Source organism: Adiantum capillus-veneris, chromosome 28 (genome assembly GCF_014529385.1).
Source record: "Adiantum capillus-veneris isolate H3 chromosome 28, ASM1452938v2, whole genome shotgun sequence".
Taxonomy (NCBI): Eukaryota; Viridiplantae; Streptophyta; class Polypodiopsida; order Polypodiales; family Pteridaceae; genus Adiantum; species Adiantum capillus-veneris.
In genome coordinates, this window is record NC_140958.1 from 72,485,787 (window position 1) to 72,629,965 (window position 144,179).

Here is a 144,179-nt window from a genome sequence, read left to right on the forward strand (position 1 = left end):
GTGTGTGTGTGTGTGAAAATTTATAGATTTTTCAGGGTGGCACATGGTTTAACTCTCAAAAAATAAAAAGGATCAAATTACTCTCAACTGATAAAAGGCCCCTCAATTGGGAATCTCTCTCCCCATTTGAGATGCCAATGTTAGGGTTGGTTTTTTGTTAGACATTTGACCCATTTTAAGGCATTTTTCTTGTTTTGTGTGGGAAAAAATGTTAGCTACTCTTTTAAAAGTACATGATAATATTAAGAGAATAACAATTTCTTGGAAATTTGAAAGGCAGGGTGTCTTTGGTGAGTAGGAGTCCCCATGAGCTCAATCGTAAAATATATATATATCCCCCCCCCCCCCCCCCCCCCCCCCCCCCTCTCTCTCTCTCTCATGGCCAATGACATGTAAAACAACCTATCATTTGCATGCATGTCCCCAAAGCGATACAAAATGAAGTCGACTCACAAACAGTCAAACCTTCTCCTTTTTTTATAGGGATAGATGTTTGACATTAGTTAGTGTGTGTATATGTGTGTGTGTGTGTGTGTGTGTGTGTGTGTGTGTGTGTCCATCATAATATAGAAATTTTATAGATTTTTTAGGGTGGCACATGGTTTAACTCTCAAAAATAAAAAGGATTTAATAACTCTAACTTGATAAAAGGCCCGCCAATTGGGAAATATCTCTCCCCATTTGAGATGACAATGTTAGGGTTGTTTTTTTTCAAACATTTTACCCATTTCAAGACATTTTTCTTGTTTTATATGGAAAAAATATTAGCTACTCTTTTGAAAATACATGATAATATTAAGAAAATAACAATGTCTTAAGGGCAAGGGTGTCCCTAGTGAGTAGGAGTCTCCATGAGCTCAATCTTAAAATTTATCTCTCTCTCTCTCTCTCTCTCTCTCTCTCTCAATAATGTAGATAACAACCCCTACCTTTGAATGCATGCCCTCAAAGCGAGACCGACCTAAATTGATGCGTGGACATGCGAACCTTCTCCTTTTTCTCAACCGCTTTTAAAGATAAAAATTACACAAATTTATAAAAGGTATCAATATTGGTATTGAAAAAAGCCCCTTGATAAACAAAGACAAATATATCATTAAAAATCAAATTTCTATTAAATAACAAAATCTCCACCAAAATTATGTTTACTTGCCTAGGTGGAGTGAAACTAAATTTATACATTTATTCTATGTATAGTTGAAAGGCTTTTCATTTCCCTATGCATGTCAACTCTGACCCTTCACTTTTGCATTTTACATTAGATGTTTGGTCTAAAATTTTGTGAAGTGAACCAATCTATTAAATAACAAAATCTCCACCAAAATTATGTTTACTTGCCTAGGTGGAGTGAAACTAAATTTATACATTTATTCTATGTATAGTTGAAAGTCTTTGGTCTTTACATCGTACATTTTGAAAGGCTTTTCATTTTCCTATGCATGTCAAATCTGACCCTTCACTTTTGCATTTTACATTAGATGTTTGGTCTAAACTTTTGTGAAGTGAACCAATGCATGACCCGTGGATGTCTTCTTCTTGCTTGAAATTTTTAAGCTGCATAAGTATAGTATAGATTCCTTGGAAATTTACCTTGCTACCCATTTCTCATGATCAAGGAATGAATGTAAAGTTTATTCTCGAACATACTTATCATTCCAACTATTTGATGTACCCACCTTCTCTGGGTCTACTCGCTCTCATTATGTGGAATCTCACCAGATATCCTCTTCATCTCCTACATTGGTGAGGCCATGCACTTAAAACTTTGTGGGAGTCGAGCTCGTGTACAAAGATGTTGGTGTTACCCATCTCGCTCGGCTCTGCTGTTGACCGTATGGCAATGCGTATAATTTTTAAAAAGTAGCAGTGTTGCCTCTGCCCAACTCGGCCTGTGCTGCCCCGTCCACCTGATGATGCTCTCTCGTGCCTCGTGCTAGTTACGGAGCTATCCTTTAGGCTCTGCGTCCTTTGATGCTAGGTGCCCTTCTTGCTCATTGTGTCGACCAGGTGACAGTGCCTCATTATGCCATCTTGCCTCGCTCCCTGACAACTTCACGACCATGCATCCACGACATCTGTTAGCCTCATTGAACTTGTGAAATAAAGAAAAGACCTACACTTTCATTTTTCATCTCATTTGCCTCGGAATCTTGGTTGATTCCCTTAATGAGACATATGTGCCACCCTACTTGTGGTATACATTCAATACCAACACATAGACATTAACTCACTCTAAATTTTTAATACATGCAAAATGAGCATCAAGAGATGAATAACCTAAACAAAAGCACCAACTCATTCTATATTTGCAAGCCATAAGAAAGGAGAAAAAAATGAAAAGGGGGCTTGGACCTTAACAAAAGGAATTTTGAAGTGATTCAAAATTGAAGTGGTTCAAGTGTTCTACTCCTTCTAGCTCGAGGCACATGTTTCTTCATCATGTATCTTAACAAATTAATGGAGATATAGCATAGCTAAAACAAACACAAAGACTTCTTCCAGAGGGCTTTCTACCTCAGAAGGGATGGCAACACACATGCAGAGACTTCAGTCATTAGTGGGATACTTTAGCCAGCTCCTACAAGGCGTTGAAGGAAAATTTGGAGTGTTGACCTACAGGATTGGAGTCTTGGCTAGATGTCTGGTGTCATAAAATCTAATATCTAATATCTAACCAACCCAAATGATTTTATCATATTAAACTGATCACTTAATGTGGGAGAATAAAGGGGAACAAGTGTTAAGATATAGACATGTGCTTATAGATATATCTCAACATGGGGCCAATGATAAAGGGGCCCAAATGAGAGATGGTCTATCAAAGAGCAAGGCTAACCAATGGAGCATAATACCTTAGGGTTAGCTTCATTGAAGACCTCCAATATGTGTGTAAAAGTCCTTTGACCTTAGGTAAGCTAGGGTTGAGCTTGAGGCGGGAAACCGACCCAGCTCGAGGTGCTAGTCCTACTTGTCGTGCTTGATGATTGAGGTGCTTCAGATGCTTGAGGTGCTTCAGATGCTTGAGATGCTTGAGGTGCTAGGGTTGCACTTGAGGTGAGAACCCAGCCCAAGCTTGTGGTGGGAACTGGGCCTATGCATGAGGGGTTTGAGGTGTCAAAAAGTCAAATATTCAATCCCTACAAGGAGGGGGCGAGTCCTACATGAGGGGGGATGAGAGAGAACACCCACACACTCACACAAGGCATGCATGGTACAAAGAAAGCAGAAGGGACACTTGTCAAGTTCCTCCTCATGTTGGCCTCATGGTGTGCCTGAAGCCTATTGCTTTGCCACCCAAGGGGTCCAATGATAATTTAGGATATTTAATTAATTGATTTTCCATTTATCAAGTCCTCTCTCTCAAAGGGAAAAGGGGGACACTTGTCTCAAGGCTACCCTTGCTGCTTGTAATGCCTACTGCTTGTGATTGGATAAGCCTAGAGGGGTCCAATGAGCTTCAAGCATGAGCTACAAGGGGGGGTCAACCCAACCAAGCTAGGGGGTTGCTTAGAACGTATACTCACCCACACTCACTCACAAACACTCCCATTGTGTGTTATGAAAAGTGCAAGAGCTTCCTCTCCTTCTCCAAGCAAGTAGAGGTTGAGAGCCTACACCAACACTCTTGGCTATGGAGTGCAAATCCAACCAAGAGCCATGCTTCAATGCTTAAGCTTGCCATCTCCTTCTTCTTCATTACTATGCTATTATGTATGCTAGCAAGAAGAGTTATGATAAGTGAGGAACTAATTCTTTCTCCTATGAAATGTTTCTTCTTCCTCTTCCCTACCCTCATTCCCTGCTAGCTCTCTCCACCTTCGAAGGTGTTTGAGGTCTTGGGACTGAGGCTTGGGATAGTTAAAGATTTCTTCAAGTTTATGTTATGCTTGTGATGCATGAAGCTTTCCATCTTCATTGCATCACCTAGGTTACTGTTGGAGAAACGCACACAGCTAGAGAAGACGAAGGAAGCTCAAGGCACACAATAGAGAGTGTGCAATGGAAAGATAGATAGCCCTAGAGTGATGGACGTATATACAATGCTCGGGGGGAAAAACCTCCTAAAGAGGGAAAAAAATGCCCCGACGGTCCTAGTGTGTTCACACACATCACTACCACATGTATATGGTAACAAATCCCCCTTGGAGTGATGCGGTGAACGAGAGCTGGCACATGAGTAAAGGGAAGTGCCATGCCCTAAGGACATGATCAGTCCACAAAGGGGAGTAAGCCCAAAGCTTTGCGGAAAGCTTCAAGCTTCTCACGAGACAATGGCTTTGTGAAAATATTTGCAAGGTTGTACTGTGTTGGCACATAAGCCAAGCCGATCTCTCCTGCTGAGAGCCTCTCCCTGACATAGTGGTAATGCACCTCAATGTGCTTTGTGCGAGCATGAAAATCTGGGTTCCTCGCAACTGCCAATGCGCTCTGACTGTCAGTGTAGATAGTGTTGGCAGTGTCCTGTCCAACACCCAAATCAGCCATAAGGGTTCTGAGCCATACACACTCAACCGTAGCTGTGAAGACTGCCCTGTACTCAGCCTCACAAGTCGAAGTGGCCACAGTAGGTTGCTTCTTGCTCAACCATGATATACATGAAACTGCCAAGCATGAAACAAAAACCACTTGTTAACACTCTCGTGTCAAAACAACCAGCCCAATCTGAGTCCAAAAAAGCATGTAAGTCTAGCGGCAATGATCCCCCCTTGGGATAAAACAAGCCAAGCTGTAAAGTGCCACTAAGGTAGCGGAAAATCCTCTTGACAGCCTGCCAATGCTTAGACCCTGGGCCATGCATAAATATGTTGACCTGTGAGACTGCAAACTGAATATCCGGTCTCGTGTTGCATACATAAATGAGGCAGCCATCAGCAGTTTGATAAAGAGTGACATCAACACGATCGCCAGCATCATGTAGACTCAACTTCAAACCTGTTTCCATGGGAGTGGCAATAGGTTTGCAATCCTCAAGTCCAAACTTACATAGCAATGTCTCTATGTACTCTTCTGACACAAGGCAATACCACCATCACATTGCTTAAACTGTATACCCAAGTAATGATGCAACAGCCCCAAATCTTTCATCTTGAAAGTAGCATTCAAATCAGCCTTAAATTCAGCAATATGTCTCTCATTTGGTCCAGTGATCAGCAAATCATCAACATAAAGAACCACAATGAGAAGTACATCACCCTCACGCTTTACATACAATGTGCTTTCTGTTGGACTATTACGAAAGCCTTGTTTGACCAAATGAGTGTCAGCTTTCTCATACCAAGCACGAGGAGATTGCTTCAACCCATACAAAGCCTTCTTACATCTACACACTTTGTCCTCTTGTCCTTTTATGACAAAACCGCGAGGCTGCGTTACATAAACTTCCTCAAATATGTCACCATTCAAGAAAGCAGTAACAATGTCTGATTGACGTACATCCCAACCAAAATGAGCTGCCAATGCACATTGAAAACGCACAGTAGTCATACGACAAGTGGGAGTAAAAGTCTCTTCATAATCAATTCCTTTTTGCTGTGCATAACCCTTTGCAACAAGTCGAGCCTTATGGCGATCGATCTCACCATCCGATTTGCGTTTCAACTTGTAAACCCACTTCGTACCAATGGCCTTTTTGCCAGGAGGCAAATCACATAAAGTCCATGTGTCATTTTCTATAAGTGCATCATATTCTGATTGCATGGCAGCCATCCAATTTTCTGAATTCTGTGCTTCATCAAGAGACAGAGGCTCCTCAACATCATGTAAGATAGACACAGCCAAAGCATAACAATCCGATGCATAAGATGCATGGCGAGAGCCTGAACGAGTACGGCTAGACAAAGGTGCATCCAATTTATTGTCACGCAAAGTGTGCACCAGCCATTTTGGCATACCTCTAGCCTGCTCATTTTCAGCCCTTTCCTCATCAAGTACATCATGTACATCTGCATCAGTAATAGGCTGATCTGTAACATTTTCAGAAACCCCCATAGGCTGTACATTTGCCTCATTGGAACTTACATTCGTATTTCCACCACTGAAAAGAGGCAACAAAGTGTCATAAATGCCCTGTGAGCTTACATTATTGTCTCTAGTACATGACACCAAGGGCTGAATAGAATCTTCCACAAAAACTACATCCCGTGAAACCAAAATACGTTTTGTTTGTGGATGATACAACCTGTAACCTTTGCTTTCAGCACTATAACCAACAAAAATACATTTGACAGCCTTATCATCCAATTTTCTGCGCTGCACTTGTGGCACCAAAGCATATGCCAAACATCCAAAAACACGCATGTGCTCAATAGAAGGCTTTCTATCATGCCATGCTTCATATGGAGTTAATAGACTGCAAAGCTTTCGTAGGACGCCTGTTAAGTACATAAGTGGCACACATGATGGCCTCAATCCAAAAAGAATGCGGCAAAGCTTGACTTTTGACCATACATCGTGCAATTTCCGTTAGTGACATGTTTTTCATCTCAGCAACACCATTTTGTTGAGGTGTATAAGGCACTGTACATTGGTGTTTTATCCCACGACTAGCCAGAAATGCATTAAATTCATGAGACATATACTCACCCCCTCAATCGGAACGAAGGGTGCCCATAGTACATTTCGAGACATTTTCAGCCATAGCCAGAAATTGTTAGAAGCACATAAAAACTTCGGACTTTGCTTTAAGCGGAAATACCCATGCATGCCTAGAGTAATCATCAATGAAAGTCACGAAGTACAGGTAATTGCCCAAGGACGGAGTTTGCATGGGCCCACAAACATCACTATGCACAAGCTGCAACCTGCATGTGGCCCGAACTGAACCATGCTTTGGAAACTTAGAACGCTGCATCTTACCCAAAATACAGCCTTCACAAACATGTTTGACAGGTGCTTCAAGAGGCGGCAAAGAAGCAACCATATCAGATTTCTGCAAACGTAGCAAACTGGCAAAATTCAGATGACCAAAACGTCCATGCCAAAGTTTGGCATCTGAAATAGCCCTTGAATCTGCAGTAGCATTTGCAAAATTTTGTCCACACTTGTCATACAAAGTGAGCTTATACAGCTCACGACACAAAAGGCCAGATGCAACAATTTCATCACCAAAACTGAGATCATGAACTGTACATCTGTCATCCACAAATTTGACTACAAGTCCAAGTCTAGCAAGTGCGGATACAGACAAGAGATTCTTCTTGATCCCAGGTACATAAAGTGCATCAACAAGTGTGAAAGAACTGCCATTAGCAGTAGTAAGCACAATCTTTCCAACTCCCTGAACTGGATAAGAGGCATTGTTGGCACAAGTGACAAAATTCCCATGAGGGACATACTCAAGAGAGGTAAACAATTCACGATGTGAGGTAATGTGCTTTGTAGCACCACTGTCAAAATACCACACATGTGAGTCTCCAACAACTGACAAGCATGCATCATGGACAGCAGGGTTGTAAGTGCACTCTGCGCTAAAAGCCCATTCTGCATCAACATCAGCATTACAGTCTTCTTTCACAGAAGACTCAACAATGGCTGCATTTGTAGTGGAACCACCCTCTTTCTTCTTAGCCTCTTTGGCCTTCAAATTAGGACACGACTTGATCAAGTGATCATTAGCTTTACAATAATGGCAACGCATCTTCTTTTTGCCCTTATCACCAGAATTGCCAGACAATGTGCTGCCAACAGAAGCATTGGGAACAGAAGTTTTGCCACTCGTAGCAGAACCATAAGAAGTGGCTACATTGCTGTTACCACCCTTTCTTTGAGAAGCAATGAAAGCCTGTTCAATTGCATGCTATCTAGTCCTGTTTTTTCTGGAAAGTGACTCTTGCAACAGCAATGTGCATAATGCATCAAACTTGACAACTTCTGGATTTCCTTGGGTCATAAGTCTCCAAGTACTAGCAAAAGTTTGGTAAGAATCTGGTAAGGCATCAAGAACAGTCTGCACAAGTGAACTGTCTGAAATGACTTCACCTGCAGAAATAAGCTGCTCATTGATATCCTTGACACTAGCAAGGAAAGTGTCCATATCATCTTTCTCATGCATAATCTTCGACTCCAGCTCTTTACACAACAAAGCAATTTTAGCCTCATTGCGACTTGCATAAAGACCAGCCAAGATATCCCAAGCCTGTTTTGCAGATTTCGCTGAACGGATGTGAGGAACAATGGTGCGCTTCACAGACAACGCAATCAATGCATGAGCCTGCGCATCCTTAACATCCCAACGAGCTTGTTCTGTCGTAGGCAAAACAACTCTAACAGCAGCAAGACCTGCAACATCCTCAACATCGCCTACATCCTCAGAACCAGGACGTACATCAATGCCCTGCACAATGTTCCAGACGCCCTTTGACACAAGTACATGTTGCATCATATAAGCCCACATAGGGTAGTTGTCCCCATCCAACCTGTCCTCAGCAGCAAACATCTTGAACACATCTGTGTTGTTGTTGTTAGCCATGGTAAATGCTGCACTTGATGTGAAAATTGCTCGAAAATAGGAGCAATGGAGCAAGAACAACACGTGCTATATAGCACAAACCATAGAAGACTATAAGGCACCTGTTATGCAGAAAGCGGCACTGACAGAAATTCTCCAAAAAATGACGAAATAGCATGTGCAGTACTGCCTGTAGTAGAAACGGAGGCCGAAATGATTTCGAATCGAAAATTTGAGCATACCAAGCTCTATGATTTTTCTGGAAGTATTTGTTGACCTGCGAATGCTTGCCAAAGCTCACTGAAATTGGAGGAAGTGAGCAGGCGTGTACTGGAGTAGCTGTCGACTAAGCCCGGGAGGATGCAACCTGCTCTGATACCAATTGTTAGAATTAGGGTTGCAGAGAAACACACACAGCTTGGAGAAGACGAAGGAAGCTCAAGGCACACAATAGAGAGTGTGCAATGGAAAGATAGATAGCCCTAGAGTGATGGGTGTATATACAATGCTCAAGGGAAAAAACCTCCTAAGGAGGGAAAAAATGCCCCGACGGTCCTAGTGTGTTCACACACATCACTACCACATGTATATGGTAACAGTTACAAGGAGCACAAAGATTGTATTGTAACAAGTCTCTCTTAATGGGAGAAATCATAATACAAATGCCTATTGGAGGGGGGACCAGCTCCACATAAATCTGGTCCTCAATTGATGTCATGTTCTCTAAAGTCTCTCTCTTGCAAAAGTATTGTTCATGCCAAGTTAACTAATTGCTATAATTATGTTGCTATCTTCAATTATGTTCACCCGCTATTCTCACAAAGACATTTCTGAAAAGTACTCTCATTAATTTCCGCTACTCTCAAGTTAAATAGGCCAATTCCATTACATTGGTATCAGAGCATTTGTTTTCTCTTTTTGCTTAAGAAGAGAGGTCCTTAAGTAGCCTATAAATGGTTGATGTTGTTAATTATATTAGGGAAAGTGGAATTGGGATCTATTATCGGTTTTGTTGAGCCCACTATGTGGGGGATGGTGCACATCTCGGGAGCTTTGGACTTAACAATGGAGTCTTTTTAGACTTGCCTATGGATTTACCATTAGTGAGTCATAAGAAGTCCGAAAGGAGCTAGCCCTCGGCAACTCTGCTATGTTAGACCTACTCCTCTACTCTCTATAATTAACCACTTTGAGCCGTGGGTGTAGATACTTAAGAGCCGATTTTCAAAGGCTAAGAGGAGTGGCAAATAAGGTTTTGAATTGCCAAAGCATACACTAAGTACATACATAAATTTTGTTAACATGGTTGACAATAATGAAGAGAGTAGAATGAACATTGATAGCTTTGATTTTGCACATGAAGGTGCTAATGATGATGCGCCCATGTTTGTGAATTATCTCGTCACTAGGTTGCAGCAAGCTATGGGAAACCCTGCTTTGCAAGCCGAAGTTACTCAACAACTTCGTGCTTATGGAATTTCCCTTCCTCTCCAAGAGGAGAGAGCGCTTAGGAGGCCTCTTGAAGAGACCCCCAAAAGAAGACTCTCTCCCATTCGAGAGGAGGAATCCAAAGAGCAAACGACCTGGTACTATTAGCGAAGTAATCCATCACACCATGGTTGCTTCACGTATCAATTTCTATCAAGGGGCTAGATGTAATGTCAAGCCCATGGAGAACAAAGACAAAAATGATGCAAAGGGGAAACCAATGTTGAAAATACTTCCCAAGGCACTTCCAACAACAATCGATCCAAGGAGAAGGGAGTTTACAAAGGTAAAAACAAACTCTCTCTTGAAGAGCTTGAAGCTTTTTGCAAGGACCATAAATGTTTCAAGTGTGGGGAGCAAGGACATGGCTATCGTTCTTGCCCCAAGAAGAATACTCGCAATGAGACTCCTAGGGCTTCCACCATCGAAGCTCCAAAAGAGGATACTCATTGCAAAGGATCATCACTCTCCTATGCTTGGGGAAAGGTAAGAGAGCATGATGCCTTCATCTTGTTTGACCCTGACTCTACTCTCAACTTCATATCAATAGAGTTGGCCACCAAGTTGGGCATTCAAGCTTTTGAGATGGGGGATATAGTAACAGCTGATGCAGCTTTCAAGGGACAACAAGCCTCCGTTACTCCCTTGATTGGGAAGTTGAGGCTTCATGTCCAAAGCTATGTCGACAAAGAAGACTTCTTCATCTCTCCTCTCCAACATCAGGATGTTATCCTAGGGGCACCATGGTTTGATCGCATGGCTGCCAACATGAAGTTCCCTGAAAGGAGAATTTACTTCGCTTACAGGGGAAAGAACATGTATATAGATGCTAGTGAGCGTGGTCGCACTATTCCACTTGTAAATCCTCTTTCTTTTGATAAGTCAATGAAGAGCTCAGTTTCTGCGTACATGATTTTTGTCAAAGAGTCTCCAAAAGATACTAATGTTTCATCAGATGTAAATGATAGGAATCAAGAAGAGTTAGACTTGTCTAATTTTCTAAAAGGATTCCAAGATGTGTTCATCGATGATATCCCTATGGACTTACCTCCAAAACGAGGGGATGATGACCATCGTATTGAGCTCCTTCCCTGAAGCTCACCACCTAACAAGCCTCCTTATTGAGTCTCACAAGCTCAACAAGAGGAGATCATGAGGCAAGTACAAGAGCTGGTAGACAAAGGGATGGTGAGGCCTAGTTCCTCTCCCTTTTGTTATCCAGTCCTTTTAGTGCAAAAGAAAGATGGTACATACCGTATGTGTGTGGACTATCGAGCACTAAACCATATCACTATCAAAAACAGATTTCCCGTACCTCGGGTAGAAGATCTGTTTGATAAGCTACAAGGCTCTACCTACTTCAGTAGGATTGACCTTAAGAGTGGCTATCATCAAATAAGGATAGTGGATGAAGATATCTTAAAGACCGCGTTTCGCACAATGTTTGGTCTTTATGAATATCTAGTCATGCCTTTTGGCTTGACTAATGCACCAGCTACGTTCAATCGTTTGATGGAGAAAATTTTTAGACCATATCGAAAATTCACTGGAGTGTTCTTTGATGATATCATCATCTACTCCAAGTCTTTGGAGGAACATAAGCAGCATCTCCAAGTGATTTTTCAAGCATTGAGGGAGAACAAGCTTTATCTCAACCAAAAGAAAAGCGAATTCTTCCTTCAAGAGATTCAATATCTAGGTCATATTATCTCTCACGATGGTATTCGTATGGATCCATCAAAGTTAGAGATAATAAAATCATGGCCTAACCCAAGGAATCTACATGAGCTAAGAAGCTTTATTGGTATGTGTGCATACTATAGACGCTTCATAGCAAAATTCTCTCAAGTAGTAGGACAACTACACGACTTAACCAAGAAGAACGTTAAGTATGTATGGACTGCTAAGGAGCAAAATTGTTTTGATAAGCTCAAAGAGAAGCTTACTTCCCAACCAGTCCTCATACTTCTGGATCTCGCAAAACCATTTGAGGTCCAATGTGATGCTTGTGGTGATTGCCTTGGAGCAGTTTTGCTTCAAGAAGGGCATGCCATAGCATATGAGAGCCGAAGGCTCAATACTGATGAACGAGTCTTGGACATTTATGAGAAAGAGCTTTTAGCTGTTCTACATGTCCTAGACACATGGAAGCACTACTTATTGGGGACTCCATTCAATCTACGAACCGATCACCAAAGTCTCAAGTATTTCATGACGCAAACCAAGCTTTCCGACAAACAAATGAGGTGGGCAAATTTTCTTTCGTAATTTAATTTTCATATTGCTCACATTGTTGGTAAGCACAATCAAGTGGCCGATGCACTTTCACGACGACCAAAAGTTAATGCGGTATCCATAGCTCTCACCATGATCTATCTTCTATGATAGATGAGTATGCTACTAACCCTGACTATAGATACATAATGTCATCCCTTGCTTTGGAGAAGAAAGAGGATCCATTCACCTTGCAGGGGTTATCTTCTCCACGGCAATAGGCTATGTGTTACACATTCCCTTTGTGATAAAGTTATGTATGAATCCCATGCTCCTCCATATGCGGGGCATAGAGGTATTCAAACTACTCTTCGAGGAGTAGAGACATACTTCTATTGGCCTACCATGAAAGTGGACATACAAGAGTATGTTTCAAAATGTGTAGTATGCCAAAAGACCAAGTATGATAGAGGGAAGCAACCTGGATTACTCCAGCCATTGCCTATCCAAATTCACCATGGGAGTGGTATATCCATGGATTTCATCTTTGGATTACCCAAGTCTATCCATGGGAATATAGGAATATGGACAATAGTAGACAGGTTTAGCAAACGAGCACATTTTATTCCTGTCAAAAAGACTATTAAGGCACATCAAATGTCAACTCTCTTCATAGCTCATATTTTTAAGCACCATGGATTACCCACATCCATCGTGTCGAAAAGAGAGAAATAACCAATAATTTTTGGAAAGGTCTCTTTGAAAATCTAGGAACAAGATTGAATTTCTCTTCGGCCTTTCACCCACAAACGGATGGCCAAAGTGAGATTGCCAATCTTACGATACTCGATCTACTCAAGACTTATGTCACCGAAGTAGATCAACGATCACAATGGGAAAAATACTTACCTCTTGTAGAGTATGCCTACAATAATACTGTACATACTTCTACGAGAAAAGCACCTTTTGAGATCATTGAGGGAAGACCTAAAAGTTCCTTGCTACTCAAAGTACATGGGAAGATCTTCGCCGCCGATGAGTATAGCCGTGACCTACAAGAATCTTTTCAAAAGATTAAGGAGGCTATATCCATCTCTCAACAAAGGCAAAAAGCTGATGCTAATAAGCACAGAAGGGCTTAATGTTCAAAGAAAATGATTATGTCTTACTCAAGTTTCCTAAGGCTCGATTAAGGAAAACGATGGGCAAAAATCCTACGAGCCATCAAAAGTATTATGCTAAAGTAACAAAAAGATACTATGGTCCTTTCCAAATTTTGAAGCCCATCAATGAGACGGCTTATCAACTCAAGTTGCCCAACCATTGGCTCATACACAATGCCTTTCAAGTAAGCCTACTTAAGCCCTACGAAGACGAGCCACCAAGTGAACCAATTACTGAAGACCCTCCCGAAGTTGAAGACCAAGAAGAGGTGCTACAATCCGAACCTATCCTTCGGCTTGAAGACAAGGTACTACGACATGGTAAGATTATCCGACGGTATCTTATTAAGTTCAAAAATTATCCTTTTGAAGATGCTAGATGGATGCAAGGAATACAGCTTAAGGATAGTATGAACCTTGACAATGCTTACAATGCTACATTACAATAAGCAAATGTACAAATTTCTTTTAAGTGACTCATGTTTTTGTCTTATAAGACTAGCCCTCTTTTCAATTGTGCACAAATTTAACTATATGCATGCTTAGAATCATGTTTGTGATGACGACGTCTCTCAAACACCAAGTAGAATTTGTCACTCTACTTTGGGAGAATGAAATGGACTAAAGAGCAAACATGCTTGCGGCATATATGTCTCCCAAGCACCAAATGGATTAGTCATCCATCTTGGAAAGATGTCATAGGGAGCAAGGCTAACCAATGGAGCATAATACCTTAGGGTTAGCTTCATTGAAGACCTCCAATAATGTGTGTAAAAGTCCTTTGACCTTAGGTAAGCTAGGGCTGAGCTTGAGGCGGGAACCCGACCCAGCTCGAGGTGCTAGTCCTGCTTGTCGTGCTTGATGATTGAGGTGCTTGAGATGCTTGAGGTGCTTGACATGCTTGAGATGCTAGGGTTGCACTTGAGGTGAGAACCCAGCCCAAGCTTAAAGTGCTTAAGGGCCAAGCTTGTGGTGGGAACTGGGCCTATGCATGAGAGACTTGAGGTGTCAAAAAGTCAAATATTCAATCCCTACAAGGAGGGGGAGAGCCCTACATAAGGGGGGGATGAGAGAGAACACCCACACACTCATACAAGGCATGCATGGTACAAAGAAAGCAGAAGGGACACTTGTCAAGCTCCTCCTCATGTTGCCCTCATGGTGTGCCTGAAGCCTATTGCTTTGCCACCCAAGGGGTCCAATGATAATTTAGGATATTTAATTAATTGATTTTGCATTTATCAAGTCCTCTCTCTCAAAGGGGAAAGGGGGACACTTGTCTCAAGGCTACCCTTGCTGCTTGTAATGCCTCCTGCTTGTGATTGGCTAGGCATGGAGGGGTTCAATGAGCTTCAAGCATGAGCTACAAGGAGGAGGTCGACCCAAGCAAGCTAGGGGGTTGCTTAGAAGGTATACTCACCCACACACACTCACAAATACTCTCATTGTGTATTATGCAAAGTGCAAGAGCTCCCTCTCCTTCTCCAAGCAAGTAGAGGTTGAGATCCTACACCAACACTCTTGGCTATGGAGTGCAAATCCAACCAAGAGCCATGCTTCAATGCTTAAGCTTGCCATATCCTTCTTCTTCATTACTATGCTATTATGTATGCTAGCAAGAAGAGTTATGATAAGTGAGGAACTAATTCTTTCTCCTATAAAATGTTTCTTCTTCCTCTTCCCTACCCTTGCTAGCTCTCTGCACCTTCGAAGGTGTTTGAGGTCTTGGGACTGAAGCTTGGGATAGTTAAAGCTTTCTTCAAGTTTATGTTATGCTTGTGATGCATGAAGCTTTCCATCTTCATTACATCACCTCGGTTACAAGGAACACAAAGATTGTATTGTAACAAGTCTCTCGTAATGGGAGAAATCATAATACAAATGCCTATTGGAGGGGGGACCGGATCCACATAAATCCGGTCCTCAACTGTTGTCATGTTCTCTAAATTCTCTCTCTTGCAAAAGTATTGTTGATGCCAAGTTAACTAATTGCTATGATTATGTTGCTATCTTCAATTATGTTCACCCGCTATTCTCACAAAGTCATTTCTCAAAAGTACTCTCATTAATTTCCGCTACTCTCAAGTTAAATAGGCCAATTCCATTACATCGGGCCTATCCCGTGTTGTCATGTATAGACTTTGGTCATTCCTCTATATTTTGCATATTCTTGGTTGCCAGTGGTCACATGGCTTGGCAATGTTGGCTATGATTGGACTTGTTCATGTTGCACTTTACAAGTGGATGAGACTATCAACCACCGCCTTTTGGTTTGCACATATGTGCTCCATGGGTGGAGAAGGGGATGGCATCATTGGAAGGTGAGGCAACTGGTCGTGTTACTGTAGTGGCTATGATCATGCAAGAAAGTTTTTACATTGGGACATTGAAAACCGCAATTTACAATGAAGCAAAGCAAAAAAGACTCTCTCTCTCTCTCTCTCTCTCTCTCTCTCTCTCTCTATGGCAAAAGGAGTCTCCTCCCCTCCAAGTGGATGAGACTATCAACGACTGCCTTTTGGTTTGCACATATGCGCTCCAAGGGTGGAGAAGGGGATGGCATTATTGGAAGGTGAGGCAACTACTCGTGTTAGTATAGTGCTATGATCATGCAAGAAAGTTTTTACATTGGGACATTGAAAATCGCAATTTACAATGAAGCGCAGCAAAAAAGACTCTCTCTCTCTCTCTCTCTCTCGATATGGCAAAGGGAGTCTCCTCCCCTCTCACCACCACACCTAGCAAATGGTGACACATGGTAGCAGCTCTCTCCACCATTACATGATAGGGTTAAATATTAATGAAGTATTTTTTACATCTCTATCTCTCTCTCTCTCTCTCTCTCTCTCTCCACAATGTGACTCTTATCACCACTATTTTGGAGCATCGAGAATCACTCATCAGCCACACACATACTACATCACACATAACTTTGGTCCCATAGGTCATCTTTTACCTCCGAGAACGATTATAAAATCTATCTATCTATCTTTGGAGTATCTCATTAAAAAGGGAGAATTACTAAAATGTCCTTGAAATTCCCAAATACTCCCAAAAATAGCCCTCAATTTATAAAAATTCCCAATATACCCTAGTATCATCTTTGAATGCTACTTTATTTCCCAATAGAGATCTATCTTTAGGTGTAGGATAAAACTATTCACCAACGAGCTCACGAATGGACGCATATGTTTTAAAATTAATGAACTATTTTATAATAAGGGCCCCTTAATATTATCTAAAATCCTAGTTTTATTATCTTCTATTGAGCGAAAATCAATCTTATTATAAAGAGTTGCAAAACAGATTCTCTTTGTAAGTATTTTCAAGATTTAGGGATATATTGGGAATTTTGGAAGAATTAAAGTGCATTTTGGGAATGTTTGAGCAATTTTATCTAGTGTATGAGGAATTTTGGAAAAATTGAAGGGCATTTGGGAGTTTCCACAAATTTTAGGGGTATTTTGAATTTTCCTAAAAGAAACTCAAAGCGGCCCCTTCGATTCATGGATTGGGAGCCTCTCTTGACTACTCACATAGCCTGCACGATTACTACTCTTGTGGGATTTGGGGCCTTGTCTGAGATCTCCCTACCTCTGTTTATCCAAGGTAGATCCCTATAAACTGACAGCTTCCATTGGCTATCACCTTCCGTAGCTCTACTTAGCTAACACCCAAATAATCAAGCCAGTCTTTTCTATCTCTAACTTTTGCTCCAGCTCTCGATCTGTTGTACTTCCCCATAGAGGGAAAACCTCCCAATCCCCACTATCAACCTCTCTCTCTCTCTCTCTCTCTCTCTCTCTCTCTCTCTCACACACACACACACACACACACACACACACACACACACACACACACACACACACACACACACATTCACACACACACACACACACATAACGTAGAGGAGGCATTACTACCTAGTGCAGTCACTCTCTCTCTCTCTCTCTCTCTCTCTCTCTCTCTCTCTCACACACACACACACACACACACACACACACACACACACATAATGTAGAGGAGGCCTTACTACCTAGTGCAGTCACTAATGGTCTAGTAAATAAGTGTCTCGCTACACTACAATACTTCGTAGTTGTTGAGCTGCCATGCAACTTGTCTTGTGGTGGGATGGTCTATTGACATGTAAAATCCATCAACCTTTTGAGTTGGAATATTGAGGCAACTCTAGTAAATAAGTGTCTCGCTACACTACACTTCGGAGTTTTGAGCTCCCATGCACTTCTCTTGTGGTACATATTGACAGTGGCTAGCAGATTGACAGTTACAATCCATCGCCCTTTGAGTTGGAATATTGAGGCAACTATTGATATAATTTCACTCATGCTCAAAGCTACAACAGATCGACACATGACATCTTGAGGATCCTTGCCTACACGGATGGTGACCTTCTCACTTGCTTTGTCTTTGGCTATGTAGCAATTGTAGCCATGAAAGCCACTAGTCAGGTCTTCGAGCCAGCTGAACGGAGCGAGCTTTTTTTTTGGAGGGCCACCCTCCCTACCTCCCCTTCCTCCTCTTGCCACCCATGTGCTTCCTCCTCATCCAACATCCTTCCTCTCCTCCACCTCCTTTCTCCATCGACTCCTCTAACCGTCCTTCCTTCCTCCATCTCCTCCTCTAGCAACCACCATCCCTTCCCCAAAGTCCTCTTCTTCTCCTACTCCCTTCTTTGTCTATCTTTTCATGTCACTCTATAACCCCTATCCCTCCCCCCCCCCCCCCTTGTCTTCCCCCCTTCTCTCTCTCTCTCTCTCTCTCTCTCTCTCTCTCTCTCTCTCTCTGTCTGACGAGAGGGAAGGGCATGGTGGCGAGATATATATATATATATATATAAAGCACTAGCAGTATCACTAGTGCCTCTCTTTTTTTTGTAAAAGGGGGAGAGAAGGGGAGAGAAAGAGAGAGAGATAGTGGGAGGGGGAGAGAGAGGGGAGGGCGACTGGGAGGGAGAGAGAGATGAAGGGAAGAGGGGTGGCAGGGGGAGAAGAGAGGAGGAGGCAGGAGAGAGAGAGAGAGAGAGAGAGAGAGAGAGAGAGAGATGGGGGAGGTAGACAAAAAGAGAAGGGGGGAAGGAGAGGGACGAGAGAGAGAGAGAGAGAGAGAGAGAGAGAGAGAGAGAGAGAGAGAGAGAGAGAGAGAGAGAGAGAGAGAGAGAGAGATAGAGAGAGAGAGAGAGAGAGAGATATGAAAGGGAGGGGCCAATGGGAGAGGCAGAGAGAGAGTGAGAGAAAAAAGGAGGCAACAAAAATTGTGAGAGGGAGAGAGGGGTAGTGTCTTGTTTTCTTTATAAAAAAAACTGAGGGAAAGAGAGGGAGTGGAAGGGAAACCTCCCATCCACTTCCCCGCTTTCCCTCTCACAATTTTTGCCGCCCCCTTCTCTCTCTCTCTCTCTCCCCCCCCCCTTATCGATCTCTCTCCCACTGCCTCTTCCTTTTTCTTTCTCTGCCTCCCGTCACACTGCCACTTGAGTCCCTCCAATCCCAAAGAGAAATGAAACGAATTGGAATGAAATGTTATATTAAATGTCTTCAAAAGGCCAAAATGACCCATGAGAGCAAACTGATACAATCTTGGTGGATCTAATACAATGTGTGAGTACAAAATAAAACGAGAGAGAAGGGGATATATATATATATATATATATATAGAGAGAGAGAGAGAGAGAGAGAGAGAGAGAGAGAGAGAGAGAGAGAGAGAGAGAGAGAGAGAGAGAGAGAGAGAGAGAGAGAGAGAGAGAGAGAGAGAGAGAGAGAAGGGAAGTGTTGCCCGGGGGGGGGGGGGGGGGAAGAGACTGTTAGAGGGGGAGGGTGGAGTGTACTGTTTTTTTTTAAAGAGGGAAAGAAAGGTCGCTAGTGCTTTTGGAATACTTTTTTTTTCTTTTTTTGGGCCTAAGCCTCTCTTGTACTCCCTTTCTTTTCCTCTTTTAAAAAAAAAAGGCATTACACTCCACTCTTCCCCTCTCACAATTTTTGCCCCCCTCCGGGGCAACCCTTCCCCCCCCCGCCCCTCTCTCTCTCTCTTCCCTTAACAACAAGATATAAGAAGTGGTTTGGAAGATGGGATGCATTACACTTGCTACATGATGCCTCAGTAGACTCTCAAGTGAATGACGCTTTTATACAATGCCAATGTGTTACGCCTTCATAGAAATCTGGGGGGTCACGCTTCATACATTACACCACTCTTATTGCCCCCAACTACAAAACCATGTTCTTTGTTGAAAGAGGAAACCATACTCACCGTTACATGCTTGAGCGGATCCCCTTGTCATCGATACACACTACCACAACCATTCCGATTAGCTCCCACTCCCTTCGATGCAAGAAAGGGCGTTAGGGCAATGGAGAAGAGTCAAATCAAGTGTGCACATTATGCTCACTTCAAGCTCGAGAGTCTGAGTACCACACACTACTAGAGTGCTCAGCTTTTGGTCAGATCCGAACTTGCTTCCCTCACATTTTTAGTAATGACCTAGACCTACACCTACACACTTTCCTCTATAGTTCATTTCATTTCTCTCTAGGATTGGAGGGACTTGAGGGGCGATGTGGTGGGGGTAGAGAGAGAGAAAGGGAATAGGGGGTGGAGAGAGGGGTGACAAGGGGCTGGAGAGAGAGGGGGAGAGGGAGAGAGGGAGGGGAGATTTATTAAAAATGAGGCACTAGCGATATGCCAATTTTTTGAGAGAGAGAGAGAGAGAGAGAGAGAGAGAGAGAGAGAGAGAGAGAGAGAGAGAGAGAGAGAGAGAGAGGGGAAGGGGAAGGACGGGAGAGAGGGAAGAGGGGGTAAGAGAGGGAGTGGGTTGGAGGGATCATGAGAGGGAGAGAGGGGGAGGAAGAGAGAGAGAGAGAGAGAAGAAGAAGAAGAAGGGATAGGAATAGGGGAGGGAGAGAGAGAGAGAGAAGAAGAAGAAGAAGGGATAGGAATAGGGAAGGGATAGAGAGAGAGAGAGAGAGAGAGAGAGAGAGAGAGAGAGAGAGAGAGAGATTCAATAAGATAGAGAGATAGAGATATAGGGAGAGAGAGAGAGGGAGAGGAGATCCTTGGCTACTCCACAGGAGGGAGGGGCGGCAATGGACAGTGGTGGTAGAAGTAGGGGTGGCACATGGTGGTAGTAAGGTAGCACCACTAACCACCAGTGGTGGGCTAGGGCGGTGGTGGTGATGGGTGCTGGGGCGGCAATGGGAGGTAGTGGTGGTGGGATGGAAAAAAAAGAAAAAAAGCTCGCTTCATTGAGCTCGCTCCGTAACTATCCCCAAAAGCCACGGTCATATAACCTTGCCAACTCTGATGGCCTTGTCAACCTGATCAACCATTTCCTTGCCTCTCAGAAGCTCTGTAACTATACAACCCTTAATGGTTGCATCCCACTACTCCTTTGAGCAATCCCCTTCTAAATAGCCCTCTAAAAGCCTTTTGGTTTTGGTGGCCAAAGTGACTCCTTCTAACACGAACGCCTCCCATTGGTTATGATCAACAATAGTTGCAGGTGAAGCTACACCTCTATTGAGGACCTATCATGCTGATCTGGTGTAACGAGTGAGGTCATAGGGGGGAAACATGCATCTGAATTGGCTACTAGACTCCTGCGCCTCTGCAGTGCCTACTCACTCCTCTCTTCTCTCTTCTCATACACGTCCAGTTCCAATGCCTACTCAATGTACATGTAATGGAATTTGCCTATTCAATTTGAGAGTAGCGGAATTTAATAAGAGTACTTTCAAGAAATGATTTTGTGAGCATAGCGGATTGACATAATTGAAGATAACAACATAATCATAGCAATTAGTTAACTTGGCATAGACAATACTTTTGCAAGAGAGAGAATTTAGAGAACATGACAACAGTTGAGGACCGGATTTATGTGGAGCCGGTCCCCCCTCCAATAGGCATTTGTATTATGATTTCTCCCATAAAGAGAGACTTGTTACAATACATTCTTTGTGTTCCTTGTGACCTAGGTGAAGCAATGAAGATGGAAAGCTTCATGCATCACCATCATAGCATAACCTAAACTTGAAGAAAGCTTTAACTATACCAAGCCTCAGTCCCAAGACCTCAAACACCTTCGAAGGTGGAGAGAGCTAGCAGGGAATGAGGGTAGGAAAGAGGAAGAAGAAACATTTCATACGAGAAAGAGCTAGTTCCTCACTTATCATAACTCTTGTGCTAGCGTACATAATAGCATAGTAATGAAGAAGAAATAGATGGCAAGATCAAGCATTGAAGCATGGCTCTTGGATGGATTTGCACTCCATAGCCAAGAGTGTTGGTGTAGTCTCTCAACCTCTACTTGCTTGGAGAAAGAGAGGGAGCTCTTGCACTTTGCATAGTACACAATGAGAGTGTTTGTGAGTGTGTGTGGGTGAGTATACCCCCTAAGCACCCCCCTAGCTTGCTTGGGTCGACCCCCCCTTGTAGCTCATGCTTGAAGCTCATTGGACCCCTCCAGGCCTAGCCAATCACAAGCAGGAGCCATTACAAGCAACAGGGATAGCCTTGGGACAAGTGTCCTCCTTTCCCCTTTGAGAGAGAGGACTTGATAAATGCAAAATCAATTAATTAAATATCCTTTATTATCATTGGACCCCTTGGGTGGCCAACCAATAGGTTTCAGGCACACCATGAGGGCAACATGAGGAGGAACTTGACAAGTGTCCTTGCTGCCTCTTCAAGCTGGGGCTTCCCTTGTGTGTGTGTGTGTGTGTGTGTGTGTGTGTGTGTGTGTGTGTGTGTGTGTGTGTTCTCTCTCATCCCCCCCCCTTGTAGGCTCGCCCCCCTCCTTGTAGGGATCTTTTTGACTTTGGATGAGCAAGCCCCTTAGTCATCAAGCATGACTAAGCACTTGAAGTAGGGGGTGTTTCCACAAGCATCTCAGGCAAGCTTCTCAAGGCACCTCAAGCACCTTAATCATGCACCAAGTCAAGCACCTCAAGCATGGAGCCAGTCAAGCACCTCAAGCATCTTAATCAAGCACCTCAAGCATGACAAGCACCTCAAGCACGACAAGCACCTCAAGCATGACAAGCACCTCGAGTTTGGGCCGGGTTCCCACCTCAAGCTCAGCCCTAGCTTACCTAAGGTCAAAGGACTTTTACACACATTATTGGAGGTCTTCAATGAAGCTAACCCTAAGGTCTTATGCTCCATTGGTTAGCCTTGCTCTTGATAGACCATCTCCCATTTGGGCCCCTTTACTATTGGCCCCGTGTTGAGATAGATCTATAAGCACATATCTATATCCTAACACTTGTTCCCGTTTATTCTCCCACACTAAGTGATCAATTTAATATGAGAAAATCATTTGGGTTGGTTAGATATTAGATTTTATGACAACACATATCATAAGGTCCTAAGCATTCTGGATGCCAGCTACACCTCTCTTAAGCAGGTGGCATACTATGTGGATCACAAGCCAGGTCTCCTTTAGGCTACTCTAAGCTCTTTAGAGAATTCGACAATCCTCCAAATTGGCTCTCTTAGCAGCAACATGATGGTTGCGGTCATGCCTAGATGTACTTCAAGTCCTTAGTAGTGCCCAATAGAGGGTCATCAAAGAGGCACATGCGTCCTACTCCGGTTGGCGAAGCGCAAGGTACTGATGAGGCTTCTTGAGATTCAACACCACCGCCCCTTAGCCACGCCTTGGATGGCACCTTGCTCATTTCTCTGCTAGTGCTGGCCTCCACCATGGCCACCTTTGCTGCCCCCACAAATGCCTATGTCTCACGTCCTCTTCAATGCATGCAAGCTCATTGCCTCCAGCTGCAAGAGAGACAGTAGCTGCATGTCAACGTTTTTGGCTCCTCCACCGGTTGTAGTGTGACCTCCAACAAGAGGTCTTTGGAGGTTATAACCTGAGCGGGCCAAGCTCCTTTTGTGGCATCCACTAGTCACCTCTGAAGCAAGGTACAAACGACGACGTGGAGATCGAGGATAAGGAGTTAGGACCAGCTTTGCAGGCGCGTGGCCTTCAGAAGGTTGATGCAAGAGGATATGGTAAGAATGGGTAGCATTGAACTCGAGTAACGAATCGTGTGGCAAGAGAGAGAGAGAGTGGGGAGGTTCACATTTCTCTCTCTTTCTCTCTCCTCTCCCACTTGGAATATGTAGACATCGTGTAAAGGGCTTCACTTTGCCATTATAGAATAGTTTAGTATAGATATAAAGTATCAGTATAGAGATGTTAAAGTTTCAATCATTGCTTTTACACGCTTCTGTCTCTAATGAGTGATCATTATCTCATTCAACCAATGACTTTTTTACAAAATATCATTTTAAAAAATATTTCTAGATAAATAGGATTAATTTTTGTTGGACAAAAAAAATTGATTGGTAGATAAATTGGTGGGCACTCATTGTTGCATAACCTTGTCAAGAAAATGATGAAGCAAAAAGTTTGCACTTTTAGCGCTCGCGAGACGGAGGCACGATTTGCGCCAATATAGCGAGCCAGAGACGTTAGAGGCACCTAGCGAGAGAAGAGGAGAGTGTGCCAAGCGTCCTAAACTAGAAACGTAAAGCTAGCTGCATTGCTCATTGCAAATCTGTTGTGGTTTCACCTAAGACATGGCATACAGGGGCCGGGGGCGTGGGCGTGGCCGAGGAGGGCCATCGAGCTATATCCCTCAAGCTCGCGGTGATGATGGAGTTCCCATTATTGCGAAGAAGCTGGAAGGTCCTCCTCCCCTTTTTCCTGTAAGTACTACGTTTGCTTTATTTTTTGGAAGCTTGATAACTGCAGGTGTGTGTATTGGATAATATTTAAGCAGGATATTTGCCAGCTTCACCTTGTCATGGTAACTACCGTGATAGATGCTCATCTTGAAACTATTGTAAATTGGTGATTTGGCACCTTCTTTGGTCACGGTTAATTAATCCTGGACCTCTGCGCATTGTGAACCCTTTTTGATGCAGATTTCATTGTCACTCTTCATGACTACTCATAAACTGGACCGCAACACAGCCATTTGCCACAACAGCCATGACTTGCCTTTGGAGTGCCTGAAGAAAAATTCAAATTTGTGCCCAGATTCTCAAAAAAGCTTGCCAGCAGAGGCTAGTCATGCAAGGATCTTTGTCGCGGCCTATAGACTTAGGTAGGCATCCCATGATACTGAAAAACACAAGCCAAAATAATTATGGCCATGTGATATGCTTTTATGGTCTTCTTAATTGGAATGAAATGTGCTTGCTTAGTGACGCGATCAACGATGGTCCAGATTCTTAAGGAGGTCCATTTGGCGCCCTTTCGGTATTTCTTTATTATTAATGCTTCTCAAAGTACAATGTCCAAGGGTCCTTGTCCCAGCATTGCTCCCAAGCGTATCTGCATGAAAGTGAGGCCTTGGGCCTTCCAAAAGCAATATACATGAAAAGCTTAAAGTCTTAAAGCATATGGGTCCCAAAAGCTAGGTGTAGGGTTGTCAGTGCGTTTTACAGAAATCTGTACAGGCGCCACGTCAGTAGCGCAAATCGCGGAGGTCTGTACAGTCTGCCACGCAAGCAACGCAAATGGCGGGTTTCATACAACTGCCACAACATCAACCCTTCCATGCTTTATTAAGCCTTTTGTTTCCTGGGCCCCATCGGAGAAGATCCCATAAGTTGGTACAACTTATAAAATTTGGTGTCCTTTCATTTTTGGCCTCTCGAATTGGTTCTGCAAGTTAATACAACTTCTTCTGCATCTTTTAGTAGGGCTCCAACCTTCTCTGTTCGGAGTTTGTCATGTAGGTCATGCCACATCATCACCTTGTGACACCTCCCATGTCAAGTAAGAGGTTCCCCTCCCTAAAGTAGTCAAGTTTGAAAAGAAAGCACTATACTTGGGAGTCAAATGTGTCACAAAGATGATAGCCATATCTTCAAAAGAGATCAGCTTACTTGTCTGAAGAACCACTTGCTGCATCTTGTGCATTTGATGAATGTGGTCCTTAATAGACTTCGACTAGCTCCCTTCATTGGCATCGTCCTATTGTAAATTTTCTCCAAGTGGTTTAAGATCCTTGAGCATCTGGTGAATGTGGTCCTTGATGGACTTTGACTACCAAAGTTTGTGACGTGTCAAGCCATTGAAGAACGGAGCCGACTTGTAGATCTCGGCCGAGGGGCCTAAACCCTAGAAGCAGCACAAGAAGAAGCAGCAGTAGAAGAAGTTTACCAACTTGCAAAGTCTTGCCGAGTGGCCTACTTTTAAAGACGAGTTCCCACGAACTTACGTGACCCCGTTCGATGGGGCCCAGGGGACCTAAAGCCATTAAAATAAAGCGGGACCAGCACACACACTCAATGGTGTGGAGCATGATGACGTGGCAACGGTATGGACGCTTCGGCTTTCACGTTGACTGTGTTGATGTGGCACCTGTTGGATGTCCATAATTTGCATTGACCGATTTTAGCGCCAGCTTTTGGGCCAAATGCTTTTGAGTTTATAGCTTTTCATGTAAACTGCTTTTCAGAGGCCAAGGGCCTTTAAAAATGAGCCAAGGGCTCATTTTCTGGCACGCTTCAGTGTGGAGGTGCAGAGCTTGGAGTACCAGCGTTGTACAGAGTTCAAGCAATATACAGAAATATCGAAAGGCGCCAAGGTTTACGGTCAGTGCTCTCTCGGGATGGAACTCAGTCACTCCCCGTCTCGTGTGTCGTACATCTCTTTCAATTCAGTTGTTATTTGAAGTGCTTAAAGTTGTTTAGTCTGTTCTTTTCTGTTGGCACGTGGTGCCCATCCTTGTGACAATGGTATCAGAGCTTCAGGCGTGTGCTTTTCTGAAAGCATACCGGTCCTACCAAAGAGCAGACAGAGCAAGATGCCTCTTCCAAATTGTCAGATTTTTCTTCTTCAAAGAATCTTCGTGTCTCGACCCGGACTTATTAGCCACTTCCACCCTTACTCATCGTGCATCGGGCGCGCTTCCGTTGTCTTCATCGCTTTGTCTTACAGGGCATAAGCCATAAGGAATTCAAGATCACTTGCACGAGAAGGATGTTTTTTTTTTTTTTTCAAACCACCGTTTTTCTCAGCGGCAGTGCCATGCAATGGTGGATATCTACCAAGCCGCACACTCCAAGGACTTGGCAAGCTATCAAGAAATTTTTTGCCCGAAGTTACATGCTTTTTGGCATCTTCCTATAGAGTGCAGATTTTGGCCATGGAAAGCTTATCAGATTAAAAGTTGGAATTTCTTGACATCTCTTAGCAAGTGTCTCTTCTCGAATCTTGGAGGCCCAGTGTGATTCCTATAGCTTTGGGCTACTATCACCACCACAGGAACACTGTTTGTCCAAGCCAGTTTCGACGATTCAAGAGTTTATGTACCATTCCACGGTCGGCTACAACCTTATGGAAGAAATCTTACCCTAATTTTGGTGCATGTTTCAGGATGGAGGCCCTATCAAGTTTTGAGCTCTACTGATGTCGAGAATGCTTTTTCAACTTGATTTAGTAGTTTTCTAGAGTTTTGTTTGAGAACTTGTTTGGTGATCCTAAAATACAAAAGTTTGAAATGGATGGGATATGTTGTGAACCTGTCTTGGTGCCCATTTGAATTGTTTGACTCTTGTTTTAATACTGGCTACAATGATTGGTGATTTACTACCGGGTGGAGTACTGAGAAATAATGTTTGAGAATGCTTGCACATACTCATGGCTCGGACCCTTGTGGTTACTCTCAGCACCTCCAAACGATGCAGGTATTAAGAAGAGTATTAAGAAGTATGAGCAGTGGTTACTCTCAGCACCTCCAAACGATGCAAGTTGCGGTATGGGGGACGTTTGGTTGTAAAAGGCCTCTATATCTCTTGGCCCGGACCTTTTTAGGTTATTTGCGGGAGGAGTGATGAGGGAGTCGTTGAATAGCTCATGGCCCGGACCTGGATGGTTATTTGCGGGGGGAGTGTTAATCAACGGCTTTATGTTTCTATGTCTTGTAACATGCATATGTGAGCATTTGTGTTGCATTGTGATGTGCCAACCACTGAAAATGCTCCTAATTGTGTGAGATTGCTTGGGTATGTAATTTTAGTGCATCAAGACATAGGGTACAGATCAACGCAGTCTGGGGGTGATGGCTAAGTTTACTAAGCCTGAATATCAAGTGCTCCGATCTGGAAGGAGACTCCTTATTAGATGAGATTTTTCTGGGAAGCCAACGACCCACGATATCAAGAGCTCCAATTTGGAATAAGAAAAGAGATTGTCCCTTGGAGATTATTGAGCTAACTTGAGTTGTTTTGCAGATATGCTGTAATTGCGGACGATTACTTTCTTTCAAGAAGGGGGGATGTCATAAACTGGTGACGTGTAAAGCCACTGACGAACGGAGCCAACTTGCAGATCCTGGCCGAGGGGTTTAAACCCTAGAAGAAACGGAAGCAAAAGCAGAAGCGGAAGAAGCAGCAGAAGAAGTTTTACCAACTTGCAAAGTCTTGTCAATTGGCCTATTTTTAAAGACGAGTTCCGACCAGGACCCCGTCCGATGGGGCTCAACGCCCAAGGGACCTAAAGCCATTAAAATAAAGCGGGACCATCACTCACACTCAATGGCGTGGAGCATGATGACGTGGAAGCAGTATGGGCGCTTCGGATTTCACGCTGATTGTGCTGATGTGGCACCTGTACGGATTTCCGTAATTTGCGCTGGCTGATTTCAGCGCCAGCTTTTGGGCCATATGGTTTTGAGTTTATAGCTTTTCATGTAGCCTGCTAGCTTTTGGGCCATATGGTTTTGAGTTTATAGCTTTTCATGTAGCCTGCTTTTGAGAGGCCAAGGGCCTTAAATATGAGCCAAAGACTCATTCTTTGGCACGCTTCAGTGTGGAGGTGCAGAGCTTGGGGTTCGGCATTGTACTGAGTTCAAGCAATATAAAGAAATATCAAAAGGGGCGCTAAGGTTTGGGGCCAGTGCTCTCGTGGGGTGGAACTCCGCCACTCCCCATCTCGTGTGTCATGCATCTCTTTTAGTTCAGTTGTTATTTGAAGTGCTTAAAGTTGCTCAGTCTTTTCTTTTCCGTTGGCACGTGGTGCCTGTCCACGTGACAGCCGAGGTTCAAAGGCCACAATCGTACAAGAACTCTACAACATCCTTCTCCTCCGGTGCCATGGTCACGATACTCCAAAGTCGCAAGGGAATCCTCCGTAGACCGGGAGAAACTGGGATTCAAGCCTTCAAGGTTGTAAACCACCTCCCATCGAAAAGATCTCCAACCTCCTCAGCAGGACCGGTACTGCGCCTGAAATTGGTCCAAAATCAGCCCCCTTTGTGCACAGGCATTGCGAACTTGTTGGCTGAAAAGCTGCAAAGCTGTCAGGCGCAGCCTCAATCTCGTTCGACTCCTCGCCCTACCAACTAAAAAATGCACTCTCTTAAGGGTTCTTTGCGACAAAAATGCAGCAGACAACCGACAGTCCCCTCTTGTTGCAAAAATACTTGTCCTAGGGTGGTTTCCGTGACAAAGACGTAGCCACAAGTCACTCCCTTTGTTAGGTGCAGCGGAATGAATGTTTGCGCTTTGCTCAAGATGAGTGCTCCGAATTGTGCTCAAGGTTCCTTTTGTTCTTATGGAAGGGAGAGCCTTCCGTTCTTAATGAGAGAATGCTATGATCACAAACAAAGTGAATGGACACTGTGCGTGCAATGTGTATGAGACTGAGAGATAGAGAGAGAAGAGAGATACGACACCAGAGACGTTGTAAAACCCTCCTCTGAAGGCCCCACTCTTGTCGGCGAGAGTCCGACGAGAGTGGTCTACTTATGATTGCACAAAGTGGTACAATGCGGATGCAATGGACTGATGCAACTTGGGACTATGCCGATGACGACGACGGTGATGACGAAGTCGACCTAAGGGCTGAAATCTGCAATCTTTCTACTGCTGTCCAAAAACGCTATGGGCTGAAATCTGCAAATCTTCTATCTGCTGAATTATGACTCTATGTCGATGACGACGATGCGACGACGACACGCTGAAAACGCAGATGCTGAAATCTGTGTTTCCGGGCTGAAATTGTAAACCTTGCAGAAACCGACCGTGCGGCGAGGAAGTGTTGCGGGAAGGTGAGATCTGTGAGGTTCGGGACTTGATCTGCGAAGTCTAACTGCTGAAAACTGAAAACGCTGATGGTTCTGGAGTTTCCGTCGCGATGATGGTGCAAAACGCCGGGGCTGATCTGCAACCAAAAACGCTAGGGCTGAATTTTGGTGTTTCCAACGCCGGGATTCTGCAGATGCAAAAACGCTAGGCTGATCTGCTGTGGTCGTGTCGCCGTGGCTCTGCAAATGCAAAACGCTGGCTGGTCTGATCCAAAAACGCTAGGCTGTTGCTTTGGAGCAAAAACGCTAGGTCACTTGGGGGGTTCTGCTGAGAAGGTGCCTGTTGAGCATGTGCTCCTGCTGCCTCTTCTGCCATTTAGTGCTAACTTGGGTTTGCTTATATATTTTCTTAGCAAAATTGCCCTACCTACTTTTGTTGGGAAGTCACTTAAAGTAATAAGTGAAAAATGTCAAAAATAGGGAAAATAGGCTAAATGCAGTGGAAAAATCCCCTAACTGATTCTAATGGATTCTAATGGGAATACTGATGATCATGCTATGTGCAACCAGAGGATATGCATCTATGCTAAGTGACTGGGCATGCACGGTCTACGAATAGACTCACAAAAGTGCCACATCACTTCTAATCTAGACTGATTGGACTGACTGAACCCTGATCATGCTGTAGCTTGTCCACGGACACATAGGGTTGGATGTGTCACGTGACACCCTTATTGGCTGAAAAATGTAGCCACAATCAGCGAATCCACTAGGTGTCGACAAGCCTAGGCTTTCATAACATGTCAAAGACGGCGAAAGGTGTGGTGGCATGGAAAGACGTGGCGGAGAGAGAGAGAGAGAGAGAGAGAGAGAGAGAGAGAGAGAGAGAGAGAGAGAGAGAGAGAGAGAGAGAGAGAGAGAGAGAGAGAGAGAGAGAGAGAGAGCAGCAGCACAGGCCCTTTGGCGGCAAACCCTGGTAATGAGAGTATATAAGTGCCATATGATCTATGTGAATGGGGGCGCGTAACTAACAAGCCATTGGTGAGGTGTTGAATTGACAATAGACCTATGATTGAATTGAGAACAACAAACATTTGAACTTGAGCATTGAAAACAAGACACGGTGGAATGGAGTTCTCCACCTAGATGCACTAATTCCTAAGCTAGGAGTTTCACGCAATGCTTCTTTGTTTAATGATGATCATAGATACAATTGCTTGGGAGTCGCTCTGCAATTTTTCAACCATGCAACGATATCCAAGGGTGACCCCCTAGGCTCACTTATAAAGACACACATGCCTGAAAAGCAACAACTATCAAAACTAAGCCTAAGCTCTGGTGCCCCAAAAAGTAAGCGCCTCTAATAATTGAACCTAGAAAGAAGCCCGGTTGTCTGTATTGCCACATTATCACCGTACAACACTGTGATGTAATTAGCCTAGAAAGCGAGCCGTGCTTTGCGTCAAGATGCCTGTCAGATGTCTCGCCGTGATTCGCGGACAGTGGCCCGTGGGGCTTTGATTTTGGTCCTATGCAGCTCCAGTCTAGCTTTGACTAGGCCCATCCTCTCTTCATCTGGTCATATATGATCATGTGACGTCATCCCCCCCCCCCCCCCCCCCCCCCCCCCCCCCAACCACCACCCCAAAAAAAAAAGGAAGAGAAATAACCGCGCTCGATTACACCTGAAAAACAGATAGCAAACAGTAAACCAACTAAATAGACACTGACTTCTTGCAGACATGTAGTTGACGTTGTGCGCCAAAGAGGACTCAAACCTTGCAGTAGCACAAAGAAAATTGGTCACTGAACAATCATCAATCTACATCTTCATTCTTGTCTAGATCTCAAAAAGGAATTTCAATGTTTTTGAACCATTCCATATCTCAGCTCCATAGACCAATGCAGAGGCCACGAGAGTGTCAAAGAGCCTCAGCTTTGTCCGAGGCTCTTGAAATTGAACTTGTGAACACATCCTTTCCAATCTACCTAATGCCGCATGGGCTGTGGTCAATCTAGATGTGCTGCTCTCCTCAATGAAAATGTTGGTCCACTAAAAACCACTCCAAGTAAAGTGTAAGCATGTGTATACTCCACTACCTCCTGGCCGTATGTGAATGCGGACGCTGACCTCTGATCCACTGTGGGGTGGTATTAAATACCATGACCTTGGTTTTACCAAGGTTGATAGACAAACCACTTTTATGGGCAAACCTATGCAAAGCATCCAAGTGACGATGCATTCCCTCCGGAGAGTCGGAGATCAACACAATATCATCAGCATATAACAATAGCGGAATACATGTCCCTGGTAGCTGAAACTTCATCCACATATATACCAAATAGTGTAGGAGAGAGCGGGCAGCCTTGTTTCACCCCAATAGTGGAGTGAACCAATGAAGATAGACCCTCTGAGGTGTGTACATGCCCTACTACTGATCTGTACAATGCTATGATCCCCCAAATGAGCTCTGTGGGTACTCCCATCTCCTGTAATCTGCGCATCAATCTTGCTCTGGGTACTATGTCAAATGCTTTGCGGAAGTCCAAAAAGCTACAATAGATCAGTCTCCCATGGGATCTGCCCTCCTTAATGATGGCCCTGAGTGTCAAGATATGGTCAAGAGTAGAAAAACCTCTCCTGAACCCTACCTGCCCAGTTGCACACACTCTACTCCAATAATAGAACTAATGACGATGACAAGACTAATAGAACTACTTACAAATCAAACGTTGTCGTGATGTGGCACGTAATAGTGGGAACGAATGCTACAAGATCTATCTTGCAGCTTTTTAGATACATAAGTATATTTCCTATAATGTACATATGCATATCTAAGTATAATAATAATCTTTCTATCTCATCCTATTATTTATCTCAAGGGTAACATATTCTTACGTTACCGCTAGAAAGTACTATGGGAAAAAGCGTCAATAGCTCAGCCTCTTTAACTTGTGGAAAAAAGCATTGGCTCTTTCTTTCTATAATCTCATTATCATGTCCCACCCTAGCTAGATCCGACATCCAGGGTAACTTTCAATATATATATATATATATATATATATATATATATATATATATATATATATATATATATATATATATATATATATATAACTTTGCCCATCTACTCAGCTGCGGCTCAAGAATGGATGCGTACAATTGTACCTATGTGTGTCCAATCATGACAGTGCGATAATTCCCAGGCTCCATAGGGTCTCTTGACTTGAAGATAGGTACAATCGTAGATAGGCTCCAAGTATCAGGCAAGCCCTCACACATGGCACGGTTAAACATAACTGCTAGAAGCGCTGCTAGCAGATCTTTGGCATGCATGAAATGCTTAGCCACTAAGCCATCATGATCATATGCTCTCCTAGTCCTCATCCTGTCAATGGTCTTCTTCACCATCTCAGCGGTGAAAAAAGCACATGTGTGTGGGCATGGATCGAGGGGGTCGGGAAGGGGCGGCTGTCCAGGAACTGTATACAAACATGATGCGTACTGACCCCAGGTCTTTGTAGAGGTAATGGTGAAGGGGGGGGGGGAAAGAGCCGCCATGCCTCACGCGAGTCTTGACTCAAGAATAGCTGGTATAGATCCTGCTCTAGTCGAGCCAAAAATGCCCTCTTCTTCCGCCGCACTAGGCGTGGGAAGTCAATCTGTGACTGTCTGTGAGTGATGTCTCCCAAAAGCACCTCCCTCTGAAGTCTAGCTCTAGTCTGCCGGCATTCCTCATCATACCAGCTGTTTTGAGGCATGCTCCAAGAACGGCGTGTCTACTCAGGTTGGGTGTGTGGGTATGCCTTTGCTGCTGCATCATGTAATGTCTGTGTCAGTATAGTAGTAAGCTCCTCCAGAGGTCGCCCTGGCTCCTCAATGCATAGGCGTCTGTAGATCCCATTTATGTATACAAAATCTGTCTCCCGGTGAAGGTGTAGCGAGTAGGGGTTGCTACCCGAGGCCTGTGTGCTACATTGAACTGGAAAGAGATGGTCAACGACACAAGAGCATGAGCCACTGCCACCCCAACAGGTCTGGGCCCAACTATGAGATCCTAGATACTAGAGATGAGGCTCGCCTGTTCCATGACATAATCCATTGTGGTGGCTCCATGTTTGTGTGGAAAGCATGTGAAAACTCCCGCAGTGGGAAATCTCTGTAGGCCATTCAAGATGGCCAATCCATGTGCAGTCCCCATGTCTATCAAGTGCCTTCCATGCTCAGTATGTTCCCCATTCTGTGATAGTCTGGATAGGCCCGTCTCTGCAACATCCAACTCTCTTATCATCTCCTCTGAAGTATCATAAAATATTGTGTGATGATGGGCAGTCCTAGCATTGAAGTCCCCTAGAATAATAATGTCACCATGTCTAGAGAACTCCCATATGTGATCATCAAAAATAGAGAAGGTGGACTATCCTCTGGGTGGTGCATATACTGATGTACTCGGGGGAAAGCAGCAAATAGCAATGTAAGGATATCTGTCTGTCTCTGCTCTCAATCTCACCCACATGTACCTAGCTTGCTCATCCCTGCAGGCTATATGTATCAATGGCTGCAACTCCTCCCTGAATAACACTGCCACTCCTCCTGAGCCCCGCCCTCTGTGCTCTGATCGTGTCTCATGTCTACAGGCTGTCTCCCATCTAAATCCACTAATGTGAGGCATAGACTGCCCAGGGGCCTGATGTGTCTCAGAGTAGAAGATGATGTCTCTCCCGGTAAACCAGGTGGCAACTTTGAGTGTGGTCCCATAGGCCTCACATCATCATGTGGAGCGTCGCTCCAATATCACCACTCTTCCATCTCGGTAAAAAGCAATCTTACCTTTTTCCCTTGCTGCTCTAATCTTTGGCATTACCTCTTGCATATGGTCTATCTGTGAGAGGGTAAGGTCATCCCCGAGAAAGATACCCGTCTTCTTAGGAGTTGGTCTCTTCTTCAAAAAGTCCTCTTTTGCTTCCATGGAGGGAAAACGAAGGATGAGTGCCCTTTCTTTCGAGGTTTCCCCCTTGCTCCCATTTTTCTTGTTGCCCACTCTCCAAGCTCTTGAGTGCATCAGCTCATGAACCCCCATCAAAGCCATGAGTTCTTTTACCTCTTTGTCTACATTATCTTTGTCTATAAGGCCGCAAATTCTCCCATGTAGAGAGCGTACACGTCTTCTTTGGTGCTCTGCTAGTGTTAGGTTGATAATGGTTGTAACAGACTTGGACACTCCAAGTCAAGAATCAACTGCGACAGCACCAAATAACCACTTCAAAACAATTCACAGATCACAATAGATTTGCACTGGCCCGGCGGAGTTCCGTGCCTAGAGATATTGGCCCCAAAGACTGGCGCCCCTTTCGGTATTTCTTTTTATATTAATCAATCATCAAAGTACAAAAGAGCGGTTAGGGTTTCACTCTCAGACTCTGCGTCCAGATGCTCTGAGAAGTGAGGCCCTCACCACTAATTTAAAGGTTACAAGGGATGCCCAAAAGCAGAGCCCCAAAAGCTTCAAATCAAAAGCAATTGCTCTCTCTCTCTCACAGAGAGTCAAAACATGAAAGCAAAAGCATTCTCTCTCTCTTTCTCATTTAAGTAGAGAAAAAGCGAAATTTGCGTCGCTCATCATTTTCCAAATTTAAAAAATAAAATAAAAAAATTTCAGCCTCCGCGATTTCCGGAAATTAGGGTTTCTGGCAGAAATTAGGGTTTGCAGGAATTTTAGGGTTTCTGGCAGAAATTAGGGTTTCTGCTGTCCGCCACGTCATCACTTTGTGACATACCCCCCTCTTGAAAGCATTGTAATCGACCGCGATTACGCCTGCAAAACCGACAAAAGCCATAAACCGTCTTAGCAGACACTGACTGTTAGTACCTACGTACTAGGAACACATCTAGCACATGTACAAAATCGACAGTCACATCACACGACATCACAGGACATCACCAGACATCACAGGACATCACATGACATTCAACATTCATTCGGATCTTAGACCATGATTTATCGGCAATGTAGCTAGCAATCACATCTAGGTCCAATCGGGACCTCATTGATGTCCGATTGACTAACCCCTATTGCAACCATGTCTATTCGAGATCAATCAGACCAAAATGCTGCAGTCATTTCGGCTATCAGTTCCTGCACTCACAAGAAGTCAAGAACAAATCAGTATCATAATCAGGAATTCCATTTCATAAAGTCATCCAGCAGAATACTGTCAGCTCTCTGTATCCCTGAAGCTCAAAGAGACATCAGTGACTTTAGTATCAAAATCGAGGCATCTGTTGACAAAGGAGTGGAGTAACTCCCCTCTTGTGCATCCCACTGCACCAGATCTTCGGCCAAGCTGAATTCTTGGTTCCATTTGGAGTAGACTATGCTAAACCAAAAGCATCGAGGTAAAGTTCACAATCTGAGGAGTATCTGCTAGGTCCTCCTCCTCCATCCACTTCGCATCAAGTGTAGGATAATTCTTGAACTTAACCAAGAACCGCCTTCGGACTTTATCCTTATTCTTCGTATCCTTATGTGCCAAAATCTGTTCAGGAACAAGGATCTCCTCGTTTTCTTCCACTTCGGGTTGCTCATCAGGCTCCCCATCATCAGGCACATCACCTTTAAAAGGTTTCAAGAGATTCACATGAAATGCATTGTGAATCCTCCAAGTATCTGGCAGTTTCAGTCGGAAGGAGACTTCATTTATCTTTTCAGTAATCTGGAAAGGGCCGTAGTATCGCATACTAAGCTTTGGAAACAGGCTCTCCTTTCCCTTGTTCTTTCGTAGGCGTGCCTTCTCAAAACGTAAGAGCACCCAATCATCCTCCTTCAATTTCATGTCGCGACGATGGCGATCCGCTGCCTTTTTCTGTCGTTCTTGAGACTTCTGCAAAGTCTCGCGAACCTTGGCAAAAGCCGTATCTAGATCTCGCGTATATTCATCTGCTTCAAAGATCTTATCTTTCGTGCTCAGGAAGGGTGGAACCTTTGCAGCACCTTCAACAATCTCAAATGGCGCCTTCCCCGTCGACGAGTGTATCGTGTTATTGTAGGCAAATTCCACCAAAGGTAAATATCTTTCCCATTGAGTCTTCTGATCTGAGATATAAGACTTCAATAAATCTAGAACCACTGAATTGGCAATCTCGGATTGCCCATCAGTCTGCGGGTGGAACGATGACAAGAACTGCAACCGCGTGCCAATGTTCTCCCAAATTGCCTTCCAAAACAAACTCGTAAATCTGGGGTCTCTGTCGGAGACAATTGTCTCAGGCATGCCATGTAATCTGAAAATCTGGGCCACAAACAGTCTCGCTAAGTGATCCGGCTTGACTGTTTTCTTCACTGGAATGAAATGAGCCTGTTTGCTGAATCTGTCAATAACAGTCCAGATACCATCGTGACCACTCTGTGTTCTCGGGAGATCAAAAATGAAATCCATCGCTATACTTTCCCAGGGGCGGGTGGGTATGGGTAAAGGCTGTAACAATCCCTGTGCTTTATGCCTGTTAAACTTGACCTTCTGGCATACCAAGCAACTGCGCACAAACTCTTCCACATCTTTCTTGAGTCTCGGCCAAAAGAAATATCTCTCTACCCCTTTCATGGTGGTAGCAATGCCGCGGTGACCCGTAAAAGGTGGACAATGGCATTCAGTCATAACCTTTTCCCTCAACGGCTGTGTAACGCACAACATAGTCTTTTTCATCAAGTAGCCTTCCCGAAGGGAGTATCCAGCTACTATCTCCCCATCCCGTATCCGTGTGAAAATATCTGCAAAATCTGTATCTGTGGCATACTGATTGACCATATCCTCGAAGCTCCTATGATGTATCGCGGAAATAGCCAGAACCAACGGTTTCCGAGACAAAGCATCTGCCACCACATTCTTCTGTCCCTGCACATGGACAATCTGGAAGTGGAACTGTGACAAGATGTTCGCCCACCACATCTGTTTTTCCGAAAGCTGCTTCTGTGACAAGAAGTAGCGCAAACTCTGATGGTCTGTAAAGACAGTAAAATCCGCTCCGAGTAGGTAATGCCGCCACTGAGTAAGAGCATGGATAACGGCCAAAAGCTCTTTCTCATAGATCTGTGCTGTCATCTCCGGCCTAGAGAACAAACGGCTCTTGTAAGCTATGACATGGCCTTCTTGCATCAAGACCGCACCCAGACTACGACCACAAGCATCACAAAATACTTCAAATGACTTCTGCAAGTCCGGCAAAGTCAAAATAGGTCCCGTAGTCAATTTCTCTCTCAACGTCTGAAAGGCAGTCACCTCTTGGGGTCCCCACGAAAAAGGTACTCCTTTCTGTGTCAAGATATGCAAAGGGGAAGCAACCTCTGCAAACTTTCGTATGAACTGCCTGTAGTACGAACACAGTCCCAAGAAGCTTTTAACTTCATGGACATTCTTCAAGTCGGGCCAATTACGGATAGTCTCTATCTTGGCCGGATCCATTTGCACTCCTGCGGTTGACACAATGTGTCCCAAAAAGTGTATCTCTGGTAGGAAAAATTCACTTTTCTTTGCATTAATCACTAACTTGTGATCTCGTAATGCTTGAAAGATCTGAAGCAGATGATCTCTGTGTTCTGTCTCATTCTTGGAGAAAACAATGATGTCGTCAAAGAAAGTGCCAACAAATAGCCTGTACTCTCGAAAAATCCTATCCATCATCCGGTTAAATGTCGCAGGAGCATTGGTTAAGCCAAAAGGCATCACCAAAAACTCAAATAACCCAAAAGTCGTCCGAAAAGCTGTCTTGTAGACGTCTCCCGGTGCTTTTCTGATCTGATGATATCCACTCTTCAAGTCAATCCTGCTAAAACATGAGGATCCCTGTAACCTGTCGAGTATATCATCGATCCTAGGAATCGGAAATCTGTTCTTGACATTCTCCAAGATCTGTCTTTCTTCAAAACCAACAATACTGGAGAGCAATACGGTGAAGTACTAGGCTGGACAAGACCCTTTTCCAAGAGGTCTTTCACTTGGTTCATAATCTCTTCATTCTGTGCTCGGCTCACACGGTAGGGTGGCCAGTTCGGTGGTGTACTACCAGGTATCAGATCAATGGTATGATCTTCAGGACGAGCAGGTGGTAACTCTCCTGGCAGGCCTTCTGAGAAGCAATCGGCGTGAGAGTGTAGAAAATCTTGGCGTTCTTTATCAAGTTTAGACATATTTGTCCTATCATCATCACTCAACTCTTTCATAAAGATCGAGTAAACAAACAGACTGGATTTCATTAATTTTGAAATGGCCGAAGCCGATATAATAGGGACAGACTCGCCCTTCAGTTTAATATCAAGTACAATTGTTCTGCCCTTTTCTGTAGTCAAAGTTGCTTTTCTCGCCCGATAATCGACCACGGCGTTGTTCTTGTGGTACCAGGGAATCCCTAAGAGAACATCACAACCCTCCAAAGGCATTATGAAGAAGTCCTCATGCCCCAAATACCCCTGACAATGCAACCGAAGTTTGCCAATGACAGGTGTAATGGCTACGTCCTTGCCGGGTGCCGCTAGAACTGCCTCTGCAAGTGGTCCCATCCGATCGGGAGTAATCTCGAGCCGCGCCGCCAATTCCGGTGAAATGAAGTTGGCCTTGGCTCCTCCATCAAAGAAAATCAGGGCCTCTTGATCTTTCACTTTGCCCCAAGCTCGGCAAAGTTCTGTATTCTCATCCATGGTGTCGGGATCAGTACCCACACAATCTGGAACCAGTCCTGTTTTCATCTTGCCTTTTCGTACACGGTCCTCAGTTGCTCTCGAACTCTCAGGCCTTTCGTCGTCCTTGTCATTCTGTTCTTTCTGTGCCTTTTTAGGGCACTTCGCGGAGATATATCCAGTTTCCCCGCATCCAAAGCACTTCCTCTCCCTGATGTAGCGAGTCCGCTCCTGAGGAGTAAGTCTGGGTCGTGCATCCTTTTTCTCTGGGTTGCTCTTTCTTTTTCTACTTTCATTCCCAGAAGTCTGTCCGGTTCGTTGTGTCGTGACCTCATCTGTGGGGTAGGTCAGACTGCCAGAGTGAATTGCAAAGCCCCGCTTCGCATGACTCATCAACTCCTGAATAGAAGCTGACTTCTGTTCCAAGCAGTGGTCTCGGATCTCTGTAGGTAGACCCAATGTAAACCGCTCAATCTGTTCTCTGAACGAGATCTTCTTGAATGAAGAGGCAGATAGAAAAGAGTTCCAAAATCTTTCACAGTAAGAATTCACTGTATCGCTCTTGGTCATCCGGAGATGGTTCCAAGCGGCTCGTATATCTCGCTCAAACTCTTGAGTCAACCAAGAAGAAATAAAAAGCCTCTTGAATTTCAGCCATGTAATTGGCACAGTCTTGCTTAATAGAAGCGTGGACCATCAAGTGTGAGCATTCCCCTTAAAATAAGAGGCAGCTCTCCGAATCTTGGAGTGCTCTGAATAGCGTCCTCCCGCGAAAGCGATGTCAAACTGTTGTATAAAAGACAAAGCCTTTGAAGCATCGGAGTATCCCGAAAAAGTATCAAACTTAAGTGCTTGGCCACCTTCCTTAAACTCTTGGACTTTCTTGCTTTTATCTTCGAGAAAGTCATACTGGTTGGGTATGTAAAAATTCCTCTTGTTTGCATAAAAGTTTCCGTTGTCAGAGTCTGAACTGTCCGTAGACGAGTCCTCTGTAGAAGTGTCACTCACTGGGCGAGACCTAGATTTCCTTGCCTTTTTCTTGCCCTTTCCGAAGCGTTGTTTCTTGCTTTGCTTTTTGCTTTTCCTGTCTTCTTCGCTCGAGTCTGAAGAGCTAGAAGAACTGTCAGAAGAAGAAGAAGAAGAACTGGGTAGGCCTTCAAACTTGACGTGCTTCTTCAGTTTCTTTGCTTTGTCGAATGTCGACTGACGACCCAAATATCCCGGGAAGTCAGTACCTTTGTTCTGCTTTTTGCCGTGCTTTTTGCCTTTCTTTTGCACGTCGAAAAGCTGAGCAATCCGTGCATCAACCACGTTCTCCAGTTCCTTCTCCGTATATTTCTTGGAGGCAGAAGGTTTCTTGAGAGCGGGTTTCGGGAGTGGTGTTGTGGTTCTCTGCCACTCCCTCTGTACCTCTTCCAAAGAGGTCTGGTTCATATATTTTGCCATCTTCGGGTCCTTGGCAAAATTGAGCATCATCTTTGTTGCATCACCAATCAATTGACGACGCTCCATCTCTCTTTGCTCCGCCTGAGTAGGCCGAGGCGGGCCATACTCTTTGTCTGAATCTTCGTTGTGATCCCAGCCCGCATCTCCAGATGCAGAGGGAGTCGACTGATCATTGCCTGAAGCCATAGGTGCCGCGGAAAAAAATTTCGGGGATCGGATTTCCCGTAGAAGAGAAATCGGCCGTGCTCTGATACCACTGTAACAGACTTGGACACTCAAGTCAAGAATCAACCGCGACAACACCAAATAACCACTTCAAAACAATTCACAGATCACAATAGATTTGCACTGGCCCGGCGGAGTTCCGTGCCTAGAGATATTGGCCCCAAAGACTGGCGCCCCTTTCGGTATTTCTTTTTATATTAATCAATCATCAAAGTACAAAAGAGCGGTTAGGGTTTCACTCTCAAACTCTGTGTCCAGATGCTCTGAGAAGTGAGGCCCTCACCACTAATTTAAAGGTTACAAGGGATGCCCAAAAGCAGAGCCCCAAAAGCTTCAAATCAAAAGCAATTGCTCTCTCTCTCTCACAGAGAGTCAAAACATGAAAGAAAAGCATTCTCTCTCTCTTTCTCATTTAAGTAGAGAAAAAGCGAAATTTGCGTCGCTCATCATTTTCCAAATTTAAAAAAAAAAATAAAAAAATTTCAGCCTCCGCGATTTCCGGAAATTAGGGTTTCTGGCAGAAATTAGGGTTTGCAGGAATTTTAGGGTTTCTAGCAGAAATTAGGGTTTCTGCTGTCCGCCACGTCATCACTTTGTGACAATGGTGGGTGTGGACGTTGTTTCCTTGCTTTTCCCTTTCTTGGCAACCTCAATCCATTTCTCAGCCTCATCTGCTTTGTGTTGAGTCTTTGTAATAATGTCCACCCATGAAGTCGTCATTTCTTTATGCTGCACTTCCCCCTCTTTGATGGCTCGCACTTGCTCTTTGATTGTGTTGAGTTCTTCTATTACAGAGGTTTGCAATTCTCCCTCTTCAAGCGTGTTTCGTGATCGTGCCTCAGCGAGCTCCTTCTTGAGTGACGCAATCTCTTCGTCTTGGGCCGTCACACGATCTCCCATTGCAGTAATCTTGCTTTCTTGGGCCAAAACGCGATCTTCGAGCATTTTTGTTGTCCCTAATAGGTTGCGGTTGATCTTGTTAATGGTTTCGGTCATTTCTCCTTTGCACTTTTGAACCGCATCTTCTAAGGGGTCGGGCTTATCATTCTGCTTCCTCATTTTTGGTCACTGCCAAAAATGAGAGGATTTTTGCGGCGGAAGGAGACCACACTACACGCACAAGTGCTCCCACATTATGCATACATGTTCTCCCACATTAAGTATACATGGTGTACATTTTCTGCAATTTCTGCAAATTACAAGAATTGTCCGCTTTCTGCAAACTCTACAATTTCTGAGAAAAAATTGAAATTTGAGTTTTACTGCCTTCTGCTGTACCTGCCGAGGGGGGGGGTGGTGTTTATGGGTGGGGCCGAGGAGAGGGTGGGGCTGCAGGGAGAACGCGAGGGAGACGGGGCTGGGGGGCTGGGTAGGAGGCAGCAGAGAGAGAGAGAGAGAGAGAGAGAGAGAGAGAGAGAGAGAGAGAGAGGGCAACAACCCTTATGTGACCATGGCAGAGGTCACAAGTGCACCCCCCCCTGCCCCCCACCACACATAGATACAAACCTACTCAGAGGAGGGGGTGCCTGGCTGTCTATATGACTCCAAAAGACCAGGTCGACCTTAAATAATAAAGTGGAGGAAAGACCCCAAAATAGGGGCGGCCCAATAAAAAAGGGACGCAGGACCAAATCTGGTCTGGCTGGCCAATTTGGCCGGCCGGATAACATGCAGCCTACATGCTATGCAAGGGAGGCTAGCCGGGGTGCACACTAGCTTGTACAAGTATGCCATAACCCTAGATGAAGCATCCGAGTGGTGTAACTCTAACAAACCTGAAGTGATTGGCTTTGGGATTGTGTCATAGCAAAGCAGACGGGCCTTCAGATCCTGCGCCTCATGGCAGCTATTGTGCCAGATACAAGTGTCGCTTTGAGTGCTGTGGTCTGGTCAGTTTGTCTGGCCCTACCTTGGCTTGTGAATGGAGGCTTAAAGCATTGCAGTTCAGATCCGTGCCCGCCGCGGTTTTTTTTTGGGGGGGGGGGGGGGGGGGTTGTCTCACTGGGTGTCCCTTCCTGGACTTCATGGTACAGCCTTGGAGTTGAGAGGAAGACAAGCATTGGGAGCTTATTGATGTAAGGAATTGTTTCTAGCTTCCTCAGAGCTGCACAAAAGAATTTGTCAAACCTTTATTTCTTTCTTTGAGCGCAGAATTATGTTTATTTTACATTTTCAGCTCCCAGGATCAACACTTCGTTTTGCATGTGTATGCTAGCCAGTCCAAAATATACCTGACTTGCCAGATGTTGAAAAGACTGAGGAGGAACTTATTACTCGAAGGAGACGACTGGAAACATTTTGGAATGCATCACCGTACTTTATTGAAAGGCCTAAAGAAAAATTGAGTATGTCCTTTGAACTCAATCCTCCATGTTGGAGTTCACGAGATGAATACAAATTTAATCATTCTGTGCGGGTTTTTTGTGCAGCTGGTGTGGCTGCAGAGATAGAAAGGTACTCAGATAAGTATAAACCAAATTACAAATCCAAGCGGCCCCCTTTGTCCTCTGTCCTTAAACTCACATCAGCTTACTTTCCTGCTGAGCTACTCGGCCAACAAGGTGAGTTCTGCATACATGTGGTTTTTGGGAGATTTTCGCTCGTAATTTCAAAGTGCCTTTGTAACTATTTCTGCCTTGCGTTGTGCAGCTGAGAAAAAACGTGGGCGTGATGGTCAGTACAAAGGAACCTCTCAATGGACCTTGGATGCAAGCTCTCGTAAGAGTGGTATGTGGCTGTAGTCCCAACTGGACTGAATGAAGTATTGATCCCCCCTGTGGGAAGGTGTCTGATTCTATGTACACTTGGAGGCTAGCTGGAAGATAAACTGATGCCACTATGTGTAGTCTCACAATGTAACTTTCTAGAAACGCTACCCTGATTATAGTTGTTCAGCTGCCTAGACCCAGGATTTTGTGTGAGATTCATTTGTTTAGAAGGTAGTGTCAGACTAGTTCATGAGCCAAAGTAGCATTTTGTTTGTCCATGCATTATAAAGCAGAGAACTTCCTTCTGGTTTGTGAACTTTAGTCTCAAACTACAGAAAGAGGTGCTACAACTACAGAATGCCCTATGGTTTGATAGGGACACCACTTATCTATACAGACCATCTGGAAACTCTCTTTTGCTGGGTCAACCATAGAGAGGCAAGCATCAACAGGCATAAGTTTGGGCTATTGCGACAATAATTTTTGTAGCCTACTCGTTTTTAGAATGCTTTACCTTTAGAAAAGTGTTGAGATGTGAAATGTTTGAGTTAAGGCTGAAGACATATCATCAAATTCGAAGGGTGCAGGAAGGTCTTAGCTTGCAAAAGGTAGTCTTTACTCTTGGCTCAATGCCTACGTAGTAGGGAGGCCTTTATTTTGAACTTTGACTTGAGATGTCTATGAGTCCTCATACGAAACAAACCAAAAACTAGAGCTGAAGGCTTACATTACTAGGCTGGTGTTTTATCACATGCTATGAACAACAATAATTCTAGAGATGGGCAACTTTGTAAATATGTATTTGGTATAGATCATGGCATGTACTTTGGTTACTAGAGACTTATATATACATGGTCTACAAAAATAACCGAGAGCATAACTTTAGCAAAGCCATGTACAACAAGCAGTAAAACAATTGCTATCGAGTGAGGTGGCAAGTTAAGTGTGCTATTACTTTATGTAGGTAGACCCGTCACAAAGAGCGTATCTTTGTATTCTACATGTACTTGTGATGAATGTAGAGATAATGGTTGTAGGGTTTTGGTTTCTAAGAGCGTGCATTTCAAGGCCCACTTAGTGGCAATACTCTACTACTATAGTGCTTTACCTTAAATTATTGTAATCTTCTACTCATTCGGCTTCTGGCAATGGACAAGCATTGTGTGTTTCTTGCACTAGAGGGAGGAGTCCATGGGCATGTCCATGATGGGCTCCTGTGAAACACGAGGCATCAAGAGACCCTGTTGCTTATTATGGGGGACCTTAAACCTTTTGACAAGTAGCACACTTAGTTAGATTGAAATAAAGATCATTTTAAGGACTTGTGCACCATAGAAATCTGTACTTATGTAGTCTGTCCATGAGAATGTATGTACACAGAAACAAACGAACGGGGTCTCTTGTGATAGTTCGGACAGTGAGAGAAAAAGAAAGAAGACCAAGGTGTTCAAGGATGTGGGTCAAACAATTAAGTTTGACACGTTTCAAGCTACAAGCACACTCATCGAGCCGTTGCATTTATATAGTAGTCTGACATCGTCTTTTCGGGAGGTCGATTCTTGGAAGCCTCCAAGGTACGAAGGGCGGTGACTTATGTGAAAGGTAACGCCTAGACATGGTGGTCTACTCTATTGTTGCACAAAGAAGCATCTAAGAAGTGGATAAAATTCAAGAGAATTTTCACTTCAAGAGGGTTAACCGAAGAATATGAAGAAGATGTCATCACGGCTTGGCATCATTTGAGAATGAAAACGGAAGACACTTTAGCTGCCTATTACCAGATGTTTTGGGATACCTTTTTGCCAGTGTCCTCTTTTCGAAGGATCACCTTGAATGTTACGTGACACATCCAACCCTATGTGTCCATGGACAAGCTACAGCATGATCAGGGTTCAGTCAGTCCAGTCAGTCTAGATTAGAAGTGATCTGGCACTTTTTGTGAGTCTATTAGACCGTGCATGCCCAGTCACTAAGCATAGATGCATATCCTCTGGTTGCACACAGCATGATCATCAGTATTCCCATCAGAATTCATTAGAATCAGTTAGGGGATTTTTCCAATGCATTTAGCCTATTTTACCTAGTTTTGGTATTTTTCACTTATTAATTTAAGTGACTTTCCAACAAAAGTAGGTAGGGCAATTTTGCTAAGTTAATATATAAGTAAACCCAAGTTAGCACTTTCTGGCAGAAGAGGCAGCAGGAGCACATGCTCAACAGGCATCTTCTCAGCAAGAACTCAGCAAGATCCCCTTCATCACCTAGCGTTTTCAACAAGCAATTCATCGCCAGCATCTTGCATAGTCTAGCGTTTTCCAGATCGCCCTCCAAGCTGCAGACCCACTTGCGTTTTCAGCTTTGGTTGGACCAGAACAACTCCATACCCCTAGCGTTTTGGAGTGCCATCACAGCTGCAGGTAAACAGTGTTTTCAGCCCAAACAAAGAAGATCCACATCAGCGTTTTTGGTAGCAAAAACGCAGCCCTAGTACCTGCAGATACTCAGTATTTTCAGCATTCAAAAACGCAGCCATTCAGCGTTTTTCCAGCAGGCCCAACAGTGTTTTTTCAGCATAAAAAATGCAGCCACAACGGTCATTTTCAGCCACCGAAACAGCACCGAATTTCAGTAGTTAGAAGACCACAGATTTCAGCCCTAAAGTTGTCTCGTCATCACCGTCGTCGTCATTGGCATAGTCCCAAGTTGCATCAGTCCATTGCATCCGCATTGTACCACTTTGTGCAATCATAAGTAGAGCACTCTCGCCGACGAGAGTGGGGCCTTCGAAGGAGGGTTTTACAACGTCTGTGGTGTCGTATCTCTCTTTTCTCTCTATCTCTCAGTCTCATACACTTGCACGCACAATGTTCATTCACTTTGTTGTGACCATAGCACTTTCCATTAAGAACGGAAGGCTCTCCTTTCCATAAGAACAAAAAGGAACCTTGAGCACAGTTCGGAGCACTCATCTTGAGCAAAGCGTAACAATCATTCCGCTGCACCTACATTGGTATCAGAGCTTTGGCAGTGTTCTGTATCACTCAAGGAAAGAACCACAAGAACCACTAGAATTTTTTTTGCTTGTTGAGGTCGCACGAACCCAAGTTCGCTTGGGCGTGTCGATTCCTAATCATGTTTTGTTGAAGAGTGACAGGAATCCCAAGAAAGAAGGGCTTGTCCAGCCTCCCCTTGTGTCTCTTTTCACTCATTGAGAGCGGACCGTGCACTTAGTGGCCGGCCAATCGACGTGAGGTGGGAAAAAGCAAACCTTGGTGTGAGCGCAAGGCTGCCAAGGGGTGCGCCCGCGGAAAAGAGTAGAACTCGGGTGAAGAGAAGATCCTTCTCCAACGCGATTTGCAAGCGAAAGAACACCTCAAGAACCTCAAGATCCTCGAGAACCCAAGAACCCAAGAACCCAAGACCCCCCAGAACCCAAGTTCCTCGTGAACTTAAGAACCCACAAGAACCCACGATTGCAGAATGGTCATCACTTGAAGCGGAATGGATACTTCGCTTGGAGGTGATGAGCATGAGAGAGGCGAAGAAGAATTTTCCCCACCAGGAGGTTTTTCTGACCCTTCCCCGTCTACGTCAAGGATTGTACTAACTCCTATGGAGGCTTTGGAGCAATTGTTTCTGAAACAGAATTTATAACGCGAAAAAAGAGATGCAGAAAGAACGGCAGAAATGAAACGCAGACACGCAGAAGACAAAGCAGAAAGAGAAGCCTAAAGAAAGGCAAGACAAGAACGGCACGACCGACACATGCAAGAGTTCTTGCGACTCTTGTCTCCCGTGCCGACACAGATGCAAGAGATTCAGGAGACGGAGACTCTCTCAGTCTCTTCTTCTCCAAAGCATGACACACAAGATTTGCATGATTGTCAGAAGCATGATGATTTGATTGACAATGATTTGCATGATGATTTGATTGACAATGATTTGCATGATGAATTGATTGACAATGATCCGCATAATGATTTGGATGCCAATGACAAGCATGATGATTTGCATGATCAAGATGTGATTTCTCACAAGCATGATGAGTTGCATGAAGATGATGTGATTGTTCACAAGGATAATGTGTTAGTTGATGCTTTTTCTAGCGAAGCTAACCTCGTTGTAGATTCAATCAATCACGAAGAACCGATCTTGGCTTTCGAGTCGAGGTCCAAAGAACCCCCACAGTACGATTCGATCATTCAGGAAGAAGCGATCTTGGCTCTCAAGCCTAGGTCCAAAGAACCCTCACAGGAAGTATTATGTGTTCGCATGATTGATACGCACGCATTGTTCAAGTGTTTCATTCGTGATCATTTCCTGTATTTTAGTTAGCGTCTTTATGTGATCCCTTTTACTAGGCATGACATATTTTACGTTGAGCACGTTTCACTCATGGATGAGCACGAATGTATGCGGATTTTTCATGAAAATTTGAAAAGTATGTATGTAAGGAAGTCACATTCCATGTCTCTTCCTTGGCATGACACATTTGTAGACAGAGTACATGAAAGTATGCGCACCAAGCATGGGCATTTCCGTTGTGAATTGCCAAAGTTGATTGCTCTAGATCATAACAGAAAGATTCGATCTAAGTGTTTGCATGTATCTGGTGAACGATTTAGCACTCCGTCTCTATGTTCATCTACATTGCATACACAGTCTTTAGCGAAGACAAGATTTTTTTCACTCACTTTACATGGAATGGGTATGTTCATGTTTTTGTGTTGGAAGTTGTTTCAGGAATTTTCAGCCATGGAGATTCTTAAAGAAGGAAGAAGCAGGTCTCTAGACGAAGTTGAAGCATCAAAGGAGCCACAGAAGACTTTGTGTCGCTTTCGGCGCGGCCCAAAGAAGCAAGCGTTGCAGACCTTTATGAAGTTCAAGTACCGCACGACCCACACATCAGAGTGGGCCGGCGAAGAGTCCCTTCCAGGATTCCGGATGCTATTGGCGATCTCCCTCGACGCCGTACAGTTCGGTACCAGTACCTCACTTTGAAAAGGAGGGGATGTCACGTGACACATCCAACCCTATGTGTCCGTGGACAAGCTACAACATGATCAGGGTTCAGTCAGTCCAGTCAGTCTAGATTAGAAGTGATCTGGCACTTTTTGTGAATCTATTCGTAGACCGTGCATGCCCAGTCACTGAGCATAGATGCATATCCTCTGGTTGCACACAGCATGATCATCAGTATTGCCATCAGAATCCATTAGAATCAATCAGGGGATTTTTCCAGTGCATTTAGCCTATTTTACCTAGTTTTGGTATTTTTCACTTATTAATTTAAGTGACTTTCCAACAAAAGTAGGTAGGGAAATTTTGCTAAGTTAATATATAAGCAACCCAAGTCAGCACTTTCTGGCAGAAGAGGCAGCAAGAGCACATGCTCAACAGGCATCTTCTCAGCAAGAACTCAGCAAGATCCCCTTCATCACCTAGCGTTTTTAACAAGCAATTCATCGCCAGCATCTTCCGTAGTCTAGCGTTTTCCAGATCGCCCTCCAAGCTGCATACCCACTTGCGTTTTCAGCTTTGGTTGGACCAGAACAACTCCATACCCCTAGCGTTTTGGAGTGCTATCACAGCTGCAGGTAAACAGTGTTTTCAGCCCAAACAAAGAAGATCCACATCAGCGTTTTTGGTAGCAAAAACGCAGCCCTAGTACTTGCAGATACTCAGTATTTTCAGCATTCAAAAACGCAGCCATTCAGCGTTTTTCCAGCAGGCCCAACAATGTTTTTTCAACCTAAAAAATACAGCCAAAATGGTCATTTTCAGCCACCGAAACAGCCCCGAATTTTAGCAGTTAGAAGAACACAGATTTCAGCCCTAAAGTCGTTGTCGTCATCACCGTCGTCGTCATTGGCATAGTCACAAGTTGCATCAGTCCATTGCATCCGCATTGTACCACTTTGTGCAATCATAAGTAGACCACTCTCGCCGACGAGAGTGGGGCCTTCGGAGGAGGGTTTTACAACGTCTCTGGTGTCGTATCTCTCTTTTCTCTCTATCTCTCAGTCTCATACACTTGCACGTACAGTGTTAATTCACTTTGTTGTGACCATAGCACTTTCCATTAAGAACGGAAGGCTCTCCCTTCCATAAGAACAAAAAGGAACCTTGAGCACAGTTCGGAGCACTCATCTTGAGCAAAGCGTAACAATCATTCCGCTGCACCTAACATTGAAGGAGGAGATTGAGAGGTTTTGTTGCGGACTACCAAAAGAGAATCTACAGTATTGTGTGAAGCAAAAGTCAGATACCATTTAGAGGCTTAATGGGACGTGACAAGGATGGTTTTGGTGTGCATGCCTGCTCATTGACCTATCCTATGGACAATATTGTGTGAAGCAAAAGTCAGATACCATTTAGAGGCTTATGGGACATGACAAGGATGGTTGTGGTATGCATGCCGGCTCATTGACCTAGCATCTGCCTCAACCGGGCAAGAGTCTTACAAGGGAAAGCAGAATCAAAAGAAGACATCCACAGGGCGCAAATTGACAGAAGAGCAATGTTGAGTACTTCAAAGACGGCAAGTGTTACGGTTGTGGTGAGCAAGGTGTATTTTTAGCTACGGTTACAGATAAATGAAAATGATTACTTACGGCTATAGATAAATGAAAATGATTTTTGTGCACACAGAATGAATATATGAATTTATTGGTACCAATTAGTTATGAACGTGTAATTTTCCGGTGCAAGGTGCCATCTGAAAAATTATCCGTATCCGGATGGTATGATAAGTAGAACAATAGCTAGATGTAGTGCAGAATAGTTCAGAACAACCAGATGAATAAGATGATGTCCTCAGTTTGCTCAGAAAAGCTATAATTTAATAGTTTTGCGGTGGCTGCCCACGAACCAGCCAGACATAGTGGAAACGACCCGACGGGAGTCGACAGAGTGAGACGGAAGAGATATAAAATCGGCTGGGTCAATAATGCCCAGATTGGCTAGAAAACTTGGATTTTATGCGTATTTTTAAGTGAAAGGTTTAAAACCTTTAAAAACAAGCGGCTGGGCCAGTTTGAACGCGGCCAAATAAAATGAATTAAAAAAAACTTAACCATAGCGTGAGAAAAACTGCAAGAGCAGTGTAGAAAGTTTGCAAGCACTCTCTCTCTCTCTCTCTCTCTCTCTCTCTCTCCCCCCCCCATTTCTCTTGCCAGGCTATAAGAGTGTGTAGCGCTACTAGATTAGGGGCTTTTGGCAGTAGTTTCCACCCACGTATAGAGTTTCTCTCTCAGCTCTCAGTTCAACCGATTCTCTCTCATCACGATTCTCTTACTCTGGTGTCACGAGGACGTGGCAATTGCTAACCTTAGTTGTTGGTTTCTTTCCGATGATTTTTATTTAATTTTTGGGACCCTCTTCTTGAAGTTGCAAATGGCCAGACATTGTAGTGTGAAACGGCCGATGACTGAGGGTTTCACCCGCAGACAAGGTCTTGTCGCCACGAGTTGATCGGGCCGATTGGCACTCGAATCCGAGCAGTAAAAGTATGTCTAGGCTCAGTTCAAAGTCATTTAGGCCCCCTCGCTACACTTGTAAGTCGGTGGGTACTAGGAAATTGCTCAAAAGAGGCAAAGTGGACACATGGCGGCTCCTGAGCAGTTTTCCTAGCTTGCATGAAGAGGGGAGGCTGATTTTTTTCATTAAGTGACCTACAGAATGTGTGTGAGTAGTTGGTGCAGGTGATGAAGCTTTAATGGAAAGCTTGCCTTCTCCCTTACACTATGTAGTGCGACGATTCCGCTCTCGTGCACCACTCTCCCCTTTTGAATACAGAATCGTGATGCCCCGCTCGAGGGCTATTCATCTGTATGTACAGTTATGTGGGTTCATGTGCGTATGCAGAGGCAAGAGCCTCTTGTTCAGGTACTGGATTAGCTAATTGCTAATCCCCCGCAGGTGTAGGTGAATTTGGAGAGATTTCTCGCGAGAAATCTCGTATAATTCAGAGGGCAAGTAGCCCAATAGGTACGGGAGTACGAGGGCTCGCTACGGATGCGTTTGGCTCGCGAAACAGAGCCCAAAACAGGAAATTACAGCCTGCTGTGAAAATTTGCAGGTTTAGGGTTTTGGCCCTAATTGGTCTCTAATACCCCCAGGAGGTCTGGGGAAGCGAGGGGATCGTTAAATAGGTGATTTGGCGCAATTTCAGGGCAAAAAAACAAAGAATTCAGCATGCTGCAGATTCTCGCCAAGTTTTGTAAAGTGTACATATGCGCTAGGAAAGTCATCCATTACGTGGGGATTTTGTCCGGGAAGTTTCCTAGTACAGTTATGCTGCCGAAATCGGGCCAAAACAGGTTTTTTATCAGCCCGGATTATGCGGGACAGCTCGTAGGAAATCACAGGTTTTATTTCCTTTTTGATAAGAATAAAGAAATCCCGAAAGGGGCGCCGGTCTTCGGGGCCTACAGGTCGTCGACGTTCACTTGGAGCGCTCTAGCTTCCAAGCCGTGTATGTTCGAAGTGTTAATTCTAGTTACAGGCTTTATCTGCAAGTTTCTCTGTGTCCTAAAATCTAAAGTAAAGTTTCGGGTGAAAACCAAAGTCTACCGCCGTACGGGCCGGTTTTACTCTGGTGAAGGCCATTTAGAGGCTCTGACGCGTGCGGCGGAGGTAGGGTGCAGCCATAGGAGCTTGTGTGTGTCACCAGGAGGTGTATTTTTCATGCTGCCTTCTTTAAATATGTACTAGATATTTTTATTTATTTTATTTTTACTTGTTCTCCCCGGAACCCTTGAAAAGGTGCAAGTGGACATTACGTGAAACGGCTTCGGCCGAACAGGTTTCTCACAACGGGAGTCTAGGTCGGTCAGTCTGGGACCGGTTGGCCAATTAGCATTGAATTCTGATGAGTATGGAAGCGTGTGTGCGCAAGATGGATTTGGGCCACTTGGCAAGTCACAACTTTATAAGTTGGTGGGAACTAGGAATTTAAACTTAAGGCGCTCAAATGAGAGAGGAGGCTGATTTTTACATCATAGTGACCACAGTGTGTGTGTGAGTAATGAATGCAGGTTCACAACTTTAATGGAAAGCTTGCCTTCTCCTTTGTCTCATGTAGCGCAATGATCTGCTCTTGCGCATTTCTCTCCCTCCTTTTGCACATATGGTAATGCCTCACTAGTTGGGCTACTCAGACGATCATGTACAGTTCTGATGGTTTTATGCGCGTTTGCCAAGGCAAGAGCCTTCTGAATAGGAACCGGATTAGCTAATTGCTAATCCCCTACAAGTACGCAGAGTTCCATTACGAAAGATTGCGAATTTGGAGAGCTCTCTCGTGTGAAAACTCGTCCAATTTAGAGGGGAAGTGTCCCATTTTGTGCGGGAGCCCTTGGGACACGCGTAGACGTCTTCGCTCCGCTAAAAACGATCCAAAATAGAGAATTACAGCCTGTTGTGTTTTTCTGTAGGTTTAGGGTTTCTCTCCTAAACTGCAAGGGAATACCAGGGAAGCCTCGGGAAGGCCTTCGCATGCTTAGACAGGGCTTTGGGCATGTGGCAGTGGCAAAACAGGGAATTACAGCACGCTGAATTTCTGCTATAGCTCACCAAAAAGCTTCTAAATTGCGAGGGAATCCGTCCTAGACAGGTACTTTTGACCTACAGGGGTTTTGGCGCCCTTATGTTGCCTAAATCATGTCGGAAACCTGCGTTTTCAGCCCTCGCCAGGTTTGGACAGCTTTGTGTGAAACCGGCCTGTTCAATCCAAACAGGGCGGTAGACTTTACTTTAAACCTTGATTTAGCTTTCACCCATTATTAGTCGTCTATTTTACCTGTACTTTCAAGACACAACAAAGGGGAGAGGGATACATGCTGCTAGATTGCACGTGTATGAGTAGACCGACACCAGATTGGCCCCTAACTTAGGCGCCCCTTTCGGTATTTTTTTATTGTTCAAAAGAGGGAATAAACGCTGTGGTTCCCTACAAGCTGCCCCGCACAAACTCGGCTGAATTTTCACTGTTCTTGCCCGATTTCGGCAGCATAACTGTACTAGAACCCTTCACAGTTAGTATTCCCACGCATTGACTGACTTTCCCGACGCATACGGGCACTTTGCAAAACCTGGCGAGAATCTGCAGCACGCTGAATTCTCTGTTTTCAGCCCTGAAAATGCGCCAGATCACCTGTACAGCGGTCCCCTTGCGTCCCCGAACTTCCTGGGGGTATTAGGGTCCGTTTAGGGCCAAAACCCTAAACCTGCAAAAATACACAGCAGGCTGTATTTTACTGTTTCGGGCTCCGTTTCGCGTGCCGGTCGCATCCGTAGCAAGTCCTCGAGCTCTCGCACCTGTAGGGCTACTTGCCCTTTGAATCGGACGAGATTTCTGGCGTGAAACCTCTCCGAATTCACCTGTACCTGCGGGGGGATTAGCCGCTAGCTAATCCAGTACCTGTGCAAGAGGCTCTTGCCTCGGCAATCGCGCATGAACCCACACTACTGTACATTGGTCAAATGAAGAGCCCACTAGAGGGGCATAACATACTGCCAAAGGGGAGAGAGAGGGCAGTGCGTAGCGTGCAGGGCATCACTCCTGGCACCGCACTGTGCATAAGAGGGAAAGCAAGCACTCCATAGCTCTTAACCTGTGACAGGCTGAAAATGAGCCTCTTTTCTCTTCAAATTCAGCGCCCCCTTCTCTTGCATGAGGAAAGTGCACCAGAAGGTGCCACTTGGCACATTTATAAGCATTTTCCCGTTTCGGGGTTGCCGCCTAAAAATATCCCAACCGGTTGCCCAGTTGACTTCACGGCAGAGTAAGAAAATGTTCCCTTTGTCATTCCGGAGGTAATGACGTCAACACATTTTCAGGTCCCAAAATAGCAGTTCCCTAAATTTTAGGAGATGCTGCCATTGTATCTTTCTAGGTCATCCGACCCTCTTTGTACACTGTGGCCACATCCAGAACTGAAATGTAGCCTCTGTAGCAAAGGATTCCACTTGGGCTAGTCAATGACCCCACTTGGCTAACCATAGTCCTTGTCCAACCTTAGTGCTCTCTTGCCCTCAGGCCTGGACTCCCTCTGGACAATTCCACACTAGCTATGCAATGCAGGGCAGTTAGATTTCGCGAGGGGTGTTACCGAAAAGTGAAAATAAATAGATAATAAGAAAGAAATCAACAAAAAGGATAGATAGTAGTCACATGTTGGTGACATACCCCCCTCTTGAAATCTCAAACGTCCTCGTTTGCATCTATGTCGTACATGCTTACTGTCAACACTGATGTATTCAACACCTGTCGACACATATACGACACATACATGCTCATTGTCAACCCCGGTGTATTCAACACCTCGTCGACTCATGTATTGCCTGCGTGTGAACCTTGTCCCAATGACATAGTGGTAGCTGCGCACTCTGCCATTGCTTTGAGTCACTAACTTTCCCATGACAAAATGGTAGCTGCACATTTTGCCACTCTCTTATAGTACACGTTGGATCCCGTAACACTTTCGAGCATACCCAAACCGACAGTTTAAGAATGCAGTTACACATGTACTCTTTAATAGAAGCAACTACTGTATCCTTGACAAACTGACAAGAAATACTCACTTCTATAGCACTAACCAAACTTTTGGACATTCCATAAGAGCAATTGCCAAACTGACAATCTGTACAGCTCTAACATTCATGTAACAGGTATTTGATTTGAGCTCACTTTAAATACCATGTACATCATTTGTTTCAGAAGCCATTGTCACACTGACAATCCATTTAGCTTTGAAACTCAAGGGGTCAAGGTAGGTTGCAAATCGAAGGCTTCAAGGTAAAGTGATAACACAGTTGGTGACTCTGCAAGTTCACCTTCTTCCATCCACTTAGCATCCATTGGTGGATAGTTTCTGAACTTTACCAAGTAACGCCTAGCAACCTTGTCTTTCACTTTCCTTTCTTTGTGTGCCAAAATCTGTTCCGGGACCAAGATCTCGTCAAGTTCCTCGACTTCCGGCTGATCTTCAGCTGGCATATCTTCTGGCACATCACCCACATAAGGTCTGAGAAGACTCACATGAAACGCATTGTGAATCTTCCAACTGTCAGGCAATTTCAGCCTATATGCAACATCACTGATTATGTCGCATACTTGAAAAGGCCCATAGTAACGCATGCTGAGCTTTGGAAATAGTCTTTCCTTGCCCTTCATCTTCTTTAACCTTGCCTTTTCAAAGCGTAAAAGCACCCAATCACCAAGTGAAAATACCACTTCACGACGGTGACGATCAGCTGCTTTCTTTTGTTTTGCCTGAGTCCTTTCTAAGGCCACTTTGACCTTCTTGTACATTTCATCCATGTCCTGAACATACTTATCTGCTTCAAATATCTTGTCCTTTGTATGCAGTATGGGAGGAACTTTCTTGCCACCTTCAACTATCTCAAAAGGTGCCTTGCCAGTTGATGAATGCACTGTATTATTGTATGCATACTCCACCAATGGCAAATACTGCTCCCACTTTCCTTTATGCTCTGACACATAACACTTCAGCAGATCTAGGACAATAGAATTTGCCTCTTCTGACTGCCCATCTGTTTGAGGATGAAATGACGAAGAGAATTTGAGCGTTGTGCCCATATTCTCAAACAAGCCTCTCCAGAACAAACTTGTCATGCGTGGATCACGGTCGCTAACAATCGACTTTGGCATGCCATGATACTTGAAAATATTGCTCATAAACAAGCGTGCCATCTGATCTGGCTTTATCTTCTTCCTGACAGGAATAAAATGAGCCTGTTTGCTGAATGTGCAAATAATGGTCCAAATACCATCGTTTCCTGTCGGCGTTCTCGGAAGATCAAAGATAAAATCCATAGCAATACTTTCCCATGGTTTATCTGGAATAGGTAGTGGTTGCAATAACCCTGGTGCCTTTTGCCTGTCAAACTTGACCTTTTGGCATATTAGGCATTCTCTCACAAAGGCATCTACATCTCTTCTCAATGTAGGCCAGTAGAAGAATGTCTCAACCGCTTTAACTGTAGCATCGATACCACGATGCCCTGCATACGGTGGGACATGACTCTCTTCCATAACTTTGCGTCGCAATGGCTTTGTGACACACAATCTGCCATGCATCATCATGAACCCGTCTTTAAGAAGATAGTGTTCATGACGTTGTCCATCCATTAGCTGCTCGAAGACCCTTGCAAAATCTTCATCATTTGCATACTGTTCTCTCATATCATCAAGTTCATGATGATAAGGAATTGACACAGCTGAAATTTGTGGCTTCCTTGACAAGGCATCAGCCACAACGTTCTTCTTGCCTTCCACATGCACAATCTGAAAATGGAACATGGACAAGATATTTGCCCATCGCATATGCTTCTCAGATAACTTTTTCTGTGTCAAGAAGTATCGCAAGGTCTGATGGTCCGTTTGGACAACAAAGTCTGCACCTAGCAGGTAGTGTTTCCAACTTAAGAGCGCATGAATCACAGCCAGTAACTCTTTCTCATAGACCTGCACGGTCATCTCTGGCCCTTGCAAAATTCTGCTCTCATAGGCTACTACCCTGCCATCTTGCATTAGCACTGCACCAATGCTACTACCGCAGGCATCACACTGGACCACAAATGACTTCCTAAGATCTGGCAACACAATGACTGGATCTGAAGTCATCTTTTCCTTTAAGAGATTAAAAGCTGAAATCTCTTTTTGTGTCCATCTAAAGGTGACTGCCTTCTTTTGAAGAGCATGTAAAGGTGAAGCAATCTCAGCGAAATTTCGGATAAACCTTCTGTAATAGGAGCATAGTCCCAAAAAGCTTCGGACATCATGCACCGTCTTCAAATTTGGCCATGACTTGATCGCTTCAACTTTTGCAGGATCCATTCTAACACCATCCTTTGAGACAAGGTGTCCCAGAAAGTGAATCTCTTCCAGAAAAAACTCTCTTTTCTTTGCATTGATGAGCAACCTATGACTGCGTAGCTCTTTGAACACAATGGCCAAGTGATGCCTATGCTCCTCTTCATTCTTTGAATAGACTATCATGTCATCAAAGAATGTATCAACAAACTGTTGGTGTGGACGGAAAATTCTGTCCATCATCCTATTGAACGTAGCAGGAGCATTTGTGAGACCAAAGGGCATCACTAAAAATTCGTAAAGGCCAAACGTCGTTCTAAAAGCAGTCTTGTGCACATCCTCTGATCTAATGCGGATCTGATGGTACCCACTCTTTAGATCTATCCTGCTAAACATAGCTGCTCCTTCTAATTTGTCCATAATATCATCAATTCTAGGTATAGGGAACCTATTCTTGATGGTATTCTTGTTCAATGCACGGTAGTCTATGCACATACGCCATGAGCCATCCTTTTTCTGCACCAACAACACTGGAGAACAGAATGGAGATGAATTGGGCTGAATCAGCCCCTTTTCTAACAGCTCCTGTACTTTGCCCATTATCTCTTTCTACTGAGCCGCACTAACCCTGTACGGAGGCTTATTTGGTGGGCTACTGCCTGGCACCAAATCTATCGGATGGTCCTCGGGTCTCTCTGGCGGTAATTGAGACGGTAATGAATCGGAAAAACAGTCACTATACTGTTGTAAAAACATTGACCTTTCTTTATCTAGCACAGATAAATTTGATTCATCACAATCTGACACTTCTCGTGCAAAAACCAAGTACGCAGAAAGATGCTTTTTCATTACAGAAGTAATAGCAGAAGCTGATACAGTAGGAATAGACTCCCCTTTAAGCTTTACATCCAGAATGTGAGTCTTTCCCCTGCTCTGTACAGCGATCTTTTTGTTGTAGGCATCCATGATTCCCTGTACACGAAACAACCAAGGAATACCTGACAACACATCACATCCGTCCAGTGGCATGATGTAAAATTCTTCAGCATCTACATAGGACTGGATATGTAGACGTAACTTTCCAATGATGGGTGTCACAGCCTCTGTATGGCCAGGACATGCCAAACCTGCCTCTGCTGTATACCCCATCTCTTCAGGTCTGATTCCCAACTTTGAAGCCAATTCTGGGGAAATGAAGTTGGCTTTGGCATCTGGATCAAAGAAGATAAGCACTGTTTGATCCCTGACCTTTCCCCATGCTCTGCAAAGCTCACTTGCATCTGAATTTGGCTTGTCGCCCACCATATCTAGCACTAGACCAGCCATGGGCTTCTTTCCTTTCCTGTCCTCCTTGTCTTCAGAATCAGCTGGCCTTTTCTTTGTAGGACAATTGTAAGCAATGTGGCCAGGCTGCTCACATATAAAGCATTTGTTCTCTGTCCTCAGGACCTTCTTTTGCTCTTCTGACTTGCGAGGAAAACGTCTTTTCCTTTTTTCGCTGGTCCCTTTTCTGATTCAGCCGTAGCTTTATCTTTCCCTGCGTTGGCTGACTCCTGAGTCCCTTTAGGAGCCTCATTGGGAACGTGCTTCTTGGCTGAATTTTTCTTGCCTGATCCTGCCTTGACGCCAGTGTTAAATTCACAATCTTCTCCCTTGAGCAAACCATTGCCAGTGTTTGCTACCTCGATGAGTTGCGTCAAAGTAGTGACTTTTGTCTTTGTGCAGTATTTTCTCAATCCTTTGGGTAGGCCACAACAGTATTTTTCAATCTGTTCTGTCAATGGCACAAACCTATAGGAAGTTACTGGAAGTAGAGCTTTCCAAAACTTTCGATTGTAATCATCCAGATTTTTGCAAGTGGCAGCATTTAGCTGGTGCCATTCTGTCATGACATCTGCTTCAAAGTCATCAGATAACCATGCTGCTGCAAAAATCTGCTTGAAGTAAATCCATGTGGACGGAGCTTGCCCTTGAAGCAATAAAGTTGTCCACCATTGTCCCGCATTCCCTGTCAAGAAAGTGGCTGCCTTGCGGACCTTTGAAGCCTCTGTAAAGTTTCCCCTTGCATAGGCCTTGTCAAACTGCTGGAGGAATGAGAGAGCCTTCTTCCTGTCATGAAACCTTGTAAAGGTCGTGAATGACACACCTTTGCCACCTTCTTTGTACGGAGTTGGCCTCTCCAGCGGTGTTAAATTGTCATATGGAAGTGACTGAAACATGGGAACACTATTAGGGTTTATTTGTGTTCCTTGGCCGCTATTAACTTGACCTGGAAATGCCATATTTGGCTGCTGATTTGTAATTCCAGCCATACCAAAATTTGCCTGTGGCATCCTAAATTGGCCCTGAGTGCTCTGAAACCCTGATTGCATACCCATGACACTGTACATGGGGTTAGGCATCATCGTTTGAGCACCCTCAAACACTGTTCCTGGCGTGTAAAACTGATTTCCAGGTGCATGACCAGCCATGCTCTGGAATACGGATCCACCTTCAAAATAGCCAGGGTGTACTGAAGGTGGTGGGAAGACCTGTTGCATAGCCTGTAGGTTGCTTCCCTGCCCATTAGAACCAGCTATAGGCTGCTGAAAGGTGGCGGGCTGAACTGGTACAGCTTGAAAGACTGGCATCTCAGCCACCTGTTCTTGCACCTTAGGCATAGGTTGTGGAGACTGCATGTTCTCCGTCAAGTGTACAGGTGTTTCCATTGACTGTGCGGTATGAATCACCTGTGCTCGAGTCTTAACAGGCTTTTGAATATGATCCAGTGACCCAACTTGCTGAGACGGAACAGGAGGTTGCAGAAAGGCTAAAAACCTCGGGTTCTGCATTACTTGTGTAAACATAGCCACAGCAGTAGCTAACTGGGTCCTGAATATATCGTCATCTGTCTGTGGTGGTCTTGAGGACTCACCCACTTCATGTGTCTGTTGACCCTGTGAAGAGGAAACCTCTTCAGTCACATCATCTGGTTTGTCAGCCATAATTGCAATTCCCTGTGTCTGGTCTATGATCCCCTGTGTCTTCAAGCCCAAAACTGACCAAGGCTCACTTCTATGGGAAAAAGTGATTTAATCCCGTCGATGGAACCATGAAACCGGCTTGTTCAATCCAAAAAGGGTGGTAGACTTTACTTTAAACCTTGATTTAGCTTTCACCCATTATTAGTCGTCTATTTTACCTGTACTTTCAAGACACAACAAAGGGGAGAGGGATACAGGCTGCTAGATTGCACGTGTATGAGTAGACCGACACCAGATTGGCCCCTAACTTAGGCGCCCCTTTCAGTATTTCTTTATTGTTCATAAGAGGGAATAAACGCTGTGGTTCCCTACAAGCTGCCCCGCACAAACTCGGCTGAATTTTCTATGTTCCAGCCCGATTTCGGCAGCATAACTGTACTAGAACCCTTCACAGTCAGTATTCCCACGCATTGACTGACTTTCCCGACGCATACGGGCACTTTGCAAAACCTGGCGAGAATCTGCAGCACGCTGAATTCTCTGTTTTCAGCCCTGAATATGCGCCAGATCACCTGTACAGCGGTCCCCTTGCGTCCCCGAACTTCCTGGGGGTATTAGGGTCCGTTTAGGGCCAAAACCCTAAACCTGCAAAAATACACAGCAGGCTGTATTTTACTGTTTCGGGCTCCGTTTCGCGTGCCGGTCGCATCCGTAGCAAGTCCTCGAGCTCCCGCACCTGTAGGGCTACTTGCCCTTTGAATGGGACGAGATTTCTGGCGTGAAACCTCTCCGAATTCACCTGTACCTGCGGGGGGATTAGCCGCTAGCTAATCCAGTACCTGTGCAAGAGGCTCTTGCCTCGGCAATCGCGCATGAACCCACACTACTGTACATTGGTCAAATGAAGAGCCCACTAGAGGGGCATAACATACTGCCAAAGGGGAGAGAGAGGGCAGTGCGTAGTGTGCAGGGCATCACTCCTGGCACCGCACTGTGCATAAGAGGGAAAGCAAGCACTCCATAGCTCTTAACCTGTGACAGGCTGAAAATGAGCCTCTTTTCTCTTCAAATTCAGCGCCCCCTTCTCTTGCATGAGGAAAGTGCACCAGAAGGTGCCACTTGGCACATTTATAAGCATTTTCCCGTTTCGGGGTTGCCGCCTAAAAATATCCCAACCGGTTGCCCAGTTGACTTCACGGCAGAGTAAGAAAATGTTCCCTTTGTCATTCCGGAGGTAATGACGTCAACACATTTTCAGGTCCCAAAATAGCAGTTCCCTAAATTTTAGGAGATGCTGCCATTGTATCTTTCTAGGTCATCCGACCCTCTTTGTACACTGTGGCCACATCCAGAACTGAAATGTAGCCTCTGTAGCAAAGGATTCCACTTGGGCTAGTCAATGACCCCACTTGGCTAACCATAGTCCTTGTCCAACCTTAGTGCTCTCTTGCCCTCAGGCCTGGACTCCCTCTGGACAGTTCCACACTAGCTATGCAATGCAGGGCAGTTAGATTTCCCGAGGGGTGTTACCAAAAAGTGAAAGTAAATAGATAATAAGAAAGAAATCAACAAAAAGGATAGATAGTAGTCACATGCTGTTGACATTGTGAGAGTTTGATCTAAGTGTTCGGATTGTCTATTTTCAATTGAATAAAGAAATACCGAAAGGGGCGTCAGTCTTTGGGGCCGACAGGGTGTCGATCTTGTGTGCGCAGTGACATTCTAGTCGTTGGACGCATCTGTGTTCTCTTTTCTTCAGAGTGCTCTATGTAAAGTTAACAGGTAATTGAAATAGTACTGCCCTCTACCGTGTACATGCCAGTTATAGTATGCGTCCTTGCGAGGAATAGCCGCACTTAGACAAGCGCATTACCAGCTGCCCACAGAAATTTCAGCACTCTGACGCATTCTAGAAGTAGATTTCAGCCAAGGAGAACTCGTGCGGGCATCCCTCACGCGAGCAGATATCAATAGAAGTCTCTCCCACGTAGAAATTTCTTGTACGAAACAGACATAGCCGGTATGAAGAATTTCAGCCAATAGGCTTATAAAACCATGCATCTTTATGCGTCAGAAAAGGATTTGGGACATGAAGAGTGAATTCTGTTTCGGGTTCACGTGCTTGTAACAATTCAATCGTCTAGTCTCTAGTGATGTGTTGATTTTTAGCATTGTTTTTCTCATTTATGTGTCGTGCAGAGTCCTATAAAAAATTAAAAATAAGATTTATAGTTGTAAGATTACACTTTAGTTTATGTGACAGTGGTATCAAAGCAAGGTCCTCTAGTTTCCTTTCTTAAGGAGGGACGGTCTTTGGTAGAAAAAAAAATACCCGTCATGATAGGACAGGCATAGCAGCTTCAACGGCTCAGGCAACAGATGGCAGAATGGCAACCTGGTCTTGCTCAGCCAGAAGTGCAAAAAGTGCTTAAGACCTTTGAATAAGCATCCATGGCTGCTTTTGGTCCACCAGCACCAATAACAATGTGGCCTTCCTTGCAATAACATGAGAGCACAAATGTAAAATATTCACACCACCACACCGCTTTGGAGTACATAGTTTATCCGTGTAAGCAAGTAGACCAAAAATGATCCAAAGTCCGAGACATGAAAGCACAAAGACGAGGAGGAGGCCAATGTAACTATGGTAGGAAAAACTCCATGTATGCCATCAAAATGGACTCCACTATTCTAAGTCGTACATGTAGCGACCACCTAGACAATTTCCAATAATGTAATTTAGATCTAATTTTATGCTCAACCCAATCCAAGCATTTGGCATTGGTCACCGACCAAGCCAAAGGGTATCCAAGATGTTGCACAATTTGATCTGGTTTCACTATCTCACCTGGCCATAATATAGAATGCCAATCCATCTGTTGCAATGGCAAAAGTTTAGATTTTCAGAAGTTAACATGTAGATCAACAGCCGACCCATAAATGTGCAAGGCTTTCATAATACATCAGACATCATCCGGTTGATTTTGGGCAGAACATGGAATCATCAGCATACGCTTGCGCTACAAAATGATTGCGAGGTAGTAATTTCAATCCATGTAATTGGCCAGATGCCGTGAAGCAATCCAAATACAGTAATAGAGGATGAGTGGCAATAGCATACAACATGGCACTCAAAGGACAACCTTGCCTGATAGAAGGACCAAGATCCCACAATTGAGTAAGCTCACCATCAATGAAGATTGACTATGTTCATAAAGAAAGTAGACCACATTACGCATTCTGAAACCAAAGCCCAAGCCTGCCATAATCTGTGCTATGAAGTCTCCAATTGCCAATGAATAGAGTCAAATGCTTTCTCTATATCAACTTGCATGATAAGTACATCTAGTATATTTTGCATACTCAATGTCGATGAAAGCATTGAGCCGATGAAAGCATTAGCAATGTTATCCAAAATTTGTCGGAGAGGAATGAAACCATACTCAACGGCATGTATGCCGAAAAACAAATGATCTTTAATGCGTGTAGCATAGAGTTACCAGGGAACAGGTGTTTAGGGGTGCCGGAATGCCGGAACGGCCTTCTAGGGATGGGGGATCATTCGGAACGGCTGGCCGTTCTGAACACCATGGTCAAGCCGGAACGGGGTTACCAGAATGGCTTGTAACAGTAGGAACGGATATGGAACGGCCGGAACGGCTGGGCAGCAATCATAAAGGGCAGAATTTGGGGATAGAATGTCGGGTCCCAACCACCCTCAAGGGCCTCCTTGCTCTATTGCAAGAGCAAGTTCTTGCTTTATTACTGGAAAAAATGCTGATGCAATGACTAAATGCTGAAATGCTGATGCTAATGGGTACTGATGCTGGGTACTACTGAGATACTGAAGGGTACTGCAGGTACTAGGGTACTGCAGGTACTGATGGGTACTGCGGCCCCCGAGGTACTGAAGGTACTGATGGGTACTGAAGGTACTCGGTACTGTGTCGACGACGACGACGAGGCTATGGCTGAACTGCTATCATTGAGAATCGCGATGGCTGAAAACTGGAAATGCTGGTACTACATGCTGAAAAACGCTGATTCTATGAGGCTGAAATGCTGGCCGGAGGCGCTGATGCGGAGGCTTCACAACGCTGGTACTGCTGGCTGAAAATGCTGTGGGCTGAAATCTGGGAAAACTCTGGCGATAGTGAGAAGGGCTGAAAACGCTGCTCTGGCCTGCGGGTAGCGGTCTTGCTGTGCCTCTTCTGCCTCTTAGCGCTGAACCATGGCTGCGCATATACATCCAAAAGACTTGGTCGAGCAAGCTTTCTTTCAATCCACGATCCCAATAATAAGTCATAAGTCACTTACAATTAAGTGAGCAGATAAGAGGAGGTTCCCACGCGGTAAAATGCCTGACCGCCGACTGACTATATTGTGCAAGTGAGGGAATGCAACTATGTCCGGCCTGGGCATGCACGACTTGCCCAGGCCTGGGCATGCACGACTTGCTAGAGGCTCACAAAGGTTCCAGGCTAGGTCCTAAGCTAAGACTGATGCTAGACTGTAGTAGTAGCTTATCCACATGGCACAAGTGAAGCGCGCACGTGACATCCCCCCCTGTTAAAGGTGAGACACAACTGCCAAACTTCTACCTTTCGATTTTTTATGTGCTTCTGATGCTGAATGCTTTTGATGCTTGTGGATGCATAAGGCGATGAAAACTCCTCCAAAATGGTGAATATTGCGAATACAGGTACTATTGCGATGTAAATGTCGACCAACCGAGCTACTTGGTAGCCTTACTACTATCGCAGAATACCAGCCTTAGTGCTGACTTTGCCTTGTGAGCAATTACTACTCAGCTTCACCATTGACAACCACCTCCCCCCATTCCCCCCGCTGTCGCCCCCTCCCCTCCCATTCCACCCACTAGCCACCCTGCTTCCTCATCTTCTCCTTCTCCTGCCCCACAGCTAGCTTAGGGGGAGGACCTTCATCGTCTGCTAGGAGGTCTCTTGGCAACGCTTTTTCCACGAGCCGCTTGGCGAGAGAGGAGCAAACTTTCTTGCGGACCCCCCCTTCTAGTGCAAACGTCTCCCTTTCCCGCAGTCCCTCGAGGATTGACGAGTTTCGACATCCGTCGCCGGTGGGACTTCTTCGCCTACGGCTTCACACGTTTCCTTGGTGACTCTTCACCAGACTTTGAGGCGGCTTTCTTCAGAGTCCATGTACTGTTTCTTGTAGCTAGAGGGATAGAGGCCTTGGACACAGCGGTTGGTTTCTCTTTTCCTCTGTGTGACAGGGAACAATCTGAGTGGACTCTGGACTCCGTGATGGACTGGCTTTAGGATCAGGCTCTTGAGTTCTCTCGCCACACGGGAGACTTGGGGGTTAGAGATTTGGTACAGACTCTGCGGCCATTCTCATTGTAGTGAAACTAAATGCATACAAATTGAATCTAAAGTACGCCTTCAATGGATCAACCTAAAACACGTAGGATACATGTGAATTGATCAAAAGTAAGATATCGCACTTCAGTGAAAAATAAGCTCGGAAATATCGTATAGATTGCAGACATACTTGGATTAATTGAGACTATAGAAATAATGAAACCGGCCCCTTAGACTCACTAAAGGGCCGTAGACTTAAGCTTTCACACGATCTTTACACAGTTTAACTTTATGAAACAAAGGAACTTCACGAACAAACTTGTGACTGGAATTCAACACTTCAAACAAACATTGCTCCCAGCACTGTCTCCGCATTGGCCCCACAAGTTGGTGCCTCTTTCGGTATTTCTTTACTCAATTGAAAAACCTGTAAATTCCTACGAGCTGTTCCACTTTTATCAGGCTGAAAATGACCTACTCTAGCCCAATTTCGGCAGCATAATTGCAATAGGAGGCTTCATAGACAAAATCCACATACCCTAGGCGACTTCCCACGCACATTAAAGTTGTTACAGGCTTGGACACTCCAAGCGAGAAATCAATAGCAACACACGAACAGAAACTTCAAAATCACTGAATTTTATATATATATATATATATATATATATATATATATATATATAGAGAGAGAGAGAGAGAGAGAGAGAGAGAGAGAGAGAGAGAGAGAGAGAGAACGGCGGAGTTCTGCGCCAAGAAGCATTGGCCCCAAAGACTGACGCCCCTTTTAAGTATTTCTTTATTATTGATCACTGCAAAGTACAACTCCCAAGGGTCCTCTGCTCGCAAACTATGCGTCCAGATGCTCTGTAGAGTGAGGCCCCAGGGGCTCTTATAAATAGTACAAGGGATGCCCAAAAGTAGAGCCCCAAAAGCATTAGGTTCAAAAGCACTGAAACCCAAAAGCTAGCGTTGTTTCAGGTTGCTGCAAAATATGCCGCAAATCACGGAGATCTGTACACTATGCCACGTCAGCACTCTGTCACAAATCACGGAGGTCTGTATAGCATTGCCACGTCAACAGTTCAACACCTCTTTTAACTCCTAGTGTCCTTTGGCCCTTGGGCCCCATCGGATAGGACCCTATAAGTTGGAACATCTATTAGTTTCACTAGGGTTTATCCAGTTGGTCATGCCACGCCATAGTTGACACGTACGGTCACATACGACGGGTACACGTACGAAGACGTGCGGTACTAATCGAACTAAAAAAAATTAGACGTACGGTGACGTAACGTACGATGCAAAAAAAAATCATGCGTCTTACACATGATAGATCATATGAGTCATGACATCGACCTTAGTACCAGGGCTAGAAACAAACATTTTTCCTAACCGATCAAAATAAGGGAAAACTTGAGTTTTCAGGTCAAAATTTGAAGCTTTTGCCGGTAATTACACTAAAACTTGTGTAAATTTGCCGGTTTTCTTAGAGGCAAGCTCAAAATCTAACCGGGATTTTATAATTTCAAGCGGTTAAAATACACTAGACCCCGGCTTTTTTCTAACACTGCTTAGTACTAAATACTTGTAACTTAAGTCTTACAAGTTAGAACATGAAAGATCTGTCCATGGACATTGGAAACGGCAATGTCCGAAGAAAGAAGAATCATGATCTCCAAAGTGGTGGCGGCCATAGTAGATCCGCTACCCAAGCCTCGTCGCACATAGGTCATGGTGGTTTGAGCCAATGCAGCCATTGGGCTCTTGTTCAAATGCAGTCGAGATGCAAAACATTCCCACACCAAAAATCGCCCTGCAAAAAAAAAAAAAAAAAAAAAAAAGGACGACTCATGTACGGAACGTACGAGTCGTACGGTACGGTACGGAACGTACGGTACGGAACGTACGGAACGTCCCGTACGTCGAACGTGGACAACCCTGTGCCACGCCATCACTATGTGACATACCCCCCTCTTTGAAAGAATTGTAATCGCCCTCGATTACGTCTGCAAAACCGACATAAGCCACAAACTAGTTCAGTATACACCGACTCTAAGCATTGACGCACTAGACAACATATATCCAACACTTGCACAAAGACGACAATCACTGAGCATTCAAATCACATTCACATCACTATCCCCGTCGAGATCTTGGATGGAAATCATGATCTATTGTAACATAGTTAGCAATCACATCCAAATCTCACTAATCTCTCACGGATGTCTTCATTGACTAAATCTTGTTACTATCATGTCTACCTCATCTCTCCTGAGAAGAAGATTGAAATGTTGCAGTCATTTCATCTTTCAAACATGCACTCAAACACTACTCACATGAGAGAGCACATATAACAGATTCATTTCAGGAATTCCCATTTCGAAGTACGTCTTTCATAAAGTCATTCGGCAGAATACTGTCAGCCCGTCAGTATCCCAGAATTCACAAAGGAAATCAGTGACTTTATTCCATCTAGGTAATTTGTGACAAAGGAGCGGCGTAACTCCCCTCTTGTGCGGTCCCGACTGCACCGGATTCAACCCGCCGATCATCTAGAGCTCTTGGAATAGTCGAAGCTAGACCAAAAGCATCAAGGTAAAGCTCCAAAATTTGAGGAGTATCTGCTAGGTCCTCCTCCATCCACTTCACATCCAATGCCGGATAGTTCTTAAACTAAGAACCGCCGTATCACTTTACCTTTCACTTTTTTTCCTTGCGTCCTGGGACCTCTGGGTAGCCTCACTAGCCTCCCCTATCCATTGTCTTCTTGCTCATTTGCTCACTGTCAGAAGAGAACGAGCTCTTCTCCTCCGAACTGCTAGATGGCCTCCCATGCCTTTTAGACTTTTTCAGAAATCTGCTTTTCTTGCTCTTGTTCTGCTGCTTCTTCCGCCTTTTCTCGTCCTCTCTGAAACTAGAGGACGACGAACTATCGGAACTCTCCGAAGACAAAGTAAAATTTGAGTCATTCTCGAAACAAGCAATGCTTCTTCGATCTGCTTGCCACCTCGAAACACGACTTCCGGCCCAAGGGAAATCCACTGATTTTCTCTTCTTTCGAGAATGCTTCAAGTCTTTTGTTATCAGGTTAATCTTCTGGTCAAGAGCTCTGTCCGGTTCTTTCTACAAGTATAGCTTTTGCTTTTCTGCACTTATGTGTCCTTTCAGCTTTCCTCTCAGGTCGAGAGGAGAATCAATGGCCTCACACCATCTCGAGTGAATCTCATCAATCGGGTAATTCTTCAGGAGTTTCGCAAATCTCGGGTCTCTGGAGTACTTCATCAGCCTTTTCACACACGTGTCAGCCTGCAGTTGACATTTGTACTCCACTTTGGCAAACCTTCACTGAAAATTTACCCAATTCTTCATTCTTTTCTTCAGTTCCCACGTCGGTTTCAACTTTTCTTAACCTTCCCTCGGAGAGGTGTTATGATTTCTCTCTGTCAGATTCTTCCCGAGAACCCATGTGTGCTCTTCGGTTCTTTATAGCTTATGCCCTTCAGACAGTGATGAAGATGGGAGCGCACCCGATGCACGATAGATGAAGGGTGGGAGTGGCTAATAAGTCCGGGATCATTACACGAAGATTCTTTCACAAACAAAAATTGTGTCCGCTCTGTCAGATTCTCCTCGAGAACCTGCGTGTGCTGCAGAAGGGATCGGATCCTTTGTAGAAGAAGAATATTTCTGAGCTCTGATACCACTGTTACAAGCATGGACACTCCAAGCTAGAAATTAATAGCAACACACGAACAAAAACTAAGAGAGAGAGAGAGAGAGAGAGAGAGAGAGAGAGAGAGAGAGAGAGAGAGAGAGAGAGAGAGAGAGAGAGAGAGAGAGAGAGAGAGAGAGAGAGAGAGAGAGAGAGAGAGTCGACACGGCATGACAGAGTTCCGCGCCTAGAAGCATTGACCCCAAAGACTGGCGTCCCTTTCGGTATTTCTTTATTATTGATCACTGCAAAGTACAACTCTCGAGGGTACTATGCTCTCAGACTCTGCGCCCCGATGCTCTGCAGAGCGAGCTCCCAAAGGCTCTTATAAACAATACAAGGGATGCCCAAAATCAGAGCCCCAAAAGCATCAAGTTCAAAAGCACTGAACCCAAAAAGCATCTGCTCCCAAAAGCTAGCGATGTTTCACGCTGTTGCAAAACGTGCCGCAAATCACAGAGATCCGTACCATAGTTACCCGGAACGCGGAACGGGAACGGCAACGGGATCCCCGCGGAACGGGGGAATGGCTAGGGGTCCGGAACGGGAACGTCGCGGAACGGGAGGTATAAAAAACACCCAAATAGTGCAATTTTTAGCTCCTTGTGTTTAAATACAAGGAGTATTAGAGTGCTTTCACTCTAATACTCACAAAAAACTCGTTTTGAAGACCATTCAACCTTGCTATGACTAGATGATGAGAGAGAGAGAGAGAGAGAGAGAGAGAGAGAGAGAGAGGGAGAGATTTGAGAGAGTGGGAGGGAGAGGAAGAGAGCTTGAAGGCTTGAAGCCTTGAGCCTTGAGAGAGTGAGTCTTGAGAGGGAGAGATCTTGAGAGTGAGAGGGAGAGAGCTTGAGCCTTGAGGATTAGCTTGTGAAGAGAAAGGGGGAGGGGGGTGCATTTTATGAGTCCTTGAGGCCTTGCACACTTTCAAAAGAAGCCCAAACATTTACTTCAATTTTTTCAATTTTTGCCAAATTTGTTTGTAGCCGTTGGCCGTTCCAGGGGCATTCCGGAACGGTCTGGGGGCGTTTCGGAACGTTCCGGAACGGCCGTTCCGGTTTGCATTGGCCACCCGGAACGTAAGACATTCCGGGACGTTCCGGAATGTTCGGGAAGGGAACTGCCCCCCGGAACACCGGAACGGGGGCTAGGGGGCGTTCCCCGGTAACTATGATCCGTACACTGTGCCACATCAGCAGTCTATAACAAATCATGGAGGTCCGCACAACGCTACTACGTTAGCAGTTCAACCATAGTCACATGGGAGCAGACGGGGGACCGATCAGGGGACGCATGTTAAAAAACACTTGTTCTATACTAGACAACACTAAGAGCACAAGATTGCAAAGAAAAAGTGGTGTTTGCACTTATCAATACCAAAATATGACATGCGGTAAGAATGCGGCGAGCACGTGCTGCATATGTTGACGTGATGATCAATCATCATAATCAAAGGGAAAAAAGTAATGATGTACAAGTGAAGAGTGGATTAGTATAGTGGGCAGCATTGACATATAGCTCAAGACTCTGAAAAGCCTAGAGAAAAGGTGTGGGGTCCCCTGTCCGCATGTCACAAACTGGTGACGTGGCATGCTCGGACACACTCAGCAACAGGGTACAAGCCCGGAATGTATACGTGGCAGACAATACGATAGCTTCGTATTTTCGGCGCGATTCCCGTTGATTGGCTGACGTGGCACATGTATGGAATTTCCGTGATTCGCGGCGCAAAAAGCGGGCAGTTGTACGAAGGTCTTGCTTTTACGCTGGCTGATTTGAGAAGCTTTTGGATTAACTGCTTTATTTTAGAAGCTTTTGGGTTGAGAAGCTTTTGGGGCTTTGCTTTTGGGCATCCCTTGTAACCTATAAATAAGTGGGGGAGGCCCTCACTTCTCAGAGCATTTGGACGCAGAGTCTGAGAGTGAGAACCCTCCCACTCTCTTGTACTTTGAACACAGATTAATACAAAAAGAAATACGAAAGGGGTGCCAGTCTTTGGGGCCAATAATTGTAGGAACGAAACTCCATCGGGCCGTGTCGAATCAAGTGTGAATTGTGAACTGTTTTGAAGTGAATCTCTGCTGTGTTGCGGTAGAATCTTGACTTGGAGTGTCCAAGTTTGTTACAGTGGTATCAGAGCGCAGCCGATTTCACTTCTACCGGGAAATCCGATCCTTTGCTAGCGACACTTATGGATTTTAAATTCCAACAAAGAACAATTGACTTCCTCTGCATCTGGAGATGCGGGAAGAGATCACGAAGAAGATTCTCACGAAGAGTACGGCCCACCTCGGCCTACTCAGTCAGAGATATAAGAGATGGAACGTTGACAATTGGTTGACGACGCGACAAAGATGATGACCAACATTGCGAAGGATCCGAAATTTGCAAAATTTTTGACTGACACATCCTTCGAAGAATTGCACACCCCGTGGCAGAAGTCCACTGAGCCACCCATCAAACCGCGCTCAAGAAACCTCCTGCTTCGAGGATGTTTACAGAACAAGAATTGAAAGAGGTGGTTGATGCACGGATTAGTTAGCTTTTTGACGCGAACAACAAAGCCAAAAAGCAGAAGAAAGGAACTGACTTCCCGGGTTATTTGGGTTGTCAATCTACTTTTGCCTCGCCAACAAAGCAGAAGAAGCGTGTGCAATTTGAAGGAGTATCCAGTTCTTCTTCTTCTTCTTTCGACAGTTCTTCTAGCTCTTCTGACTCGAGCGAAGAAGACAGGAAAGGGAAAAAGCAAAGCTTCGGAAAGGGCAAGAAAAAGGCAAAGAAGCATTTCTATAAAGCCAACCAGTATGACTTCCTCGAAGATAAAAGCAGGAAAGTTAGAGAATTTAAAGAAGGTGAACAGTCAATAAAGTTTGACACTTTTTCCGGATTCCGAGATGCTTCGAGGGCTTTGGCCTTCATATAGCAATTTGATATAGCTTTCTTTGGAGGGCATTACTTAGAGCACTCCAAGATTCGGAGGGCTACCTCTCTCTTCAAGCGAAATGCTCGAACATGGTGGTCCACTCTTCTACTGAACAAGCAAGCGCCAGTTAAATGACTGAAATTCAAAAGGCTTTTTATTTCGTCTTGGCTCACTTGGGAGTACGAACGAGATATACGAATTGCTTGGAATCATCTTCGGATGACCAAGAGAGATTATTTGGACGCATATTGCGAGAGATTTTGAAGCTCTTTTCTACCAACCTCTTCATTTAAGAAGATCTCGTTTAAAGAACAGATTGAGCGGTTGTGCTGCGGACTTCCTGCAGAGATCTGCGATCACTGCTTAGACAAAAGTCAGATTCTATTCAAGAATTGATGGGTCATGCGAAATGGGGTTTTGCCATACATTCATGCAATCTGACTTACACCATTGATGAGATCATGACTCAGAGAACCGAACAAATTTCTAATAATGAAAGTAGAAAGAAGAAGAGCCCCCAAGCAAAGAAAGATAAGGATTCACGACCCCGGCTCACTCTTCGAGAGAGAGCCAACTACATCAAAGAGGGGAAGTTTTTTGGACGCGGGGAACATGGGTACATCTCCGGGAAGTGCCCTAGAAAGGCACAACAAGAACAGAGTGAAGAAAGGCCAGAGAGTTCGAAAGCAGCTGAGGAAATGTGGACGAAAGGCAAGATGAAAGCAGGATTGGTTCCAGATTGCATGGGTACTGACCCAAGCACGATTGATGAAAGTAAAGAACTTTGCCGAGCTTGGGGCAAAGTGAAAGATCAAGAAGCTCTGATTTTCTTTGATGGAGGAGCCAAGGCCAACTTCATTTCACCTGAATTGGCAACATGGCTCGAGATTACACCCAATCGGATGGGACCACAAGTACAGGCAGTTCTAGTGGCACCCGGCAGGGACGTGGCCATTACACTTGTCATTGGCAAACTTCGGTTGCATTGTCACGGGTATTTGAGTCACGAGGACTTCTACATAATACCCTTGGAAGGTTGGGATGTCCTCTTGGGAGTCCCTTGGTACCATAAGAACAACGCCGTGGTTGATTATCGGGCGAAGAAAGCGACATTGGTTACTGAAAAGGGCCGAAACATTGTACTTGATGTGAAACTGAAGGGCGAGTCTGTCCCTAACGTATCGGCTTCGACCGTTTCGAAATTAACGAAATCCTGTCTGTTTGTTTACTCAATCTTTTTGAAAGAGTTGAATGATGAACATAGGACAAATATGTCTGAACTTGATAAAGAACGCCAAGATTTTCTCCACACTCATGCGGATTGCTTTTCTAAAGGCTTGCCATGCGACTTGCCACCAACTCGTCCTGAGGATCGTATCATTGATCTGATACCTAGAAGCACACCATCGAACCGGCCACCTTACCGTGTGAGCCGATCCCAGAACGAAGAGATTATGAACCAAGCGAAAGACCTCTTGGAAAAGGGTCTTATCCAGCCTAGTACTTCACCTTACTACTCTCCAGTGTTATTAGTTTTGAAGAAAGACGGATCTTGGAGAATGTGGATTGATTATAGAGCTCTCAACAAAATCACCATCAAGAACAGATTTCCAATTCCAAGGATCGATGATATTCTTGATCGACTACAGGGATCCTCTTGTTTCAGCAGGATCGATTTGAAGAGCGGATATCATCAGATCCGAATCACGCCGGGAGATGTCTACAAGACAACTTTTCGGACGACCTTCGATTTATTTGAATTTTTGATGATGCCTTTTGGCCTTACCAATGCTCCAACGACCTTTAACCGAATGATGGACATGATTTTCAGAGAGTACAAATCTACTGTTTGCACTTTCTTTGATGACATTATTGTCTTCTCCAAGGATGAGGTAGAACGTAGAGAACATCTGCTACTACAGGTCTTTCAGGCATTGCGGGATCACAAGTTGGTGATCAATGCGAAGAGGAGTGAATTTTATTTACCAGAGATACACTTTTTGGGACACATCGTCTGAGCAGCAGCAGGCGTGTAGATGGACCCGGCCAAGATTGAGACTATTTGTGATTGGCCCGATTTGAAGAATTCCCATGAAGTTAGAGGCTTCTTGGGCTTATGTTCTTACTACCTGCGGTTCATTAGAAAGTTTGCAGCGGTTTTGCATATCTTGAAACAGAAAGGAGTCCCTTTCTCGGGGGACCCACAGAGATGACTGCCTCTCAGACTTTGAAAGAGAAACTGACTACAGGACCAATTTTGACTTTGCCGGGTTTGTAGAAGTCATTCGAAGTATATTGTGATGCTTGTGGTCGTAGTCTGGGTGCGGTCTTAATGCAAGAAGGCCATGTCATTGCCTATGAAACAGATTCAAGGCCGGAATAGACAACAGAGATATATGAGAAAGAGATTTTGGTGGTTATCCATGCTCTTACTCAGTGGCGACATTACCTACTCGGAGCTGATTTTACGGTCTTTACAGATCACCACAGTTTACATTACTTCTTGATAGAAGAAGCTATCGAAAAAGGAGATGCGGTGGGCGAACATCTTGTCACAGTTTCACTTCCAGATTGTCCATGTGCAGGGACATAAGAACTTGGTGGCAGATGCTTTGCCCCGGAAGCCGTTGGTCTTGGCTATTTCCGCGATACATCAAAGAAGCTTCGAGGGCACGGTCGATCAGTATGCCACAGATCTAGATTTTGTAGATGTATTCATCGAATATAGGATGGGGAGGTAGTAGCGGCCCGCGGGATATTCCATTCGGGATAACTACTTGATGAAGAAAACGATGTTGTGCGTTACACAACCGTTGAGGCAAAAGGTTCTAACCGAATGCCACTGTCCACCATTTATGGGTCACCGCGGCATTGATACCGCCTTGAAAGGTGTGGAGAGATACTTCTTTTGGCCGAGACTCAAGAAGGACGTGGACGGTTTTGTACGTAGATGCTTGGTATGCCAGAAGGTCAAGTTTGACAGGCATAAAGCACAGGGATTGTTACAACCTTTCCCATTCCCACCCGCCCCTAGGAAAGTATTGCTATGGATTTCATTTTTGATCTCCCGAAGACAGAGAGTGGACACGATGGTATCTGAAATGTTATTGATAGATTTAGCAGGCAAGCTCATTTCATTCCAGTGAAGAAAACAGTCAAGCCGGATCACCTAGGAGACTGTTCCTTGCCCAGATATTCAGATTACATGGCATGCCTGAGACAATTGTCTCCGACAGAGATCCCTGATTCACGAGTTTGTTTTGGAAGGCTATTTGGGAGAACATTGGCACACGGTTGCAGTTCTCGTCATATTTCCACCCATAGACAGATGGGCAATCTGAGATTGCAAATTCGGTCGTACTGGATTTATTGAAGTCTTACATCTCGGATCAGAAGACTCAATGGGAAAGGTTTTTATCTTTGGTGGAATTTGCCTACAATAACACGATCGACTCTTCCACGGGGAAGGTGCCATTTAAGATTATTGAAGGTGCTCCGAAGGTTCCACCCTTCTTAAGCACGAAAGACAAGATTTTTTAAGCCGATTAGTACACGAGGGACTTGGACACTGCTTTTGCCAAGGTTCGGGAGGCTTTAGAGAAATCTCAGGAAAGACACAAAAAGGCACCAGATCGACACCGTCGCGATTTGAAATTAAAGGAAGACGATTGGGTGCTCTTACGTTTTGAGAAGGCACGCCTGAGAGAAAAAAAGGGAGAGGAGCAGGTTTTTCCAAAGCTTCGCTTGAGATACTATGGACTTGTCCAGATAAAAGAAAAGATAAATGATGTCTCCTTTCGATTGAAGCTGCCCGATACTTGGAGAATTCACAATGCTTTTCATGTGAGTCTCTTGAAGCCTTTTAAAGGCGATGTGCCCGATGATAGGGAGCCAGATGAGCAACCCGAAGTGGAGGAAAGCGAGGAGATACTCGTTCCAAAACAGATACTGGCACATAAAGATAGAAAGATAAAAGGTAAAGTGATAAGGCGGTTCTTGGTTAAATTCAAGAACTATCCCGCATTGGATGCGAAGTTGATGGAGGAGGAGCACCTGACAAATACTCCTCAGATTGTGAACCTTTATGTTGAAGCATTCGGGTTAGCATAGTCTACTCCGATAGAACCCCGATTTCAGCATTGGCGAATCTAGTGCAGCGGGTATGCACAAGAGGGGAGTCACCCACTTCTTTGTCGATGGATTGCTCTGATACTTTGATTTGATATAGAGTCACTGATGTCCCTTTGGGTTTAAGTGATACTGCTAAGCTGACAGTATTCTACTGTATGACTATGATTTGGAAGACCCGATAATGAAAATGATACTGATTGATTTGTACTTGACTTGTTTAAGTGCAGGAACTGATAGACGAAATGATGACTATAGCATTTCGGTCTCATAAATCTCTATAGACATGATTGCAATATTGATTAGTTAATGGGGCATCTGTGAGGTCCTGACTGGATCTAGATGCAATTGCTAAATACTTGTCGATTAATCATGGTCTGAGATTTGGACTGAATTTTGAATGTGATTTGTCATGCGATGTCCTGTGATGTCCTGTGATATGACTGTCAGTTGGTACATATGCTAGATGTGTTGTTTTTAGTGCGTTGGTACTAACAGTTAGTGTTTGCTAAGACAGTTTATGGCCTTTGTCTGTTTTGCAGGCGTAATCGAGAGCGATTACAATGCTTTCAAGAGGGGGGTATGTCACAAACTGGTGACGTGGCATGCCCGGACACACTCAGCAGCATGGTACAAGGCTCCGTATTTTCCGACGTGAGTTTCGTTGATAGGCTGACTTGGCACCCGTACGGAATTTCCGCGATTTGCGGCGCAAAAAGCGGGTAGCTGTACGGAACTCTTGCTTTTATGCTGGCTGATTTGAGAAGCTTTTGGATCAACCGCTTTATTTTAGAAGCTTTTGAGTTGAGGAGTGCATCTGGACGCAGAGTCTGAGAGTGATACTCCTCCCACTCTCTTGTACTTTGAACATAGATTAATACAAAAAGAAATACCGAAAGGGGCGCTAGTCTTTGGGGCCAATAACTCTAGGCACAGAACTCTACCGGGCCGTGTCGAATCAAGTGTGAATTGTGAACTGTTGTAAAGTAAATCTTTGCTGTGTCGCGGTAGAATCTTGACTTGGAGTGTCCAAGTTTGTTACACCGCATCCCGCTTGCATGTGTCACCGGGGACTCGCGTCCCGGGACACGTCCATGTGAGGGACCCGAATGTTGTTCTTGCTCAAGATGAGTGCTCTGAACTATGCTCAAGGGTTCCTTTTACTTACGGAAGGGAGAGCCTTCCGTCCTTTTAAGAGAGAGAGTGCAATGATCTCAGTCAAAGTGAATGCTACTGTGAATGAAGGTGCTGAGATTGAGAGAGAGAGAGAGAGAGAGAGAGAGAGAGAGAGAGAGAGAGAGAGAGAGCACAGAATGAAGGTGCTGAGATTGAGAGAGAGAGAGAGAGAGAGAGAGAGAGAGAGAGAGAGAGAGAGAGAGAGAGAGAGAAGAATACGACACCAGACGGTTCTCAAACCCTCCTCCAAGGCCCCCCCTCTCTATGGCGAGAGAGGTCTATGCTATTGATTGCACAAATCTAGTATAATGGTCTAGATGCAATGGACTTGCCAACGATGTCGACGACAATGATGAGGACGACGAGGATGGGTTGAAATCTGACGCTAGGACTGAAATGCTGAAATTTGCAAAACGTCGATTTTCTGCTGATCTTGGATAATGTGTTGGCGAGGATTGCGATGGCGATGACGCGATGACAATGCGCTGAAAACGCAGATGCTGAAATCTGCGGACAGCAGGCTGAATCTGAAAACGTTGGCTGACTCAACGGTACGGCGAGGATCTGCGAGGCTAAGGACTGAATCTGCGGTGTCTTAGTGTTGAAAACTGAAAACGCTGATGTGCTGGGCTGATCCGACGCCTGAATCTGCAAAAGCTAGGCTGAATCTGCAAACTGAAAATGCTAGTCTGATTTGTAGCAAAAACGCTAGATTTAATCTATAGCAAAAATGCTATCTGCTCTGTTGGCTAAAAACGCTAGGGTTTCTTGCCGGTCTTGCAATGCCAGAAAGTGCTAGCGCTAGGTTTCTTTTGTAGTAACTTAGCAAATTTGTCCTACTCACTTTCTCAACTAATAATTGAAAAATGAGTAAAGAGGGAAAATGGGTTCTATGCACTGTAAAATGCTCATGATGGGTACTGAATGTCATGCTGATGATCATGCTGTGTGCAACTAGAGGATATGCAACTACTCTAAGTGCCTGGACATGCACGGCCTGCTCACAGGCTCACAAAGGTGCCATAACACTTCCTAAGCTAACCTGGATCCTAGACCTGAGATAGCTTGTCCACATGCACATAGGGTTAGATGTGCACGTGACAGACTGAATGATTCTAGCTCCTCAATTGGCTGACACTGGCGTGCACATGTTGGGGTCCCACTGTCTCAAAGAACATCCCTGTCACTCTGTCACCTACCTGGATCCATCGAGATGCATGTCGATGGAAAGCAAACTCACGGCGCCTCTCCTCTGTGCTCGCAAGCTCCTGGCGAGCCTGCTGCAACTTCTCCTCCAATCAGGGATTGTCTGGGTGCTGCTCCTACTGTCACAAAAAAAATACGGAAGCGTAAACTGACGTTTAATTGCACTTCAAATACTCAAGAGAATTAGAGGGAGCGAGAAAACTTGACACTTCATTGGGGACCAGAAGATGGGCTGGTCCCCCCCCATAAAGAGAATATCTTTATTACTAAGGGAGAATCTTTACAAGCACAGGAACGGGGCATACGCCCGTCCTCTATTCTTTCTTCTGTTCTGTTCTGACTACTGACTGAGAAAGTGTTTCCACTTTCTTACTGCTTAGGGGATTTCCCCTCTTCTGCGAGACTGGCTGGAAGCTCTCGAAAAGAGAGTCTATCTTCCGTAACAGCTCATCGGAAGCTCTCACAGAGGAGAGTCCATCTTCCGTTATGTGTTGCTTTCATGCTCATTCATTCATACATCTAACACAAAAGAGAAACAAGCAAACTGCACACGCACATGCTTGCTGTAATTTTTTGCACATAACCTGAAATTCTTACCTGTGCACACCCCTACGCCGAAACAGAGGTCTTCTTCGCGATGGAATCGCGCCAAACTTGATGTAGACTTAGAATAAGGAGAGAGAAGAGAATTTCTATGGCTGATTTGCTGAAAACAGCCCTAACCGAGGTGATTAGGGGCTGAAAACAGAGAATTACAGCAGCCGCACTCTACTAAGAGAGCGTCTACGGCAGCTTCTCGCGATGAAACTTCACGAGAAGGTGTCTATGACTGTGAGATCCCTTGTTCTTGACAATGGGAGCACACGGCTACCACATATGTCGCAAGGGGCTGCTCTCAAGCTTCAATGGAGGGCTCCACCGCGTAGAGCACGCTCACATTAGGGGGGGTAGGTGCACTGCCAGCCCTTGTGAAGGGGGTGCTGATGCTCTAAAATAGGCTTCATGCATGAAGAGGGGGCGCTAGGAGATAAGGGAGAGTGAGAGTGAAAGCTTGCATTGGTAAGTGTGCCACTTGGCACACTTACTTTAAAAACTTAAAAACCATTCAACTTTTGACTTTAAAAACTTCTAGCTCATTAATTAAAAAAAATGTGCAACTAACTAACAACTGCTACCAATGATTCTTTTATGAGAACACCAAAGGTCTGCCGGCGCAATGCCGCACGGGCACTGCACCGCCTTTACGTGTTCACACTTGTGCAGCCGCCCGCTCGGGCACGGACCGTTAAATTTAATTTCACGAAACTTACCCTAAGGCTTTATTAGCTTTATTAGCCTTACGGTCACTGTCTAAGGACCCCATCTCATTCATGTGCTTGTACTGACGTGCGTATTTTTCTGAGCCTAAAATCTGAGGCTACTGCTTACCCCTTGCTGAAGACCCGATTTCCCAATCACTAGGGCTTCAGGGTAATTTCTGCTAAGGTCCCTCTGAGGTGTTCTAGCCCGCATTTAGGCTCACCTGAGGCCTTAGAACTGCTAGGTCTATTCTGGTGTGCACACAACTAATTAGATAATTCTTTTCTCGTAAATAAATTAATTATTTACAAAGTCTGACTTAGTTACATCCCTCTTGGTTCTAAACAGTTGACCTCAACTGTAGAGCGTCAACATAACTGTGCAAGATGTCAGGGTAGTCCTTGAGATTGGACTCAGTCATCCACTTTGCATCTAAAGGAGTGTAATTCTTGAACTTGACTAAATACTTTCGATGTAGACTCCCCGACTTGAGTTGTCTCTCCAAGTGGTGTATTATCTGTTTAGGTTGAAGGATTTCCTCAGTCTCTTCGACTTCTGGAGGATCTTCTTGTACGGGCGCCACTGGAGGAGGTCCAACATATGGTCGGAGGAGACTGACATGAAAAGCATTGTGGATGCGCCAGTTAGAAGGCAAATCCAATCTGAAAGTCACATCATTGACTTTATCTGTAATTTTGAAAGGGCCGTAAAATCTATGGGAAAGTTTGACAACTTTCCCTTTGCCGACCCGCTTTTTCAATCTAGCTTTCTCAAACCGAAGCAGGACATATTGTCCTTTTTCAAGATTGAGATTCCTTCTGTGCTTGTCTGCTTTTCTCTTCTGTTGCTCTTGAGTACGAAGAATCGCTTGCTTTACTTGTTGATGGGCAATATCAATATTGCGCACAAATTCATCTGCGGCGAAGATGTTTTCTTTGGTCACCATAATAGGAAGTAAGAGTGGCTTCCCGTAAATAATTTCGAAGGGGGCTTTACCAGTTGAGGAATGTATGGTATTATTATACGCAAACTCAACTATTGGTAAGTACTGTTCCCATTCGGATTGTCGTTCCGAAACATAGCACTTGAGGAGATCTAAAACAGTGGCATTAGCGATTTCGCTTTGACCATCTGTTTGAGGATGATAAGCTGATGAAAAATCAAGCTTAGTTGCCAAGTTTTCAAACAATGCCTGCCAAAACAGACTAGTCATGCGGGGATCTCTATCGCTGACAATAGTCTTTGGCAATCCATGGTGTTTAAAAATCTGAGCTAGAAATATTCTAGCCATGTGATCAGCTTTGATCGTCTTCTTTACTGGAAGAAAATGGGCTTGCTTACTGAATCTGTCTACAATAGTCCAGATTGCATCATTTCCATTCTTGGATCGAGGAAGATCCGTAATAAAATCCATGGCAATACTTTCCCATGGCGTGTTAGGCACAGGGAGCGGCTGAAGATTGCCATAAACTTTATGTCTGTCATATTTCACTTTTTGGCATACTAAACACTCACGTACATGTTTTTCAATGTCCGCACGGAGTGTTGGCCAAAAGAAATACCTTTCGAGGGCACTAGTGGTGGAAGCAATTCCCCGATGCCCGGCATAAGGAGAATTATGTGCTTCATCCATCACCTTTTGTCGTAAGGGCTGAGCTATGCATATTGCTTGTTGACGATAGAGTGTATTATCCCTGATAGAATAAGGTGGCTTTGAGTGACCAGCTTGAAGATCTGCCCAAATTGTGGCGAAGTCTCGATCTTGAGGATACATCTCGCTGAGAGATTCTAGTTCCTCATGATAAATTGTTGTTAGTGCATTGATCTTTGGACGCCTAGAGAGAGCATCTGCAACTGCATTCTTTGTTCCAGAAGTGTGTAAAATCTGAAAATGAAACATTGAAAGAAAGTTGGCCCATCTCATCTGCTTTTCTGATAACTTTCTCTGTGTGAGAAAGTAGCGAAGACTTTGATGATCTGTCTTGATAATAAAATCAGCTCCTAATAGATAGTGTTTCCAAATGGAAAGAGCATGAATTACTGCCAGTAGCTCTTTTTCGTATATGGAGGCATGCAACTCTGCATCTCTAAGGCGCCGACTTTCATAGGCTATCGCGTGACCCTCTTGGTTCAAAACTGCTCCTACACAATCTCTAGATGCATCGCAGTATACCTCGAAAGGTTTGCGAAGATCAGGGACGGTGAGAACAGGTCCGTGACTGAGTAGATACTTAAGCTTTTCGAAAGCTTGTTTTTGTCCAGACCCCCAATGGAATGGAATCTGCTTCTTTGTCAGGTCATGGAGGGGACCTGCTATCGCGGCAAAAGCTCGAATGAAACGCCGATAATAGGAACAGAGGCCAAGGAAACTTCGTACATCATGTACTGTAGTTGGCGTAGGCCATTCTACAACTGCTTGAATCTTATCAAGGTCCATTCTCACCTGGTTGTGAGATACTATATGGCCCAAATAGTGGATTTCTTTTAGAAAGAACTCACTCTTCTTAGCATTCACAAATAATTTGTGTTTGCGTAATTCTTCAAACACTAAGGCGAGATGCTTATAGTGTTCGTCTTCCGTCTCTGAGAAGATTAAGACGTCATCAAAGAAAACGCCTGTAAAGCTTCTGTATGAGTGGAAGATTCTATCCATCATTCTGTTGAATGTAGCTGGTGCATTAGTGAGCCCAAAAGGCATCACTAGAAATTCATACAACCCGAAGGTTGTTCTAAATGAAGTCTTATGCACATCCTGAGGAGCTATGCGGATTTGATGATAACCGCTCTTCAAGTCTATACGACTAAAGACACTGGCTCCTTGTAACTTATCAAGAATGTCGTCAATCCGAGGGATTGGAAATCGATTCTTGATTGTGATCTTGTTTAGAGATCTATAGGCTATGCACATGCGGAATGTGCCATCCTTTTTCTGTACTAGCAAGACAGGTGAACAATATGGAGAAGTACTAGGCCTTATTAAGCCCTTCTCCAAATGTTCGTTAACCTGCTTGAGAATTTCCTCTTGCTGCATTAGACTAACTCGATAAAGGGGCTGATTTGGAGGAGAACTTCCTGGGATCAAATCAATTGTATGATCCTCAGGTCGCGAAGGTGGGAGTTCATTTTGAAGTTCATCTGCAAAGCAATCTTTATAACTTTCTAATAACTTAAGTCTTTTTTGCTCTAAAGAGGAAGAAAGTTGTGAAAAAGACACATCTCTCTCTCTCTCACAAAAATCAAGTACGTTGAAACACACTTTTTCATTTCTTTCTTGATGGCAATGTGATTGGCGATAGGAATACACCAATCACCTGCATCTGCAAGTACAAGATACTCCTTTCCTTTATGAGCAAAGGATAAGGTTGTCTGAACATAGTCCGGAATGGGATGCATCTTGTAGTGCCAAGGCATTCCCAAGATAACATCGCATCCTTCAAGTGAAGCTAGTAAGAAAGACTCTTGATCTTTGTAGTCGTCGACCTTTAGATTCAACTTCCCTATGATTGGAGTAGAGTTTGAGTTCTGCCCTTTGAAAGCAGATTGCGCTTGAATAGAGACTCCAAAACGAATGGGCTGCAAGTTCAGGTCGTCAGCTAGCTTGGTAGAGATGAAGTTGTCTGTACTACCAGGGTCAAACAAAATAAGAGCCCGCTGGTTGTTAATACTACCCTATGCTTTGAGAAGAGCTCTTTCTTTTCCATCCTTGGTTGTATTTCCCTGTACATCTGGGACTGCATTGGAAGAGGGTGGTTGTGGAGGTTTGGTTGGACAGTCACCCTTCATATGACCAACTTGTCCGCACTTGAAGCATCTTCCTTCACTAATGTAGGTTCGCAACTCAGCAGGAGAGAGATATCTCCCTTTCTTGGGCTGATTTGGCTTTGCTTCTGCTTCGGAGGCGGTTCTTTTCTTCTTTTGAGAAGAAGTAGAAGAGGTAGGCTGCTCATGGAGAGCCTTCTGCTTTGCATGGTAAGTGCTTTGCTCCATCTTCCTGGGAGTACCCTTGTCATGTATTCCATCAGCTATGCGGGCTGATTCCATAAGTATCTGCAAGCTACCTCGAGGGTAAAGCTTCATAGCCTTTTGCAAGGCTTCATGCAAACCTGCTTCAAACTTGCGTATCTTCTCCGAATCGTCAATCTTCTTGAATGTAGTGACTTTCAAGAGAACGTCCCAAAACCTATCCACATAGCGTGGAACAGTTTCGTTCTCTGACTGTGAAAGTCGATCCCATTCTTTCTTTACCTCTTCCTCATAGTCTGGAGGAAGGAACTGTGCGTAGAACTCCTTCTTGAAGGCAATCCAATCTTGGGGTTTGCGATCTTCCAGCATAAGGGTTAACCACCAATTCCTGGCGGTGCCTTTCAGGTACAAACTGACATGGTGAAGCTTGGATCTTTCCTTGAAATTCCCTTCTGCAAATGCAACTTCAAATTGGCGGATGAAAGCAAAGCTTTGTCATTATCACGCCGTCCATTGTAGGTGTCGAATTTCACATCTTTATCTCCCGACTTGAATGTTTTCTGCCTATGGTTTTTCTTCTTATGGTGCTCCTTCTTTCTATGCTTAGACTCCTTGTGGACAGGAGTCCTTTCCCTTGAATGCACTTCTTGCTGCGACGGATCGTCGAGAAACATGTCTTCCGGAGAAACTATGTCTTCCAGATCCTTCATGAAAGAGAACTGAGGGGAATTAGGGGGATCCTGCTCTCTAACTTTTGGATTAAACCGCACGTGACGTTCTGGAGGTTTCTTCTGCCTCTCGTGCATGCTGGAGGTTCCAATCAAAGGATCTTTCCTTGGTTGTGGCGCCTTTGGGTTCTGCGGGATTTCTCTCGACCCCATCGGCATTTTCTCCTTCCCTTTTTCAAGAGTATGGAGAATCTTTTGGACTTCTGGATGGGAGAGAGCTTTCTGCAACTCTTCCACCTGCTGTTGAAGGAGAGATAACTCTATCTCGCGTCCTCCCATTTCTGCAGTTTGCCAAGAGTCGTCAATCCCTTCAGAAAGAGAGAGAGGACCTTGCTCTGATACCACTGTCACAAAAAAAATACGGAAGCGTAAACTGACGTTTAATTGCACTTCAAATACTCAAGAGAATTAGAGGGAGCGAGAAAACTTGACACTTCATTGGGGACCAGAAGATGGGCTGGTCCCCCCCCATAAAGAGAATATCTTTATTACTAAGGGAGAATCTTTACAAGCACAGGAACGGGGCATACGCCCGTCCTCTATTCTTTCTTCTGTTCTGTTCTGACTACTGAGACTGAGAAAGTGTTTCCACTTTCTTACTGCTTAGGGGATTTCCCCTCTTCTGCGAGACTGGCTGGAAGCTCTCGAAAAGAGAGTCTATCTTCCGTAACAGCTCATCGGAAGCTCTCACAGAGGAGAGTCCATCTTCCGTTATGTGTTGCCTTCATGCTCATTCATTCATGCATCTAACACAAAAGAGAAACAAGCAAACTGCACACGCACATGCTTGCTGTGATTTTTTGCACATAACCTGAAATTCTGAGAGCACATAGTCTGAGAGCCGAGGACCCGCGGGAGTTGTACTTTGATCAAACATTAATATGAAAGAAATACTGAAAGGGGCGCCAATCTTTGGGGCCAATCTCCCTGGGCACGGAACTACGACGGGCTGCGTCGACCAAATTGAACAGTGATTTTAAAGTTGTGAAGTATTTTAAGTGATTCTCTCCTGTGTCGTGCCCGATTCCCAACTTGGGGTGCCCAAGCCTGTGACACAAAGCCCTATGGTGATACGACCACCTGGATGCTCGGATGTGGCTGATCCGATGCAGTTTTGGACATGATGGAGAGAGAAGAATCTTGTTGTTTTTTTCTGGTTTTCTCCAAGTTTGGGGCAGATTTGGGTATGTGGAGGCCTTGGATCCTCGTCTACGACTTCCCCGTCTTTACCCTTGATTACTCCGACCTCTCTTTACCGAGAGGACCCGATGGAGGCTTCAGGATGTGTAGCACCGTTGGATTGCTTTGGTTTTCCGAGATGGAGCCATGTTACCATGCCTTCCCGCAAGGGGAGCAAGCATGCGGTTGTTGGATCCAGAGGGGGAGCTATTTATTTCCAGCTTCTTCTTCAGAGAGAAGTGATTGGACAGCTGTAGGATCTTCTTCATCAGTTTTGGAGGAGGTTTCTATCGCTGTGTTTTCTTCGAGGAGATGGATTGGCAGATTTGTTGTGCCTTTTGCAAATGCATGTCTTTCATGGAATTGTTGACAAAGTTACCTATCCAATGGGTAGCAAGTTGATGATTCATTTGCACTTTTGTACCAGATTGTGGATTGTGGATAACAGAGGGAGATCTCTTCCCTTCTTGAAGCAGAGGATGTTCTTTGATTTTCTCTTGTCCATCTAAGGATGGAAGTTCCAATTCCGGCTTCAGGTGACTCTTGTTTATCCGGTATGCAACAGTTCAGGTGCATGTTCTAGTGCATGTGTTGGAGTTGGCTTTGACAAGCAGAGGGGGATATTTCTATCGTTAGAACCACTTCTTGTTTGATCATCCGACTTCGTGGATGAGGTTTAGAGGTGGAGCATGTGGTACCAGACCCTTAGCCAACAATGACAACAGTTTGAGGAGGTCTTGTCAGAGTATGGACTTCTCCTATCTCCATGTTCTCTCCTTCCGTGGTGGTAGTGTGGCCCTACAAATTTGATGATTTCTTTGCCCTCTTGTGAGCTTGTCAATATGAGTTGTGGAACAGTTTACGATCTCTTGTGAGCTTATCGGCACCAGCTTTGGGACGGGTTTGCAACCTTCAATGGCCAGTTTTCTTAATGATCGACAACAGATTTGTTGAGATCCTTTGAATTACAGGTTTGCACTTATTGTCGATAGTTGGTGGGGACATCTAGTTCCTACTCCCGCAATCAACAACATTTTGATGCTTCATTCATACATCCCTTTGGAGAGCTCCAATCTTGGGGGTTTCCCTTTTTTAGGTGTAGATTTGGCCACGGCTGGCTAGTATAGTAGGTTCTTCCCCATAGTAACACATGTTGAGCTTAGGAAACAACCTTTCCTTGCCCTTCATCTTCTTTATCCTTGCCATTTCAAACCGCAAAAGAACCCAATCCCTAGGTAAAAACAAGAGTTTAGGTCGGTGATGATCAATAGCCTTTTTTTGCTTTGCATGAGTCTTCTAAAAGGCATGCTTGATTTTCTTCTACATTTCATCCATGTTCTCTACATATTGATCTGCCTCAAAAATCTTGTCCTTTGTGTGCAAAATGGCAGGAACCTTTTTGCCGCCCTCAACAATTTCAAAAGGTGCCTTGCCTGTTACAAGTGCACCGTATTGTTGTATGCGTACTCAAGCATGGATAGACATTGTTCCCACTTGCCCTTATTATCTGACACATAGCATTTAAGCAAATCTAAAACAGTAGAATTAGCCAGTTTTGATTGCCCATCAGTTTGTGGATGAAATGAGGAGGAAACGTGAGCATAGTATCCATGTTTTGTAGCAAGCCTCTCCAAAAACAAACTCGTCATACGAGGATCACAATCATTGACAATAGACTGTGGCATATCATGCCATCTCATTAGATTTTATCTTCTTCCTAACAACAATCTGTTTGCTTAACCTGCAAGTAATGATCCATATACCATCACTCCATGTCAGCGTTCTTGGAAGATCAAAGATAAAATCCATAGCTATACTTTCCCATGGCTTATTTGGAATAGGCAGTGGCTTTAACAACCCGATTGCCTTTTGCTGTCAAACTTGACCTTTTGGCAGATCATGCATGCTCGCACAAAGCCATCCACATCTCTCGTCAAAGCAGGCCAATAAAAGAATGTCTCGACCGCTTTCACTGTCGCATCTATACCACCATGCCCTGCATACGGTGGGACATGACTTTCTACCATAACCTTATGGCCTAGTAACACATAGTTTGCCATGCATCATCATAAAACCGTCCCTGAGAAGATAGGCTCATGGCATTGTCCATCTTGCAACTGTTCAAAGCTTCTTGCAAAATCTTCATCACTAGCATACTGTTCCTTCATGTCATCAAGCTCATGAGGATAAGAAATTGACACAGCTGAAATTTGTGCCTTTCTTGATGACGCATCAACCACAACATTCTTCTTGCTTTCCACATGCACAATCTGAAAGTGGAACATAGAGAGAATGTTTGCCCATCGCATATGCTTTTCAGATAACTTGATAGTGTCAAGAAGTATTGCAAGGTCTAATGATCTGTCTAGACAACAAAATTAGCACCTAAGAGGTAGTGTTTCCAACTTGAAAGCGCATGAATCACGGCCAACAACTCTTTCTGATAGATTTGCATAGTCTTTTCTTGTCCTTGCAAGATTCTGCTTTCATAAGCTACTAACCGACCATCTTGCATTAACATTGTCCCATTACTATTGCCACACGAATCACATTGGACCACAAATGACTTCCCAAGATTTGGTAAAACAACTACTGGATCGAAGTCCTCTTTTTCCTTATGAGATTGAAAGCTGAAATCTCTTTTTGTGTCCATTTGAAAGTGACCTCTTTCTTTTGCAAAGCATGTAGGGGTGAAGCAACCTTGGCAAAGTTCCTGATAAACCTTCTATGGTAAGAACATAATCCCAAGAAGCTATAGACATTCTGCAAAGTATTCAAATATGGCCATGTCTTGAACCTTGGCAAGATCCATTCGGACACCATCCTTTGACACTATGTGGCCAAGAAAGTGGATCTCTTCCAAGAAGAATTCACTTTCTTAGGATTGACAAGCAGCCTGTGATTGTGTAGCTCTTCGAACACAAAGGTCACGTGACGCCTATGCTCCTCTTCATTCTTCGAATAGACTATCATGTTATCAAAGAATGTACCAACAAACTTTTGATGTGGATGAAAAATCCGGTCCATCATCCTACTGAACGTAGCAAGAGCATTGGTAAGACCAAATGGCATCAATAAGAACTCATATAGACCAAATGTCATTCTAAACACAGTCTTGTGCAAATACTCTAGTCTGATACGAATCTGATGGTATCCTCTCTTAAGGTCTATCTTGCTGAAAATTGCACCACCCTCTAAACGATCAAGAATATCATGAATCCTTTGAATAGGAAACCTGTTCGGAATAGTATTCTTATTTAACGCACGGTAATCAATACGCAGGCCCCAAGAGCCATCCTTCTTCTGCACTAGAAGCACTGGGGAGCAAAAGGGTGAAGAACTAGGTTGAATCATCCCTTTTTCTAAGACCTCCTCTACTCATAATCTCTTTCTGTTGGGCTGCACTAACCTTGTAGGGATGTCTATTTAGTGGGCTAGAACCTGGCACAAAATCTATCGCATGATCCTCAAGCCTCTCGAGCGACAACTGAAACAATATTGAATCTGAAAAACAATCACTAAACTCTCACAAAAATGTAGACCTTTGTTTATCTAACACATAAATGTGACTGACAATTATCTGAAACATCACGTGCAAAAATCAAGTATGCAAAAAGATGATTCTTAATTACAAAAGTGATAGCCGCAGTTGATACAATAGGGACAGACTCCCCTTTAAGCTTTACATCCAGGATGTGAGTTTTGCCCCTATGTTGAAGGTGACCTTTCTGTTAAAAAGGTCCATTACTCCATGTACACGGAGGGATTCCCAACAACGCATCGCACCCTTCCACTGGCATGATATAAAAAAAAAATGTGTCCACATGCGATTGGATATTCAAATGCAGCTTTCCAATTGGGAGTAACACACTATGAATGGCCAGGACATGCAAAACCTGCCTCTGTTGTGTACCTCATCTCTTTAGCTTTGATGCCCAATTCGATAGCCAACTCTGGTGAGATAAAGTTTGCCTTAGCACCTGGATCAAAGAAAATAAGCGTTGTCTGTTCCCTACTTTTACCCCACGGTTTGCATAACTCACTCGCATCCGAGTTCGGCCTATCACCACCCACCATGTCCGGCACTAAGCCTGCTGTGGGTTTGGGCTTCTTCCTTTTCTTGTCCTCTGAGTCAGGTGGCCTCTTTCTCTGTGGACAATCTGCAACAAAATAACCAGGTTGCTCACAAATAAAGCATTTATTCTTAGCCATTAAAGTCTTCTTCTCTTCAAACTACTTGCGCACAAAAGGCTTCCTTTTATGTTTCTTAGCTTGTTCTGCAGACGTCTCAGCTGAGTCCTTAGCTTTCTTTGCCTTTTTTCACCCCTGGGACGCTTTAGGAATCGCTTTAGCAAAGAGCTTCTTTGCTGAATTTTTCTTGGGCTGGTCCCCTTTCACATTGCCTTGGAATCTACTGTCTTCTCCCTTCAACAAGGCATGACTAGTGTTGGCAACTTCCATAAGTTGAGTAAGGGTGGCTTTGTACAGAGGTTTCTAAGCCCTTTTGGCAGCCCAGAATAACACTTCTCTATTTGCTCTGTCAGTGGCACGAACCTGTAGGAAGTTACTGAAAGCAGCACTTTACAAAACTTCGGATTGTACTCCTCTACGCTTTTGCAAGAAGTCGCATTGAGTTGGTGCCAATCCGTCATGACATCGGCTTCAATTCATTTGATAGCCATGCATGCCTGTCCTTGCATCAGCAATGTCGTCCACCATGAACACGCATTTCCTTTCAAGAAAGTGGCAGCTTTCTTGACCTTGGAAGCCTCTGTAAACCCCCCCCCCCCTCCCCTGCATAAGCCGTATCAAACAATTGGAGGAAAGTAAGGGCCTTCGTCTTGTCCTCAAATCCGCTGAAAGTATCAAACTTCATAGCTGCACCACCTTCTTTGTATGGTTTTGGCTTTTCCAGCACTCCCAAACCATTTAATCCGACTTTTGGGCTATGGCAGGTGGCTTGCTGAACTCGTAAAGCCTGTCGAATTGGCGTCCTAACCACTTGTTCATGAACAGAAGGAATTTGTCTTGGAGCCCCAACTAACTGTGCAACATGCGAGTGCTCCCTGCCCTACTGAGACGCATAAGGAATTGGGGCTTGAGCCTCAACGGGCTCTCCTGCATGAGAAAGTTGCCTTGTTTGATGTGACACTGGTGGAGCTTACAAAAATTCCATAAACCTAGGATTCTGCACCAACCAAGAAAAAGGTGGTTTGCACTTACACTATGAAGCACTATCATCAAAGCTTTTGGGACACTTATTAACCTACGTCCTTCAAAAGTTTGGCTTTGGAAGAAGTGTGAAAGATAGACCATTGGATTATCATCGACCCTTAGTAGGAGTATTTCCTTTCCAATCAGGTTTCTACCATTCATGAGCTTATGGAACAAGCAACGATTGGATATCTTATGATGAAGCCCACAAACCCAGATTTACTCCAAGTGAAGAAGAAGTCAGACACCTTTTAGGAGCCAACTCACCCCTCAGCAAAGCGAAACCTTAAAGCAAGAAGGAAAATGTTTCGGATGCTTTCAAACAGCGGGTACTTTACAGCGATGTTCCTTCCACAAGGAAGATTCAGCATCAAAACAACCCTTTACTAAGAAACCATCTAAAGAATGATGTAAATTTTATGGGCATATGTACCTTTGATCTTCTTTGAACTATCAGCAGATTCCCTTGGTTTTTTGGAACTGTCCAATGAATTATCGGTTGGTTCCCTTGGTCCTTCTTTGAACATTCCCGAAAGACATGTCCTTGCTGTCACAGAAACGGAAGCGTGATCTTGCAACTTTAAAATTTTTAACAATTTTTTATAGCACTCTGCACAACACAAAATTGAGAAAAACAATGGACAAAATCAACACAACACTAAGGATCAAAAGATAGGCTGGTCCCCCCCCCCCCCCCCCCTTCCTTAAAGGAGATTCTTATTAACTTCTGAACTGTTACAAGCACATGAACCCAAAACAGAATTCACTCTTCATGTCCCAAATCCTTTTCTAATGCATAAAGCTGCATGGTTTCATAAGCCTATTGGTTGAAATTCATCATACCTGTAGCCGAAGACGGCTATGTCTGCCTTTGTACGGGAATTTTTTGCGCGGAAGAAACTTCTATTGATATCTGCTCGCGTGAGGGATGCCCACACGAGTTCTCCTTGGCTGAAATTTGAATCTAGAATGCGTCACAGTGCTGAAATTTTCATGGGCAGCCGGTACTGCGCTTGTCTGAGTGCGGCTATTCCTCGTAGGGATGCACACAAGCTCCTATAACTGCACTCTACCTCCGCCACGCGCTTCACAGTCTCTGCACGGCCTTTACAAACACCAGAGTGAGAGAATCGCGATGAGAGAGAGAATTGGCTGAACTAAGAGCCGAGCGAGAGACCCCTGTATGTGGGTGGAAACTGTTGCCAAAAGCCCCCAATCTGGTAGCGTTACATACTCATATAGCCTGGCACTGCATGGGGTGAGAGAGAGAGAGAGAGAGAGAGAGAGAGAGAGAGCAAACTTTCTACGCTACTCTTGCAATTTTTCTCACGCTATGGTTAAGTTTATTTTATTTGGCCGCGTTTAAATTGGCCTGGCGCTTCTTTTTAAACGTTTTAAACCTTTCACTTAAAAATAGGCATTAAATCCTAATTTTTTGGCCAATCTTGAGCATTATTAATCCAATTGATTTTATATCTCTTCCGTCTCACTCTACCAGCTCCCGTTGGGTCATATTCCATTGTATCCGTGGGCGGCCACCGCAAAACTTACCCCTTCATAACTAATTGGTACCAATAAATTCATATATTCATTCTGTGTGCACAAAAATCATTTTCATTTATTAGTAGCCGTACCTAATCATTTTCATTTATCTATAGCCGTAGCTAAAAATATTACATCCCTTTGGCTTCTAAACAGTTGTTCTCAACTATAAGGCTTCATGATACTGATGCAAGATGTTTGCAAGATCTCGCAATTTTGATTTCGTCATCTACTGAGCATACTTATGCAGGATGTCTACGAAATCTTGCAATTTTGATTCCATCATCCACTGAGCATCTAGAGGGGAGTAATTCTTCGAAGTACTTACAATGAGTTCTTCCAGACTTTAGTTGGCGTTCTTGATGATGAATGATTTGTTCTGGAAGAAGTATTTTTTCAGTTTCAGGATCTTCTACAACTAGTTTTGCATGAGGTTCGCCAACGAAAAGTCGTAGAAAGCTCGTGTGAAAAGCTTTATGGATTTTCGAAGTCTCTGGAAAATCCAATCTAAATGCTACATCATTGATCCGTTCTGTAATCTTAACCGGGCCATAATATCCGTTAGAAAGTTTTACAACGTTCCCTTTCTGATTGGCTTGTTTCTTAAGTCACGATTTATCTAACTTGAGAAGAACAAATTGTCCTTCAGTGAGGTTGAGATCACGACAATGTGTATCAAGTGTTTTCTTTTGCTTTTCTTGAGATCTAAGGATAGCGCGTTTCACTTATGTGACGTTCTTAATTAAGATCTGAGCCAATGCCTAGATCTAACTGCTTTAGAGCACCCTAGACCGAAGAGGTTTGTGCTCTTCCCATTCCAAATAAACTGTTGAGCCCTCCGAAGAGTCTATGCCCGATTTCGCTCTCTACAACAGAGAGAGCATTCTCCTGAGCACTTCTCCCACACGAGAGACTAAGTGCTACAGCTCTTCCAAACTATCGGAAGTTCTAAGCTTTCAAGAGTCCTGATGCACTCTCCTACCGAGAGTTCTAGCACGGGTCCTAGTGCATTCCTTTACTGGGAATTCTAGCACGAGACTCTCCCGTTCAAAGAGTCGAAGTCTACTTAATTAGTAAGAATTTAACACGCACACACACTTAAGTATTCCAAAGTACTCTTACCGCCATTAATTCTTTTTCATTCATTGAGGGGTTAAGTTCGGGTTCTTGCAAGCGTCGACTTTCATAGACGGCAGCATGTCCTTCCTCGTTAAATACCGCCATTAATTCTTTTTCATTCTCTAAGGGGTTAAGTTCGGGTTCTTGCAAGCGTCGACTTTCATAGACGGCAGCATGTCCTTCTTCGTTAAATACTGTTCCAATCCCTTTGCCATATGCATTGGACTGGAGCTCCTTTTAGAGATCTGGCACAACTAGTACATGTTCATGTATCAAATGATACTTAAGCCTTAATAGCCCCATAAAAAATTGCATACCTCTTACTCTAAATCTGGTTGAGGCCATCCTTGAACAGCCTTTATCTTAGCTGGATCTATCTTACCTTGTTGTAACTTGTGGGATGTGATAATCGATGCAAATTGAAATGTTCCGTCTTTCTTTTGAATAAGCAAGGTTGGTGAACAGTAAGGAGAATTACTAGGTCGAACAAGACCCTTCTCGAGAAGTTCATTTACTTGTTTAAGGATTTCTTCTTATTGTAACAGACTAACTTGGTAAGGTGGCTGATTTGCGGATGAATTGCACGGAATTAGATGAATACGATGATCTTTTGGTCTTTTAGGAGGTGCGTCATCTGGAAGAGTGTCAGTTAGCTGATTCTTATCTGAACTCGACAAGACATTTTCAACATTTATCTCTCTGTCTGTGACAAAAAAAATAAGCCAACAGACACTTCTTTATTTCTTGTTAATAGTGATGTGACTGACATTGGGTATAGCCCAATCACTAGCACTTACATCTACATCATACTACTTCCCTTTAAAAATAAAGGACACTTTCTTATTTACATAATCTGGGAGAGAATGAATTCTATAATGCCAAGGCATTCCCAAACTAACGTCACAACCTTGTATTGGATCAGCTAGGAAACACTCAATCAGAGTACTTCCGAATGTTCAGATTGGGAAATATTGGAGTAAAATTTGTAGTCAACCCTTCAAAGACTGATCCTAAACTGATAGGAGTGCCCAATCTCTCGGGAGTAAGTCCAAGAGATTCTGAGGTATCCATTGAAATAAAATTGTGGGGGGAGCTTGTGTAACAGGCCCGTGGGGCGGTAGGCGTTGGCTTTCACCGGAAATTCTTTACTTTAGACACACACAGAGAGTACTTCGCAAAAGTAACCTGTAACGGGGATTAACACCTAAGTACACACACGGCTCGGAAGCTAGAATGCTCCGAGCAGACGCCGACAACCTGTTAGGCCCCAAAATTGGCGCCCCTTTCGGTATTCTTTATTCTTTAACAGAGGGAATAAAACCAGTGATCTCCTACAAGCTGCCCCGCACAATCTAGGCTAAGAAACCCTTGTTCTGGCCCAATTTCGGCAGCATAACTGTACTAGGACGCTTCACAAACAGTATCCCCATGCAATCGATGACTTTCCCGACGCATACGGACACTTTGCAAAACCTGGCGAGAATCTGCAGTACGCTGAATTCTCTGTTTTCTGCCCCGAAAATGCGCCAGATCACCTGTACAGCGGTCCCCTCGCGTCCCCGAACCTCCTGGGGGTATTAGGGTCCGTTTAGGGCCGAAACCCTAAACCTGCAAAAATACACAGCAGGCTGTAATTCCCTATTTTGGGCTCCGTTTCACGTGCCGGCAAGACCTCGAGCTTCCGCACCTATAGGGCTACTTGCTCTTTGAATTGGACGAGATTTCTCACGTGAAACCTCTCTAAATTCACCTGTACCTGCGGGGGATTAGCCGCTAGCTAATCCAGTACCTGTGCAAGAGGCTCTTGCCTCAGCAATCGCGCATGAACGCACATAGTTGTACATTGGTCAAATGCCTGGCACCACACTGTACATAAGGGGGAAAGGAAGCACTCCATAGCTCTTAACCTGTTGACAGACAGCAAATGAGGCCTCTTCCCAGCTTAAAAATCAGCGCCCTTGTTTTTGTAGGAGGAAAGTGCATGAAAAATTGACACTTGGCGCATTTACAAGCATTTTCCCGTTTCGGGTTCGCCGCTTAAAAATCTCCCGACTGGTCGCCAGTTGACTTCGCGGCGGAGTTGTAAAATGTTTCCCTAGTCATACCGGAGGTAATGACGCGAACACATTTCACGGCCCAAAATAGCAGTTCCCTAAATTTTAGAAAATGATTCCGTTGGGCTCCCTGTGGTCATCTGACCATCTATCCTCATTGGGACCGCATCCAAAAGTGCAATGTGACCCAATTGTCGGATACTTTCTGTTGGTAGTCACACCTTGACTTTAGGCCTTTATTGAGTTCACTTCCTAGTATCCACCAACTTGCTAAGTGCGACGGGGGGACCTATATGATCTTGCTCTGAGCCTAGACATCCTCTTACTATACGAATTCCAGTGCCGACCACTTCCCGTGTGCGGGTGAACCATTGGAAAGAAACCAACAACTAAAGTTAGCAGTTGCCACGTCCTGGAGACATAGTTAACAGCTGCCATGTCCCCGTGACATACCCCCCTCTTGAAATCGCAAACGTCCTCGATTGCATACCATAAATACATGCCACTGATGATCTTGTGCTATGAACACTCTTTTATCATCGCACGTATCCGCAAGAAAGGTCATAACACATAGATACAAATGACTTAATGAGACCTTCACACTTTTGTCATTTCCATCTATTACACTGAATTCATATGTACATTTGATGTACTAGCTCTATCATTACCCCTCCTTTGCACACGTTGGGTTGGAGGCTGTAACCCAAAGGCTTCAAGGTAAAGTTGCAATACATTTGGTGACTCTGACAGTTCATGCTCTTCCATCCACTTTGCATCTATAGGAGGATAGTTCTTGAACTTCACCAAATAGTGTCTTGCAACTTGTCCTTTAACTTTTCTGTCCTTATGTGCCAAAACTTGCTCAAGTACGAGGATCTCATCAAGTTCCTCAACTTCTGACCGATCCTCATCTGACATATCTGCTGGCACATCACCCACGAAGGGTCTTAGAAGACTCACGTGAAACACATTATGAATCTTCCATGTGCAATTTCAGCCTGTAAGCCACATCGCTGATCTTGACAAGCACTTGAAAAGGCCCATAGTAACGCATGCTCAGCTTAGGAAATAGCTGTTCCTTGCCCTTCATCTTCTTTAACCTTGCCTTTTCGAACCTTAACAGAACCCAATCACCAGGTGATAGTAGCAATTCACGACGGTGACGATCAACAGCCTTTTTCTGCTTTGCCTGAGTCTTCTCCAAGGCAACTTTAATTTTCTTATACACCTCATCCATGTTCTCAACATATCGATCTACCTCAAAGATCTTGTCCTTTGTATGCAGAATGGGAGGAACCTTTTTGACGCCTTCAACAATCTCAAAAGGTGCTTTGCCAGTAGACGAATGCACCGTATTATTGTACGCATACTCAAGCATAGGCAAGTACTGTTCCCACTTGCCCTTATTATCTGACACATAGCATTTCAGCAGATCTAAGACAATAGAATTAGCCTCTTCTTATTGTCCATCAGTTTGTGGATGAAACGAAGACGAGAACTTGAGCGTAGTGCCCATGTTCTCAAACAATCCTCTCCAGAACAAACATGCGAGGATCACGATCACTGATAATCGATTGTGGCATACCATGGTACTTAAAACACATTGTACATGAACAAGCGTGCCATTTGATCAGGTTTTATCTTCTTCCTGACATGGATAAAATGGGCCTGCTTGCTGAACCTGCAGATAATGGTCCATATACCATCATTCCCTGTTGGCGTTCTTGGAAGATCAAAGAAAAATTCCATAGCAATGCTTTCCCATGGCTTATCCGGAATCGGTAGTGGTTGTAACAACCCTGGTGCCTTTTGCCTGTCAAACTTGACCTTTTGGCAAACTATGCATGCTCACACAAAGGCATCCACATCTCTCCTCAAGGTAGGCCAATAGAAGAATGTCTCTATCGCTTTAACCGTTGCATCAATGCCACGATGCCCTGCATACGGTGGGACATGACTCTCTTCCATGACCTTATGTCGCAGTGGCCTAGTGACACAGTCTGCCATGCATCATCATAAAGCCATCTCTGAGGAGGTAGTGCTCGTGATGTTGCCCCTCTTGTTACTGTTCAAAGATCCTTGCAAAATCTTCATCAGCAGTATAGTGTTCCTTCATGTTATCTAGCTCATGATGATAAGGAATTGACACAGCTGAAATTTGTGGCTTTCTTGATAAGGCATCAGCCACAACATTCTTCTTGCCTTCCACATGCATAATCTGGAAGTGGAACATGGAAAGAATGTTTGCACATCGCATATGCTTTTCAGATAACTTTGACTGTGTCAAGAAGTATCGCAAGGTCTAATGATCTGTTTGGACAACAAAATTAGCACCTAAGAGGTAGTGCTTCAAGCTAGAAAGCGCATGAATCACGGCCAAGAGCTCTTTCTCATAGACTTGCATAGTCCTCTCTGGCCCTTGCAAAATTCGGCTTTCATAAGCTACTACCCGTCCATCTTGCATTAGCACTGCTCTGATGCTACTGCCACACGCGTCACACTAGACCACAAATGACTTCCTAAGATCTAGCAAAACAATAACTGGATCTGAAGTCAACTTTTCCTTTAAGAGACTAAAAGCTGAAATCTCTTTTTGGGTCCATCTGAAAGTGACCTCTTTCTTTTGCAAAGCGTGAAGAGGCGATGCTATCTCTGCAAAATTTCTGATAAACCTTCTATAGTAGGAACACAATCCCAAGAAGCTTCTGACATCGTGCACAGTCTTCAAGTCTGGCCATGTCTTGATAGCTTCGACGTTTGCAGGATCCATTCTAACACCATCCTTTAAGACTATGTGGCCAAGAAAGTGGATCTCTTCGAGTAAGAATTCACTTTTCTTAGGATTGACAAGTAACCTGTGACTGCGCAGCTCTTCGAACACAATGGTCAAGTGATGCCTATGCTCCTCTTCATTCTTCGAATACACTATCATGTCATCGAAGAACGTCCCAACAAACTGTTGATGCGAGCAGAGAATCCGGTTCATCATTCTGTTGAACGTGGCAGGAGCATTTGCTAGCCAAAACGGCATCACTAGAAACTCATAAAGACCAAATGTTGTTCTAAACACAGTCTTGTGTACATCCTCTGGCCTTATACGAATCTGATGGTACCCACTCTTAAGGTCTATCCTGCTGAAAATTGCAGCACCCTCTAAACGATCGAGAATATCATCAATTCTAGGAATAGGAAACCTATTCTTGATGGTATTCTTATTCAACACACGGTAATCAATACACATGCGCCATGAGCCATCCTTCATCTGCACTAGGAGCACTGGGGAGCAAAAGGGTGAAGAACTAGGCTGAATCAGCCCCTTCTCTAATAACTCCTCAACCTGGCCCATAATCTCTTTCTGTCGCGCCGCACTAACCCTGTAGAGAGGTCTATTTGGTGGGCTACACCCTGGCACCAAATCTATCTGATGGTCCTCAGGTTTCTCTGGTGGCAATTGCGATGGTAATGAATCAGAAAAACAGTCACTAAACTTTTGCGGTAATGTTGACCTTTCTTTATCTAACACAGATAAATTTGACTGATCACTATCTGAGACATCACGTGCAAAAATCAAGTACACAGAAAGATGATTCTTTATTACAGAAGTGATAGCAGAAGCAGATACAATAGGGACTGACTCTCCTTTAAACTTTACATCCAAGATTTGAGTTTTGCCCCTATGCTGTACAGTGATCTTTTTGTTGTAGGCATCCAAGACTCCATGCACTCGGAACATCCACGGGATCCCCAACAAGGCGTCACAAGCTTCCAACGGCATGATGTAGAACTCTTCTGTGTCCACATACGACCGAATATGCAGACGCAGCTTTCCAATGATGGGAGTAACACACTCTGAGTGGCCAGGACATGCCAACCCTGCCTCTGCTGTGTACCCCATCTCTTCAGCTCTGATGCCTAGCTTCATAGCTAACTCTGGTGATATAAAGTTGGCTTTGGCACCTAGATCAAAGAAGATGAGTGCCGTCTGATCCCTAACTTTACCCCATGCCCTGCATAATTCACTGGCATCTGTGCTTGGCCTGTCACCCACCATGTATGGCACTAAAACTGCCGTGGGTTTAGGCTTCTTGCCTTTCTGTTCTTTTTTATCCTCCGAGTTAGCTGGTCTTTTCCTTTGTTCTCAGCCATTAGGACCTTCTCTTCCTCGAGCGACTTGCGCACAAAAGGCTTCCTTTTCTGTTTCTTTGCCTACGCTCCAGAAGTCCCGGCTCAATCTTTGTCTTTGGTGAACTTTTCTGACCCCTGTGACGCATCAGGAGCCGTTTTCACAAAGGGCTTCTTCGCTGAATTTTCTTTTTTTGCCCTCCTTTGTCGTTGCTCGGAAATCCACTGTCCTCTCCTTTCAACAAGGCAAGACCAGTGTTCGCAACTTCCATAAGCTGAGTGAGGGTAGCCACTTTGTTCTTTGTACAGTGATCGCGAAGCCCTTTAGGCAACCCACAACAGTACTTCTCTATCTGCTCTGTCAATGGCACAAATCTGTAGGAGGTCACTGAGAGTAACGCTTTACAAAACCTCCTATTGTACTCCAGCAAGCTCTTGCACGAAGTTGAAGTAAGTTGGTGCCAATCTGTCATGACGTCGGCTTCAAATTCATTTGATAGCCAAGCAGATGCAAAGATTTGCTTGAAGTAAACCCAAGTGGCGGGTGCGTGCCCTTGCATTAACAATGTCGTCCACCATGTAAGCGCATTGTCCTTTAAGAAAGGGGCAGATTTCCTGACCTTCGAAGCCTCTAGAAAATTCCCTCCCGCATAAGCTGTATCAAACTGCTCGAGGAAAGTGAGGGCCTTTGTCTTATCCTCAAAACCACTGAAGGTACTGAACTTTACAGCTGCACCACCTTCTTTGTAAGCCTTCGGCTTCTCTAGTGCCCCCAAGTTGTCATATGGAATGGTCTGCAACATGGGCACTGTAGTAGGCATGATCGGCACATCTTGGCCATTCACATTTTGCGTCAGCGGTGCGATATTTGGCTGCTGTCCAGAAAAACAAGCCATGCCAAAATGACCTTGTGGCACCCCAAAGTGGTCGTGGTTGCTCTGAAAACCCTGCTGCATGTCGATATTACCATACATGGGGTTTGGCATGATGCCTTGCATACCCCCGAACATTGTTCCTGGCATGTACGGCCGACTTACAGGCGCATAACCAGCCATACTTTGGAACACTCATCCACCCCCGAAATACCCAGGATGTATTGTGGGTGGTGGAAAAACTGAGTGCATAGCGTGGTATCCAGTTCCCTCTCCATTCAAGACAGCATACTGGCTTTGAAAGGTGGCGGGCTGAACTGGCATAACCTGTGGAATAGGCGCTCTAGCCACCTATTCAAGCACGGGAGGAACCTGTTTTGGAGCTCCTGACTCCGCAACATGCGAGTGTTCCCTATCCTCCTAAGCCACATGAAGTACCTGGGCTTGAGCCTCAACAAGCTCCGTACGAGGCGTAGGTTGCCTATTGCTGTTGCACTGGTGGCGCTTGCAAGAACTCCATAAACCTTGGATTCTGCACCAGTTCACCGCGGCAACTAACTAAGTCTTGAACGCATCATCCTCAAGTTGCCCAGTCATAAAGCACTGTACTACTAGAGGGACGTTCACATTGACAGGAGGTACAGACTAACGTGGCCGTGAGCTCTCGCCAATCTCGAAAACCATAGGGGTCTCCTGCTTGTCCTTTGAAGAGGAACCCTCTTCCATAATGCCCTTCCCCTTGTCGGCCATAGTGTAATCCCACGTTCGTGCACTTTGTGTCTTTACCCAAAACAACCGAGGCTCACTCTTTGAGGAAAAAGTGATTGATGTCCTGGCAATGGAACCATGTAACCGGCCCGTGGGGCGGTAGGCGTTGGCTTTCACCCGAAATTCTTTACTTTAGACACACACACAGAGTACTTCGCAAAGGTACCTGTAACGGGGATCAACACCTAAGTACACACACGGCTCCAAAGCTAGAATGCTCCGAGCAGACGCCGACAACCTGTAGGCCGCAAAATTGGCGCCCCTTTCGGTATTTATTTATTCTTTAACAAAGGGAATAAAACCTGTGATCTCCTATAACCTGCCCCGCACAATCTAGGCTAAGAAACACCTGTTCTGGCCCGATTTCGGCAGCATACCTGTACTAGGACGCTTCACAGTCAGTATCCCCACGCAATAGATGACTTTCCCGACGCATACGGACACTTTGCAAAACCTGGCGAGAATCTGCAGCACGCTGAATTCTCTGTTTTCTGCCCCGAAAATACGCCAGATCACCTGTACAACGGTCCCCTCGCGTCCCCGAACCTCCCGGGGGTATTAGGGTCCGTTTAGGGCCGAAACCCTAAACCTGCAAAAATACACAGCAGGCTGTAATTCCCTATTTTGGGCTCCGTTTCACGTGCCGGCAAGACCTCGAGCTCCCGCACCTGTAGGGCTACTTGCCCTTTGAATCGGACGAGATTTCTCACGTGAAACCTCTCTAAATTCACCTGTACCTGCGGGGGATTAGCCACTAGCTAATCCAGTACTTGTGCAAGAGGCTCTTGCCTCGGGAATCGTGCATGAACGCACATAGTTGTACATTGGTCAAATGAAAAGCCCACTAGAGGGGCATAACATACTGCTCATAGGGGAGAGAGAGCAGTGCGTAGCGTGCAGGGCATCACTCCTGGCACCACACTGTACATAAGGGGGAAAGGAAGCACTCCATAGCTCTTAACCTGTTGACAGACAGCAAATGAGGCCTCTTCCCAGCTTAACAATCAGCGCCCTTTTTTTTGTAGGAGGAAAGTGCATGAAAAATTGACACTTGGCGCATTTACAAGCATTTTCTCGTTTCGGGTTCGCCGCTTAAAAATCTCCTGACTAGTCGGCAGTTGACTTCGCGGCGGAGTTGTAAAATGTTTCCCTAGTCATTCCGGAGGTAATGACGCGAATACATTTCACGGCCCAAAATAGCAGTTCCCTAAATTTTAGGAAATGATTCCGTTGGGCTCCCTGTGGTCATCTGACCATCTATCCTCATTGGGACCGCATCCAAAAGTGCAATGTGGTAGTCACACCTTGACTTTAGGCCTTTATTGAGTTCACTTCCTAGCATCTACCAACTTGCTAAGTGCGACGGGGGGACCTATATGATCTTGCTCTAAGCCTAGACATCCTATTACTATACGAATTCCAGTGCCGACCACTTCCCGTGTGCGGGTGAAATCACCGTTCACATTGGCCATATAATGTCCGATCGTTTGCTACTTCAAGAAGAGGGTCTCAAAAATAAAACAAAACCCATTGGAAAGAAACCAACAACTAAAGTTAGCAATTGCCACGTCCTCGTGACATAGTTAACAGCTGCCACGTCCCCGTGACAGCCTGGATCAAACAACATCAATACTCTCTGCCCATTCAAGCTGCCCCACCCTTTGAGTAGCTGCCTTTTTCCTTTCTCCTTCCTGGTGTTGGCTTGTCGGTTAGGTACTGAATTTGATGGAGGAGGAGGAGCATCTTTCTTAAGTTGTGGACAATCTGGTTTCTTGTGGCTTTCTCGCCACCATAGAAACATTTGGCTTCTTCCATGTACGCCTTCAATTGAGAGGGAGTGAGGAAGTTAGTTTTCTGTGCTCCCTCTGGCTTCTTTTTTGGGCCTTTGGGCTGATCTAAAGACCGCTTTCGTATGGAGATTTCTGCTTCAGTAGTAAGAGCCTTTTGTTGTGCATGAAAGGTACTAAACTCCTGCTTGTGAGGAGTTCCTTTCGAATGCAAGTTACCGGCTATCAGGGCGAACTGCATCATAATTTGAAGAGTGTTTCGGGGGTAGAGCTTCATACTTTTCTGAAGTACTGGCTAGAGTCCAGCTTAAAACTTGTGCGTCTTCTCTTCATCAGAAATTTTCATAAAGGGAATAATTTGAGGAAGACCTCCCAAAATTCTACAACGTAGTCGGACACAACTTCATTCTCTCTTTGGAAAAGCCAATCCTATTCTTTCTTCACATTGTGGGTAAAGTCAAGGGGAAGGAACTGTCACAAACTGGTGACGTGGCTGGCCCCTGGACACACTTTGAGTGGGCACCAGATACACACACACACACACCCCGGCTGGCAGCACCGAGAAACGCGGGCAGGGTGCTGACGTGGCAGACCCGGCTTTTGCGGCGCAATTTCCGTTGGCATGCGTATGGATCCCGTGATTTGCGAGCAACTGTACGGAAAGTTTCTTTTGCGCACCTTAAATTCTACGCAAGCTAATTGAGTAGCTTTTCGAATAGATGGTTTATTTTTAAGAGCTTTTGAATTGAGAAGCTTTTGGGGCTCTGCTTTTGGGCATCCCTTGTAAACTTATAAATAAATAAGTGGGCAGCAGGGCCCTCACAACTCAGAGCATCTGGACGCAGAGTTTGAGAGTGAAAACCCTCCCACTCTCGTGTACTTTGAACTCAATTAATACAAAAAGAAATATCGAAAGGGGCGCAAGTCTTTGGGGCCAATATCTCTAGGCACGGAACTCCATCGAGCCGTGTCGAATCAATTGTGAACTGTCAATTGTTTTGAAGTGAATCTTTGTTGTGTCGCTGTAGAATCTTGACTTGGGGTGTCCAAGTTTGTTACAGTGGTATCAGAGCACGGCCGATTTCTCTTCTACCGGGAAATCCAATCCTTTTCTCGCGGCACTTATGGATTTTAAACAACAAACAGTCGAGTTCCTCTGCATCTGGGGATGCGGGAAGAGATTACGAAGAAGATTCTCACGAAGAGTACAGGCCGCTTCGGCCTACTCAGGCGGAGATTGAAGAGATGGAACGTCGACAATTGGTTGACGATGCGACAAAGATGATGATCAACCTCGCGAAGGATCCGAAATTTGCTAAATTTTTGATTCAGACATTCTTCGACGAAGTGCACACCAAGTGGCAGAAAGCCACAAATCCACCCCTCAAACCGGCACTCAAGAAACCTCCTACTCCGAGGATGTTTACAGAGCAAGAATTGGAAGAGGTGGTTGATACACGGATTACTCAGCTTTTTGACGCAAACAATAAAGCCAAAAAGCACGACAAAAAGCAGAAGAAAGGAACTGACTTCCCGGGTTATTTGGGTCGTCAATCTACTTTTGCCTCGGCAAGAAAGCAGAAGAAGTATGTGCGATTTGAAGGGAGTATCAAGTTCTTCTTCTTCTTCTTCTTCTTCTTCCGACAGTTCTTCTAGCTCTTCTGACTCGAGCGAAGAAGACAGGAAAGGGAAAAAGCGAAGCAAAAAGCAAAGCTTCGGAAAGGGCAAGGAAAAGGCAAAGAAGCCTAAGTTTCGCCCAGTTTCTGACAGTTCTACAGAGAACTCGTCTTCAGATAGTTCGGACTCTGACGATCACAGATTTTATGCTTCGAGGGCTTTGGCCTTCATACAACAGTTTGATATAGCTTTCTTTGGAGGGCATTACTTAGAGCACTCCAAGATTCGGAGGGCTACCTCTTACTTCAAGGGAAATGCTCGAACATGGTGGTCCATTCTTCTATTGAACAAGAAAGTGCCAGTTAAATGGCTGAAATTTAAAAGGCTTTTTATTTCTTCTTGGGTGACTCGGGAGTACGAACGAGATATACGAACTGCTTGGAATCATCTTCGGATGACCAAGAAAGATACTTTGGACGCATATTGTGAGAGATTTTGGAGCTCTTTTGTACGTGCTTCTTTATTTAAGAAGATCTCGTTTAAAGGACAGATTGAGCGGTTTAGCTGCTGACTTCTTACAGAGATCCGAGATCATTGCTTAGAACAAATGTCAGATTCTATTCAAGAACTGATGAGTCATGCGAAAAAGGGCTTTGTCATACATTCAGGCAATCTGACTTACCCCACAAATGAGATCATGACGCAGAGAACCGAACCGACTTCTAAAAATAAAAGTACAAAGAAGAATAGTCCCCAAGAAAAGAAAGATAAGGATGCACAACCCCGGCTAATTCTTCGGGAGAGAGCCAACTACATCAAAGAGGGGAAGTGTTTTGGATGTGGGAACATGGGCACATCTCCGCAAAGTGCCCTAATAAGGTACAGAAAGAACAAGATGAAGAAAGGCCAGAGAGTTCGAAAGCAACTCAGGAACGTGGACGAAAAGGCAAGATGAAAGCAAGACTGGTTCCAAATTGCATGGGTATTGACCCAAGCACGATTGATAAAAGTACAAAACTTTGATGAGCTTGGGGCAAATTGAAAGATCAAGAAGCTCTGATTTTCTTTGATGGAGGAGCCAAGGCCAACTTCATTTCACCTGAATTGGCGGCGCGGCTCGAGATTACACCCGATCGGATGGGACCACAAGCAGAGGCAGCTCTAGCGGCACCCGGCAGGGAGGTGGCCATTACACCTGTCATTGGCAAACTTTGGTTGCATTGCCACGGGTATTTGGGGCACGAGGACTTCTACATAATACCCTTGGATTGGAAGGTTGTGATGTCCTCCTGGGAGTTCCTTGGTACCATAAGAACAATGCCGTGGTCAATTATCCAGCAAAAAAAGTGACATTGACTATTGAAAAGGGTAGAATCATTGTACTTGACTCCCTATTGTATCGGCTTCAGCCATTTCGAAATCAATGAAATCCAGTCTGTTTGTTTACTCAATTTTTTTGAAAGAGTTGAATGATGAACATAGGACAAATATGTCTGACCTTGATAAAGAATGCCAAGATTTTCTCCACCCTCATACCCATTGCTTTTCTGAGGGCCTGCCAAGCAAGTTGCCACCAGCTCGTCTCGAGGATCATACCATTGATCTGATACCTGGAAGCACACCACCGAGCCGGCCACCTTACCGTGTGAGCCGAGCCTAGAAAAAAAGAGATTATGAACCAAGTGAAAGACCTCTTGGAAAAGGGTCTTATCCAGCCGAGTACTTCACCTTACTGCTCTCCGGTGTTGTTGATTTTGAAGAAAGACGGATCTTGGAGAATGTGCATTGATTATAGAGCTCTCAACAAAATCACCATCAAGAACAAATTTTTGATTCCTAGGATCGATGATATTCTAGAACGACTACAGGGATCCTCTTGTTTCAGCAAGATCGATTTGAAGAGCGGATATCATCAGATTCGAATCGCGTTGAGAGATGTCTACAAGACAATTTTTCGGACGACTTTCGGTTTATTCGAGTTTTTGGTAATGCCTTTTGGCCTTACCAATGCTCCAGCGACCTTTAACCGAATGATAGACAGGATTTTCAGAGAGTACAGATCTTTGATGACATTATTGTCTTCTCTAAGGATGAGGCTATACATAGAGAACATCTGCCACAGGTCTTTCAGGCATTGCGGGACACAAGTTGGTGATCAATGTAGAGAAGAGTGAATTTTTCCTACAAGAGATACACTTTTTGAGACACATCCTCTCAGCAGCAAGAGTGCAGATGAACCCGGCCAAGATTGAGACTATACGTGATTGGCTCGAATTGAAGAATTTCAATGAAGTTAGAAGCTTCTTGGGCTTATGTTCTTACTACCGGCGGTTCATTAGAAAGTTTGCAGAGGTTGCTTCTCCTTTGCATATTTTGACACAGAAAGGAGTCCGTTTCTCGTGGGGACCCACAGAGGTGACTGCCTTTCAGACATTGAAAGAGAAATTAATCAGAGGATCAGTTTTGACTTTGCCGGATTTGGAGAAGTCATTTGGAGTATATTGTGATGCTTGTGGTCATAGTCAGGGTGCGGTCTTAATGCAAGAAGGCCATGTCATTGCCTATGAGAGCCGATTGTTTTTGAGGCCGGAATTGACAGCACAAATTTATAAGAAAGAGATTTTGGCGGTTATCCATGCCCTTACTCAGTGGCGACATTACCCACTCGGAGCCGATTTTACGGTCTTCACAGATCACCAGAGTTTACGCTACTTCTTGTCACAGAAGTAGCTATCGAAAAAGCAGATGCGGTGGGCTAACATCTTGTCCACAGGTTCACTTTCAGATTGTCCATGTTCAGGGACATAAGAACTTGGTGGCAGATGCTTTGTCTCGGAAGCCGTTGGTCTTGGCTATTTCCGCGATTCATCATAGCAGCTTCGAGGACATGGTCGATCAGTACACCACATATCCAAATTTTTGCAAATGTATTCAATCGAATACAGAATTGGGAGGTAGTAGCGGGATATTCCATTTGGGATGGCTACTTGATGAAGAAAACGATGTTGTGCATTACACAACCGTTGAGGGAAAAGGTTTTAAACGAATGCCACTGCCCACCATTTACGGGCCACCGCGGCATTGATACCACCTTGAAAGGTGTGGAAAAATACTTCTTTTGGCCGAGATTCAAGAAGGATGTGGACGATTTTGTACGCAATTGCTTGGTATTCTAGAAGGTCAAGTTTGACAGGCATAAAGCACAGGGATTGTTACAGCCGTTACCCATTCCCACCCGCCACCCATTCCCACCCGCCCCTGGGAAAGTATTGCAATGGATTTCATTTTTGGTCTCCCGACGACACAGAGTGGGCACAATGGTATCTGGACTGTTATTGACAAATTTAGCAAGCAAGCTCATTTCATTACAGTGAAGAAGACAATCAAGCCGGATCATTTAGCGAGACTGTTCATTGTCCAGATATTCAGATTACATGGCATGCCTGGGACAATTGTCCCTGACAGAGATCCCAGATTCACGAGTTTGTTTTGGAAGGCGATTTGGGAGAACATTGGTACACAGTTGCAGTTCTCGTGATCTTTCCACCAGCAGACACCTAGGCAATCTGAGATTGCAAATTCAGTCGTATTGGATTTATTGAAGTCTTACATTTCGGATCAGAAGACTCAATGGGAAAAGTATTTACCCTTGGTGGAATTTGCCTGTAATTACACGATACACTCTTCGACGGGGAAGGCGCCATTTGAGATTTTTGAAGGTGCTCCAAAGGTTCCATCCTTCTTAAGCACGAAAGATAAGATTTTTGAAGCCGACCAGTACACGAGGGACTTGGACACAGCTTTTGCCAAGATCCGGGAGGCTTTAGAGAAATCTCAAGAAAGACACAAAAAGGCAACAGATCGACATCGTCGCGATTTGAAATTAAAGAAGAACAATTGGGTGCTCTTACGTTTTGAGACGCCTAAGAAAGAAAAAGGGAAAGGAGTGGCTTTTTCCAAAGCTTAGCATGAGATACTATGGACCTTTCCAGATAAAAGAAAAGATAAATGATGTCTCCTTTAGACTGAAGCTGCGCGATACTTGGAGAATTCACAATGCTTTTCATGTGAGTCTCTTGAAGCCTTTTAAAGGCGATGTGCCCGATGATAGGGAGCCAAGTGAGCAACCGGAAGTTGGAGGAAAACGAGGAGATACTCGTTCCAGAGCAGATATTGGCACATAAAGATAGAAAGATAAAGGTAAAGTGATAAGGCGGTTCTTGGTTAAATTCAAGAACTATCCTGCATTGGATGAGAAGTGGATGGAGGAGGAGGACCTGGCAGATACTCCTCAGCTTGTGAACATTTACCTTGAAGCATTTGGTTTAGCATAGTCTACTCCGATAGAACCCCGATTTCAGCATGGGCGAATCTAGTGCAGTGGGTATGCACAAGAGGGGAGTCACTCCACTCCTTTGTTGACAGATTGCCCCAATACCTTGATTTGATATAGAGTCACTGATGTCCCTTTGGGTTTTAAGGATACAACTGAGCTGACAGTATTCTGTTGTATGACTTTATGAATTGGAATTCCCGATAATGAAAATGATAATATGATACTGATTGATTTGTACTTGACTTGTTTTAGTGCAGGAACTGATAGACGAAATGACTGCAGCATTTCAGTATGATAAATCTCTATAGACATGATTGCAATAAGGATTAGTCAATCGGGCATCTCAGAGGTCCCGATTGGATCTAGATGCAATTGCTAAATACGTTGCCGATTAATCATGGTCTGAGATTGAAATGATTGTTGAATGTGATTTGTCATGTGATGTCCTGTGATGTCAAGTGATGTCCTGTGATGTGACTGTCGATTGGTACATGTGCTAGATGTGGATGTTGTCGATGTTGATGGGCATGTGATTTCATTTCGACAGGCTGATCTTACTTTTGGTCTTAGAATGCATTATAGGCACATGTGGCAAATAATCAAGGATATGGTTGATTCCAGATCTCCCATTCCGTCGCTCATCGCTGAGGATTGGCAGTATGTTGGTTCTTCGATCCTCTCTTTATTTACGAAAAAGGTATCTTGCCATTTGCAATCATCTTCTTGGATTTAGGAAAATTGTAATAAAGTATGGAATATGAATAATGGTACCGCATGGTGGCGCAACAAAGTCATGAAAGTGTGGCATGCTAAGCTTCCTTTGAAAGATCGATTGTTTATGTGGAGATGTATCATTGGGGTTCCCCCAACTGGCAAATTTCTTCGCTCCAGAGGACTTGGCCTCCTTGCGATGTGTTCGTTGTGGTGCCGGCATTGAGACTAATCCACATTTATTGTGATTTTGTTCTCATACATAGCGGTTTGTGGATCACATCTCTGTAGGTCTTTGCACTCGATTTCTGGGATAGTATTTGGTCAATATTCCCGCCAATACTCCGGTGTATGCATATTTTTTCGACTGGGCTAGATTCTGGGTGCTTTGGACATACGTAATCTTCTTATGTTTCAACAGGTTCAAGTGGATTATTTATGCTCCTTTAAAACTTCCCTTCGACAGTCTCTTAAATTTGCCCATGACTTGGATGAGCTCTCTTCCCTTCATTACGAGCTCTACTTTTGACTGTTTTTGAATTGCCACATGTAATGTTTTCTATGGGTTTTCCTCGTTTTGAGGTTTCCCATTAGTAATTCAATCTGATATTACTATAAAAAAGTGTGTGTGTGTGTGTGTGATAGGCAGTTGGATTTCAGAGCAGTCGAGATTGAGCTTTAACCAAGAGTCTTGATAGGGCTAAAAGTAGCTATTGTATGCGTTCCCAACCACTCTTTTATGTATCCACAAAATTTGGTCCATGGAGAATAAATAGGAGGGAAGAACATGTTAGGATCACTTAATTTAACTTTCTGGCTCAAATATTTTGTATGTAAATATGTACTGATTGAGTGTAAAGAAGGGAGTTCTGACCCTTTTTATGCAGATTCGCCTTTATATTTATGTTGTTTTTAGAGAGAAGAACAAGGTATTTTGTTTATTTCCCTATTGTTAAACATTTGTTTGTCAACTTGCTGCAGATTTGCAGAGACTTGATAGGCTGGAAACTTTAGAGCAAAGGAGCGAGAAGAATGCAGAAGTATGTGATGTTTGTCTTGATTGAGTTTTTCCTGCTTTGTCACCCATTGTGGTATGTTACTCAGATGCTGTTGTGTTTTTCTGACAGGATACGGAAGGAAAGGAAGAAGAAAAAAAGACTGGTGACGATGACGATGATGATGCCGAAGAGCTTGAAGAGGAGGAGGAGGAAGAGATTGGCGAGGATGATTATGCACAGGTCCGTAAGTTCTTAATCGTATTTACAAAGAGTGAGTCATTCTTGTCTGACATATGACAATAAAGGGTGCTTCTTTTGTTGGTTTGATTGGCAGAATTTCGGGTTTGATGATGATGATGATTACTTGGATGATGATGATGGAGGAGATAATGGTAGGAAGTTTTCCTGCTTTTTGCATCAGTTATCTGGAAAGTTTAGGGCTTTTGAAAACTAACTGGCTTTTCTCTACACAGAGGGGCCTACATATTAAGGATACAAAGTGAAAAACACAGAGTGAAACTTTCTTTGCCATCGGTGATGTTTGGGAGCTGATTGATTTAGAGGGCCATGGCACATAAGCATCCCATACGCCCATTGCTGGGGAAGAGGACAATTAGAAGCAGAGGGATTAAAGAAGTCAAGATGTCTCATGCATTCAAATATCTTAAAAGAATTCTTTGCATCAGAAATGCTACACAAAGGTGTATTTAGAGGTTTTGGAGGCGGAGGCTTCCATGCAGGTACAAATGGTCTGAAGTATAAAAACAACAGTGACTCATGGTGCATTATATAACGGGTCAACACTCAATTTCTGCGGCTTGATCGATAAAAACACATTTGTTATAATATGCCGGTTGGGCATATTTCTGTAGTATATGGTGCAGGAACATGCAAGAGGCCAGCCCATATGTTAGATACATAGTTAGGGAAAGGTTTGCCTCAGCTTTGTCTAGAGCCAGTTGAGAATCTTAATTTTGCTGGTTTCAAACCACAGTAAAAAGGAAGGAAAACCTGTAAAGTTACAATAAACCAGTTAAAAAATCTTGTAAAATTGCGAAATTTTCTAAGTAGTTCCTGTTTGTATCTTAATGGGGAGGAAATCCAGCCATTCGGTAAATAGACTTTTTCAAACACTGGGTTGTTAAATTAGTTATTAGGGCTTGAAATAGCTTGGCAATTATTGACTTGTTGGTGAAATTATGCTTTGATCAGTTGTACAGTTCTTACTAGGCTTCCACACTGTGAGTCTGGAAAGTGACAAACGTAATCCTGTATTTTTGTTGAGGCTTATTCCAAGGTCAAGAAAGCCCTTCACTTTAGGAAACTATGCAGGCTTTCTTAGACTCTCTGATTATTGCTTTCTCCTCTCTGTATATTGCCCACTTTTGCTTCTGTGACCTTGGCTAACTTTGCTCGTTGCACTGATGTATCGTCTCATGACAACAATCTTCTCTTCCATATCAGAATAGTCCATTTACCTCAATGAGCATTGGGTCCCCAAGTCTACAAAATGGACTCTACCTTAGTCAGCTATTCTTTGAGTATATCATTTTCCAAAATACCGTCCTTTTTTTCCCATACACAGGGGAATTCGTCTGTGAGAGAGAGGACCCCAGCATTGAATTTTGCAACTTCTGCTGTGCTGCAGCCAACCTACCCCAAGGTTTTGCTTAATAATGCATTAACTGACATTGGGCCGCTTGCACATCCGTGCATATGCACTTATCAACTACCTTATTTTTGTGCTATTTACTGCCTCTTTTAGTACTACGCTTCATTATGGCCGAATCTGCCTCATATCTCTAGAGTTGTGTTAGAAACTCAGCATGTATTGATGTATGCTCGTGTGTGGGAGCATATGTTAGTGCCTAGTTCTACACCCAACAGTGGGTGTAGAACTAGGCACTAATATATGCTCTTTAGAGTTATGTTGGAAACTCAGCACACCCATCTTGTATTGATATATGCTTGTGCGTGTGAGAGCATATATTAGGGCCTAGTGCTACACCCGCTATTAGGCACTGATAATGAGAATGTTGTACTTACTACTAGATAATATTATGCAAGATGGAGTTGATTGTTATATTGTCTTGTGGATGACTATCATCAATCTAAAGCTTGCACTTTCCTTTAAAGGTAAGTTTTGGTTTATTCTAGATTTATCTAGGTATATTTCTGTCTTGTAGACTTTTTTGACCCTTACAGGCTTTTCGTCTAAAAGCAATCGAGAACCCCTTTTTGTAAATTCAATCGTGCAAATTTTTGAGCTTTCTAAGATACCCCTTATTTTCAACTCATGTGGTGAGCTTACATTTTCTAGAGGTGCACCCCTCAAGGGTTAACCTAGAAATGTGGTCTCAACTTTAGTATTTCACTCAAATTTAAGGTATATGTAATAGGTGTAGAGAATCTTGACTCTAACTTTCGAGTGTCCCAACTCACTTTCTAAGAAATGAACTTGGGTTGTTGATCTACAACCCCCATATTTTGCTTCATTACTTGCCATAAATGATAGAAGAATCTTCATGGTCCCATCCTCCGCATTTTCAAATTATGCGTCTCTATAAAAGGATTGTATTTCAAGATCTATAGGTAGAGCATCCAAATGCAACTCCTTGATTAGAGCTCACTCAAATACTTCCATTTCTTGTATCTCTTATATCTTGCCAAAGTTTGTATGGCCAATCCTTTGTTAACATAGGTATATTCATCATTCCATCATCAGTATCCTTTATTGCTCTTGGGTAAACAGTTTGCTTTGTTATGAAAGTTTGTTCTAATAACAATTAATTGCTAGTCTCAATTAATTGTCTCTAGCTTGGCTCGAATGATGTTTCTTGTATGTTTCAAAAATTGGCCCGCATGTGAGGGTGCCTGGTGGTGCATGTATAGGCTTCAAGACTTAATCAATTGATATAGGCCTTCTTTACTCTAGCATTGCTTCCTCAATGATCAGAGAATCACAATCAAGTGTATCCTATTACTTCTCATTTGCCTTTTGCTTTTTCTCGGCAAGTTTCAACTTCTTTTCATGTTTCTCTGTCTTCTAGATCTCTAAGATCTTTTTGAACTTCTTTTTCTCCCTTCAAACTTTCCTTTATCCTTCGACTTCTAGACTTTAGCCTGCATTTGAGTTACTAGGCACAATTGGTTCACACTTTAACAAGAATGGATGTGTCAAAGTTGACCTTAGCAATGAATTGATGATTATACAATGGGGGCTAGGTGTACTTATATATTTAGCTTAGCAAATTGCTCTACCCAGAGTTTGACAAATAAATAAAATAAATACTTAAAGCCAAAATAAATATTGGGATCACATTGGGCGGTTCACTTGAGATGCCATAACTTTAACACCCTCTCTAGAACTTATAGTGAACATAAATAGTGAGATCAAGTCAATGAAAAAGTTACAATGGACACACGAGAAGTAATCGATTATTGGGTACACCTCGATTTTGCTACCCTCAACTTTTTACCTTAAAAGAATGCCATCTTAAGCAGCGTTTGCCTCATATAAAATTGAATTGTAGACCACGCTACGTCCAAGAATCCCCATTCATCAACTATGAACACATCACATCCAGACTTTCCAGACAATGAACTTTGAAACACATCCTGTCCATAATATGGCCAACAACAAAGGATTGGTGGACTCATCGATTGTGTTTTAGATACGTTTGATTGGTTTCTTGTCAGATGCATGTGCATTGAACTCCAATACAAGGGTTTAAATCATTTGTAGGGAGCTTCATTTTGCCCCTCTTTGCCGCACACAAGCCTTCTCCTTGGCTGAAGCTAGTTGCGACAACTGTCAACTGTCTAGAAATCTAGCGTTGTGGTCATTGTGGTCACCACCACGTGAGCCACGCCGATGTCCTCTGTCAAATGTTTATCACTGATATCTCTATACAGCTTACCTTTGCCTTTGTCCTTTTGTGGTGCTTGCTTTTGCCTTTGGCTTCGCATTCCTAAGCCAAACAAAGTGTCTTCTTACATTTATAACAACTAGTCTCGGACCTTGTGGGTACCAAGGCAGCTAACTAAGCACTGATATTGCCATGCTTATCAAGATTGCCTTTACTTTTGTCCTCTAGCGAACTCCTGCATTTGCTTTTGGCTTCACAAAGTATTGGATAAATGGTGATCTTCCCATCTCGAGCACCTCTAGGTTTCATTTACGCCCATTCTTCCCTATCTTTTTACTACAACTTCTCGCATGAGGAGGAGTCATAAGTAGCATTTTTTCTTCTTAACGTCCTTTAGCTACATGAAAAATTGTTTGTCACTGAAAACAAGTTTTTGAGCTACTCCCTACATTTGAGCCAAATTGTGTGGATACTTATAGGCTATTTGTGCTTGGTTTTACATAGGCTCAAATGGCAGGTTGCCTTTATAATTAAGCCTATAGAATCACTCATGGTTTTCATGGTTCATACACTTGCCTTCCACAACACACCATTTCATCTCTGTCTCCTCTTTCTTTTGTTTCTCCTTAGCTCTCTTGATTGGCTTTTGTAACACTTACAAGAAGCAAAACATTAGCTCTACCCTTGTAACCTTGTCGAGCCGTCCTGCTCTACAGGCACCCTCTTCAAAATCTGAAATGCGTTATTGAACATTCCATTTGTGACTCATTGCAAACAAAACAATGTTTGTTCCTTCCATGATGTTACACAAACAATTATTTAGCAACAGCTTGTTGTTTGTCAAACACTGCATCCTCAGCAAAGCTCATTCCTTCAAAGCACATTGTTCACAAAAGTAGTGTTTGCACAAGGATTTGAGCAAAAGGACTTTTCAAGTATGTGAGCCGTTTAAACTTTGGAGAGAAAGGAATCGTGAAGTGTAGTAGAGAGGTTCATGGAATATCCAGGTAATAGTAAGTTGATGGGATTTGACACCTCAAAGGGGTTTGCGATAGGTAGGAGAGTTTGTGGAATGTTATCTCTAACTGGGATTAGTTGCTCAAAGGAAAGGGTGAGAGAGAGAGAGAGAGAGAGAGAGAGAGAGAGAGAGAGGTGCTCTAGTGTTGTTTGACTATAGTCAATGAAGGTTATGACAAAGGTGGCTTATACAAGATTCAACACAAGACATTAATGATGGCCGACAAAAAATGAGGGCCAAGGAGGGCGTCAACAAAGAGGGTGGGAAAGATGGTCTATTCAGATGACATATGCAGTTGGAGGGTAGCATGGGATTGTTGTAGGTTGAGTCTGTCATAGGGAGCTACATGAGACCTTATTGGTGGTGATCATGTAAGATGGGACATTTGTGAAAGGTGTTGAAGATCATGAGAAGATATGGATTGAATCATAAGATCAAGGATGGAACGTGTGCTTGTGGCACTCCAAATCGATGTGAGCTTTAGCAATATAGGCAAGTCCAGTTACCTCTCCTGAAGGGTTTACAGGCCTAAATTTAGAGGTTTTTTAGACCCTACCTATATTGGAGTGGGAGACACTAGACAATGTAATGGGGAGAGTAAAAAAATGGAGACGTACAAATGAGAGAAGAATGCACATGCACCACCAAGAATTTGATTGAACTTTGTTAGGTTCTCTAGAGATAGACTCTATTATCAGAGCTAACCTCTATTAGAGGTTAGCTCTACAGTGCATCAATAATTTCAATCTCCTCCAATTTTTAAGACCTTGCATGCAAAGCCATATGCATATTAAATATCCCCTATCTCATATGTGAAAATATCCTTATAAGAAGATCTCCCTTTGTAGAGAATTCCAATTTACAAGAAAAGTTGCCCTCCTCATAATATCGCTCGCTGTCCTTGTTGGAACAGCACAATGACATGGTTAGTTATACATTAAACTAGCTGGGCCCTATTGGGGTAAGCCTTTAGCTTATACTCTCGTATGACTGATCCCTAAAACCAAGCATACTCATGCTATGCACTCATGCTACACATTGTAACTCATATGCTACTTGCCCTCTACTATACGTGGTGCATATCCCTCTCACCTTGAGCCTATAAAGCCACTACGCAAAGCTTGTATCAATCTCTCTCAATCCTCTAATCAATCAAGCAACTTTCGTTCCATTGTATTGAGTACACTCTATATAATTTAGCTATTCTCTATTGATATGGCACTTACACAAGAACGAATGCCACCATGGTTTATCCACCATAGGTCTTGTATGGCCTAGAAGCATAGGGTTGCTAGCTTGCCGCAAGGATATAAAATCCCAAATATGCAATATGGATTTGTTATGTGCTAGAAAATCTAAGGACCTTTGCATTATCAGAAGCCAAACTCTTCATCTAACCTTGCACCACTAAAAAGAAACCTCCAAATCTTCAAAGGTAAATCGAAGAAATTCTTGACCCCAAAAAAATTGTAACAATGGATGCATGATCCCTTGTCCAAATCAAATGATGCCACAAGTTATAACTAAACCACCTACAACTAACTAGTTATTAGTTTTCAATAATTCCTTCCCTTGCAAATTGTTTGCAACACGTCAATGAATCTTGATTTGCTAGACCTTCTCTCACCAAGCGCATTCAATTTGATTAGAACACTGTTGGAAAATTCTGTAGAGAATTTGGTTTGCTCTCTTAAGATGCGATAGACCTGGCATCCTTGTATAGAGATTGTATATCTCCACAATAGAGCTCATGATCCATGTTGATCTCAGGGATAAGTGCTGACTGTAAAGTAGCACTACAGTCTTTGTGGTTTTGATTGTTTCCCATAAGAATTTTGGCCACGGCTCGTCCACTTCAAGAATTGGCGGCCTCTCATAAGACTTCACCTCGTCCATAGTGTTCACAACAACCCTCGTATCCAATGGCTTTTCATTTCCTGATTTAGGTGGCTCTTCTAATTTATTTTCTTTTAGTGCGCTTGCATTGTTTTCCTCAAGTACACTTGAATTTACCTTTACAAGCACATGCTTTACTTGCTCATGGGTTTTCAATGTTTATGGCTGCAATAGAGCTTGGGCAGTCTCTATGAGGTGTTTGCATATCTCCATTTGTTTGGTTTTGATTCACGGTGAGGATAGGTCAACAATCTTCGTTCCAAAGTTTGGTTGTTCTTCAATCTTGCCTCGTAGGCTTGAAACATAGCATCTAAATGCTCGTTTACCTTTTTCTACTAAGACTGATCCTCCTGATGAAATTTTGGATGATTTCTCTTTTTTTGTTCGTTCCTTGTTTTTCTTTTCTTCTTTTAGCTGCTCTTTGGCTTGTTGCAGCTCAGTTTCTAGGGCGTTTTTTTCCTTCGGCCTTTTTGCTTTCATTTTGTCTCATTTGGATTTCCAAGATTTTCTTTCAGTTCTCATCGATATGTTCTCTATTTTTGTTTGAGCAGGCAATATGGGTTCATCCTTGACAAGTACGTTTTTGGTGGCGTCTTGAGCTTGAGCTCTTGTCATCACATGTACACAAACTATTGGTTCTATCTCAGATCTGCTTGAAGAAGGCATCACTCGTACAACATTCATTATTGCTTTCCCCTTGTTGTCTAGATTCCTAGCACAGTGTTGGAATACATGGTCTTTTACACAACCGTCACAGAATCCAAGGATTTCTATTTGTTGATCCTTGTTTAGACAACCTCGTGTCCAATGGTCACTTCCATATTCATAGCCTAGACCTTCTTGTTGCATAGCTGGTGATCCAGCCACTAGGTGGTCTTGTCTGATGAGGATGGTCTTTGAACCACACTCTTGATTGGCTATGAACATGAGCGTATTCTTGTCCATGGAATACTGATTTCTCGTGGGTTGTGGCACATGCATTGATTGAGTGTAGTTGACTACTACTCTACCATCACTTAGAAGAGGCAGTTTTCCCTAGCATACGTTGTGGTTTAGACTAAGGTTTACACCATGGGGTGGAATGATTTCCTCCACAAGTTTCACACCTTCTCATAGGTTGTTGTCGTTCATTCATTTTATTTTTTCAATCATCTCCTTGACCACTTGATCAATGCTCAGTTCCATAAGAGTTTGAATATGTATCTTTGTTGTGGATTCTCTCTTTGTAGATGAGGCACTACTAGTCACATTTTCTACGTCATCTGTCACCTCTCCTTAGGCCTTGCAATAGTCAACTAGATAAAAGGATTCTCTAGTGACTTGCTCAAATCTTCTGCATGCTTTCAAAAGCAGGTCCTTTTTTAGAGTCTCATTTCTCAAGCCCTCAATGAAGAGAACTTATAGTCTCTCATCTTGCAGTAACTCTCATATGGGACACCTCTCTATGTATTGTTTGAAGCGAAACAAAGCTTCCTTCACTTTCTCGTTCTTTTTCTATTTGAAAGCATAGATCTGTGACACCGTGTTGTGCTTGATTTCCCTTTCCGAGAACTCCTCTGTGAATTCTTGCAAGAGTTGTGCTATGTTTATAAAAATCATCTTTGTTCAGTGATTGGAACCACGTCAAGGCTGTTCCTTTTAATGTCAACCCAAATCCCTCGTAATGTGTATGAAAATCTGCAATCTGCTCAGCTCTCAAAACTTGTTTGAAGAGTGAGACATGAGCATATGGATCCCCTGACCTATTGTACTTTTTCTTGACACATTGGGCCACTTGATATGGTCTTGGTTGTTGTGGTCCAGTCACCAATCTAACCAATTCATGGTCTCTTGGGAAGATGTCTCTCGGTCTCTCCTCTCATCTTGGAGAAAATCCAGGTGAAATCTTCTCTGATATGTGTTCTGGCATCGTTTTTCATTGAAAGCAAGTAGAGATCAGAGTACCCTTATATGTGTATCTTTCTAGGTCAATTGGATTGACAAGTTTGTACTCTCGTCCATACTTGTATACCATCAAAACTTGCACTCCGTGGGAATCTATATATGTGAAGGCATAGAAATTCTTATGGTCAGTCAACTCTCTCGCATTGGATTCTACACTTGTAGAAGGTATATGGATCTCCATTTGTGAATATATACAATCCCTCATGAGCGTAATCCATTGAAACTCTCATGGCTTCAAATCTCTCATGGCTTCGTTGGTTTTGACAAATCTCACATTCGGTTTGTTGATCAGGATGCCTCTCCTCTATGTCTTCATCAATTCTCACTCTCGAAGGTATTGTAGTGTTTTTTGCAGTTTACATGTCCCTGAGTGGAGTAGAAAACCCTGGTGGGGGATGATTTGTCATGTGTAAGGCTCACTCAAAACTCTCAACACAGCTCTAACAAGTCCACTTTGGCTTAGTAAAACTTATCCCTTTTTGCCCTTGATCAGGTCTCTCAGAAGTCAAATCTTTGTGGTCCTTTGGTCTTTGGAAACTAGTTTTGGACACTCTTGAAGTTTGGACTTAGAAAACCTTAAAAAATTCAACTATAAAACTAAAACCATTTAGCTTTCTTTCTGGATTTACCTGACTCGATTTGGAGTTGTCTATCAAAAGTTAGAGCAATTTTGGTGAGCTGCACTTGAAACAACTCTCAAAACAGTCTCAAGACCAGAACCCAGGAACTTTGGCTTGTATCTTGGTCTCCCAAAGGTATTTTTAGCTCAAACTTGAGATTTGAGATGTACTCAAGTATGTCTAGAATCTCATCAACTCCTCAAATACCCCCATTATGAAGAGGTACATGGATCGCCATCGATAAACCCTATCAAATTTTCACTCCAAATTTCGATAGTATATAGACAAGGTTATATGCAAGCTATGTACCAATTTTCATCAAATTTTGAGGTTGGGGGACATGGATCATGATCCATGTTCAACCACATCTAGACTTGATCTCTTGGCAACTTGTTACACTCTACGTCCACAAGCTAAATCTCAAAGCATTTTGGATTTGGACTTAGTTTGATAGGTCAAATTGCCAACACTAGGTTTGCACTGTGGTTTTCAGTCTGTCACATGTTTTGCTGCCTTTTGATCCAAATTTGCTTTTTTTTTTTCCAAAATTGGACTTGGGGATATGTTTCCTTATGTATGCACTAATGATCTACAAATTTTTAGGTCAAGTTGTCACCATAGGGACGTGGATCGCGATCCATGTTCTAAGGCCAAACCGACTTTTCTTATTACCATCATAATCAATATGACTAGTAGGTCCTATGGTATCCTTTTTTTTTTAAAATGGACCTCTGGGATGAAAAATTAGGTCAATTATGGCACTTGCTCAGAATGCTTGACAGTTTGGGCTTTTGACTTGGTTTTTGATATCCAAATTCACTTTTGAAAAAAATCACTAGACTCCTTGTGATCTACTCTAGCTATAGTGCAAGTTTGGTCTCAATCTGTGACGGGGGGACATGGATCATGATCCATGTACCCTTGTATCAGAATGCACTGAAACTTGCCACACAGCTTGCCCTTGGACCCTTGATGTTGGCTATATGATTTTTGTATGGTTTGGACTTGATTAGGTCAATGAAAAGTCAATCCTTATAGCTGTTTTGGCGGTTTCTCACCTTAAACTATTTTCTGCACCTTTTATGAGTTTTTTGGACTTTTTTGACAAACCTCCTTTGGAAACTTTTTCTCTCAATGGTTTGCTACGGGTTGGTATAGTTTCCGACCAAAAATTCACTTTGGAGTCATGGATTGCGATCCATGTTCCACCACATTTTGGACTTGATATTTGGTGAGGTGATAGCTTATGATGTTTGTAGCATGATCCCCAAAACAAAATTGAATCTTGATCAGTTTTGCTCAACCAAAAGTGAAATCTTCAGTCTGCTGCGGCAGTTTTTGATAATGTTCTTTTTTGGCTCTTTTGACTATTTTTTTACAAATGGTTCTTTCTGGAAAAATATTTGTCTATGTTTTAGCTACTTACTACTCAAATCTCAGCCAAAAATCTTGATGGAGGACATGGATCGTGATCCATGTTCCATCAGATTTGAACACTAAATTTGGCTTGATGATTACTTGCAGTGTCAATGTCTACTCCACCACGTATTTTTGGATTTGGATAACTTTTCGTCAGTCAGAAGCAAGTTCTTTTGTCAACCTTGCGATTTTGACTAGTTTTAGTGCTTGGCACTTTTGATCACCTTTTTTCAGTTTTTGGCTATGGTGCCTTTTGGGAAAGTTGTTCCAAATGGTATCAACTACCTACTGGTCAAATCTCAGCTTTAGATAGTCAAGGGAAACATGGATAGCGATCCATGTTTTACCACATCTGAACATGAAATTTGGTCAGTTGTATGCCTGCACTTTGTAGATGTCAGATCTTCACTTATATTTGGATTTAGATCTAAAATACCCAAATTTTGGTCAATTTTCAAGGTTTTTGTGTCTTTTGCCCAATTTCTTGATTTGACTGAGTTTTCAGTGTCAACTTTTCACCAAAAGTGTATATTCCGTGATATGGAACCACACTAGATCCAATGGTATCAGTTTCTCTTCAAAAAGTCATAGGGGGATATGGAATGCGATCCATGTTCCTGCACTAAACAACATGAAACTTTCTAGATTCACTCTTTGTGGTTTGGTTATGCCCTTTTTGCACTTATTTTTTAATTTAGATCAGCTTTTGAGTTTCGACCATTAGATTTTTAGTTTTTCAGAGTTTATGATCTCGGCTACCAAAATATGATTTTCACTCTTTTTTTCTCTGATTTTCCAGCCCGAATATGATGGTGGTAGTTTCTACTTACCCTACACTAAGTACTGAAATGAAACTAGGAAGAAAAACAAACAGAACGATACAAAATAAAATCAAAACAGAAAACATTATAGCACTCTGAAAGCAACGAGAATATCAAAGAATGATATGCTTTTGACTATCTCACTCAGAACTCTCTTTACCTCTCAAGAATAGATATAGCAAGTCCTAAACCCACCCCATGTCTAGCTGCTTCATTGCTAAAGTGCAAAAGGAATGGAAAAACAAATCTTCAAAAAAGAACGCTCTAAATATGCAATAGGTCACTCACAATCTAAGGATCATTCCCTGGTAGTGCCGCCAATGTTAATGGGTCGTCATGATCGGACATCTGCAATATAGTTGTTTGGCACTAACATAATATGTCAATACTCAGGAAAGTGACTCGGATGGAGCACGGACACTCTTTGAGGTTTTTACTCCTCAAGAAGTGAACCTAACAAACAAACATACAAACTCAATAAGTAAACCACCACTCGAAGATTAGGAAATTTGCATATGTCCTTTCTCACCGCTCTAGGCCATCACGCCATTTTGGCACTCGAACAGACTCGAAATGCAATGAAACTTTAGGAGGAGTTCTAAGACACATACAGGCACTATCCTACCAAGTATGGTCGCAATCCAACAAGCTAAAAAAATCACAATCCATCATTGAAAAGGTTTTGAAAACTGCAATAGAGCTATCCAGAAAGGTCGCCCTATGGTTGAGGAACACTCTCCTATTGTCAAAACGTCAAAAAATAGTGATTTAAGCACTCAAATATGAAGATTAAGCTCAGTAACGCATAGTCGCGAATCTCAACAAAGTCGACAATGCTTACACTTGAATGAACCCAATCATAAGTTATGTTGATTACAAGTTGGAGATTCATAATCGCTTGAGCGTACGTACAACAGATCTCTCTTTCTCTTCAAAAGATAAGCCTCCTTTCACATTAAAGTTATTGACCTTTATACTTAGGGCATTCTAAATGTCCAGTGCCCGGCTCACATGGACCTTTATACTTAGGGCATTCTAAATGTCCAGTGCCCGGCTCACATGGACCTTTACAAATATCATGATAGAATTACAACTTAGGGAATTGACCTGCTACTCTGGAATCAGGATTTACATAGAGCATCACTACGCTAGCTCGAAAAAATAACAAAGTACAAATGTGGTGTCCGGCTATGTGTCCGGCTAGGTGGACGTCCGTTCAGTCAATCCACTAACAATTCCCTTGTTGTGAAACCAAAAAAACACAAATCTTTTCAAGCTAGGAAGAAGCTGCAACATCCACCATTTTCATTTTGTAATGGGTTATCAAAAACCACCAAGCTTACTCCCTCTCTCAATTGCAAGTTTACATGTTAAAAAAGCCAGTGAGAAAGATATCAACACTCAAGGTTGGGTAAGAACCCTTCACCTTAAATATAGGTTGAAATTGATATGCCAAAACATCCACCTCCTCTTCATGCTAGGTCCTGATATGTTCAACCACTACAAGTATTCTCAAGCCTCTCATGATGTCAACACCCTAGTTTTCAATATGATATAGAGAGACCACAGGAAATATCATGCCCATAGAGACATGGGTTAGTCAGTAAGAGAGAAACACGTACCATCATTCATAGACCCAAATGAGAGGAGAGCCTATGCCCATGAGGCAATAGCCATCCATTAGATGAACAAGGAGAAGTACACAGAGTGTGTGTCCTTAAGTTGTAGGTCTTGCTAATATGATTGCATGTAGTGGTAGAGATGAGAAGGTCCCAAAAAGGATGATCACAGAATGTCAAAGAGGAATCGAGAGACATATATCCATGGGTTATAGTAATTATTGCCATCCCAAAACCCAATGCACACAAGGTGGCTTCAACAACCACCAAGAAGATAGGGAACATGATCCCACCAGTTTGGGAAAATTCATCTTTTCCAAAAGAATCACACTCATACAAGGGGTTTTTTCACAAGTAGGCCACAATTCCCATAAAGCAGATGGTTTTGAAGAATTAAGTTCATCAAGAATGATTGCTCGTGAAACAATTGATGCTATTGGAGTGAGCTCTTGGGAGAGAGATTTTTTCATTGTTATCCATCTCTCTCTCTATTTCCCTCTTCAATCTCTCTCTCTCTCTCTCTCTCTCTCTCTCTCTCAAGCTCAAGCTCAAGCTGACATTGACGCTTGGTGCCCACTTGAGCTTGAGGTAAGTTTTTTCTCTCCCTCTCACTCGAGGTCAAGTTCAAGCGGTTGTTAAGTGCCCACTTGAACTTGAGCTTGTGTGTGTGTGTGTGTGTGTGTGTGTGTGTGTGTGTGTGTGTGTGTGTGTGTGTGAGAGAGAGAGAGACAGAGAGAGAGAGAGAGAGAAGTGGGGATATTTTATATATATATATATATATATATACACACACACACACACACACACACACACACACACACACACACACACACACACACATATATATATATATATAGAGAGAGAGAGAGGGGGGGGGGGGGGGTATATATGTATCTCTCTCCCCTTCTTCTCTTCCTCAAGCTCGAACTCAAGTGGGAGTTAAGCTCCCACTTGAGAGAGAGAGAGAGAGAGAGAGAGAGAGAGAGACTTATATACAGAGAGAGAGGGGGGAGGGTCCCTCTCTCTCAAGCTCAAGTGGGAGCTTAGATCCCACTTGAGCTTGAGAGAGAGAGAGAGAGAGAGAGAGAGAGAGAGAGAGAGAGAGACTAAGCTTCAATACAATGCACCATTGGAGACTAAATGGAGACCTTTCAAGAAAGTTATTTGCTCTTATGCTTTGCTATAAAGCATATCATAGCAAAGCATATCCACGGTATCAACAAAGATAGATCACACAAAATGTGGTTTGATAAATAATGTCAAGATGCTCGAAAGTCCTTGATAAAGCGAGATGAAACCATATGCACACATACAAGGTATTGATTCAAAAGAAGAGAACATGGGAAGTCAAGCATGATTTTCTTTAAGTCCAAGAAAAGGTATGGACATGTGGAAGATTTTGGAGAAATTTGAAAGGCAAGCGAATTGAGATTTTTGGTAACTTGAGTCTTATGGATATGTACACACATTGTAGGAAACTATATGAGCAACCAAATGTTGAAAAGTTCTCATTTTATGGTTCATTCCCATGTATGCCCACTTTCTTTACTATTGAGGATATGTGCGGTGGGCTCAAAAAGTTGACCACCACTCGCAAAGTGGGAGATCTTCAAGGTATCAAGCCAAAAATGATTAAATGGATGGGTGATTTTACACATGAATGGATGTGTGATATGTTCAACCCTGCACTTCAACAGTGTATGCCTTCTGATTGGAGCACTAATGGGGTCAAGACTTTGCATAAAGGAGGGGATGTAAAGAATGTAAATAACTACTAGACTATAACGATTGGGTCTCTTATGGAAAAGTTGTTTGTGTGCAAGACAAGGCATTGGAGCAATGGAGAAGAGTCAAATTGTTTGTGCACATTATGCTTCGAGAGTCTTAGTACCACACACTACTAGAGTGATCAACTTTTGATCACATTTGAACTTGCTTCCCTCACATTTTTGGCCATGACTTAGACCTACACACTTTTCTCTCCCATCCACAATGTGGGCTCTCCATTGTGACTCTCATCACCACAATTTTGGAGCATCGAGAATCATTCATTAGCTACACACATACTACAACACATGTAACTTTGGTCACATAGGTTAAATTTGACCTTCAAGGATGATAATAAAATCTCTCTCTCTCTCTCTCTCTCTCTCTCTCTCTCTCTCTCTCTCGCTTGAGCTTGAGAGAGAGAGAGAGAGAGAGAGAGAGAGAGAGAGAGAGAGAGAGAGAATTTCTTTCAAATCTACCAACCTTGACAATGAATCAATGATTATACAATGGGGGCTAGGTGTACTTATATAGTCACACTATCAAATTTCCCTACCCAAAGTTTGACAAATAAGTAAAATAAGTACCTACAGCCAAAATAAATATTGGGATCACATTGCGCAGTTCACTTGAGATGCCATAACTTTAATACCCTCTCTGCACCTCATAGTGGACATAAATGGTGAGACCAAGTTGATGAAGAAGCTACCATGGATACCCCAACAATGACATTGTGGGACGCATGTCTAACCTCACCATCCTATCTTATTGCAGTATTAGCGAGAACCACGATTAATTTGTCAAACCATGGGACGAATCTGACTCGACTAGTACATAGAGGCTACAAGAGGTTGTCAATCTCTCAGAAAACAACTAACAACTCGCATCTAACTCAAGCTACATTCAAGTGACTAAAATCACCAAAAGTGAATCTCCCATCGGCAAGAAAATCACATCCATTATAGCATCAATGGCATCCAAATGTAACAAAACTTCTAGGACAAGTTTATAATACCTAAGCACACATGCCTATGGCCTCAAACCCCACTTTAGGTCAAGTTCCAAAATCGTGATTATTAACAGCAGTGGATCTTTGACCTAGTCGTTTTCGATCCAGAATGCATCTAAATGCTTAGCAATGATGCCCCAATACCCTACCTATGCTTAGTTTTTTAATTTAAAAGTATAAATTCCTAGTTATAATGAAATTAGTCGGCGACGTCAAAAGCTACGAAATACTCTGAATGGATTACGTCAATGTGTAGAGCTCTTACAAGCGGTTGCAATGCAACAAACGCAATCGCAATGTGACAACTAGAGAGGGAGTAGAAAGCGCGAAAAGGAGAGAAGTGAGCACCGTTAGCTCACGCTGTGTATTTCTTATTCAAAAACTTATATAAAACTTACAAAAATTGGCTTTTTATACCTTAGCCAAGGTTTTTGAGTGGTCAAAACTAATAATATGGAGTTCTACCAAAGGTGGGTGATGACTAGCTGATACAATCTGGAAGCTTGTAGCTCCGGCTCATTAATTACAAAGTTTATTCGAGAAAATAGGAGTTACAATATTTTTTATTTATCAAAATAATAATTGTTTTACAAAGAGAACTCCGAAAGATGGTGTCCGTGTTAGCTTGCTGCTAACATTCCCCCCCTCCTCGCCTGTGTCGTCCCTTGACACAGCTTTATGGGCTAAAGTAGTCTTCGAGTTGATGACTGGCGAAGCGGTCTTTAAGCACGTCCAGTGCCTTCTGGTATCTGATTCTTCGTTCTTTGTTGAGCACTTGCAGAAATTGCATTGTGACTTGATTCTTCAGCCCCACCGCTGAGTAGCCTACAAACCTGGATGTTAGGTTGCTTATCATCGATGCAAATATCTTCATTCGCCAGGTGAAGAATCCAGTGTAGAATGCTTCTTCAAAGGCTAGCTTATTATTCGAGGGCAGGCACATGCATCTGGCATAGAATCCGTAAAGGATTTCTTCTGAAGGTTTCCCACTCAGATCGTAGCATAAGCCTTTGTTTCCTTCCAAGAATGAGAGCCAGGGGGCTCCTGTTTGCTCAGGCTCATTAAAAACTTGTATACCTGTGAGTAGCATCCTGCAGATCTTATATACATTGCACAGGAGAGATCTGGCAGACTCTTGAAGAAAGACATGGCGCCCGTTAGGGTTTTCACAATGTATTTCTCCGTCGCTTGGCCTCTCTCTGGAGCTGGCAGCCTAGGGAAGTTGAGCCATGTTGGCCTCTTCTTTTGCAGTGCTTCATGCGCTTGCCATGTCCTTACTCTGGGTACAGGACAGAATGTTGGATCTCTCTGAAGGGCTGTAGGTGCTCTTGTGAACAGAATCAGGTATCTTGGATTCTTGTTTAGCCAGCTTAATCTCCACTTTGGGTGGTCTTTATCTGCGCCATCTTCTTGCATATCCTTGTACAACCTTTCTTTCACCTGTAATAGTTCTACATTGATGAGAGGGTACGACAGGGTTGTTGGTGCCATTGAGCGTTGATCTAATTGGGAGTGAGTTGAGTGACGTTGACAGAGTGTAAAACTCTCAACTCTCAATCCATAGCGGCTTTCCACTGCTCATCCACCTCTAGGGTGATCTTCTCCTTTAGTGCATCTTCTTCAGCTTTTGACAACTGGACCATTGGCACTGTATTTGCTTCTATGATGTGAACCTGAAAATCTTCATCACCACTCGGCTCTGTTGTGGACTGCATCTCAAACTCATCAACTGAGACCGAGGGTATGTCTATCTGTGGTGGCTCTAAAGTGCCTGCCTCTTCCTGTGTGTCTGGCTTTCCATCTCTGAGGAGTTGATTTATCCGCTTGAGTTCTGCTATCTCCTTTAAGAGCTCCTCCTCTCTCTGAACCCGCATCAATTCCAGGTCTCTGTGCTATGATTGTTCAAGCTTTAATTCCAATTCTAGGTCTTTGTTTTTCTTTTCAAGTGCCTTGTACACTTCATTAGTTCCCTTGATTGAGGCCACGGTTGGATTTTCTCTGATTTGCCGTAAGAAGATGGCCTGATCATTGATCCTTTGTTCAGATATTATCTAACTGCACCTGAAATTTCTAAGCTGACAGAGAGGTTGTAAGAAGTTCATTCGTAACTTCTGTTAGCTGCTCATCTTTTACCTTGCAGGCATCAGATAATTTGGTGAGTAGGTCTCCTAACTGTTAAGTATGGAGCCTGATTTACCCTTGTAATTTTCTGTGGTAAAAGCGCACATTTGTAAGGCCCCCATTATGAGGAGAAGCCATAGTGCTTGAAGGAAAATCACTCACTGGAAACCAAAATTTTCACGGACAAGAATCAGGGACAACTTTAAAGGCCTCAGGGGCGAAGGCCCCCGAGACTTTTTTTTCATCGGAATATTCTTTTTCGCCGGAATATTATGGCCGCACGACGGTCGGAAAGTGGTCGAAAAACAACCGGTCGGTTGGCCGGTGGCCGGTAGTCAATGGCCGATGGCCGGTGGTCGAAAGTCAATGGCCGGTGGCCGATGGTCGGAAGTCAATGGCCGATGGCCGAATTCAAAAGCGGACTTGTCTTCTCAAGGGCGGCCACACATGGGCGGATTGGAGGGTCCGATTTGGACTTATTCGCACAAGGGCGGCTACACATGGCTGTCTCTCATAAGAGAGGGCAGCCCTTTTGGCCTATAAAAGGAGGCCATTTTTACACACATTTCATAGTGTGAAGTTGATGCAACAAGGTGAGTGTGAGGTGGTGAGAGTGAAGCAAGGCGGGAGCTCCATTAAGGGTATAATCCCTTTGTAAACTACTTCTTGTTTTGAAGTACTAAAGCCATTGAGTGGCTGCTTTCCCGTGGACGTAGCCCACATTGGGTGAACCACGTATATCGTGTGTACTCTCTCTCTCTCTCTCTACTCTATTATCTCGTGTATATAAATCTGTCTCTCTCCATTAAGTAATCTACTCAATTATCTATTTAGCTACGTCTTATTTCCTAACAACTGGTATCACAGCAAGGTTTGCTCGTAGCTAAATTATCTCAAGGAAAGGATTCCTTGAATTGAGTGGGAGTTATGGCGGAGGAAGGGAAGCTCAAGATTGAGAAGTTCAACGGCAAAAACTACCAACATTGGAAGATGCAGATTGAAGACTATCTCTACCAGAAGGACCTCTATTTGCCACTAGGCGGTCTTGCGAAGAAGCCCGCAACAATGGCAGATGAAGCATGGATTGTCCTTGATCGAAAGGCACTGGGAACAATCCGGTTAAGCTTGGCATCAACGGTGGCCTTCAATGTTTCAGAGATGAAGACCACGGAGGACTTGATGATGTCACTTGACGACTTCTACGAGAAACCATCGGCATCCAATAAGGTATTTCTTATGAAGCGCTTGTTCAATCTAAAGATGGCAGAGAATGGTTCAGTTGCAGAACACCTAAATGACTTTAATACAAACATAATTCAACTTCGATCAGTGAAAATCAATTTCGATGACGAAGTGCGAGCTCTCCTTATACTATCATCTCTACCGGATAGTTGGGACAGCCTTGTGATGGCTGTAAGTAATTCTATCTCTGGCACAAATACTCTTAAGTTTGATGATGTTGTGGGTGTTCTCCTAAGCGAGGAAATGCAAAGGAGAAGCACAGGAGAATCATCAAGTGCTGCACTATCAGTGGAAACAAGAGGAAGGCTTAAGGAGAGGTTCAAAAACCAAAAGGGTCGTGATCGCTCAAGGCGGAGCAAGTCACGCACAAAGTCAGTTCTTGAATGTTGGAACTGCGGCAAGAAAGGCCACGTCAAGAAGGATTGCTGGTCCAAGAAGAAGAAGGAGACAGAGTCTCAAGACAACAAGCCAACATCGGAGGCCAATGTGGCAGGTAAAGTAGAGCAAGATGCTCTAATTCTCTCATTAGACAATGTGTCTAATTCCTGGATAGTAGATTCCGGGGCTTCATTCCATGCGACACCACACAAGCAACATTTCCAAGACTACACCAAAGGTAATTTTGGGTATGTATACTTGGGAGATGATGAAGCTTGTGAGATTGTCGGCAAAGGTACAGTTTCTGTCAAAACTGCTAACGGAAATGAATGGAAGCTTAAAGATGTTAGGCATGTTCCTTCTCTTCGCAAAAATTTGATCTCTACAGGACAATTGGACGATGAAGGTCACAACATTGCATTCGGAAACAAACGGTGGAAGATCTCAAAGGGATCTTTGGTGGTTGCCAAGGGTGAAAAAGTCGGTACACTTTACTTGTGTACTGTTAGCACGCAACCTTCAGCTTGTGCAGCAACTACAGAAGTTGACAGTGCGGTGTGGCACTACCGACTTGGGCATATGAGTGCCAAAGGAATGCAAATCCTTCAAACAAAGAAGCTTCTACCAGGTTTGAAAGAAGTGGACTTAGAGTTCTGTGAAGATTGTGTTTACGGTAAATTAAAGAGGGTAAAATTTCAAAAATCAGGAAATGAAAGAAAAAATAAAAAACTTGAGTTGGTTCATTCTGATGTTTGGGGTCCTGCAAGTACACCATCACTTGGTGGCTCATTGTACTATGTAACATTCATAGACGATGCGACTAGAAAAACATGGGTTTATGTCATGAAGAATAAATCCGATGTATTTTCCATATTTCAAAGGTGGAAAGCCTTTGTGGAGAATGAAACAGGTACCAAGGTTAAATGCCTCAGATCCGACAATGGAGGCGAATATTGCAGCCAAGCTTTTGAAAGCTTTTGTGCTAGCAATGGCATTCGGAGGCAAAGGACAACCCCAAGGACACCTCAACAAAATGGGATTTCGGAAAGGATGAACAGGACAATCATGGAACGAGCACGAAGCATGCGGCTACATGCAGGCCTACCGCTTGAGCTTTGGGCGGAAGCTGTAAGCACGTCTGTGTACTTAATCAATCGGTCACCCTCAACGGCATTGGATGGGGGAGTTCCAGAAGAGGCATGGACAGGTAAACCGGTGAATTATGCATCTCTCAAAGTGTTTGGGTGTGCGGCTTTCATGCACATAGATAGAAGCCTAAGATCAAAGTTAGATGCAAAGTCAAAAAAGTGTTTCTTCATTGGCTATGGAGAAGGAGACTTTGGGTATCGCCTATGGAATCTTGAAGATGGTAAAATCTTAAGGAGTAGGGATGTAATTTTTAACGAACAAAATATGTACAAAGATTACTTGGAAAGAAAACAAACAAAAGAAACAGGTGAATATACATGGAGCTTGAGGATGGTGAAGACTCAAGGACTGCAAACGGTGACAATGTGCAACAACGTCAACCAAATGAGGAGCCTCAACATATTCCCCGAAGATCTACAAGAGCAAGTAGACCTCCAGAAAGGTTTGTTCCTTCCTTCAACCATCTCTTGATCTCAGATTCTGGAGAGCCGGAATCATATGAAGAAGCTATGCAACATGAATCCAAAGAAGAATGCACGAAGAGCATGCAAGTGGAGATGGACTCACTACATCGCAACCAAACATGGGAGTTGGTTGAGTTGCCTAAAGGTAAGCGGGCACTTCAAAACAAATGGGTGTACAAGCTAAAGGAAGAAGAAGGTGGGAAGAAAAGATACAAGTCTAGGCTTGTGGTAAAAGGTTTTTCTCAAAAGAAAGGTATTGACTTCAATGAAATATTTTCTCCTGTTGTAAAAATGAACTCAATTAGGCTTGTCTTAAGCCTTGTGGCTGCTCATGATCTAAATCTCGAGCAAATGGATGTAAATACGGCATTCCCTCACGGTGACTTAGAGGAGGAAATCTACATGCTTCAACCAAAGGGGTATGAAGTAAAAGGTAAGGAGAAAATGGTTTGCAGATTAAAGAAGATCTTGTATGGTTTAAAGCAAGCATCAAGACAATGGTACTTGAAGTTTGATCGATGGATGTTGGATCATGGATTCACAAGATGCAACTCGGATCATTGCGTCTACACGGAGAATTTGGGAGATGGGAAATTCATCATCCTAATGTTGTATGTTGATGACATGTTGATTGCAAGTGCTAACATGCAGGACATCAAAGACCTGAAAGAGGAGCTGTCCAAATCTTTTTCAATGAAAGATTTAGGTGCTGCAAAGAGGATACTTGGTATGAAAATATCAAGGGACAGGACGAAGAAGAAAATAAAGCTATCTCAAGAAGATTACATCAAGAAGGTACTAGAAAGGTTTGCAATGCAAAATGCAAAACCAGTTTCTACACCTTTGGCTGGTCATTTTAAACTAACGAAGGATATGTGTCCAAAGACACAAGAGGAGATAGCCTATATGTCTAAAGTTCCATATGCTGCATCGGTAGGTTCTCTAATGTATGCTATGGTTTGGACAAGGCCAGACATTGCACATGCAGTGGGAGTTGTGAGTAGGTTCATGGACAACCCAGGTAAAGAGCATTGGCAAGCTGTGAAGTGGATACTTAAGTATCTAAAAGGGACAACAACAAATGCTTTGTATTTTGGGGGAACTGATATTTTTCTAGAAGGGTATGCTGATGCAGATATGGCAGGTGACAAAGATACTCGAAGGAGCACTACTGGCTATGTGTTCACGGTTGGAGGCACAGCAGTAAGCTGGGCTTCAAAGCTGCAGAAAGTGGTTTCACTTTCTACCACGGAAGCAGAGTATGTAGCAATGACGGAGGCAAGCAAAGAAATTCTGTGGCTTCACAGATTCTTAGAAGAACTTGGATTCAAACAAGACAATTGTGTCTTGTACAGTGATACCCAAAGCGCTATCCATCTTGCGAAGAACTCAGCCTTTCATTCAAGGACAAAGCACATTGAGGTGAGATATCACTTCATACGCACTCTTTTGGAAGAGGGACAACTAAAGCTAGGAAAGGTGCATACAAGTGAAAATCCTGCAAACATGTTTACAAAGGTGGTCAACAAGGAGAAGTTGAGCTTTTGCTCATCTTCAATCGGCATTCAAGGATAAGAAGCCAGAATGGAAAGCAGTCACAGGTTTGGTTTGGAGATCAGTCTCCAAGTGGGAGATTGTTAAGTATGGAGCCTGATTTACCCTTGTATTTTCTGTGGTAAAAGCGCACATTTGTAAGGCCCCCATTATGAGGAGAAGCCATCGTGCGTGAAGGAAAATCACTCACTGGAAACCAAAATTTTCACGGACAAGAATCAAGGGCAACTTTAAAGGCCTCGGGGGCGGAGGCCCCCTGAGACGTTTTTTTCGCCGGAATATTCTTTTTCGCCGGAATATTATGGCCGCACGACGGTCGGAAAGTGGTCGGAAAACAACCGGTCGGTTGGCCGGTGGCCGGTAGTCAATGGCCGATGGCCGGTGGTCGAAAGTCAATGGCCGGTGGCCGGTGGTCGGAAGTCAATGGCCGGTGGCCGAATTCAAAAGCGGACTTGTCTTCTGAAGGGCGGCCACACATGGGCGGATTGGAGGGTCCGATTTGGACTTATTCGCACAAGGGCGGCTACACATGGCTGTCTCTCATAAGAGAGGGCAGCCCTTTTGGCCTATAAAAGGAGGCCATTTCTACACACATTTCATAGTGTGAAGTTGATGCAACAAGGTGAGTGTGAGGTGGTGAGAGTGAAGCAAGGCGGGAGCTCCATTAAGGGTATAATCCCTTTGTAAACTACTTCTTGTTTTGAAGTACTAAATCCATTGAGTGGCTGCTTTCCCGTGGACGTAGCCCACATTGGGTGAACCACGTATATCGTGTGTACTCTCTCTCTCTCTCTCTACTCTATAATCTCGTGTATATAAATCTGTCTCTCTCCATTAAGTAATCTACTCAATTATCTATTTAGCTACGTCTTATTTCCTAACACTAACTCCTCCATTTCTTTTTGTTGTTTATCTCTAGCCAACTGATGTTGTTCTGCTTCTGCCTTCAGCTGTTACACTTGCCTTTGGAGATCAGTGATGATAGTCATCCTATCTTCTAGCTCTCCTTGAAGAGCGTCGATCACTATTTCCAATTCCTTGGCCTTTGTGCTGCGGTTTAAAGCTGCTGAACGGAGTCTCTTTGTCATTTCCTGCATCTGACGTGCATATTCATTGACCTGTATTATTACTTCATCGTTTGTTTGCCACTCCTCCTGTCTTGCCAGCTGGGATGTGCCTGCAGTCTCATGTGTTGCTTCTTGCTGCGTCGTAATTGTTGGTGGTTTGTGTGTGGAGGTAAATGGTCAGTCTTCTTCTTGGCCATCCTGAGGCTTTGATGCCTCAGCAGTTTCTGGCTGAGTAGAAGTGGATGGTGTTGTCTCAACCCTTGCTGTCTCTTCAGGTGCCTTTCTTCTTTCTCTAGCTCGGGCTCCGCCTCATGTGCAGTGGTAGACGCTTTTTCCGCGTCTTCTTCTTTATCAGTCTCTTTTTTAGATCTACTTGCCTGTTCCTCGTCCGGCTTTTGAGTCTCTTCACCTGCCTTCTCCTGTTTCGGCTCACCTTCTTTTTCTTTGTGTCCGTCGAGGTGGTCAGCTTCTTGTGTAGATTCTGTTTGTTGGGTGGACTCAAAATGTTTCTCTTTGTCAGGCTCTGCTTCTTCATTGGTGTCTTTGCCTGCATGTGATGGTGTGGACTAGGCATGCGATGGTCTTGTTGTTCTAGAGGCGGTGAGGTGGGTTGGGGAGATCCATGGCTTTGCTCTTGGCTAGCCGTCTCCTCAGCTTGCCTTTGGTCTTCTGCTTCCTGGGCTCTCTTTGCAGCTTCTTCTACTTCCTTCAACTTTAATGCTTCAGCCTCTTGTTACATTCTTTGTAATTGCTCTGTAGGATCATCCGTCTCTTTTCTTGTGTGATGCTTTGTTCGAGGTCCTTTCATTCCTGTGGGTACCCATTTTTCTGGGTCCTTGCCTTGTACTCGCCTACTGCGCTGGTGCGTCTATTTCTCTCTTTCAAATCGTGCTTGTTTTTGAACTGGTTCCTCTTGGTGTGCAGCCACAGCTTTCCTTTTTATCTCTTCTCTCTGAGATCTCTTTGCTTCGTTGTCAAAGCTCTCGCTGCTGTGCCGTTCCGGCAAGCTGTCAACTAACTCATCATCACATTTATGTGATCTTTTACCAGACCTTGTAGCTCGTGGAGAGGGTTGTGCTGCCAAAATCCATGTATTCTGATCAGGGGTAGGCGGTAGGTTGTCGGCCATGCCGATGGCATGATATGCTATTCTAGTCAACACCTCTAGCGCACCCAAGTATGTGATTTTGCCTTCCTTCTTGGTGCCCTTCAAGGTTATCAAGACATACTGCGCATGGTCCACTGGTTGTCTTGTTGTCGACTTAAGAACCTGAGTGAATGTGGTGGCCACGGCATCATTTGGTGTTGTGTACCTTGGTGGCCTTTTTGCCAGAAAATGGAAGTGTTGGTGGTACAAACGGGCTGGCTCTTCCACCTGTTTGTGGATAAGATCTATGAATGTAGCTGTGGCTGTCTCTTTGGTAAATGTGCCTGCGGTTTTCCTGTCTCTTGCCCACATGGTCATTCCTTTAGTGGGCAGTCTGAGTGCCTCTGCCACTGTTTCTTTTGTGATCACTACTTTGACCTTGTTCCCTTGAGTGTCGGATATCTGTGTGGTTCAGTCCTCTTTGATGGTGGATAGAAGCTCGTAAGCTTTCTGAAAGTCCACTCCTCAAGGCTCTTGTTCGTAGAAATGCCTGAGCCCCAACCTGCGGTTAGCCTCCTTTGTCTCTAGCTTGGCAGCTACATCATAGACTTCTTTGGGCAGGAGTTGCAACTCCACCTGATGCCCCTCTTCACTCTTGAACGTGCCAGTGAAGACCGTAGTGTGGTGCTCTTCAAGCTGTTCTCTAGAAAGGTAGGATGCCTTTGCCGCTTTGACTGATTCGGGGTCCAGTTGATACGCAGGCAATTCCTGTAGTTTCTCTTTCTGGTTTACCTTCTTCTTGGCCCTCTCTGATGCTTGCATTGCTCCTGTTTAGTGAATAGAGTGCAAAGCTAGCAGATTTGTCGAAATTTTCTCTGGAATGTCCTTGTAGACTGAAATGCTGACAGTTTGATCCAAATTGCTTCAAATCAATTTTTGAACAAGCAAAGATACAAAAAAACATGCAAGGAACAAAACTGTATGGTCAAAACAAAAATTCGCAATCAAAGTAAATAATCGCGATTATTTACAGCTGAGGAAAATTTTCAACTTTTTGCAAACTTGGCTTTATAGGCTTGAAGTATATACCAAATACATGCTCTGAGGGAAATATGGGCTCATTTGGATGCACAGGGTGAAAATGGTATCAGATATTGGCTTTAGGTCTCTGAAACAGTAGATATAAAGGAAATTTGAGATTTTGAACTCCAAATTGATTCAAAATTGGCTAGTAAGCTTATCACAACATGTACTTTGGATGTATGATGGCAAAATATCAAAACTTCCCAATTTTGACCAAAAAGTAAATAATCGCGATTATGAACTTTTCTTCCAAAATTGACATTTTTTGGTACAAATTGGTTTTAGGCATGGTATAGACCTTGCATGAGATATGAGATGATTTGCATCAAGAAATGTGGTCCATAACCCAAATTTTGGCTTGCAAAGACTTCTTTGCGTTTTTTGGCAATTTTACAAGTAATGGGTAGTCATTTTGGCTCATACTTGATTTTTGGCATGTACTAGGTGTGTACACATGATGGGTGAGGTGATTTGACAATTTCCAAGCAAAACTGATGCAAAAGTAAATAATCGCGATTATTTACTTCAGTGACAAAAACTTTGCAAAACCTACAAATTTTGACATAGACATGTTTCATACACCTAATAGAAGTCCTAAATTGAATTTGGTCAAGTTTAGTCATGCCGGCATTACTTTGTGCTCTATCGACTCTGAAATTACCGTTTTTTGTGACTACTCTGTTTGGTTGGTTGGTCGGTCAACTTTGAAGCTTTGGACTTGTCTATAACATAGTCGTAAAGCAACCTGTCCAATTCTGGCTCATTTTGAGTCTCGTATGTCGAATTTGACGCTTTGTAACCTTCGAGCCATTTTTTGCTTTTTGAGGGCTTTGCTTGATGGATTTCACCAAACCAATCATATACCTTTTATATGGACCTCATTAGCAAGCCATCTGTGGAGTCGAGTCGGAATTCTGGCATTTGCCAAAAACCTAACTTTTCTAATGGGGACCCCTTGACCCCAGCTAAATGGTCATCTGATGGTATAGAAAGGTTCTATTATGTTGGGGCATGCTATGGTTCAAATCCCATCCAATTTGGTCGAGCTGGCAGGCCGCTATGGTCAGTTTTAGGTCGTAGGTGTTCGTGCACTGCTCGATTTCTAGGGTTTTTTCTAGAGCTTTAGACTAGCTACCGGCTGTACATAATGGATCATTGTCGAGTAAAAAACTTACCCCTCATGTCTCGTGTGAGACGGCGCTAAAAATGGTCAATTGTGGGCTCCGAAAAAGTCGCGCGAAAGAGGCCGAAATCTCTCTTTTCAAAGGCTCCAAGTAGAAATGAGGTGGTTTTAGACTACCTTGGATATCTATACTCGGACTTCCCGAACCAAATTTCCCTAGATTCCCCCGTTAGTCCTACTAGGCCGTGAAATCTATGTTAGACTCAAAAATTTCCCTGATCGGATTCTTGTAGCTCATTCTGCAAGAATTTTGCAAAAGTAGGCATGGTCGTTGAATTTAGGCTTTCTGCTTCCATCTTCTGATTTCATTGAAAAATTTTGTGCTTGTGTGCCTTATCTTTCTGATCACCATCGTGTCTTCCATTTTTCCATCTGAGCTTCCCTGCTATTTATTATTAATTTTGACATGTTTATTTTAAAAAATAAAAAAATAGCAAAATGCTCTAAAAAAGTAAAGTAAAAATCCAATAATTAACAAAATTCCTTGAAAAACATAGCTTTATTGTTTTTTGTTGGATTTCTCCATTTTTAAGCCTCATTATCAACAAAATGATGAAAAATACCCAAAAAAAAGGACTATTTTTTATGATTTCTGATAGTATATACACTATTTACACTCATAGGGAATATATTATCAGTGAATTTTTCCTTGATGATGGATTGTAAGGGCATTATTAGGTAATTTTGCAAAAAATCACACGTTAACATAGAACTTTTTCCTCCCTCTTCAAACATTGCCCTTAATTACTTTGTACTTAGTGCCACACGTTAACATAGAACTTTTTCCTCCCTCTTCAAACATTGCCCTTAATTACTTTGTACTTAGTGCCCTTCTACCCCTCCTAGATGGCGTACTCCAGAAGGACTCTGTGCATGGGTTGAACAACAATGTCTATGCATAGCCCTGGTTGGTTGTACCGTGATATGAAGATCAATGTAATTCAAACTAATATGAAGTGCATGAGCTGGGTCTTGAGTAATTAACTCAAGGGGTTCCGATGTCGAGGTTTGTTGTTGATGTCTTCCAAAGAGCAAATCTTGTAGCTTTTGTGCTCTCTGTTTGATTGTACCATCAGGGTTTAGCACTCTGATTGCTTGAGCTGTTGGTAGCACTTTCAACTATTGTCGAGCTTTTTCTCTCCATTGGTAGCTCGGTCGGCTTGGTGCTGCATGGTGTGGTGGAGTCTCTTGAGACTTAACTCGCCATTGCTTGATTGGTTTTGCGGGTTGTGGAGAAGATAAGTGCTCCCTTTGCTTCCAAACCATTTTCATGTTAGGTTCCTTGCTCAGAGATGCTCGTCTCTGTGTTCGAACCCTTGGAGCCTTCTTTTGTTTCATCGGTGAAGTTTTAGGCACCCAGATCTGAATCGGTTTATCCTTAAGCTGTGCTTTTGGTACCCAAATTTGCCTGACTCCTTGCATGCTACATGTAGCATTTGATTGTCGAGGGGATGGAGAAGATTGACTTTGTGGATTGGTTTGTTGATTGCTTCTTTTTCATTCCTCCTTGCTTGGTGCAATTGGAGCAATGAGTTGCCCTCCTTTAGGTGATAGATTTAGTTGATTCGTATCCCAATCTGGTACTGCTTTGTATATACGCATCTAGGGAATTCCAAGAATGATCATCTTATTCATGTGTTCATCTGGCAAGCATACAAACTGATGAGGACATGAACATCCATATACTATCATGTTTAAGTTAACTACTCCCAATATTGGAGTTGGGTTCTTGTTGCATCGTTTGATTGTCGCTATTCCTGCCGTCAATGCTTGACCTGTTGCCTTCTTGTATGTGGAATAACTGCTGCATTTACTCTATCTTCTGTGTCGACCAAAGTATTGGTGCTATGATTGTTGAGTTGTACCTTGATGCGCATGTCCATTCCATCTAACCAGTCATCATCTGTTGAAACTGCGTCTTTAGGTAATTCTCATTGTCGATCATCTATTTCCAAAGTGCTGATGGGAATCGATATCTGTTGATTCTTGAGAGCAGCTTTCCGCTTGAGTACTTGAAGCCTAGCTTCCTCTTGGGCTTCATCAATAACCTGCTGTCGTTTGATCTTCCTTTGTTTGGCTGCATGCATTGTCTCTAGCAATTCATTGGTTAATGGCAAATTGTATTTCTTTAAACGATATCCATTAATCCAATTAGCCATTGGTTCACCATCTAGGGTGGACAATTTTACTGCTCCACTTGGAGATACATCTTCAATGATGAATGGTCCGTTTCCCTTTTTCTTAAACTTGGGAATGTGTTGCTTAAGGGAATAGACTAGAACTAAGTCCCCTTTCTTGAAGATTTTTGTGATTAAGTGGAAATCAAAAAACTATTTTTGTTTTCGCTTTTGTGCATAGATATGAGCTACAGCAGTTAGCTTTTGCTCATCTAGCTTTTCCAAATCTTCAAGTCTTTTTGACAATTCATGTCCATTCCACTCAAGATTCTGTGCTACCCTTAATGTCAGCAATAGAAATTCTATTGGAAGTATGGCATCAAGACCATAAACAAGGTTGAAGGGTGTAGCATTTAGAACTGTTTTGAATGAAACTCGATAAGCCCATAGAGTAGCATGGAGATTCATTTCCCAATGTGTTCTTCCTGAACTAACCACTTTAGTCAGCACCGAGCTAAGAATTTTATTCATATGCTCAGCTTGTCCGTTTGCTTGTGGGTGATAGGGAGCTGATTTGTTATGGATAACCATAAACTCATTAAGCAAATACTCTATTACCTCATTGAGGAAATGAGTTCCCCGATCACTGACAATCTCTATTGGCAGTCTATATCTCGTGAATATATACTCATATAAGAATGCAGCAGTGGTTTTGGCATCATTCTTTTGAGTTGCTTAAGCCTCGGTCCACTTGGTCAAATAGTCCATAGCTACAATGATATATTGACCTTGGGTTCTATAAGCAGGTGATTGTATTGGTCCAACAAAATCTATACCCCATTTTGCGAAAGCCCTAGCCCCCATCATTGGTCTTAAGGACATGTTGTCTACTCGTGTTGGCATTTTTGCTCGTTGACAAGCATCACACCTTCGAACATATTCTTTGGCATCTGCAAAAAGTGGTTGACCACCATATGTCTGCCATCAAGATTTTGCTCTTGTGGTGGTCTCACTAGAAAAGTGACCTCCAGCTAATCCAGCATGTGCTTGTTCTTTAATCGGAATATTTGTTTTCATTTGCACAAAGACGCAAATGTTAATCTTTACCTCTCCGATACAATTGGTTCCCAATAAGAGCATATTTTCTTGCTTCAGTTTCAATTGCTCTTTGTCAACGAGCAATTGCATCAAGATTGCTCTTTCGGTGGTCTCACTAGAAAAGTGACCTCTAGCTAATCCAGCATGTGCTTGTTCTATAATCGGAATATTTGTTTTTATTTGCACAAAGACGTAAATGTTGATCTTTACCTCTCCGATACAATTGGTTCCCAATGAGAGCATATTTTCTTGCTTCAGTTTCAATTGCTCTTTGTCGGCATTAACTCATATCCTCAGGAAATGTTCGGCTCGATAAGTAAGTAACCAGATAATTACTCCACTTAGGAACAAGTGACATTTGAAACAATGTTACGTGAGGCATGGGTGTTTGTTTTTGGCATTGAGGGCAATCCTTTACAAAGGATCGAGCATCTCTCCTCATAGTCGGCCAAAATACTCCAAGTCTCCAGATTCGTTGCATAGTTTGGTCTTCCGCAAAGTGAAGTACCACTATGGTAACATGTGCTTGACTTAGGTACTGTTCTTTTTCTTCAGGGTTAATGCATAAAAGCAATATCCCGTCCCGATTTCTTTTGTATAGCCTTCTAGCTAGTAATTGATACATAGTCGATTACTCGATTAATCCAATTGTGATAGGAAGTGGTATTTGTGAATCCACTTGAGCTATAGTCATTAATGACACAATGTTTTCCGACCATCTAGGTATCATTTCCACGGAGAACAAATAGGCATCTGGTAGATCATCGTCTACCCCTTTAGGTGATTCCCCTGAAACAATCCTTGACAAATGATCTGCTCGTTGATGTGTAGTGCCTTTTTTTACAACCACAGTGAAATCAAATTCGAAAAGAATGATGAACAATCTCACTATTCTCCCTATGCTACATGGCTTGTTGACCAAATACAACAAAGCTTGGTGATCCACAAAGAGCACAAACTTGTTGGCTAATAGGTAATGTCTATACTTTTTAACGGCATAGATCATTCCTAGTCCTTCTCTTTCGGTGATGGTGTAATTATTTTCTACCATGTTCAATTGTCGGCTAGCATAAGAAATAGGAAAGTCAATTTTTTCATCTCCTGGTTGAGCTAGTATACAACTGATAGCACAATTTGAAGAATCTACATGTACGTGGAATACCTTATCCCAATCTAGTGCTTTCAATATTGGAGCTAAGGTGAGAGCTTGCTTAAGCTTCATAAAGAATTCTTCACATGTCTCGATCCATTCAAAGTGCGTAATCAAGCTATACATGGGCTTTGCAATTATGGCGTACATGTAGATGAACCGTCGGTAATATCCACAATGTCCCATAAAGGCTTGTACCCCCTTGACTGTTGTTGGTCTAAGCAAATCAGCAATGACATGAATCTTCTCAATATCAGTAGCTATGTCATTTTTAGACACTATATGTCCAAGAATTTTTCCTTGTCTTCCCATGAATGTGCACTTTTCAGGATTTAAGCAAATCCTATTAAGTCTACTTTTTTTCGAATACCTTTTTGAGGTGTTCAAAATGATCAGCCCGGATTGATGAATGTACGCATAGATCATCCATATATACTTCTACGAATTTCCGAAGATACTCTTTGAAAGCATGTCTCATCAACCTTTGAAACGTGGTTGGAGCATTAGTTAACCCAAACGGCATAACCCAATAAGCAAATATACCCCATTCTGTTGCAAAAGCAGTTTTATGTTGATCTTTTTTGGTCAACCAAAAGTTGATTGTATCCCGAAAAGCCGTCTAAGAAGCTGTAAGCTTCTTCTCCTGCAACTTGTTCTAAAACATGCTCAGTTATCGGAAGAGGAAAGTTGTCTCTAATGGTAGCCGCATTCACCTTTGTGAGATTAACACACACTCGTAATTTTCTATTCTTCTTGGGTACTACCACAATTGGAGACACTCAATCTGTGTGTTCAATTTTGTAAATGAATTCAGCTTCCTTTAGTTTTTCAATCTCTTCTTTTATCTTCCTGGCAAATGTTTCGTTATACGTGTATGGTCTCTGTCTACTTGGTTTCGCATCATCTCTCATGGGTATGGTATGTTGATAGATTTCTGGATCAACACCCTTGAGATCCTTGTAAGACCAAGCGAAGATATCTTGGTATTTCTTTAGCAAGCTCAGCAAAAGCTTTTCTTCTTCTTCTGTTCGGTCATTTTGAATGTAAGCAGGTCTAGGCTCTTCTCTTGGTTCAGCCAAGTCTACCCTTTTAGCGTTTTTAGGCTCCTCGTAAGATTCACCTTGTTTCCGTAGTTCCTTAACAGGTTGTTCAATTATGATTTTCCTATCTTGGAGAGTATACTTTTTGTAATGGGATGGAACGTGCATTACATCCTTACCATCCTCTTCCGTGGTTTCCATTTCAGTTGTGTATATCTCCTTTAGAGCCTTTTTCAACTCTTGATACTTGTTTTTTCGCTCGACTTTGGTCACGAGTCATTTCTTTTTTTGTGATTTCTCTTGAGTGCCCTTCCTTGTTTTTTTTAATGTCTGAGACATCTCTAAGTTTTTGTTTGAAGGATATCTGCCAGTTATTTTGTCTTTGACACAATCATTAGCATCTATTTGCATCACGAATTGTGTTTTACTGGAGACTGATGGCATAGGTC

General features: G+C 43.6%; 1 protein-coding gene across 1 annotated transcript; it reads left to right on the forward strand.

The window, feature by feature from the left end:
* Nucleotides 1-23,742: 23,742 nt before the first annotated feature.
* LOC147420671 (uncharacterized) lies at nt 23,743-112,146 on the forward strand. The gene is made up of 8 exons (XM_086504316.1): nt 23,743-24,033; nt 42,924-43,053; nt 43,138-43,269; nt 43,358-43,435; nt 110,999-111,057; nt 111,145-111,255; nt 111,350-111,407; nt 111,489-112,146. The coding sequence occupies exons 1-8, from the start codon at nt 23,905-23,907 to the stop codon at nt 111,503-111,505; spliced, it is 714 nt and encodes a 237-aa protein (XP_086360442.1). The 5' UTR covers nt 23,743-23,904; the 3' UTR covers nt 111,506-112,146.
* The last annotated feature ends 32,033 nt before the right edge of the window (nt 112,147-144,179 follow it).

Coding starts and splice junctions, on each gene's coding strand:
- LOC147420671 (XM_086504316.1), top strand. CDS start 23,905: ATGGCATACAGGGGCCGGGGGCGTGGGCGTGGCCGAGGAGGGCCATCG. Junction 111,058..111,144: donor GGAGCGAGAAGAATGCAGAA/GTATGTGATGTT, acceptor TTTTTCTGACAG/GATACGGAAGGAAAGGAAGA. Junction 111,256..111,349: donor GCGAGGATGATTATGCACAG/GTCCGTAAGTTC, acceptor TTTGATTGGCAG/AATTTCGGGTTTGATGATGA.